Raw genomic sequence first — 144,179 nt, forward strand, 5'->3', positions numbered from 1 at the left:
ATCACAACTGTCACTACCACCATCACAATCACCCCTACCATCACCAATGTCACCAATATCACCACCACTGCCAATGTCACCTTTTTCTAAAGACTTTGGGTGTCTTATATGTATTCTTATTTCATTTAATGTAGACTAATCATATGAGGTAAGTATTATGGTTAGCCCCATTTTATGGCTCAGATAAATGAGGATTAGTATTTTTTTTAATTGCTCAAGTTGCCATAGCTAATGACTAATAAAATTCTGAATTTAAATTCAAGAATTCTGATGTCAAAGCTCAAGAATCTAATGAGTGTATAAATTGCCTCTAAGTGATATTGGTCTAGTTAGAAAATGTCTAACCTCTCTTTCTCCTTGATAGCAAAAATAAAACAATAGGGTGCCTGGGTGGCTCAGTCGTTAAGCATCTGCCTTCGGCTCAGGTCATTAACCTAGGGTCCTGGGATCGAGTTCCTCATCAGGCTCCCTCCTTGGAGGAAGCCTGCTCTCCCTCTCCCACTCCCCGCTGCTTGTGTTCCTGCTCTTGCTATCTCTGTCTCTGTCAAATAAATAAATAAAATCTTAAAAAAAAAACAATAGTAACAACAAAAGAGTGTTCTTCTTGTTTCATTATTATTGGGAGATAGTGGAAAAATCACAGGGGTTGGAACCAGAAGATTTTTTTTTTTTTCTGTTCTAGTTTCACTGCCAATTGACTGTGGGACCTCACAGAACTCTGTTAACCTCTCTGAGGTGTAGCTGTAAAATTGAGACAATAATGCTGGATTGCCTTAACCAGTACTGGTAAGAAAGATCAAGAAGTATATGTCACATCATGGTGTGAACTATAATTCCTGTAGAGGTGTAAATTACTATTATTTCTGCTTGATTTTTCTCTCTCTGAAAAGCTAGACTCCCCTTACATCACAAAGACTTAGATTTTGGTCTCTAGTCTGTGGCTGGAGGGATATTTACAATATTTACTACAAAGGATTATGATAAATATTTGAAGTTACTTGCCTTTTAATAATAGAACAATTACCATTTATCATCCTGATGTCTACAAAATGTGTCTTTGATTGGTCAAGGACCAACGAGGGAGCAAGGCATCAGGGAACTTCGCAAATGTTCCTGATTCAGGCGCCTGGGTGGCTCAGTTGGTTAAGCGACTGCCTTCAGCTCGGGTCATGATCCCAGAGTCCTGGGATCGAGGCCCACATCAGGCTCCCCCTGCTCTGCGGGGAGCCTGTTTCTCCCTCTGCCTCTGCCTGCCACTCCCCCTGCTTGTGCTCTCTCTCTCTCTCCCTCTCTGTCAAATAAATAAATAAAATCTTAAAAAAAAATGTTCCTGATTCAATGGGAGGACAGGTGATGAGGGAGAAGTGAAAGCCTTTATTGTTCGTTCTAAAGAATTGTTTCTTTTTTTTCTTTTTCTTTTTATTTATTATGTTAGTCACCATACAATACATCATTAGTTTTTGATGTGGTGATCCACGATCCATTGTTTTTATATATCACCCAGTGCTCCGTGCAGTACGTGCCCTCCTTAATACCCATCACCGGGCTGACCCGTTCCCCCCTCCCCCCTCCCCTCTAGAACCCTGTTTGTTTCTCAGAGTCCATCGTCTCTCATGGTTCGTCTCTGCCTCCCCCCCTTCATTTGAATTGTTTCTAAAAGGAGGTTTTCTGCCTCGTGAGCTGCCAGCTCTTCAATTATTCAGGCCACAAATTGGCAATCCCTTCATTTCATCCAGAAAGAAAGCAAAGGGAAGATCTTGGAACCCCACAGGACTCCTTCTCATTGAGAGTTGAATGGGGTAGACAGAATAACTAAGGTCCTACACAGAAGAAAGACCTCAGGAGATATCCTGCCTCATGGGTATTCACAAAAGACTAGAGAGGACCCACTGGATATGTGACGTTGGCTTTTCTGAATAGGTGCTATGCTACTCATGCCCTCTAAGTCACTTACTTGTTAACTTACTTGCAGAACTTCACTGAGGACAAACCACTGCTCTGGACTTTGGAGAATACATGCAATTCTACAGAACTTTGTCCTATCTCCTTGACTTAAGAACTGCTAATTCTCAAAAGTAAAGAACCTTCTCGAAAGTAGAAACGACTCCCTTCTCTGGATACAGCCTCATTTTTATTTTTTTAAATGCAGCGATCATGGGATACTAAGATATGGGAAGCCGTCAAAAGGTGTTTACTGTTTATTTTCAACACTCTGTTGAGCAATGCTCACTATTTTCCTGCATTCAGCTGAGGACCCTGGCAAAGAGGAAATTGTTTCAAACATGGGAGTGGTACTAGGTCCTGGGCTGCCTTAACCTACTTGTACAAATGGGTGAACATTGAAGAGTTTAAGACTTAGCCAAACTCCACAGGTTCAAATAAGCCACTGCTTACAAAGGGGAACATGTTCTCATCTCTTTTTTTTCCACACGTGGAGCAGAAATGAGGTGCCATGGAAATCTCTATTCATAAGCCTTTTACCTTTTTGAACACTAAGAGATAGATTTCTCTATATATTCTAATTGAAACAGGCAAATCTAATTTCTGGCACAGAGAGGATATTCATAGGCATGTTGCAAACTTTGCCTGTTATCTTCCCTTATTGCAAAGTGTATGATTTATCTTCTGGGCAATGGCACCCATATCTTAATATGAGTTATGTAAGAAAAATAGCCCACGGTTACAGAATATAAATTGTTTCTGTTTTGCCCAAAAGTAAAGAGAAAAAAAGTAATATGCCTTGCAAGAGTAGGTCCAATGTTATGTTCTTAAAGGGGAACTTAACTCAATTTCCTATAATATCTGTCCAATAAATGGTGGTGGTTAAATTTGGTACTCCATCACCTCTGTAGAAAGGGCCCTCTTCTTTAGAGAGTTGGGAGCTTTTCTTTCTTTTGCCTGATTGTTTTAACTAACCACTTATTTCAGCTGCCTGAATCTATACCTTTGGAGAAAGTTACAATCTTGTGTTACTCTTGGGTTTATTTTCAAGATACTGCTATAAGTTTTAAAATAAGGGACAGAATTTGTGGCTTTTAGAAACAACATGTATTATGATCTAGTTAAAGTTAGTGGAAAGCTATTCTCAAGGCCCTGGATTGATAAAAGTCACTGTGCACAGAGAACAATGTTTATGTTCCCAACAGTGGTGGTCATCCACGTGAGTAAAACACTGCCTGCTTTTTTTTCTTGTTGCTTGTGGCTCCCTCTTCTGTTATCATGAGCTAAATCATTCCACAAGCATCTCAACACCTGCAACAAAGTTTTTGCTGATCCTTATCTCTGGATAGTTTATTTACACTTATGGATTTCCATAGTACTTTCTACTGTTACTGAATACCTCCTTTTAATATGCAACTGTTATATTTATTGTTTTTGCAAATGTATAATCTCTATGCCCAAACTGTGAGCTTCCTGGGGGTGAGAAGGATGCCATATGCAGTTTAATGCTCCCTATAGGGCCTAGCACATTGCTTGACACTGAGTAGGTCCCGTAAAATCATTACTGAATAAATATTTTGAGAATGTGGTATCAGATGATGAGACTAATTCGGCAAAGCAAGAGACTGTTGGCTTCTTGTGGGCAGAGAGTTAACATCTCCCCAAGGTGTTGGAAGACCAAGGAAGAGAGGTATGTAGGGCGTGAGGTCTTTTTTTTTTTTAAAAAAGATTTTATTTATTTATTCTACAGGGAGAGACACAGCGAGAGAGGGAACACAAGCAGGGGAGTGGGAGAGGGAGAAGCGGGCTCCCCGCTGAGCAGGGAGCCCGATGTGGGGCTTGATCCCAGGATCCTGGGATCATGACCTGAGCCGAAGGCAGACACTTAACGACTGAGCCACCCAGGCGCCCTGAGAGTGAGGTCTTGGGAACCAGACTTGGTTGTGAAGCAGAAAGCATCTACGGTGCTGCATTCACTACGTTATTTCTTATGTCCTGCCATCGGTTTGAATGTCTAACACCATTTCTAACACAATGTCAAACAAATGTCGAACATCATTTTGGGTGACCCTGGGTCCCTGGCATAGCACAATCCTGGCTTCCCCAGTGTGAGAAGGGTGTTGTGTCCCAAAGACTTTAGTAGTACAAAGTAGGCACTTTTATCCCACCAAGAATACACATACTGGTAGAAATGCCATTTCCAGAACTGAGTGATATTAGAAGAATATTGGGTGCTGGAACACTAAAAATGAGAAATGTTTATTAAACCTCAGTTTGCTTCATAAATGGCATATAGAAGATACTCAGTATACATGCTTGTGAAGTGATAAATATACCACCAGGATTTCTTTGGAGTTATTTAAACCCAAAGCTTGAAGAAAGACATTACTCCCAGTTTTGTGTGCGTATTTTTGTACCCATAAATAAGGTGTCACCCAGCCTCACTAGACCCTGAGAACAAATGATGTTATACTGCAGTTAAACACAGTTTTAGCCAGGTCAAATTCACACTATTCAGAGTGAAGCACAGCCCATCTCACAGCGTCCTTATGATTCTTTCCTCTCTCTTCCTTTCATCTCCAGAGAGCCCGGAGCAGCATGCCCCATTCCCTACTGATTCCCGACAGCACTGAGGCGGCTGTCCCCTTCTGAGGGCGCGCTGTGTCTTGGCTTTGCTGCTGCCATTCCAGGGGTTTTACTGTGTGAATTCTCTTCTGAGCTAGAGGTGAAGTTGCTGAACCCAAAGCTGCACGCTCATTTGTCCCTTTTCAAGCTAAGACCTCCCCTGTACTTCCCTAGACCGCTGGTGCCTTTACTCCTCAGGTGTCGAGACCAATAAATAGAAGCAAACCAGGGGCGCCTGGGTGGCTCCGTCAGTTAAGCGTCTGCCTTCGGCTCAGGTCATGATCCCAGGGGCCTGGGATGGAGACCCACACTGGGCTCCTTACTCAGTAGGGAGCCTGCTTCGCCCTCTCCCTCTGCCTGCCACTCCCCCTGCTTGTGCCCTGTCTCTCTCTGTCAAACAAATAAATAAAATCTTAAAAAAATAAAAAAAAGAAGCAAACCAACTGCAAGAGGGAGGGGAATGCTCTCTCCTCAGAGGAGAGCTCTTTCAACTGTCCCAGGGCAGGTTTGGTGGCTCCCCAACATGTCCCTGAGTCTAGGTGTGTCTTTAATTGACCATCCTTATCTTGGACTATTGTAAAGAGATATTTGATCGTCCCTTAAAGCCTGTATGGAAAAGTATGTGCTCGTGGCAAAAAATATTCTGTCATTCCATAGCCCTGAATGATGAGGCAATATCTCAAGGTCTGACATCTCATAAATGTTTGATTACGTTTCTTAAAACTTCAGCCCACCCCTATGCTCCATAAGCTGTTTTATTTCTAAATCGTTTTCCCATATTACCACCATGTAGTAAATAATTTATCTAATTGTTATATATATTATCTATGTTCTGTCTTTCTTTGCTAGAATATAAGTTCCACAAGGGGAAGACCTTTTTTAGAGTAAGACAGGTAATATTTTCTTTCTTTCTTTGGGATGTGTGTTTTATTTTTGCCCCACCTTTTTCATTTCTTTAAACTTTTAGTTTTAATTCCAGTGTAGTTAGCATACAGTGTTATGTTAGTTTCAGGTGTGCAGTAGAGTGATTCAACAGTTCTGTACATGGCTCAGTCTAATCATGATAAATGTACTCTTAATCCCCTTCACTTATTTCACCCATCCCCTCCCATCTCCCCTCTGGTAACAACCAGTTTGTTTTCTGTAATTGAGTCTGTTTCTTAGTTTCTCTCTCTCTCTTTTTCCCCCTTTGTTCATTTGTTTTGTTTCTTAAATTGCACATATGAGTGAAATCATATGGTATTTGTCTTTCTCTGACTTTTTTCACTTACCATAATACGCTCTAGCTCCATCCACATCATTGCAAATGGCAAGATTTCATTCTTTTTATGACTGAATAATGTGTGTGTGTGTGTGTGTGTGTGTGTGTGTGTGTGACATTTTCTTTATCCATTCATCTATTGATGAACACTTCGACTACTTCCATAATTTGGCTATCATAAGTAATGCTGCAATAAACATAGGGATGCATATATCATTTTGAATTAGTGTTTTTGTATTCTTTGGGTAAATATTCAGGAGTGCAATTACTAGATCATAGGATAGTTCTATTTTTAAATTTTTGAGGAATATCCATACTGTTTTCCACAGTAACTGCACCAGTTTTCATTCCTGGCAACAGTGCAAGAGGGTTTCTTTTTCTCCACATCTTCACCAACACTTGTTTCTTGTGTTTTTTTTTTTTTTTTATTTCAGCCATTCTGACAGGTGTGAGGGGATATCTCATTGTGGTTTTGATTTGTATTTGCCTGATGATGAGTGATGTTGAGCATCTTTTCAGGGGTCTGTTGGCCATCTGGATGTTTTCTTAGGAGAACTCTCTGGTCATGTCTACTGCCCATTTTTAATTGGATTATTTATTTTTGATGTTGAATTGTGTAAGTTCTTTATATATTGTAGTTCTTTATATATTTTGGATACTAATTCTTTATCAGATATGTCATTTGCAAATACTTCTTCCATTTAGTAGGTTGCCTTTTAGTTTTGTTGATGGTTTCCTTTGATGTGCAGAAGCTTTTTATTTTGCTGTAGTCCCAATAGTTTATTTTTCCTTAATTTCCCTTGCCTCAGGAGACATATCTAGAAAAATGTTGCTACAGCCAATGCCAGAGAAATTACTGCTTGTGCTCTCTTCTAGGATTTTTATGGTTTCAGGTCTCACAGTTAGATCTTTAATCCGTTTTGAGTTTATTTTTGTGTATGGTGTAAGAAAGTGGACCAATTTCATTCTTTTGCATATAGCTGTCCAGTTTTCCCAACACCATTTGTTGAAGAGACTATCTTTTTCCCATTGCATACTCTTGCTTCTTTTGTTGGAGATTAATTGACCATATAATCACGGGTGTGTTTCTGGGCTTACTATCCTGCTCCATTGATCTGTGTGTCTATTTTTATGCCAATACCATAATGTTTCCATTACTATAGCTTTGCAATATAACTTGAAATCTGAAATTGTGATACCTCCAGCTTCGTTTTTCTTTTTGAAGATTGTTCTGGCAGGAAAGACTTTTATTTGTTTTATTTCTTGACATATTCCAAGCATACTTTGCAATACTAAATTTTTAATATGTATCTGTTGAGTGAATAAATGAGTGAATGACTTTGATTTACATAGTCGTCTTCTTCTTCTTCTTCTTCTTCTTCTTCTTCTTCTTCTTCTTCTTTTATGTCTCCTCAGGGACAATCAACTTCTTTTGTGAGAAGACAGTATCAATGTCAACTCTGCTCTGGGCCCCAGTTTTCCCCTCCAAACCTCTGGCGCCAAACATAAATCTGTATGCTTCAGTGATCAATTCCTTCTCAGTGTGTCCCATCCACTCCCAGCCTGTCTGACAGATTTCTGTGTGTCTGAAATGCCATTGTGGAAGTGGGTTGAGTTTTCTGCCACTGTCTGCACCACTCACACAAGAACATTCCACTGCTGCTACATAAAGCAATATATTAAAGTAGGCATTTGGAAAGAAGAAGGTGGCCTAAATGCTTCTAAAGCTGATTTGTGTTTCCTTTAATAAAGGAATATCTGTTTCAAAGGATGAATCCATAGATGTCTGTGGGAAAAATCTTATCTCCTTCCTAACCCTGTACCTTGGCCCATAACCCAGCAATTTTTACCCTTATGAACCTATTACAAAGACCATCAATGTCTGTCTTATAGGATGGGCCATTCAGCATTTGAAAAGAATACGTGAAAATTTGGACCAAATATAAGACAAAGGAGTGTTAGAAAAGGGTCCAAGCACCATGTGGAGCTGTGTGTGACATGTTTGGGATCACGTAATGGGAGAGGAAGAAATAGATGGTCAGTGGTGACAGAACTGGCCGATGAAATGGAAGGAAATCCAAGAAGGTGTATTTCAGAAACCAAATGTAAAAAAATTCATATAGAAGGAAGACTTATGAGGTCAAATGCAACTGAGACCATCTGATTATCTAAGGACTAGAGCCAGAGAACTGGTGGGACAGAAATCTTTAGAGGTCTTTGGAGTATAATCACAGAAATTAGACTTAAATGCTGGTCTGAGTAAGGAAAGAACAGGAGGTATAAAGTAATCGGATATTTAAAACGTTTTCAGTAGTTTTGCTATAAAAGAAGCTGAAAATGAGTAGGGGTCCAGGAAGATTTATTTTAAAATTTCTTTAAAGACAGGGGCACCTAGGTGGCTGAGCCTTGGCTCAGGTCATGATCCCAGGGTCCTGGGATTGAGCCCCATGTTGGGCTCCCTGCTCAGTGGGAAGCCTATTTCTCCCTCTTCCTCTGCCCCTCCCCTTTTTCACACTCTTGCTCTCTCTCTCACTCTCTCTCTTTTAAATAAATAAAATCTTAAAAATTTTCTTTTAAAAATAAAAAGGCAGAAAAAAAGACAAAAGATATCACAGTATATTTGTATGCAGGAAGAATTGCCCCAGAAGGAAAAGAAAAAGAATTTGCTGTTTTAAAAGAAGATGGGATAATCACATATGCAGTGTCTGAGTGGGGAAAGCAGACAACATAAGGACATAACGTCCTTGCAACAAGAGGGGAGGCAGAGTGTGCAGATACAAGGTATAGGTTTGGTGGAGAAAAGATGAAATAGTTCTTTTTAGATGGATCCAACTCTCTCAGTGAAGTAAAAGTTCATGCTGAAAGAAAATATTCATGCCAAAAGTAAAGGCAGGTGGGCTAATTGGCAGCTCGAAAAAAAAGGAAGCTGAGAAATAGCTATTTGGTAATGTATATTCAGTAGAAAAATTTAAAGGTCACTTGAATAAGTAGTTCCCAAAATTAGGCAAACATCCACATCATCTAGAGAGCATGTTACAAACATTCTTGGGCCCAACTCATACTTGAAGAATTATATTCACAATTATGGGACATAGGTCCTGAAAATATTCACTTTAAGAAAATGTTATTCTCAAACAATTTGGATTTGTTTGATCACTAGATTTGGAGACTGCTGTTATTGTAACATTGTAGCCCCGCTTATAAAATACTAGAGAGGCACCCTTACAATGAAAAGAAACAAATCCCCCATTTACAAAATACAGGAAATGACCGTCCCATATTCTGAACTCTCCAAGACTTGTATTTGGATATTCTTCATGGCACTCAGCCCTGATTCACAGTATTTTCAGTTATATATCTATTTTCCTCAGTATTAGAGACAGTTTCACTTGAGTAATTTTAATGTTAACACAGGGACTGGACATAGAAAGCACTTGATACAGGGGATGTTATTTGGGGTGATTAATTTATACCTGAGAACATAAGGACAGGTGGGCTCAGAGAGTCTAGGTACTTCATCCACTGTCATGTAACTGGTGTAGAACAATAAGTGGAATCCAAAATCCCTGATTCAACCTCTCTGGGTGAATCCCAAGGGGTCCAAGGTATGGAAAATATAGCTCATACAGTGCTAGGATTACTGAAATCATGTACACAACCAAAACATTCAGAGAAATCTCCTTTCCATTCAATGCAATGGAAAGATTTAATGAGTTCCCAGTATTATGGATCTATTCTGTGAATAGGCACTTCATACTGGCTCTCAAGGCACTGACTCACACTTTAAAAATAAATCTTCATTACTTATCTCTTTCTCAGAATGTCTTCTCATCAAATTTTCCTGATCAGCTCTTGCTCGTCACTTGGCTTGCCAAGCATGGTAATGTGATGATTTAGACTGCCATGTTCTCATTAGCACCAACAGAGATAGGTAAATAAAGATCTTTCATTGACCTGTGAATCTGACTTTTATTTATTTTTTTAAAGATTTTATTTATTGATGGGTATTAAAGAAGGCACATTCTGCGTGGAGCACTGGGTGTTATGCACAAACAATGAATCATGGAACACTACATCAAGAACTAATGATGTAATGTATGGTGATTAACATAACAATAAAAATTTAAAAAAAGATTTTATTTATTTATTTGAGAGAGAGAGAATGAGAGACAGAGAGCACAAGAGGGAAGAGGGTCAGAGGGAGAAGCAGACTCCCCGCTGAGCAGGGAGCCGGATATGGGACTCGATCCCGGGACTCCAGGATCATGACCCGAGTCGAAGGCGTCGCTTAACCAACTGAGCCACCCAGGCACCCATGAATCAGACTTTTAAACTGACCTTGAACACTATCATCCCAGATCTTCAGCCTCTCTTAATATGAAGATGCACACTTTCTGGCTGCTGGCCCTTCAACTACAACTTGCTTTTAACCTGTTTTGTGATCATAAGCACTTACATAGGTGCATAATTTACAAACGAGCAGGAAGGAGTATTCTACCATCTAGTCATTTGATGCCCTTTACTTGGGAAATTCTGAAATGTGTTTTTCTGTAATTTCTACAGGGCTAATTAAATGCCCTCATATTCATTAGCTATACAATGAGAACAATAAAAGGAGCACTGAGTTTGCACTAAGGAGATCTTTGTTCTCCTGGCTCCCATGTCTGGTCATTGTATGATCCTGATCAGATCATTTCATAGCTCTACAGTTGGTTCCTCACCTGGAGATGAGCATGTTGAGAGAACTCAGGCGGATAATTGAGAAGAAATTCCCTGAGAATGGCGAGTACAAAGTAGTCATTAATAAATACATACAAGTTGGACTTGGTTTGTCTCTTCACATTTCCATTCTGTTTTACTTATATGCTCATGTTTTAGGGCAATGCCCTAACTACATCATCACTTACTTTAATATGTCTGACAGGTTAAACTGAATACTGACTCATAACAAATGACTTTCAGAAACCTGGTGTTTTAAATACAAGCTCTGAGTTGGGCTGAAAACAAAAGCCTGTGTTCAGATATCATTTCTACTCCTTGCCTTGGACAAGATCTCTAGATGGAACTCTACAATTAAGTTCCAACATCTAGGGCGCCTGGGTGGCTCAGATGGCTGGGCATCTGCCTTCGGCTCAGGTCATGATCCTGGAGTCCTGGGATCGAGTCCCGTGTCGGGCTCCCTGCTCCTTGGGAGCCTGCTTCTCCCTCTGCCTTTCTCTCTCTCTGTCTCTCATGAATAAATAAATAAAAATCTTTAAAAAAAAGTTCCAACATCTATAAAATCGGTATAGCTATACCCATTCTGCAAGTTTACTGAGGATGAACTACAATAAAATACGAACTAGTTCTCAGAAAAACCTTGAAACACTCACAAATAATGCTATTTTCAAAGTCTTTACCAGTCTTATAGGTCATCCACATGCCAGGAAGAAATTCTGGAACCTCATGGGTGTGAAAATAGTGGAATATTAAAAAAAAAAAGAAAATAGTGGAATATTAAGCATGATAGAAGGAGCCACTATTACTTAGATATAGTATGATGGCAATATATGAGGGAACCATCGATTCCTTGCTTAAGGCCATAATTAACTTTTGTTTTATAAATTGTTTTTAAAATATCACTGTTTATAGTATGTCAGTATTATGACATGCTATACAGCAACATATTCCATCATATACTTTTGTTTGCTTCATTAAAAATTTGACAATTTTTTATCATTTGGAAAGCTGAACAAAGTAAGTTTAAGTTGTGTGTTCCTTCCATCAGCCCCTATCTTCTTCTCAAAGCTTTGCTTAGGAGTCTGACTATAATCCCATGGGGGCTCAGTACTTCTATGATCCTTTCTATGAGAGAAAGAAAATAAAGAAACCAACATAGGAGGAAAGAAATGTTTTGCAAAAGTTCTCCCATGTACCTAGTCAACACTGCTGTGTTATTGCGATTTTCTTTTTTTCTGTTTTACATTTCTTTTTTTTAAAGATCCTCAGACCTTATTCATCTTGTAGCTAAAAGTTTGTACCCCTTTACCAACTTCTCCATATTTCCCCAACCCCTAGCTCCTGACAAACACTTTCTTTCTGTTTTTTTTTTTTTTTAATTTAAATTCCACATGTAAGCGATACCAAGCAATATTTGTCTTTCTCTGTCTGGCTTACTTCACTTAGCATAATGCCCAGACATTCCCCCGATGTTGCAAACAGAAGGATTTCCTTCTTTCTCATGGCTGACTACTATTCCGTTGTATATATACATTGCTTCATTTTTTCAACCACTCATCCACTGTTGGACACTTGGGTTGTTTCGTATCTTGGCTATTGTGAATCACTGTGTATCACTATTTAAAGTTCACAAAGATCCTTAATCTTACATATTATTCCAGCATTAGGGATAGGAGTACTTGACCCAAACTGAGCATAATCTGCTCAAAAACAAAGATCTAGTAAGCCACAGCAGCAACTCTGATAGACTCCAAACTGTTGGAATCCAAACTTCATCTTTGTGCTATAGCAGGTCATCTTCATATTGCACAGGGTATGGTTAACCATGCACCTGCACAGCCAGCACTGTAAGAGCCCAGTACTTGGTTGAACCAATCCCATTCTTCAAGAATCAAAATACAGGCTGCTGTTGGAAAAGACTTAACCTCTCACAGCGAATTACAGTGTTTAACTCAATCCTAAGGTAGCCCAGGAGGCTGAACATTTGCTGAGTGAGAAAGAAATCTACCACTCTTCTAATTGTCTCACCTCTGAGAGCCTACTCACAGCAATCAGCATTACCTTGAATTACCAAGACAGGACAAATATAAAAGAGGGCTTGACATTTTAGCAATCCTATAGATGTACAGGAATAGGTTATCAAAATTAAGTGCACATTTTATGATACTACATACAAAATAAAACATGGCTCCAAATAACACAAAATCACTTTGTCATTATGGTTTGTTTAATCATAACAATACCACTACCACAGGTACTTTCTCTTATACAAAAGATGGCTTTATACTCTCGTTGCCTAATGAAACAGACCCTAGCCCCACCACACATACAGTTAATAATGAATCAGAACCTACCAACAGCAGTTCTTCCTTTTGTACCTTTCCCTCCCAATGCATAGAGAAGAAACTGTGTCTGACCAACTCAGGAAGACTTATTATCTTGTGCTTCTTGTTAAATTAACAGGAGAAAGTTTCTTTAAGGGGAAGTTTCTTTAAGCCAAAAATTACTTCTCCTACTGTAGCATTTTTAGTAGAGGCATATGGAAAATTTAAGGACCATGAGAACCCTTCCAAAATCCCTAGAAAAGAACGTCACCTCTTCTAACACTTAGGTGGCTCCTGTGTGTAGGCAGAGTAAAGAGTGGCCACCTAGCATGATTAAGAAGGGGGCAGGATGGTTTCCAGAAGCCACTATATTGATGTATGAAGTGTCACCTCCTTTGGTTCAGTATTTGGGTGAAATGTTGACTTTCACTGCATGGTATCATATCATTATTTGGAACGAGCATGAGCTCTTGGGAGCCCATTAGATCTGGACGTTGACTTACACTCTGCATTGATGAGCTAGAGGAGCCTGAGGGTCTCTTCTGTAAGCTGTAAAGTGCTGCTTCTATCTCACATGGTTGCCATGCAGATTTAATGAACTCACTTATATTCCTGTTTTGTCTACCTGGCACTCTCCCTTCTCATCTGAGAAATGCTCTTTTGTCTAGTCTGTGACTGATCTGGATGATTCCACATTCTGTCAGAGTCCTTGGCCATGATTAACTGAGGCAAGGTGGGGTCCTGACCGGGATGTTTTGAACTGGAACTGGGGATGCTAACTAAGTTCTAGATCCATCCCTCTCTACACAAAACTATGACAGCATGATATGTCAGCAGCCAAACTTGTAGTCATTTGAAGTCTGAGTCCCATTCATTCAAAAACATTATTGGAAACAAACAAACAAATAAAACCACCAAAAAAACAAAACTATTATTGAAAGAGTTGACCACTGTCCCTGTTTCCACTTGCTGACCTCATATTCTCCTTTCAACTAACTTCAGTAACGCTTTTGACTCCATATCTCCACTAAGTTTGTTCTTACCAAGGACACATTGTCCTCCATCTTGCCAAACCAAATGGTTGTTGTTTGGTTTGTTAATCAGGTGACATTTTAGCCACATTAGATCTTGTAGATTCTCCTTTTGCCTCAAAACACTTTCTTGCATTGTTACATTCAGGACATCACCCTCTTCTGTTTACAGATCATATTCTTGGTCACTTTTTCTCAACCTCTCCCCTGGTTCTTTCTCCATTCCAGCACTGCTTACAAGAGTGTCAGCACTGAATCTGGATGGCCCTAACCCCATATCTTCTCTCTCTCTCTTTCTGTAATGCTACAATTCTAAGAGCTCAAATAATCTCTCCAGCCCTGGGCTTTAAACATCACTCACATGCTGATGGTTCACTAACCCAGGGCCCCCAGCTCTGACCTCTCCCTAGAAGTCCAGACTCCTATACTCAAATGTCCACATGTCATCTCTATGTGGATGTCTAATGGGCAACTCAAAGGCCTGGATATCATACATGACCTCCCTCCCAAAAACCATCCCTTCCCTAATCTTCTCATTTCAATAATACTAAATTGCTCAAGCCAAAAGATGGAGGTGTTGTCTTTGATTCAGTTTTACAAGCTCACCTTCTCTTCTGTCTTCAGTGACCATTTCCTAAATCCCTTCTAAATATGGTCCCATACAAGACCCATGGTCCTCAACTTCCACTTCTTATCTCTGAGGGCAAAACTCAACAAAAGGAAGCCACCCTGCAGACTTGAGCTGAACTCAGAAACTGACTATTTCTTTAATACCTGATTCTAAAGGTGCAATCAGGGGCACACTGGACTTGTTATGAGGTGTCTCTTCAGGTGTCCTCTGGTCACAAGTAGTCTAAAGTAGTTACAAATGACACCTCTGAACTAGCCTTCCAGAAAGAATAATTGCTATCTCTGGAGCTCTGGGCTGTGGGCTCTTTGAGACTGTCCTCTTAGTTAGATGTTCTCCATTGTGAAAAGAAAAGCAGAAACTGAGCCATCTCTAGTATACTGAACTAACCTTTACTAGTATCTCATCTTATAGGTATGAATCGTGGTCTGGGTTACAAACAAGAATAAAAGAGGTGCCTGTCTTTCACACTCTGATTTTGGGAGAGTTGGGCTAGTGATTTCATTGTACCTGGCTGTACCTTGAAGGCCTAACTAACACAGAGACTGAAACAGTCTCATATCAATACCTAAAATATGAATGAATACCCTCAGAAAAGTGGTGGTGACAGGTGGTGAGTCCACTCTGCATGTCACTATTATAACAGACCGAATTGTGTCTCTCAAATTTCAGATGTTGAAGTCCTAACAACCAGTGCCTGAGAATGTGAGTGTATTTGGAGATAGGGTCTTTAAAGGAGTAATTTAGTACAATGAGGTCATTAGGGTGGGCCCTAATATGACTGGGTGTCCTTGTAAGAGGTGAGTATGACACAGACGCACAGAGGGAAGACCGTGTGAAGACACAAGGAGAAGAGGGACATCTATATGCCAAAGAGAGTCCTCAGAAGAAACCAAAACTGCTGACACCTTGATCTTGGATATGGAGCTTCCAGGAATCTGGGAAAACAAATTCCTGGCATTTAAGCCACACTGTCTGTGGTACTTCATTTTGGCAAGCCTAGCAAACCAGTGCAGTCACTGTGGGGGATGTCAGATGCTCCAGAATTCTGGGGAGCACTGTACTGCAGGGGAGTGGCCCCCAGTCAGCCCCAGGCCTCGAAGACCTGGCAGAATAGAGGAAGCTTAGATAAAAGAGAGGACAGAGTCTCACACAAAAGAAACGCCCTGCCCGCTCTATAATCCTCCTCCTCACACCAGAGCCCTGGAAAGAAGTCTAGGCTAGGACCCAAAGGACTAGGTTCAAGGCTCACAGCTGGTAGCCCGTGGTCAACGTCACGGCCCTTGATGTGTCTAAGCTCCGGTCACCCCATTGGTAACATGGAATTAACCATTTGGGCCTCACAGAACAGCTCAAAGGGATGATGGATGGCAAATTACTTTGCCATCTCTGGCATGCTCTACGCATGTGGGAGGTTACTCTCATTCTTTTGACTCCTGTTCTCATTTAACAAAATCTAACCGGTGGCCCACAACAAAACGCATTCAGCTGCACTGATGAATGCCACCTGCCTCTGCGATTGCCTTCTTCATTTGTTTCCATTTCAAACACCCTGTGAGCAGAGTAATTGAGTTTGAATTGCTTGGGGGGATCCTCCCCCCTCACGGCTCCATGCAAGTAGAAGCTCACAGTTACTAATGATTTATTATTTCACCTCCTAAGTGTATTTGGTGCTTGTGCCCAACACAGTAGCTACATAAGGGGAGCACACATGTGCCATCACCTCCAATATGGACGTGAATAAATCCAGGCTGGCCCTTCTGCCTTGATCATTTATGGAAGCTGCTCTTTCATCCTCTAAAACAGAAATGTTCTTATCTCACAGCCTCTCTCGTGGGACCTGTGTTTAAATTAACTCAGTGTCCACAAGTGCCCTGGCTTCCACTCAACCCTCCAGGTTTTCACTGCTCTAGGAGGGGAGAAGGACTGTGATTTTACAAGTGCAGAGGTATTCCTTTGAATTGGAGTCTATATATAAGTAAAAACAGCTCTCATTTTAGATTACTCATTATATGCTAAGCATTTTACAAGTGTAGCCTTTTTAAGATTCACACAACTGAATGAGGTAAGAATTATTATTGTCTCTTTGTACTGGTACAGTGGTTTTTAAACCATGACTGTGAATTTTTAGACTCTCCTTCCATGGGTTCTGTATCTTCTCCCCTTAAATGTGGGCAAGCTGTGACTGTTGACCAGTAAACAACTGAAATGGTGCTCACTGGCTTCAGAAGCTTGGCCATCAAGACCGCATGGTGTCCACCTTGATTGTTGCAAATCTCACTCTTGGAGTCCAGAACTGCCATATGAGATATCTGACCACTCTGAAGCCACCATGCTGGAGAGTCTGTACCTTCCCTTTGGCCTAGAGTTCCATATGAACCCAGCCTCCCAAGGTGACAAACATGTGAACAAACCTGTCTTGAATCCTTCAGACCAACCCATCTGCCAGTTGATTATCATCAAGTGACCTTCACTGACACCTTGTAGAACAGTCACTCAGCTAATAACCTACTCAAATTTATGAACCACAATATTATATGAGATATTAAAATAGATGTTGATTTAAGACATTCAATCTTGGGACAGTTTGCACACAGCACTAAAGAACCCAAATACTAGTCAAAGAAGCTGAGGCAAAAAAAGTGAAGAACTTTCCAAGGACACTTTGATGATGTTGTGGATCTGGGACTGGACTCAGCCACACTGTCTGTGGTACTTCGTTTTGGCAAGCCTAGCAAACCAGTACAGTCACTGTGGTAGATGTCATATGCTCCAGAATTCTATGGAGCACTGTACTGCAGGGGAGTGGCCCCCAATCAGTCCCGGGCCTCGAAGACCTCGCAGAATAGAGGAAGCTTAGATAAAAGAGAGGACAGAGTCTCACACAAAAGAAATGCCCTGCCTACTCTATAATCCTCCTCCTTACACCAGAGCCCTGGAAAGAAGTCTAGGCAGAAGGCTCAAGAGTGTGACTCTTAGAGTCTGACTTCTTAATTATACTGCCCTTTATTAGAAAATCCAAAATGATATAATAATTATATTATGAATAAGACGAGGAGAAGAAGTAGGATTCTTTTCAACAAAAGAAGTGTCTTCTAACAGAGCTGCCAAGAGTAAAGGCAGGTCAGCTTCAGCATTTAGAGAAACAGTTTTTCCATTTATCATCAAATAAGCGACTTCAGGTCTTTCACCAACCTCTCACCAGCTGTGTGACCCTGAGCCAGGAACTCAACTCTAAACCTTCACCTTCTTGCTTGTAAAATGGAAAGATAATTATTACGAGGTTCAAATGAGATCAACATAGCACAGAGTACACACTCAATTTTAAATGCTGGGAAAATCCTCAGAGATAATTTCTCCCCCTCAGAGATGATATACCATCTTGGCAGTGCTTGGGACACTCACCAACAGCTGAAGAAAAGCTTTTTTGTTATGACTGAGGTGGTTCTATGGGAAACTGCTAGGTAAAAAACAGCAATTCTGCTAAATATCTATAGTGCACAGGACAATACACCCTCTGACCCTCACCCCAAAAAAGAATCACCTAGTCTGAATCAATAGTGCTGTTGTTGAAAAACATCCTCATAAAAGAATTGTGTAGCAGCTAAATAGACAATATCTCACCAAGATTCAGTTGCATCTCTCAAAACTTCTGTTATTCTAGTTTTTTTTAACACACTATGATTCTGATCTTCAACCATTCTACGATCCCTAGATTATAAGATCAAAGAGGTTTTAAATGTTATGATTCTAAGAAACCACAATTCTAAATTTCTAAGATTCTATTTATTACCTCTATGGTACTTGAAATATAAGACTACTTTCTTAAGCTTCTAAGATGTTAAGATCTTAAGAGGCTTTAATCTTAGATTCTATGGCATCTTGAGGTTAGGTTTCTGATAAGCTCTATTCCAAAAAACAAGACTTCTATGACCCTACGATAACATAATGCTACAATTCTAAGACATTACTGTGCCATAGGGTACATTTCTGGATTCAGTGTGTTCAGAGCATGGAAACTCACTGTGCTGAAGGTGAGGGATGAGGTTATATCCTTAAGCTTATATCCCCAAGTTGTTTGTGCTCTGTTTGTATAATCTAGTAACCATGTCTGAGAGATGGAGATTTCCATTGAAATGTTTGTTTCAGTAGATGAAAGTTCAGCAACTATGATGCAGTAGACCATTACTGGCCCAGTTTGGATTAAGTTGAACATTTTTGGATATGAAAATGATACTAACATTTGTGTGCATTACATTAAAAAAGCATAACTTGTGGGATACAATCATAAAGGTAATTTAAATTTTTACCCCCTTGTCCCTTTACATCTATTCTATAGGGATAGTTGTGCTCTGCTCCTGGATTATACTTAGGGCTAGCCTTATACTTCTGGTGGTGTATAAGTCATTAACATAGAGTTAATCGAGAAGCAGCTTGTCTGTTCCAGCAAAGCAAGCCAAACTTCAAACTTCATTCACAGTTGCTGCTACTTCCCTTTACTGGATCTGGCTTACCACCAGCTGGCCACCTGCATTCAGAGGGAGGTTTGCGGTGGGCTCCCTTTTCTTTCTCCACATGGCTCTTTTATTATCGCCTCGTACCTTCCTGGTCATGATTTCAGATGCCTCCAGGGCTCAGGAATAGGGATAGGGGAGAAGGAGAGAAGGAACTAGGTCGGAAATATCTTACTTGATGGAACTGTTGAGAGAAAACACAGGTCCTCCTTGGGGCTGGCACATGTATAAGCAGACCTTCTCTCAGGAAATATCAGTGAATTCCTCAGATATGCTACCTCTTCTCTGTGACTGAAGCTCTCCTCTTTGTGTCTCCCCCAGTATAAGACAATGAGTCTCTAGTTCAGCTGACTGGGCAGGGTTCCTCTTAGTGGAGCCCACAGAGGTCCACAGGAGACCATGGTTCATCCTTTGTCTTTAGAAATGCCAAGAGTCCAATTCAGTCCCAATGTAGCCACTTTCTCCCCCTTAGAGCTGTGAGCCAGCTGTTGCCATTTAAATGTCTCAGGTTTGAGTCAGACCCTAGTTCACTCACGGTGCCTCTCTGAGTGGTCTCTTCAAATCCCCTCTCTCACCTGAGAAGGGGCACGCTCTCCAACCCAATGTTCTGTGCTTGGTTGTAGAAAGAATGGGATGGGGCATGGACTCACAGTAAATGACAGGCTTTTTCCAAAATTCCTCATCTAATCTCCAACATTTTTTTTTCAGCCATTCCAACATCTTCCATGGTCTAGAGCAGTGGTAAGTAAATGACGGTCTTCCAGCCAAATCCTGCTCACTATTTGTTTTTATGAATACAGTTTTACTGTAACACAGCTACACATTCATTTTCATATTGTCTTTGGATGCATCTGCAGCAGAGGTGAATAGATGCAACGGAGACCACACAGTCCACCAGCTTACCCCATTTACTTGCCCTTTACGGAAAAAGCCTGATGGACTCTGGGCTGGAGGCAAGGGCACAAAACTGATTTTCTGCCACCTTCTTTTTCAGACACAGCACTGTCCTTTCTTGATGCTCCTTTGGAAGGTCACATCTAATATTTTGGGACCTCTATGAAACGGAGACTAAAATAATTTTATTTTAACCCTCTGTCATCCTGTTAACACTTAAATACCTACTCATGAGCCAGGTTTTACATGGGATATCTACCCAAGTTACCATGCTTAATCCTTACAAGGATACCATGAGGCAAGCAACATTGATCTCATTTTATGGAAGAGGATATTCAGCCTCAGAAAAGTTTAGTAACTTGCTTATGAATACACATCTAGTGACCAGAGAGGTGGAATCAAATGAGGTCTATCTGATTCCAGAGGAAATGTTCTTCCAAATGCCTCAGTTTTCTCCAGCTGCACTTTCCAGAGGCTGTTGGGAAACCATGCTATAAGACCCACCCTGTCATTACTGATGCTTCATTTCCCATCCCCAAGGAAGTATAGTACTGTTACCATTGCCATTCCTGGAACTTGGAATCTGGGCACATTGGAAGGACTCCTTTGTTTCAATTACATGAGAATTATTTATCCAATAACTTCCTTTCAAATCAGGGTTAAGCTGATCACTTTCAGAGTCACCACTCTACAGAATGCATTCCAGCTTAATTTCGGAACTCTTCATTGTGAATATCCTCCTAGGAAGACTGTATTTTCCTGACTTCTGGTAGTGAGAAGTGTCATCAAAAGAAGAAAAAAGTCCATAGGAATCCTAACTTACCTTTTGCAAGAAGGAATTGAATGATTAGGAAAACACTTTTGGCATAATCTGGGCTACTCCCAACCCCATCTCCCACTGTCCCATTTTTTAGATGAGAAAAGTGAGATCTAAAGGAAGCAACAACAACAAGTAAATGGTCTAAAATGACGTGGCAATTAATTATAGAGTGAAGAGAAACTACATTTCGCACTCCAGGCCTAGTTTTCAATCTAACATGACAGGGACAGAAGACAACCAAGTTCTTTTTACTCTTTTCCATCTTTCCCAAAAATATTCTGTGTTCGTCTAATAGACAGAGAGGTCTTTTATTGTACTGTAAGAAAAATAGGTGAAGAATCAAGATTTCAGAAGCTAATACTGAATGAGAAAGGTCACCAAGCCACTCGTGGAAGAACCAAATCGATCCAGAATGTATGGGAGAGGAATGGGAGTACATTAGAACACAGCAGAGTCCCAGGACTGTTTGAGGGCAGCAGGGAAAAGGCAAGAGAAATCTGGTCAGATTGAGAGTGGGGATAATAACCATATTGTCCATAGCATTTTGACAAGCTAGGTAGACTACACTTAAGATTACACCAAACCTTCTATTTCCATCGTATTTAGAGAACTAGTAAATTTTTAATTACTTTTCACTCCTTTAGATGTCAGACTGGCATTTCTTTTCAATATGGTACATGCTGAGATTTAGGAGATGGCTCATTTTGTTCAAGGCACTTTCACGTTCATCAGTCCTCCATCCCGGAGCTGTCTGTTCATGTGTTGGTTCATGCTGCACACGCTTCTCGAGGACTCAGTTGTCTTCTACAAGCCTCTCACTCATGCACTCAGGCATCACTTCAGTCAAGAGGATTCTTTGACTGCCATGACTGCAGGGTCCATGTCCTGTCTGTATTCTCATCATGCTTCCCACAGCTTCTAGTACATAACAAGCCTTCAGGAAACATTGTCTCATGGAACTGTGTTGAATTTTAGTGCCTGTCTGGAGTAGTGGGGACCCAGGGGAATAAGTCAAAGGTTTTATTATTGGGTAATTCACAATAAATTTGGGAAATACAGACAAAAATATCTCAGAGTGTTCTATGATGAGAAGTAGAAGGTGAGGGACGAGTTCAAGGGAGGTGCAGGGGGAGGCTTCTCCTAGAGGCTGATCACACTCTCCAGCCTCGTTGTGTACATGGAAGCAGAAAGGTCGCTCTAGCTGGCCCAGATAGAGGCTTCTCTTCAAGAAAGAACAAAATTAAAATCCTGAACCTCCCAGTTCCTGTGTTAAGTACCCTTTAGCGATTACTTGCCTTCCTTGACTATAAGAGGCTTTGACAAGCAACAAGTGTGGGACATGCTGGGGGTTGATTATTCTATTCAATTGGCTCCAGATAAGTTGGATAAATGAAAGGCATGCTGCCTGCCTCTGAAATCTAGGCTGAGGAAATAAAGTGCAATTGGCAAATACAACATTTCAAATGAACTCCTGCCACTATCTTCAAAGACACCAGAGTCAAACCAATATATTAGGTTCATAGGAGCCATCCAAGGTGTGCCATGTGTATTAATTGGCAATATCACTCCTGAATCCACATTACATACAGATATATTGAAACTCATTCCAATTCGGCACACATTTATTAAAGGTTGACTCTTCATTTACTTACCCATTCATCACTCACTGGACAAATGTTTCATGTGCCCAGGACCATGCTTGGTGCTACAGAGACAAGGCAGATCTTAACTAACATTGCTCTACCCTGAGGAAGCTCATAATTTGGTGAATGACCTATGTAGTGAATGACCACACAAACAATCAGTGAAGATTTGATAAATGGAGGAAGGAAAAATGCAAAGTGTGAAAAGAATATATAATTAGCGGTCCTCATCCAGTCTGAATGTCAGTAGATGCCTGCCTGAGGAAGTGATATTTAGGAAAGACATGAAGACGAGTTGGGAACCAGGCAACCAGGTGAGTTCTCTAGTTTAGAAAAGCATCTACATCTTCTGTCACAGGGCTGGTGCCTTGTGTAGAGAGATGGAGAGTGACAAATAAGACCCATGATGAACCACAATCAGTCAGAATACTTTAGAGGCAAATATTGAAAATCTTGGACAAACTCAAGTGAGTATGAACAATAAAGAAATTAAATATCTCATATGACTGGAAATCTGGAGGTTGGCAGCCTATAGGAGCAGCACAGTGAGTGTATCCATAATGTAATCAAGATTCCTTTAACCTCAGCCTCTCTCTCTCCATCTCTCTCTTTCTCTGTCTTCTATCCTAGCTCCAGATTCCTCCTCAATCTGGTCCTGGTATAACTTGTAGTTATCAGAGGGCTTCCAGAGGGAATATGACTTTACAGCAATGCCTCCTTGTTCATGATCAGGAGGACACCAGAGAAACCCCTCTGCCAGGCATAAACTGTTAGACCTCTCTTTCAGTTCTCTTGGGCTACTTAAGTCATCCCCAAATCCTGGAAATCACAGGGGAACACCATGCACTAACTGGTATGGAGAAATCAGAATCCAAAACTGAGCAGGGCATGAAGTCACCCTCTACCAGCAGGGATAAAAGTAGGTGCCAGAGTGGAAGCAGAGCTCTGGTAAGAAAGAAGAAGCAGGTTGTGAGTAGTAGATGCTGAGTTAGCCACCATCAGTGTACTATACTGCTCTCTGTGAGCACAGAGAAAACTCATGTCCAGCTTGCACGGAGAACGTGAAGAGAGCATCATTATTGTTGGTTGTGAACACTGGGTTTTATTCCTGTACCTCCACCTACTGGCTGCAGTAGCTAGATTAACAATTCAATATCTCATTCTCAGCTCAATCCTCTGCAAAGTGGGGGAAAGAATTACAGTCATATGGCATGCTTTTGAGAATTGAATAAAATAATGTAGAAAATGAATTTGATCTATGACAGATAATCCATGTATGTTCCTTCCTCCTTTCCTGACCTTCCATCTGTCTTGCCCCAGAGAATGGGGACACTTTAATTCCCACTGGTAAAAGCAGAATTTATGAAGGCTCAGTAGAAATGTTGGGTCTGAAAATTGGGGAGGGGAGGGCAGGCAGAGGGCATATCTTGCATATAACATTGGAGACAGAGTAGCATAACTTAACACTGGAGGAAAGAAGGACTCCCAGGCTGCTGGGCATGGATCTGAGTGTGCATGGGGGTGACTCTGGATGCATGGGCATGAGGTGAGAAATGTAAGGCAGAGGAGATGTACGTCTGTCTGGTCTGCTTATCAATAGCACACTATGATGGTCTCAGAATCAGCCTTCATTGTATGTCTTTTCTCCATAGGAATTCCCTCTCAGAAGGTTCTTTGGAGCTCATACAAGAAAGCTGAAGCAGGCCAGGGCCACCTGTTCACCCAAGAACCCGGACATGCATAAATGCTACCTAGACACCTTGAGATCCCATCGTAGGAGCAGTATGTACTTAACCAAAGGGAATGAGGCTAACCCAATCAAGACATAAACTGGTTTCTCTGGTGTTAATACCCAGAATGGAAACAGAGAGTCTAATTTTGCTCTCATTTCAAAAATTCATAAGAGCACATAATGAGGTCATATGCTAGGATCTCTCCAAAGGGTGAATGTGTGAAAATGGAAGAGAATTCTAAAGACAATCTTTTGATAAAATCTGGAGGTCTTAGGAAGCTCTTGCATGGGGAGGGAGTTAAGGAAGGAAAGCAAGAATCTAATACTGCTTCCAGAGTTTGGTTCTGGAGCATCCTGGGATATTTTCAGTACAGTAAGTAAAACGGGAAAAATGAAGAGTAAAATGTAGCGTATTTGGGAAAAGGTAAGTAGCTCAAAATTGCTGGAACATACGTTCTGAGAAGGGGTTGGAAGGAGATGAGGTTGTAGACATAGGAATTATGGAATAAATTGCCTGTTATCTCATATAAGATGCTTGGACTTTATTCTAAAAGTAAAGCAAAATTAAAGAATGTCTTTAAAGCATGGACATGTTATGCATGTTTCTGAAAGAGCGCTCTGGCTGCAGGAAAGTTGGACTGAGTGACGGCAGACAGGGACACTAGTGAGGAGCTTTCTGAAAAGATACAGGTGAGAAGCACTAAGACCCTGAAAATAATGGCCGATAGGGAATGAGAGGAAGCTGGAGAAACAGGAGTGACTGGACAATGAAGGGACTTGTCTGCCATCTTGAAGTGGCTTCTGTTTTAAGAAACAGGGAAGCACAAGCTTGGAACAACCAGACTTTGATAAGAGGCAAAGGAACATCAATGGATCCCTCATTTGGGTGGAAATGGCATCAGTTTCAGGTGCTGAAACAGTGTGTGGGCTCCATGTGGGCATCTGGTTAAGACTCTACTGCCTGGGTCTGAGAAAACATGAAGAACCAGAGACTTGAAAAGTTCTCTGAAAAGGATGGGGGATTTCTCTTTTGAGAGTTTGATCATACCATGAGAAATCACTAGTGGGAGATTTCATATTGTTCATATTTTAGGCATTTGTGCTACTGATAATACAAGATGTACACATGCAATTCTGACATGTGGAATTCTTTGATGTTATGGGGTGAATTTTGTCCACCACAAAGGAAGGACATATGCTGAAGCCCCAAGACCCAGGACCACAGAATATGACTATGTTTGGAAAGAAGTTCTTTCAAATGGCAATTAAGGTACGTGCTATGGTGAACGCTGTGAATTGTGTAAGACTGTTGAATCACAGACCTGTACCTCTGAAACAAGTAATACATTATATGTTAAAAAAAAAGAAGAAGAAGATAGCATGAGGGGAAGAATGAAGGGGGGGAAATCGGAGGGGGAGATGAACCATGAGAGACTATGGACTCTGAAAAACAAATGGAGGGTTCTAGAGGGGAGGGGGTGGGGGGATGTGTTAGCCTGGTGATGGGTATTAAGGAGGGCATGTTCTGCATGGAGCACTGGGTGTTATATGCAAGCAATGATTCATGGATCACTACATCAAAAACTAATGATGTAATGTATGGTGATTAATGTAACATAATAAAAAAATTAATTAATTAATTTAAAAACTCAATGCAAAAAAAAATGGCAATTAAAGTTAAATTAAGTCATTGCGGTGGGCTCTAACCGAACATGACAGGTGTCTTTATACAAAAAAAAAAAAAAAAAATCTGGACACAGACACACACTGAATGAAGACCTCATGAAGATATCAGAAGAAAACTACCAGATGGAAGAAGCCAGAGAGAGAGGCTTTGTAAGAAATCAATCTTGCTGACACATTGATCTCAGACTTCTGGTCTTCAGAACTATGAGAAAATAAATTTCTGTTGTTTAAGCAGCTCTGTCTATAGTATTTGTAATGGCAGCCCTAGAAAACTAATATACTTGGTGTAACCTTGTAGGAAAGCTAGGGTGGGATCATTCAAGCTGCTAAATGGGATGAGTGATGAATGTTTGAATGGTGTTTTATGGGGTCATCTGAGTCAAGGTATTTTTTGCAATTTCGGGTTAGTCTATTACTATTTTAGTTCAAGATATCTCATTGTTATCTGACAGATATTTTTTTTACTTTAAACTTTTTATTGTGATGTTTATCACCATACATTACACCATTAGTTTTGGATGTAGTGTTCCATGATTCATTGTTTGTGCATAACACCCAGTGCTCCATGTAGAACTTGCCCTCTTTAATACCCATCATCAGGCTAAACCATCCCCCCATCCCCCTACCCTCTAGAACACTCAGTTTGTTTTTCAGAGTCCATCACCTCTCATGGTTCGTCTCCCCCTCCAATTTACTCCCCTTCATTCTTCGCTTCCTGCTATCTACTTCATTTTTTATTTTCTGAACATATATTGCATTCTTTGTTTCAGAAGTACAGGTCTGTGATTCAACAGTCTTGCACAATTCACAGCGCTCACCATAGCACATACCCTCCCCAATGTCTATCACCCAGCCACCCCATCCCTCCCACACCTCCACCACTCCAGCAACCCTCAGTTTGTTTCCTGAGATTAAGAATACCTCAATCAGTGAGGTCATATGATACATTTCTTTCTCTGATTGACTTATTTCACTCAGCATAACACCCTCCAGTTCCATCCACATCGTTGGAAATGGCAAGATCTCATTCCTTTTGATGGCTGCATAATATTCCATTGTGTATATATACCACTTCTTCTTTATCCATTCATCTGTCAATGGGCATCTTGGCTCTTTCCAGAGTTTGGCTATTGTGGACATTGCTGCTATAAATATCAGGGTGCACGTACCCCTTCGGATCCCTACATTTGTGTCTTTGGGGTAAATACCCAGTAGTGCAATTGCTGGATCATAGGGTACCTCTATTTTCAACTGTTTGAGGAATCTCCATACTGTTTTCTAGAGTAGTTGCACCACCTTGCATTCCCACCAACAATGTGGGAGGGTTCCCCTTTCTCCACATCCCCGCGAACATCTATCATTTCCTGAATTGTGAATTTTAGCCATTCTGACTGGTGTGAGGTGGTAAATCATTGAGGTTTTGATTTGGATTTCGCTATGCTGAGCGATGTTGAGCACTTCTTCATGTGTCTGTTGGCCATTTGGATGTCTTCTTTGGAAAAATGTCTGTTCATGTCTTCTGCTCATTTCTTGATTGGATTATTTGTTTTTTGGGTGTTGAGTTTAATAAGTTCTTTATAGATTTTGGATACTAGCCCTTCATCTGATATGTCATTTGCAAATATTTTCTCCCATTCTGTCAGTTGTCTTTTGGTTTTGTGGACTGTTTCTTTTGCTGTGCAAAAGCTTTTTATCTTGATGAAATCCCAATAGCTCATTTTTGCCCTTGCTTCCCTTGCTTCGGCAATGTTTCGAGGAAGAAGTTGCTGCAGCTGAGGCCGAAGAGGTTGCTGCCTGTGTTCTCCTTTAGGATTTTGATGGACTCCTCTCTCACATTTAGGTCTTTCAACCATTTGGAGTCTGTTTTTGTGGGTGGTGTAAAGGAAATGGTCCAGTTTCATTCTTCTGCATGTGGCTGTCCAATTTTCCCAACACCATTTGTTGAAGACACTGTCTTTGTTCCATTGGACATTCTTTCCTGCTTTGTCAAAGATGAGTTGACCATAGAGTTGAGGGTCCATTTCTGGGCTCTCGATTCTGTTCCATTGATCGATGTATCTGTTTTTGTGCCAGGACCATACTGTCTTGATGATGACAGCTTTGTAATAGAGCTGGAAGTCTGGAATTGTGATGCCGCCAGCTTTGCTTTGCTTTTTCAACATTCCTCTGGCTATTTGGGGTCTCTTCTGGTTCCATACAAATTTTAGGATTATTTGTTCCATTTCTTTGAAAAAAGTAGTTGGTATTTTGATGGAGATTGCATTGAATGTGTAGATTGCTCTAGGTAGCATTGACATCTTCACAATGTTTGTTCTTCCAATCCATGAGCTTGGAACGTTTTTCCATTTCTTTGTGTCTTCTTCAATTTCTTTCATGAGTATTTTATAGTTTTCTAATTTTTTTTAATTTATTTATTAGAGAGAGAGAGAATGAGAGATAGCACGAGAGGGAAGAGGGTCAGAGGGAGAAGCAGACTCCCTGCTGAGCAGGGAGCCTGATGTGGGACTCGATCCCGGGACTCCAAGATCATGACCTGAGCCGAAGGCAGTCGCTTAACCAACTGAGCCACCCAGGCGCCCCTATTTTATAGTTTTCTGAGTACAGATCCTTTGCCTCTTTGGTTAAATTTATTCCTAGGTATCCTATGGTTTTGGTGCAATTGTAAATGGGATCGACTCCTTAATTTGTCTCTCTTCTGTCTTCTTGTTGGTGTATAGGAATGCCCCTGATTTCTGTGCATTGATTTTGTATCCTGCCACTTTACTGAATTCCTGAATGAGTTCTAGCAGTTTTAGGGTGGAGTTTTTTGGGTTTTCCACATAAAGTATATGATCTGCAAAGAGTGAGAGTTTGACTTCCTCTTTGCCGACTTGAATGCCTTTGATTTATTTTTGTTGTCTGATTGATGTGGCTAGGACTTCTAATACTATGTTGAATAGCAGTGGTGAGAGTGGACATCCCTGCCATATTCCTGACCTCAGGGGGAAAGCTCTCAGCTTTTCCCCATTGAGAATGATATTCACTGTAGGTTTTTCATAGATGGCTTTTATGATATTGAGCTATGTACCCTCTATCCCTATACTCTGAAGAGTTTTGATCAAAAAGGATGCTGTACGTTGTCAAATGCTTTTTCTGCATCTATTGAGAGGATCATATGATTCTTGTTCTTTCTTTTGTTAATGTATTGTATCACGTTGATTGATTTGAGGTTGTTGAACCAACCTTGCAGCCCAGGGATAAATCCCACTTGGTCATGGTGAATAATCCTTTTAATGTACTTTTGGATCCTATTGGCTAGTATTTTGGTGAGAATTTTTGCATCCATGCTCATCAAGCATATTGGTCTGTAATTCTCCTTTTTGATGGGGTCTTTGTCTGGTTTGGGGATCAGGTAATGGTGGCCTCATACAATGAGTTTGGAAGTTTTCCTTCCACTTCTATTTTTTGGAACAGTTACAGGAGAATAGGTATTATTCCTCTTTAAATGTTTGGTAGAATTCCCCTGGGAAGCCGTCTGGCCCTGGGCTTTTGTTTGTTGGGAGATTTTTGATGACTGCTTCAATTTCCTTAGTGGCTATAGGTCTGTTCAGGTTTTCTATTTCTTCCTGGTTCAATTTTGGTAGTTGATACCTCTCTAGGAATGCATCCATTTCTTCCAGGTTATCTAATTTGCTGGCATAGAGTTGCTCATAATATGTTCTTATAATTGTTTGTATGTCTTTGGTGTTGGTTGTGATCTCTCCTCTTTCATTCATGATTTTGTTGATTTGGGTCATTTCTCTTTTCTTTTGGATAAGTCTGGCCAGGGGTTTATCAATCTTGTTAATTCTCCAAAGAATCAGCTCCTAATTTTGTTGTTCTGTTCTACTGTTCTTTTGGTATCTAGTTCATTGATTTCTGCTCTGATCTTTATTATTTCTCTTCCCCTGCTGGGTTTAGACTTTATTTGCTCTTTTTTCTCCAGCTCCTTTAGGTGTAGGGTTAGGTTGTGTCTTTGAGACCTTTCTTGTTTCCTGAGAAAGGATTGTATTGCTATATACTTTCCTCTCAGGACTGCCTTTGCTGTGTCCCAAAGATTTTGAACAGTTGTGTTTTCATTTTCATTGGTTTCCATGAATTTTTAAAATTCTTCTTTAATTTCCTGGTTGACCCATTCATTCTTTAGTAGGATGCCCTTAGCCTCCATGTATTTGAGTTCTTTCCGACTTTCTTCTTGTGATTGAGTTCTAGTTTCAAAGCACTGTGGTCTGAAAATATGCAGGGAATAATCCCAATCTTTTGGTACCGTTTGAGACCTGATTTGTGACCTAGGATGTGACCTATTCTGGAGAATATTCCATGGGCACTAGAGAAGAATATGTTTTCCATTGCTTTGGGATGGAATGTTCTGAATATGTCTGTGAAGTCTATTTGGTCCAGTGTGTCATTTAAAGTCTTTATTTTCTTGTTGATCTTTTGCTTAGATGATCTGTCCATTTCAGTGAGGGCAGTGTTAAAGTCTCCCACTATTATTGTATTGTTATCAATGTGTTTCTTTGCTTTTGTTATTAATTGCCTTATCTAATTGGCTGCTCCTCCCTGTTTGGGGCATAGATATTTAGACCAAAAGAAAGCTGCCACCCCAGCTTTCTTTTGGTGTCCATTAGCATGGTAAATGGTTTTCCACCCCCTCACTTTCAATCTGGGGGTGTCTTTGGGTCTAAAATGAGTCTCTCTCAAAAAATAAATAAATAAATAAAAAATAAAAATAAAATGAGTCTCTCGCAGACAGCATATCCATGGGTCTTGTTTTTTAATCCAATCTGATAGCCTGTGTCTTTTGATTGCGGCATTTAGCCCATTTACATTCAGGGTAACTATTGAAAGATATGAATTTAGTGCCATTGTATTGCCTGTAAGGTGACTGTTACTGTATATTGTCTCTGTCCCTTTCTAGTCTATGCTGCTTTTAGTGTCTCTCTTTGCTTAGAGGACCCCTTTCAATATTTCCTGGAGGGCTGGTTTCATGTTTGCAAATTCCTTTAGTTTTTGTTTGTCCTGGAAGCTTTTTAAATCCCCTTCTATTTTCAATCATAGCCTAGCTGGATATAGTATTCTTGGCTGCCTATTTTTCTCATTTAGTGCTCTGAAAATATCATGCCAGTCCTTTCTGGCCTGCCAGGTCTCTGTGAGTAGGTCTGTTGCCAATCTAATGTTTCTACCATTGTAGGTTACATATCTCTTCTCCCGAGCTGCTTTCAAGGTTTTCTCTTTGTCTCTGAGACTCGTAAGTTTTACTATTAGATGTCGGGGTGTTGACCTATTTTTATTGATTTTGAGAGGCGTTCCCTGTGCCTCTTGCATTTTGATGCCTGTTTCCTTCCCCACATTAGGGAAGTTCTCTGCTATTATTTGCTCCAATATACCTTCTGCCCCTCTCTCTCTTTTTCTTCTTCTGGGATCCCAATTATTCTAATGTTGTTTCATCTTATCATATCGCTTATCTCTCGAATTCTGCCCTCGTGATCCAGTAGTTGTTTATCTCTCTTTTTCTCAACTTCTTTATTTTCCATCATTTGGTTTTCCATATCGCTAATTCTCTCTTCTGCCTCATTTATCCTAGCAGTTAGTGCCCCCATTTTTGATTGCACTTCATGAATAGCTTTTTGATTTTCATTTGGTTCGATTTAATTTTTATTTCTCCAGGAAGGATGTCTCTAATAATTTCCATGCTTTTTTCAAGCCCAGCTAGTATCTTTAAAATCATGATTCTGAACTCTAGGTTCGACATCGTACTAATGTCCATATTGAGTAGGTCCCTGGCAGACGGTACTACCTCTTTTTCTTTTTGCTGAGGTGATTTTTTTTGTCTTGTCATTTTGTCCAGGGGAGAAGAGATGAATGAGAGAAAAAATGCTAACAGGTTAACAACATCCCCAGCAAATATACTCTAAACAAATCAGGAAAGACATGAAACCAGGGGAAAAGAAAGGGATAGAAAGAAAAAAGAAAGAGAAAAAAAAAGAAAAAGATAAAAACAAACAAAAACAGAACAAAACTAAACAAAAAACAGAATATGATCAAATATGATCAGGGTAGTGCATAGATCAGTGCCACACACTAGATTTTGGGTGGATTTTGGTCTGTTAGAAGAAAGTGCCTCCTGAAATTTTAAAGAAAGAAAGAAAGAATTATATATGTACAAAATAAGGGTTGATACAATGAAGGGATGGAAGATGACTGTAAAGATGAAAATTATAAAAGATTTTATAAAAGGAATTGATAAGAAGTTGTTTGAAAAAAGAAAGAAGGAGATTTAAAAAAAAAGGGGACAGAATGTGATCAGGCAGGATAATAGAACAAAGCCATATACTAGTGATTTAGGGTATATTTTGATCTGTTAGAAGAAACTGTATCTCAAAATTTTAAAGAGAGAACAACTTATAGATATATGCCAAAAATAAGGGTAACTACTATGAAGGGATAGAATATGACTCTAAAAATGAAAAATAAAAATGTTTTTTTTTTAAAAAGGGATTCATAAGATGTTGGTTGAAAAAGGGAAAAAGAAAAATTCAAAAAAAAAACAGTTAAAAAAATTAACTTTGAAAAACTAATGAATCATGGTAAAAAGCCATGAATTCTATGTGCAGTATTCCCCTAGCGCTCGAGTTCTCCCGTTCTCCTTGATCGGTAAACTTGGTCTTGGTTTGCTGGCTGTTCCTGCTGATCTTCTGGGGGAAGGGCCTGTTGCTGTGGTTCCCAAATGTCTTTGCTGGAGGCAGAATTGCCCCGCCATTGCCAGTCTGGGCTAAGCAAGCTGCTCCGGTTTGCTCTCCGGAGCTTTTGTTCCCTGCAAGCTCTCGGTACAGCTTTGGAGGATGAGAGTGAAATTCGTGGCCTCCCAATCTCCACCCGGAGGAGCCGAGAACTCGGGGCCCCGCTCCTCAGTGCGCCCCCAGAGAAAAGCAGTCACTCCCATCTCCCCAGTCTCCGGCCGCACTCCGTGCTCACCCGGCCTGTGACCGATCATTTGTATCTCTGGCACCCAACCCCATGTGGAGTCTCCAAACCCAGCTGATCCTTGTGGTGCGCTCCTGCGCCACTCCTCCCCGGGGAGGAAGGGGAGTCTCCCTGGCTCTGCCATTTGTTGGGTCCCTGCTGGAGGAGCAGTGGCCCGACTGGGCCGCGGATCCCAGTTTATGGCAACCCCGAGCTGAGAGCCTGCGCCTCGGCTCTGTCTCTGCAGCCGGCTTCCCCCCTCCGATACCTGGGAGCTCTGCCGCACTCAGGCGCCCCCGGTCTTTCTGTGACCCCGAAGGTCCTGAGACCACACTGTCCCGCGAGGGTTCCACCCCCTGCTTAGCCATTGGAGCGACGTCCCTCAGTGGAGCCGACTTCTAAAAGTTCCGATTTTGTGCTCCACGGCTCTATCACTTTCCAGAAGCGGCCGACGGAGGCCCCCTCCCCCGCCGTCTATCCTCCCGAATATCGCCTCGGATTCACTTCTCCACACGTCCTACCTTCCAGTAAGTGGTCACTTCTCTGTTCAGAGAGTTGTTGCTATTCTCTTCTTCGATCTCCTGTTGAATCCGTAGGTGTTCAGAATGGTTTGATCCCTATGCAGCTGAATTCCTGAGACCAGACGAAATCCAGGTCTCCTACTCCTCTGCCATCTTGCTCCGCCCCCCCAACTGACAGATATTTTTAAGATGATCATGGGTTGAATCCCCATCCTAATCGTCACAGCATGATGCTCAGGACAGAGGAACATTTGGAGAATGTGCCAGAGGTGGTAAACAGGACTCCTTTAATATCCTCTGAACTTCTGCACAGGCAACAGCCAACCCTGACCAGTCAACCAGAAACCTCACTAGTAAGCCCAGCAGATGAACAGGAAAAACAAAAACCAAAGAAATGGCTTCTAGAAAGTGCTTGTGCTCATATTAACACCCCCCCAACTCCAGTCTTTCTGATCCAGATAGTGTTAGAGATTGAAAATATTTCTGGAGGGCCGGCTTTACTAACAGCAAAAATTTTAAAGATTTATTTATTTCTGTTAGAGAGAGGGAGGGGGAAGAGAGAGAGAGAGAAGGAACAGGCAGGGCAGAGGAAGAGGGAGAGGGATTCCCAAGAAGACTCTTGCTGAGTGCAGGGCCAGATGTGGGGCTCAATCTCACCACCCTGACGTCATGACCCAAGCCAAAACCAAGAGTTCAGATGCTTAGCTGACTGAACCACCCAGGTGCCTCTAGCAGTGAAATTTTTAAAGGACTTAATAGTCTACACCACTGGAGTGTGACTTGGAGAATTACAAGTGTGTTATATGAGCAGGCACTGGTGACAGGTCAGACCTAGGAGGAACTTCCTTCCCTAATCACAATTTTATGGTTCAAGTCCCTTTTCCTTGAGGCTGGTAGGTGCTCACTGGGTTACTGTGTCCTCACATTGTGGTTAGAAGTTGTAAGACACATCAGGTTGGGTATTAGGAATGGGAGACTAAGAGTGATAGATGGGGAAAGAGCCAAAGCTGGGCTTAGTTAGTCTCAGTAAAGAGGTTTAGTTTTAGCAAAATGGAGTTTTCCATAAGTCTAATATATATTGTCCACTGTTTTGAGGTTTGGGGGCACAAGAGGGTAATTTTCTGTTTGCCTTTGTGTGCCTGTACACCTGTCTCAGGACCTCAAAAGGAGGACGAAAGGCTAGGCCCTGTTTTGAATACTCCTATGTCATGTTGCTTGGGCAAAAGGAAATATTGTTATTAAACTATTGTAGTTCTATTACCTTGATGTTCCCAATCTTGTCATCATTCCTGAGCAACAGGAAGCCTTTGAAGGCACTTAGGTGGGGACGGATGTAGTAAGGCCTGCCTTGAGCAAAGCATAGCAGGGAGACTTGAGAGGTCAGAGCAATCCACTAAGATTGCTCCAGGATCCCTCATTCATCCTATCCATTTACTTTACAAATATTTATCAGGTGGCTCTTTTGTAATATCAGTCTTGGCTGTAGAGATGCAGTGATTGAAAAAAAGTCATTGCCTACAAAAAGGTATATTCTAATGGGAGAAAACAGATAAATAAACATGCTTATATGTATAAGTTCTAAAGAGAAAGAGATGAGGGGCGCCTGGGTGGCTCAGTCCGTTAAGCATCTGCCTTTGGCTCAGGTCATGATCTCGGGGTCCTGGGATTCAGTCCAGCTTTGGGCTTCCTGCTCAGCGGGGAGTCTGCTTCCCCCTCTCCCTCTACCCCTCCCCCTTGCTCATGTTCTCTCTCTCTCTGTCTCTCTTTCAAATAAATAAATAAAATCTTTTAAAAAAAAAGGAGAGAGAGAGAGATGAAACAAGATGCCATCGGGGGCTGCTGTTATATTGAAGGAGGTCAGCTAAGTCCTCACTGATGAGATAATATTGACAAAGACTGACTAGATGAGGGCACAAGACATAGGACACTTGGGGAAGGAGGATTTTAGACAGAAAAAAAGATCATGAGGCAGACATGTGTCTGGCTTGTTGGGGAAATAGCAAGAATACCTGTGTGGCTACAACAGATTCAGTGATACAGAGAAGGATAGTAAATGCATTTGGAGAATTAGCAGGGAAAGGTAGAAGGAAACCAGATCATAGAAGGACTTGAAAAGTATTCCTGGGTCTCTTGGTCAAAATTTCATCAAAATGCTATTTTAGTTTCATTATTTGGAGTTCCCAGTCTTGTCCTCATTTCTAAGCAATTTCAGGAAGCTGTGGAAGGTGTTATAATGGGGATTGACATTGTACTGACATGTCCCTTGACCTGGAGAAAGGCAGGAGGGCCTGGGTCAGAGGAGCAAGTACAGAGATGGGCAGGTAAAGTGAGAATGGTGCTCATGGACCTCACTTAGAAAGCCAACACTAGGATGGGCAGCAAAGGCAACGCAGGTGGTTATGTTCACTGACGTGGTACAGGAATGCAGAGAATGTGGAAAGGGAGCTCTTTAGATTTGGTCTGTGTACTCCTTCTGATTTCTCAGCTCATCCAGTTTATCCAGCACAGCTGTTCCCATAAACACTGCCACAAGGAGACAGCACTCAAAACTGTGGAGAGATGCTTTCATGCATGAGCTATCACCAGATGTCAACCCCTTTGCACATGCCCTGTCACTTAGCAGCAGCCACCCTGGCAGCTCTGAACTTGGCAGGAGGCCACCTGCTCTGCCTGGAACCTGCCATGGTGGTTGGGCTTCACAGTGGCACCTGCAAGTTGGTGCCACATCACTTTTGTGAGCAAGAGGCAAAGGAGCACATAGAATTACATTTTTTTACATTCCTTTGGATGTTTTTCTCATCTTCGATGTAAACATTTATTTAGTGCTTGCTGTATGTCAGGCACTGTGATAAATACTTGCAGAAACTTACTTAATTCTTATCACACCCATGAGGTCTTCCCATCCTTATATTCAGATGAGAAAATAAGGGGACAGAGAAATGAAATACTATGCCCAAGTTCACACAGCTAGCTTGGGCTTATTGACCTAGAGGAAAGCTAACCCCATTGCCATCCTGCCATGATGGTAGACCAACAGACAGCACACCTAAGGATCCCAGGCCCCTTTACAGAGTGAAGACCAGAGGACCCCATGCCACCTACTTAAAATCTCATGGCAAGTTCATTTCATGAGCTCACGCATGCCATAGCAGGTGCTGGCCTAATTGATTTAACTTTTTTTTTTTATTTAACCCTAACAGAAACCTGATGTTTGCAGTTGAGGAAACAGAGCTCAGGATCTAAGAGCCATCAGCTGTCTGGGCAAGGGATCTAAATATAGGGCTCTCTGCTGATTAAGCATTTGCTTCTGACCCCCATGCTGTCAAGACTCACTTTGAGCAGAACCCATCCCAGGGCTTATGCTTTCAGGGTACAGATTTGTCTTCAAGCTAAGAGTTGGGTGCAGTACCATGAGATAGAAATAGAATGTGAGCCATAAACGTATTTTCAATTTTTTAAGGAGCTGCATTAAAAAAAAAAAAAGCTTAATAGATAGGTGAGGGGTGCCTGGGTGGCTCAGTTGTTAAGCGTCTGCCTTCGGCTCAGGTCATGATCCCAGGGTCCTGGGATGGAGCCCTGCATCGGGCTCCCTGCTCCAGGGGAAGCCTGCTTCTCTCTCTCCCACTCCCCGTGCTTGTGTTCCCTCTCTCGCTGTGTCTCTCTCTGTCAAATAAATAAAAAAATAATCTTTAAAAAAATAGATAGGTGAGATTGATTCAATAATATATTGGATGAAGGGGTACATTTGTCATGATGAACATGAGGTGACATATGGAAGTGTTGAATCGCTATATTGCACACCCAAAACCCATATAACACTGTGTGTTAACTATACTGGGATAAAAATTAAAAATAAATATGAATAAATAAATAACATAACATAATAGGTTCAAAATAATATAATTTCAATATATAAATGATATAAGTATTAATGAGATAGGCTACATTCCTTTCTTACATACTAAGCCTCTAAAATGAACAGATGAACGAAAACAACAGGGAAGGAAAGAGGCAGAGAGGCACTTAATTTATTGGAGCCTCGTGTTACTCTTGTGTATTGGGCCTCATGAGCTGAATTAATTATCAAGGATTTTTGTGTGATAATCAAACAAAGCAAGTTGTAAACAGTAAAACATGATGCAAATCAGAGCTCCCCGCCTGCCTCTTCAAGGCCACCGCTCAGTTCCCTGTCCTGTGCCTAGAACATTCTTGATGCTATTTCTCTCCTTCTGGCCTAAGCCTCTCCTCTCTCTCTGCCTTATTCACTCTGTGCAACTTCCTCTAGGAGTTTTCCATGGAGCCCCATTTATGTACATTTTGAGTTAGGTACCACCTCTCAACGCCCTCATGGGGTTCTGCATGCCTATGGTGGCAGCAGGCAGTCAGCCACTGCCCTCTCACAGGGTTTTATGAGAATCTAAGAGCCTGTCTTCTGATTTGGTGGTGAGCTCCCCAAAGGATGTGATGTCTTGTTCATTATAACACCAGCACTTTGCAAAATAAACAGGCATATAACTAAATTTTGAATCAATAAAAACAAAGGTGACTGAATAAGTGAACACATGAGTGGATGAATAAATAGTTTATACTTGCAGAACACAGGAGCTTTACAGTGAGTATTTTCATACACTTTCTAGTGTCTAGTGTCTTAAGTATAACAGGCACATTAAATGCCTGGCAGGTTTTGTTTTTTGGGGTGTTCGTTTGCTTGCTTGTTTTTTTGGATGGCTGGTTATTTCTCTACAGAAAACCCATTTTCTCTATGGCTATATGGCCCAATCAGACTGCAGACAAGAGTCTTGTGCTCAACAAGAAAGGACAACAGGTGTTATTCTAGAGACATCTATTGCCTGAGCAAGAGCTGAGGCCTTAATTTACTCTGACAACTTCTTTTAAGTAGCCAAAATGAATTGGAAACCTTCCCTTGAGACATTTATTTGAAAAAACAGTTTGGATTAGTCTAATAACTGAATGTCAACTGACTCCCAAAACAAAGCAGTGAGGCATGGTTCCCTCTTTACAAATCAAGTAACCCAGAAGAGTACAGCCTCAGTAACTACTAATAAGGATTCTCAGAGGATTGAGGCCAGCAAGGGAATTGCTTTTACCCATAGGCTAAAGTCCAAAGACCTCACCTTAGCATCCACCGCCCTTAATAAATTAGCCCTGACTTCACCAAACATCAAAAACACTTGGTGAAGTCCCACAAGCATTTCTAAGAAAGTAGAGGGGAGAGGGCATTCCAGGTTGAGGGAAGAATTTAAATAAGGGCAGTAGAGTCAGTTAAGTTTAGCAAATCAGTTATGTACATAAGGTACATGTGTGGGAAGAATTAATGATGAAATAGGGAAATAAAGGCCTGATTATGAAATGTTTGAGTAAAAATGTTGGTCTGAACAAGGTGGTATCAGTGTGTTTTTCCTTTTCTTCCTCATAAAGCACCGCCATAAACCCTGGAACTGGTGCAAGAGACCACAAAAGGTGAATGCTCAGAAGTAGAAAGAAGGCAAGCTGGTGGTTAGCACTCCAGGACTGGAGGAACAGGACAGTGGCAGGGGATCCTGTATGCTGTCTCCCAAGAGAAGAAGGTCACCCAGATCTGGCATTTACTAATCCCTGATGGACCAAGGGGAGAAAGTGCAGGCAGGCTCATTCCACCCCTGGATCAGATAAGAGTCTCTCTGAATACATCCAGCTACTCAGACACCACATCAAGAGGGTTTGGTTGGGAGCCCCAAGAATGATAAGAACTCTCTAAGTCTCTGAGACTCCCTTTTTCTGCCAAAACAATCTGAGGGAATCAGGCAGAAGGTGAGAAGGACCCAAAAAGCAGGTGGTCATATATAGGAAGCTCCTTTTGGTCCCCATAGACCCTCCTTTTCCACTCAGATGCACCAGGAAAGCAGGCAGGTGCGGGTGGGGTTCCAGTCAGTGGTTCTTACCACACTCCTTGTCAGTAGAAGACATCCCACTGCTGGACTTGCAGCGCCCTCAGCTTCACTGACAGGACAGGGAGAGCTCCAGCAGCACCAAACCAAGCAGATGAAAATAATACCACAAAGATTGTGAGGATCACCTTCCCACTGGAGCCACACCCCACATGTTAGGCCAAAGCCTGCATTCTAACCCAAAACTGGGCGACTGTTGCTAAAATAAAAGATTTTAATAGGATCAGAAGTATTCTAACAGAACAAACAAAATGTCCAGGACACAACTGAAAATCATCTGTCACCTCAATACCAAGAAAATCACAACTTCAGGGAGAAAAGACCATCAACTGGTGCAGAAGCAGGATGAAGCAGATGTTGGAATTATGTCGTGTGTGACAAGGATATCAATGCAGCCATTATAGAAAAATGGTTCAAAATTCACTTACAAATTCTCTTGAAACAAATGAAAAAATAGAAGACCTTAACAAAGGAATAGAAGTTACATGTAAAAAAAAAACTAATGAGAATTAAGAAACTAAAAAATACAATAACAGAAATTTTTAAAAAACCTCACTGGATGGGTTCAATAACCAAGTGAGAATGACTTATTAATCAAGAGTGTGTGTTATTAATTAATGGATGGACACCTAGGTCAATGGAACAACATTAAGATCATAGAAATAGACCTGCATTCTCTTTATGCATCTTTCTAGCTAACTCCAACCCACCATTCTGACTTTTAACAATGGAGATTAGTTTTACCTGTTTTTCTACTCCATATACCTAAAAAAATACAGAATGTACTCCTTTGTGGAGTTTTTTGGTTGTTGTCAACATTAGCTGTGGGAGATTGTTCCATATTGTTAAAGTTTTTTATATGTTCAACTCTAGTAGGTACTGTCAAATAGTTTGCCAAGTTGGTTTTATGAAAGTATAGTCCCACCAGCAGTGTATCCAAGTTCTAGTTACTGCACACACTTGTTTTTTCATCTTACTTATTTTATAAAATTTGGATAGGTATACAGTGATATCTAATTGTGATTTAATTTATACTTCTTTAAGGACTATAATTGTTATTAACAATTTAGATGTTCTCATGTGTAGTATCTATTAAAGACTTGTCCATGTTTAAAAAAAAGAAACAGACCTGCACAAATGTGTTCAACTGATTTTTTTTAGAGATTTTATTTATTCATTTGTCAGAGAGAGAGAGAGATGGCATACAAGGGGGGGTGGGGCAGCAGGCAGAAGGAGAAGCCATCCCCTGGTGAGCAAGGAGCCCGACATGGGACTTGATCCCAGGACCCTGGGACCATGACCTGAGCGGAAGGCAAACACTTAACCAACTGAACCACCCAGGCGTCTAACTGATTTTTGACAAAGGTGAAAAGGTATTTTAATGGAGGAAAGATAACCTTTTAAACACATGGTGCTTGAGTATGGGGGCATCCATAGGGGAAAAGAATGACCTTAACCTAACCTTCACACAGTATATAAAAATTAACTCAAAATTGATCATAGACTTAAATATAAAATATAAAACTATAAAACTTTAGACAAAGGAAGAGGAAAATCTCCAGGATCTAAGGCTAGTTGGAGAGTTCTTAGACACGACACCAAAAGCACGATCCAAAAGAGAACAAAGTGATAAGCTGGAATGCATCAAAATTTTTAAAAGTTTGTTCTTTGAGATTCCATGTGAAGAAGAAGAAAAGACAGTTGACAGACTGGGAGAAAATACTTTCAAACCTCATATCTGGCAAAAACAAAAAGGTATTCAGAATATATAAAGGACTCTTGAAACTCAACAGTAAAAAAGAAAAAGAAAAATGAGATATTTCACTGAAGATATACAGATAACAAATAACACATGAAAAAGTGTTCAATATCACTAACCATTAGAGAAATGTAAATTAAAACCACAGTGAGGTAACACTACATAATTATCAGAATGGATAAAATTAAAAACAAAAAGATACTGACGACACCAAGTTCTGGCAATGAAATAGAAAGAAATGAATCATTCATACATTACTGATGGGAATGTAAGATAGTATAGTATAGTAGTAACATAAATTTACCATACGACGAGGCAATTACAAGCCTGGGCATTTATCTCAGATGAAGGAAAGTTTATGTACACACAAAAACTTGTAGATGTTTACAGTGGCCTTATTTGCAAGAGCCAAAATCTGGAATCAACTTGCATGCCCTTCAGCAGATGAATGGTTAACAATCTGTGGTGCATAAGTGTCATGGAATACTACTTCTTTTTTTTTTTTTTAGACTTTTTTTTTTTTAAGATTTTACTTATTTATTTGAGAGAGAGAGAATGAGAGACAGCACAAGAGGGAAGAGGGTCAGAGGGAGAAGCAGACTCCCTGCTGAGCAGGGAGCCCGATATGGGACTCGATCCCGGGACTCCAGGATCATGACCTGAGCCGAAGGCAGTCGCTTAACCAACTGAGCCACCCAGGCGCCCTGGAATACTACTTCTTAATAAAAAGGAATAAACAACTTGAATGAATCTCCAGGAAATTACGCTGTGTGGAAAGAGTCCATTTCAAAAGGTTACATTTTGTACTATGCCATTTATATCACATTTTAGAAGACAACATTTTAGAAATGAAGAGCATTTTGGTGGTCAGGATTTAGTGGCAGAGCCAAGTGGGGGTGGCCATGATGGTATGGACATGGGGATAGTTAGAAGTGCAACATGAGAGATCCTTGTGGTATTGGAATTATTCCATATCTCGACTGTGGTGGTGGATACAGGAACCTACAAGGTGATAAAATTGTATAGAACTTAAGATACACACACACACGCATAAAATGAAACTGGGGAAATCAGAATGAGATCACGAGATTGTATCAGTGTCAATGTCCTGTGATATTTAATAAAAGTTTGCAAAATTTTTCTACTAAGAGAAACTGGGAGAAGTATAGATGGGAGAGCTATCTACAATTATCTCCGTAAAACTTTCAATGAAAAATACTGCTTGATGTAACTTGGGGGCAGACCATATGCTGACTGAAGACTTTAAGCTCTACAGGAAGTAACTAGAAGGAGCCAGTGTGAGAGTGTGTGTCAATTTCTATTTGCCCACTTTAAGAAAGTATTGTAAGAAAGTGATGAGCTTGGTCATTAATTGGCTTGTTTGTAAAAGGAAAAAGAAATGAGAGACAGTTCAGAAATCTGGGACCTTGAAAATTTGGCAAAGTAGCCACTTCTACACTCTCAACAGTAGGGAATGAGAGATACATAGAATAAGATACAAAGACACATAAAGACTCAGTCTTTCTGCAAAAAGCAGTGTCTCAGCCTAGTTGTCTGAAAGCAGAGCCTGAGATAAAGTTTCATGTTCATGTCTCTTTGAATAAGAATGAAAGACTAGGGAAGTATTGCAGGGAAGGAGGAAAATCCAACTTAAGAATATCGGCCACTCCAATATTAAAGAACTTGGATCTAAATGGAGTAAAAAATGGGAGGCGTTTGGCTTCCATGTATCTTTAGAGACCCAAGGTCCCCTGACTAACCCACATTGGACTGTGTTTTTCAATATCTGGCAAAGTGAAGGAATCCTGCAGGTGTAATTAAAGTCTTTAACCAACTGACTTTAAGTTGATCAAATGGGACCTTAACTTGGGTGGGCAGGACCTAATCACATGAATCCTTTCTAAAAGTGTCTAGATGTTAGAGTCTTGAAGCAGCAGACTCTCCCCACTGTTGGTTCTGAAGAAAGAAGCTGCCATGAATTCTGTAGCCACAAGGAAGTGAAGTCAGCTAACAACCTGATGGAGATTGGAAGAAAATCTTCTCCAGTTGATACTCCAGGTGAGGACACAGCCTGGCTGGCACCTGGATTCCAGCCTTGGGAGACCCTGAGCAGATGGTATAGTTGAGTCGTGCCAAGACTTCTGACTTACAGAGATTGTGAGATAATGATGTATGTTGGGTTAAGTTGCTAATTTGCAGTAGTTTGTTATGGAGCAATAGGAAACATACAGTTACCTTGCATAACATAGATCTTAGTTACTTCTTGGCAAAATATATCACTAAGGTCTTGTCCTAGCCAATAGTTTTATTATATTGTCCCTTTTTTTTCTGAAATCAACAAGGACAGTTTTAATAGAAGAGAATTCCTGATAGGTAATGTATTCATGTCCACATCCTTGACTCTATAGATCCATTACTGGTATTACCTTTGAGAGTTTTTACCACATCCATGGAATATCTGAGATAGAATTAAACAGTTTTTCTTTATACCTATTCACACTTTTACTTATTTAAATCTGTGTGAAGGGTGTGTTTGTCATGGTGCTGCTATAGGTGACAAATCCCCAAGTCTCAAGGGCTTAGAAAAAAAAGTCTATTTTCTTCTTGTGAAACATTCCACAGATGGATATTTACCAGGAAACTCCTGTGCAACTGTCTCCATGTAGTGATTCAGGATCTAATACCTTCCAACTTGCATCTCAGTGATCTTCAACATACAACTCTCAAAATCACCCTGTTGCTCATCTCTTTATCAGCTAATCCATGGGTAAAAGAGAAAGAAGAATCAAGCATAGTAAGGACCTGTCCACAAATCCATGTACTAGCCTTAGGGATGTGCCTCAATGCAAAGAACCTGACAAATACAGTTAAATCCAGGGGGGGGGGGCGGTGGTTGGAGGGGGAGGAACGTATGGTGGTTCAGCTAACATTCTCTGACAAAAAGAAGTTTCATTGCTACAAATAGAAAACCTTATCTCTTCACAAATAGAAACTAAAGTAAAAATCAATACAATGCGTCTTCATATCATCTGAAATCCCAAGGCCCAATTCTACATTGATGGAGCAAAGAAAATCTAAATATTCTCTTTTCCTGGCTCCAGTTGCTCTGAGAGTCCTTTTTTCAAGCCCTATGTTTTGAATAAGTTGAAAAACTGTATTTTAATTTGATTGTTACCCATATCTCTAAGGATAAGTAAGGCAGTCATCCTCCCGTCTCCCAATTTAAAACACCCTCCTACCACCACCAATCTACAGACACATATGGGAAAACACCGGTGTAGAGTAGTTCTCCACCTGGCAACTACATCTCAGGTCCCATTTGGCAATGTCTGGAGACATTTTTGGTTGTCATTACTAGGGGACAGGCTGCTACTGACGTCTCATGGGGAGAGGCCAGGGATGCTGCTCAGTATTCCATGAAGCACAGGATAGCCCCCACAACAACAAAAAATTAACTGTCCCCAAATATCAGTAGTGCCATGTTTGAGGAATCTGGTATAAAGTAAATAGAAATTGATTTGTAAATCCCTGTTACCAGTACTCATACAGGAAAAAACCTTAAGCACATACTACGTGCAGGTACTGTTCTATATTTGGTGATGCAAATGTGAACAAGACAGACAGATTGCTTTCCCTCATGGCACCTATGTTCTGGCTTATTACGTATGTGACCCAGCTAACCTGCCTGAAAGTTAGGTTTCTCATTTATGAAGTAAGGGTCAATATAATTCACAGGGCAAGTATGGAGTTTAAATGAGACAATGTCTGTGTAACGGGATGTAAAAATGGTACTCTTCTTGCTTCATTGGGCATGAATTCAACAGATGTCACATTCCAAAGTGAATTGAAAACAGAATACTATGGAAAAAATAACTGGTTATATGACTATCATAAAATGTGCTTATAAAAGGGTAGATGGAGTAGCGACCCAGGAGGATCCTGTAATGGGACTTCTAGGAAGGGCCATGGGGCCAATGAGGTTGTGGAGGGGTGGGAGCCTGAAAAGAAGGCTTTAAGAGTACAGTCGGGTTTGCAGGGTGCCCCTGCCGTTAAGATGGGGACACAAGGGTGGGTGCTCACCATGCCTGAGACAGTTACAGTGACCTTGGCTGCAAGGAGAGGGAGCCACGTCTGGGAAATAACTGCACTCCTGAGAGTGTACACAGGGAGTTTTGGAGCAAATGAGATAGGATGGGAGCCTGGGGTCAATTTCCAAGGAGTTCTGCCCAAAAAGGCAGCCTTCCAGAGGAATAAAACCCAGCAATAATGGGCTGTGGAGTTTTCTGCTAGGGCAGAAGTCCAGAGGTGATTTGAAGGAGACAAGCACAGGAAGCCACATCATGGCAATTGCAGTGGCAGGGTCTCAGTAGGGGAGCTTCTGAACTCACCAAGGTGCTCGCAAAAGAAAGGACAAGTTCTAATCATCTGCCAGATATGAAAATCTTAGGACAACACTGGATAACAACTTCCTGCTTCCCATTACCTCATCCTCCCTACACCCTGCTTGGTGGGGTCAGATAATGATTTCATGAGTCTGGATAAGGAGAAGTTCCAAGTAGAAAAAAAGAGGCCACCCTCTCTCAATTTATATGAGCATCCAAGCCAATGGCACCTGTAGAAGGCAGATTTAAAATGAAATCAAATTCAGGAAATTAGTCAGGATAAGATAGGCAGTAATGAGGTAACAAACCCACAATCCCAGTCAGTCACAGAACTTTATTTCTTCTCGTGCTATCTGTCTAAACTGTGGCAGCGCATATGTGCCCTGCGTGGAGGGAGAGCGTGCTCCATTTCACATAGGGAATCTCACCGACTGAGACCCACATCATCATTACTCTATCAACAAATGACTTCCCCAGGGTTTCTGAAGCACAGCAAGAGAGTGCTGCACATGGGCTTTTATAAAGTGATCTGAAATGGCATAAATTGCTTCTCTCCATATCCTAATGCCCAGAATTCAACAATATGGTGGCAGACATAATTGCCCTGAAAGGTGGGGAGTGCTTCCCATGTGCTCAGGAGGAAAGCACTGGATATGAGTGAGCACGATCATTTTTCAACTTCCTAATTTATAATTCACTGCACTGGATATTTTCAGTTGCTGTCCTAAGCATGACTTAACATGGGTTAAGCATACCCACAGAAGTCAAGGGAACTGTGAGTTTATATTCAGGGGCAGACAAAAGATAGGCTTTCATTAGATTCCACATGTCCTACAAGTTCAACCTTGTGGGAACCTAAGTAAAACACGACGCACAGTGAGTTGCACAGAGCAGCAGACCCACTATTGCTTGCCTTCTTCCTTTCTCTTTTCCATTTACAACTAAAATTTCAATAGCTTTCTGATCCTAATATGAAAGAAAATAATATCCCATTCTATATCATTTTTCTAAGATTCTATTTAATTATTTGATAGAGAGAGACACAGCAAGAGAGGGAACACTAGCAGAAGGAGTGGGAGAGGGAGAAGCAGGCTTCCCGCTGAGCGGGGAGCCCGATGTGGGACTCGATCCCAGGACCCTGGGACCATGACCTGAGCCGAAGGCAGACACTTAACAACTGAGCCACCCAGGCGCCCTTATTCTATATCATTTTTAAGGGCCATTCCTTCAGTACTCACTATATGCCCAGCATTAAAACATAGCTTTCACTTTCCCTTTTTTAATTTTATTATGTAATGTTAGTCACCATACAATACATATTAGTTTTTGATGTAGTGATCCACGATTCATTGTTTTCGTATAACACCTAGTGCTCCATGCAGTACGTGCCCTCCTTAATACCCATCACCAGGCTAACCCATCCCCCCTCCCCCTGCCCTCTAAAACCCTGTTCATTTCTCAGAGTCCATAGTCTCTCATGGTTCATCTCTCCCTCCACTTCCCGCCCCCCCTCATTTTTCCCTTCCTTCTCCTAATGTCCTCCCTGCTATCCTTTATGTTCCACAAAATAAGTGAAACCATATGATAATTGACTTTATCTGCTTGAACTTATTTCACTTAGCGTCATCTCCTCCAGTCCCATCCATGTTGATGTAGAAGTTGGGTATTCATCCTTTCTGATGGCTGAGTAATATTCCATTGTCTAAACGGACCACATCTTCTTTATCCATTCATCTGTTGAAGGGCATCTCGGCTCTTTCCACAGTTTGGCTGTTGCAGACATTGCTGCTGTGAACATTGGGGTGCATGTGGCCCTTCTTTTCACTACATCAGTGTCTTTGGGGTAAATACCCACGAGTGTAATTGCTGGGTCATAGGGTAGCTCTATTTTTAACTTTTTGAGGAAACTCCACACTGTTTTCCAAAGTGGCTGTACCAACTTGCATTCCCACCAACAGTGTAAGAGGGTTCCCCTTTCTCCACAACCTCTCCAACATTTATTGTTTCTTGCCTTGTCAATTTTTGCATTCTAACTGGTGTAAGGTGGTATCTCATTGTGGTTTTGATTTGAATTTCCCTGATGGCTAATGATGATGAACATTTTTTCATGTGTCTGTTAGCCATTTGTATGTCTTCTTTGGAGAAGTGTCTGTTCATGTCTTCTGCCCTTTTTTTGAGTTGATTATTTGTTTTTTGGGTGTTGAGTTTGAGAAGTTCTTTATAGATCTTGGATACTAGCCCTTTATCTTTATTTATATTTTATCTTTATATATTTATATATATCTTTATCTTTATTTATATTGTCATTTGCAAATATCTTCTTCCATTCTGTGGGTTGCCTCTTTGTTTTTTGTTTTTAATTTTATTATGTTTTGTTAGTCACCATACAATACATCATTAGTATTTCATGTGGTGATCCATGATCCATTGTTTTTGTATAACACCCAGTACTCCATGCAGTACGTGCCCTCCTTAATACCCATCACCAGGCTAACCAATCCCCCCTCCCCCCTGCCCTCTAAAACCCTGTTTGTTTCTCAGAGTCCATAGTCTCTCATGGTTCATCTCTCCCTCCGATTCCACCCCCCTTTATTTTTCCCTTCTTTCTCCTAATGTCCTCCATGCAATTCTTTATGTTCCACAAATAAGTGAAACCATATGATAATTGACTTTCTCTGCTTGACTTATTTCACTTAGCGTCATCTCCTCCAGTCCTATCCATGTGGATGTAAAAGTTGGGTATTCATCCTTTCTGATGGCTGAGTAATATTCCATTGTCTATATGGACCAAATCTTCTTTATCCATTCATCTGTTGAAGGGCATCTCACCTTTTTCCACAGTTTGGCTATTGTGGACATTGCTGCTATGAACATTGGGGTGCATAGGGCCCTTCTTTTCACTACATCTGTGTCTTTGGGGTAAATACCCAGGAGTGCAATTGCTGGGTCATAGGGTAGCTCTATTTTTAAATTTTTGAGGAACCTCCACACTGTTTTCCAAAGTGGCTGTATCAACTTGCATTCCCACCAACAGTGTAAGAGGGTTCCCCTTTCTCCACAACCTCTCCAACATTTGTTGTTTCTTGCCTTGTCAATTTTAGTCATTCTAACTGGTATAAGGTGGTATCTCATTGTGGTTTTGATTTGAATTTCCCTGATGGCTAATGATGATGAACATTTTTTCATGTGTCTGTTAGCCACTTGTATGTCTTCTTCAGAGAAGTGTTTTTTCATATTTTCTGCCCATTTTTTGACTTAATTATTTGTTTTTTGGGTACTGAGTTTGAGAAGTTCTTTATAGATCTTGGATACCAGCCCTTTCTCTGTAGTGTCATTTGCAAATATCTTCTCCCATTCTGTGGGTTGCCTCTTTGTTTTGTTGACTGTTTCCTTTGCTGTGCAGAAGCTTTTATCTTGATGAAGTCCCAAAAGTTCATTTTCGCTTTTGTTTCACTAGCCTTTGGAGATGTATCTTGAAAGAAGTTGCTGTGGCCGATGTCAAAGTGGTTATTGCCTATGTTCTCCTCTAGGATTTTGATGGATTCCTGTCTCACATTGAAGTCTTTCATCCACTTTGAGTTTATCTTTGTGTATGGTGTTAGAGGATGGTCGATTTTCATTCTTCTGTCTATAGCTGTTCAATTTCCCCAGCACCATTTATTGAAGAGACTGTCTGTTTTCCGTTGCATTTTTTTTCCTGCTTTGTCGAAAATTGTTTGAGCATAGAGTTGAGGTTCCATATCTGGGCTCTCTATTCTGTTCCATTGGTCTATATGTCTATTTTTGTGCCAGTACCATGCTGTCTTGATGATCACTGCTTTGTAATATAGCTTGAAATTGGGCAACATGATGCCCCCAGCTTTGTTTTTCTTTTTCAACATTTCCTTGGTGATTCAGGGTCTTTTCTGATTCCATACAAATTTTAGGATTCTTTGTTTAAGCATTTTGAAAAATGTCATTGGCATTTTGATTGGGATGGCATTGAATGTATAGATTGTTCTGGGTAGCATAGACATTTTAACAATATTTATTCTTCTGATCTATGAGCATGGAATATTTTTCCATCTCTTGTGTCTTCTTCAATTTCTTTCATGAGTGTTCTGTAGTTCCTAGAGTATAGATCCTTTATCTCTTTGGTTAGGTTTATTCCAAGGTATCTTATGGTTTTTGGTGCTATTGTAAATGGAATCATTTCTCTAATTTCTCTTTCTACAGTTGCATTGTTAGTGTATAAGAAAGCAACTGATTTCTGTGCATTAACTTTGTATCCTGCCACATTACTGAATTGCTGTACGAGTTCTAGTAATTTGGGGGTGGAGTCTTTTGGGTTTTCCACATAAAGTATCATGTCATCTGCAAAAAGAGAGTTTGACTTCTTCCTTGCCAATTTGAATACATTTTACGTCTTTTTGTTGTCTGATTGCTGTTGCTAGGACTTCTAGTACTATGTTGAACAATAGTGGTGAGAGTGGGCATCCTTGACGTGTTGCTGATCTTAAGGGAAACGGTCTCAGCTTTTCCCCATTGAGGATGATATTCACTGTGGGGTTTTCATAGATGGATTTTATGAACTTGAGGAATGTTCCCTCTATCCTTCTACTCTGAAGAGTTTTAATCAGGAAAGGATGCTGTATTTTGTCAAATGCTTTTTCTGCATCAATTGAGAGGACCATATGGTTCTTTTCTCCTCTTATTAATGTGTTCTATCACATTGATTGATTTGCGAATGTTGAACCACCCTTGCATCCCAGGGATAAATCCCACTTGGTTGTGGTGGATGATCCTTTTAATGTATTGCTGGATCCTATTAGTTATGATTTTGTTGAGGATTTTGGAATCCATATTCATCAGGGATATCGGTCTGAAATTCTCCTTTTTAATGGGGTCTTTGCCAGGTTTGGGGATTAAGGTAATGCTGGCCTCATAGAATGAGTCTCGAAACTTTCCTTCTGTTTCTATTATTTGAAACAACTTCAGGAGAATAGGTATTATTTCCTCTTTGACTGTTTGGTAGAATTCCCCAGGGAATTCATCAGGCCCTGGACTCTTGTTTTTTGGGAGGTTTTTTATCACTGCTTCAATGTCGTTACTGGTTATTGGTCCATTCAGGTTGTCAATTTCTTCCTGTTTCAGTCTTGGCAGCTTATAGGTTTCCAGGAAGGCATCCATTTCATCCAGATTGCTCAGGTTATTGGCATATAGTTGTTCTAATAATTGTTTCTATTTCCTTGGTGTTAGTCGTGATCTCTCCCCTTTCATTCATAATTTTATTAATTTGGGTCCTTTCTCTTTTCTTTTGGATAAGTCTGGCCAGTGGTTTATTGATCTTATTAATTCTTTCAAAGAACCAGCTTCTAGTTTCATTGATCTGATCTACTGTGTTTCTGGTTTCTAATTCATTGATCTCTGCTCTAATCTTAATTATTTCTCTTCTAATGCATGACTTAGGCATCGTTTGTTGCTTTTCTCTAGTTCTTTAAGGTGTAGAGTTGGTTGGTGAATTCGGGATTTTTCTATTTTTTTGAGTGAGGCTTGGATGGGTATGTATTTCCCTCTTAGGACCGCCTTTGCAGTATCCCATAGGTTTTGGACCAATGTGTTTTTGTTCTCATTGGTTTCCATGAATTGTTTAAGTTCCTCTTTGATTTCCTGGTTGACCCAAACATTCTTGAGCAGAGTGGTCTTTAGCTTCCAAGTGTTTGAATTTCTGCCAAGCTTTTTCTTGTGGTTTTGTTCCAGTTTTAAAGCATTATGGTCTGAGAATATGCAGGGAATAATCTCAATCTTTTTGTATCAATTGAGACCTGATTTGCGACCCAGTGTTTGCTCTATTCTGGAGAAAGTTCCATGTGCGCTCGAGAAGAATGAGTATTCTGTTGTTTTAGGGTGGAATGTTCTGTATTTATCTATGAGGTCCATCTGGTCCAGTGTGTCATTCAAAGCTCTTGTTTCTGTGTTGATTTTTCTGCTTAGATGATGTGTCTACTGCTGAGAGTAGAGTATTGAGGTCTCCTACAATTAACATATTGTTATTAATGTGACAAAAGAATTGCTACCCCAGCTTCCTTTTGAGGTCCACTGGCATGTAAGTTGGATCTCCATCCCTTCACTTTCAGTCTGGATGTATCTTTAGGTTCAAAATGAGTCTCTTGTAGGTGGCATATGGATGGGTCCTGTCTTTTTATCCAATCTGCAACCCTGTGCCGTTTTATGGGACCAGTTATGCCGTTCACATTGAGAGTGATTATTGAAAGATATGAATTTATTGTCATCATGTTGCCTATGAAGACCTTGTTTTTATAGATTGTCCCTGTAAATTTCTGTTGTATATCACTCTTGGGGTCTTTCTCCTTTTATGGAACCCCCTTAATATTTCTTGCAGGGCCGGCTTAGTGGTCACATAGTCTTTCAGTTTCTGCCAGTCTTGGAAGATCTGCATTTCTCCATCCATTCTAAATGACAGCCTTGCTGGATAAAGTATTCTTGGCTGCATGTTCTTCTCGTTTAGTACTTTGAATATGTCTTGCCAGGCCTTTCTGGCTTGCCAGGTCTCTGTGGATAGGTCTGACATTATTCTGATGTTCCTCCCTCTATACGTAAAGAATCTCTTCCCTCTAACTGCCCTTAAGATGGTTTCCTTGGTTCTAAGATTTATAAATGTTACTATTACATGCCAGGGTGTTGGCCTGTTGTCCTTGATCTTGGGAGGGGTCCTCTCCTCAAGGAGAGGAATGTTTGTTTCATTCCCCAGATTAGGGAAGTTCTCAGCTATGATTTGCTCAATATATCTTCTAGTCCTCTCCTCTCTCCACCTCCTCTGGGATTCCAATAATTCTGACACTGGAATGTTTCATGGTGTCACTTATTTCTCTTATTCTATTTTCATGAATATTGAGTTGTTTTTCCCTGGTCTCCTCTTTTCCCTTTTTACCTATTAAATGGTCTTCCAGGTCACTAATTCATTCTTCTGCTTCACTTACCCTGGCTGTTAGATTATCTATATTAGATTGGATCTTATTGATAGCATTTTTAAGTTCTGCCAATTCAGCTTTCATTTCTGCCCTTAGAGACTCTATGTTGCCATTAATAGATTTCTCCATTCTAGCTATTGTCTTTACAATTGCTAGCCTGAATTCCATCTCAGACATCTTGGTTATATCTGAATCCATTTGTAAATCTGTGACATAAGTCATAATCTCTGGGTCTTTCCTATTTTGGGGGTTCCTCTTCCTAGTCATTCTGTTGAGGGGTGGTTGAGGGAATGTGTAGAGTCCAAATTATTGACCACAACCCAAGCAAGATGCAGCTGTTTTCTAGGGACCTTAGGTTGCTGGCCTCTTGTTTTCCCAGCCTGTCTTCAGGGGGAGGGGTCTGCCACACTGTTATTCAGGGAACCTTGTTTGGGCAGAGTTGCCCTGCCCCCTGTGGTGGGGTATGGGTTCAGTGGGAATCAGTTTTTTGGGGCTTTTGTTTCCTGGTGGCTTTCCCTGGCACCTTTCCACGTCTCTTCTAAGAGAGCAGAAGAGATCGTTTCCAACCCTCTGCTTCGGAACAGAGAGATCACAGTCTGTTCTTCATTGACTTCTCTGGGCCACATTATCTCTGTTTCTGTCTATGCTGCTATAAACTGCAGCGTCCTGGGTTATGCGTCCCTCAGCAGTGCTCCCAGTCCTCACCTCCAGGTTGGGGCACATCTCTGCCTTTTGTGCTTCTAAAACCCCCAGCCACCCCCAGTTTGCAGGCACGGCCCCACCGCTCCGGATTTCCATCTGGGGGGCTGCCCTAAAGTCCTTTCCCCTTGGCTACTGGTGTGCGAGTCTGCCCCGTCCCCAGTGTGGGAGGCCGTCACTCACCAGTGGTATAGGATCCTCCGGACCAGTTTCCCTCCCGTTGCCATTTATCCTCTGATATTACAACTCCCCACTTTGTACCTTGAAACCAACCACCTGCGATATTCTGTTTGCAGAGATCCAGATCTATCTTCTTACATCTCAGGCTGGTTTCGTGGGTGTTCAGAGTGGTCTGGTAGATATCCAGCTCAATTCCGGGGCCTGGCTGGAATAGGATCCCTTACTCCTCTGCCATCCCGCTTTTCACTTTCTCTTCATGGCACTCAGCAGATGGCTCCATGCTTCCCTAATGCAGTTAATGCAGAAGACTGCAGAGTGTGGAAGATATGCAAAGTCATAATTTCCTTGATTAATATTTTTACTCAGATAGTGGACATATAAACTATTGTTTTTATTTTAGAACAAATCTGACTATGTTTGTGGGGTTTTTGTTAGCTTTATTAAAGTATAATTGATATACAAAAAAACTTATACACGTAATGTATATAACTTGATGAGTTTGGACATATGCATACATCCATGATACCATCATCACAACCAAGGTAGTAAACATATCCATCATCTGCAAAAATGTCCTTGTGTTCTTTTGTGGGCTTTTTTTTAAGTAAGAATACTTAACATGAGATCTATAAATATTTTAAAGCGTATATTGTTAACTATAGGTACTATGTTGTATAGCAGATTTCTAGAACTTAATCATCTTGCATAACAGATTTTTTACATCCATTGAAAAATAATTTCCAGTTTTCTCCTCCTCCAACCACCATTCTATTCTCTGCTTCTATGACTTTGACTATCTTAGATATCTCATATAAGTGGAAATACACAGTGTTGTCCTTCTGTGACTGGCTTATTTCACTTAGCATAATGTACACTAGATTCATCCATGTTGCAATAAATGGAAAAATTTCTCTTTTTTTAAGGCTGAATAATATGTCATTGTATGTATAATATCCCACATTTTCTTTATCCACTCATCTGTTGATGGTTGTTTGGGTTGTTTCAATATCTTGGCTATTGTGAATAATGTTACAATAAACATGAGGGTACAGATGTCTCTTCAAGATCCCAATTTCATTTCACTTGGATATATAACAGAAAGTGGGATTGCTGGATCTTATGGTAGTTCTATTTTTAATTTTTTGAGGAACAATTGTAGTGGCTGCAACCATTCTATGCTCCTACCAACAGTGTGTACAGATTCCAATTTATCCAAATCCTCCCCAACACTTCATTATCTCTTGTCTCGTTTTATATTGATACCAGCTATCCTAACAGGTGAAGTGATAGCACTTTGTGGTTTTGATCTGAGTTTACCTGATGATTAGTGAAGTTGAGAATCTTTTCATTTACCTGTTGGCTATTTGTATATCTTATTTGTAAAATTGTCCATTCAAGCATTTTGCCCATTTTTAAGTTGCGTTATTTGTTTTTTTGCTATTGACTATAGGAGACTCATATACTTCGAATATTAACCTCATATTAAATGGAGGGCTTGCATATATTTTCTCATATTCTGTAGCATGTCTTTTCACTCTGAATTGTTTCCTTCCCTACGTATACAGAAGCTTTTTAGTTTGATATAGTCTCACTTGTCTATTTTTGGTTTTGTTGCCTGTGCTTTTGGTATCAAATCCAAAAAAAAAAATAATTGCCAAAACTAATATCAATAACTTTTCTTCCTGTGTTTTATTGGAGACTTAAGCATAAGTTTTTAATCCATTTGGAGTTGATTTTCATGTATGGTGTAAGATAAGGGTCCTATTTCATTCTTTTGTATGTGGATAACCAATTGTATCATATACATTAAAAAAAAGGGGGGAAGAAAAAAATCCCTATAGATTCTTCACAAAAAAAAGAAAAAAGAAACATGACAGAACTAATAAATCAGCACAACAAAGTTTCAGGGTATAAAATCAATGTACAAAAATAATTCACATTTCTATACCCTAACAATGAACAATCTAAAAAGGAAATTAAGAAAACAATCCTTTTATAACAGTATCTAAAAGGATAAAATATTTAAGAATAAATCTAACCAAGAAGGTTAAAAACTTGTGCCCTGAAAATTACAAAGCACTGACAAAAGAAATGAAAGCAGATGAAAATAAATAGAAAAACACCCTGTGGTCATGGATTGGAAGAATTTGTATTTTTTAAATGAGCACACTATTCAAAGTAATCCATAAATGCACTGCAATCACTATCAAACTCCCAATGATTTTTTTTTTTACAGAAATAGAAAAATAAATCCTAAAGTTGAAATGGGACTACAAAAGGTCTAGAATAGCCAGTGTGATCTTGAGAAAGAAAAAAAACAAACTGGAAACATCACACTTTCTGATTTGTGATTACAAAGTATTTAAAAAGACCCCGTTTAATGGCTCTATAATATCACATCACGTGTAAGAAACAAAAAAATTTAAACTTTAATGTTTGTCATACCTCATAGATGTTTCCAGTTTTTCATTAGTAAAACTCCCACCGTGATAAACATGTCCTCTTATGTGATATCATTTTCTTAGTATTTTCACTGAAAGTGGATTTACTGAGTTAAATATTATCAGCCTTAACAGCAATGACAACAAAGAACAGTATTTTGTGAATAGAAAATAAAATATAACAAATAGCCTTCTGTAGAGAGAAGGGGGAGCAGGTGAGTAGAATATGCAGCTTAATTTACCAATTTGGGCCATTACTGGACATGTTATATAAGCAATACAACTAGGTACCTTCCACGTTTTGAGATCAGGTAGGTATGTACAGCTTGTAGAAGGAAAGTTATTTTTTTATTTTATTTTATTCACTTTTATTTCTGCACCAAAACACATAGTCTATCCCTTTACTTCTTCCCCCTTCTCCACCTCCCCCCACCCCTGCAAGTCCCCTCTCCCCACCATACCAACAATCAGAAACAAACTACTGTCCTCCAAAGCTGCTCATTCCATCAGCACATTGTCCAGGTCCACAGTGGGGCAAATGTGTCTGTCTCTCTCCTACACTTAGCTGAGGAAGTGGGACACTTAAAAGACCAGGTACAGACAAAACTCTTATTTTTCCTCAGGGTTTGGGGGAACTCTCCAAAAAAAGGCAGGGAACCTCATCGAGGTAAATGGAGAAAGAACATTTTCAGGGAATAATAAGAGACTGACAGAAATAGAAAGGGGCCACAAAACTGTTCTACAAAAATCTCAAAGATGGGAATCTGCACGATTGTCCACATTATCATTATGGTCAGCACTCATGGAACTTCTCTATGCTAAGGAGTCCATCAACATCACCTCATGCAATCTTCTCAATAACCTTCTGACGTGGATATTAGTATCTTAAGCTATTCACACAATTAAATTGAGGCCCCGGGAGGTTGAGCAAATTTTTCAAAATCCCCTGCATTATGTTCATTCTTCTCCCCAGCCCTGCCTTATGAAACATTCTGGGTCAAAAATTCCCAGACTGGATTCTGGAAACTCTCATTCACCGCCCCACCTTCTTGAGGTAACTCCTTCTACCTTTTTTGGCCAGAGGAGAGTAATAACATCTGATTCATTCAATACAATTCATGAAGGAATATTTTCCTTCCAGGTCACACAAAGCCATTAGTGTGAAAAGCCCAAACAAAGCAAAACTGTAATGATCATTAGTACTGATTGTTTTATTTGTTTTCTAAAACACGGCAAGCTAAATTTAAGTACCTGAAATGATAGGAGCCATAAAAACAATACAAACCACTAAGAATAGTTTAAAGCTGTATTTTCTAAACCAATGCTTCATGGGATGCAAAGTCAATGAAATTATCCTTAAAAAAAAGATTATATGATTATGTAGTTTGGAAAACGATCTGAGCTCAGAAGTTCATATTAGCATTTTAAAGATTCTAAGATGTCGGGCAATACTATAGTTAACTTGGCTTAACCCCATTAGTAAAAATAAAATAAAATAAAATAAAATAAAATAAAATAAAATAAAATAAAATAAAATAAAATAAAATAAAATAAAAATAAAATAATACAATAAAATAAAAATTGAGAGGGAGGCTAACCATAAGAGATGCTGAACTCCAGGAGACCAACTGAGGTTTCCTGGAGGGGAGGTGTTTTGTGTGGGGGTGTGGAGTAACTGGATGATGGGCATTAAGGAGGCCACTTGATATATGAGCATAGGGTGTTATATTCAACTGATGAATCACAAAATTCTACTTCTGAAACTAATAAAAAAAATCCCAAGCTCATTTGGTCACAGAACCATCTTTTCTCTATAATGAATGTCCTTGGTAAAATACACTGTTTTATGTGTTTCCTATGGGGCCTTGTAGAAAATGCCAATATGGAACTATTTCTCTATCCTTCTCAGCCCCTTGTTCAGGAAATTCATGTAAAACCTCTAAGACCTGCTATATCTGCCCCACACCAAGAGAACAAGGAGACTTTGTAATACAGGGAGCAGAAGTCCACATCTCATCTCTATCTTTTCTTCATTGCTTTTCTATGTTCTATCTCACTTTAACTTCTCTGACTTCTTGGCTCTTTAGTTGGGCTATTTTCCTTGGCTCAGTTCTTGGCCAAGCCTTTTGGATTATAAGGTGTGGGCTTGCCCTCCGAGCTGAGGGAGGTACCCCCCAAGGCTCATCACTGGGTCTGTGAACTCTGTGAGCTTCACATACTGCCACATAGTCCATCCAACAATTCAGCAAGTCTTCACTGACAACCCACACTGAACATACAGAGATGAACAGCACAGACATTTAAGTTCACACAGTCTGTTTATAAATTAGCACTAGACAGACAGGCTCTCCTTGGGCAGTGTAGTAAGCATTGTGGAATGGGAAGGGCATGCTGAAGAAAAGGGTTTGTAACCTAGACTTGGGGGTTAGAAGAAGATTCCAGGAGGCAGTGGCACCTACTCTAACCTATGAAGGTGAATATAAATATTTAAGTGAAAGAATGGTAAAGTAGAAGCAGAATGTAAGTGTTCTAGACAGATTGAATCACATGGGTAAACGTTTGTGTTAAAGGAGAGAAAGTGATCTTAGAAGAAGAGAAGTAAGTTCTTTTAACTGACACTTGTAGTTTGAGGAGGTGAGTAACAGATCATGAGGCTTCAGAGGACAGAATAGAAAGGGTGTGACCCAGGCCAGCAACCTGGGATTGGGTGCTTGGCCAGCCCAGCCTCCTGGGCCAGTCCTCACTGGAGGAAGGGAAAGAGTCATCAGATTCTTTTTTTTTTTTTTTTAATTTTTTTATTGTTATGTTAATCACCATATATTACATCATTAGTTTTTGGTGCAGTGTTCCATGATTCATTGTTTGTTCATAACACCCAGTGCTCCATGCAGAACGTGCCCTCCTCAATACCCATCACCAGGCTAACCCATCCCCCTACCCCCCTCCCCTCTAGAACCCTCAGTTTGTTTTTCAGAGTCCATCATCTCTCATGGTTCGTCTCCCCCTCTGACATACTCCCCTTTTCTTCCTCTCCTGTTATCTTCTTCTTTTTCTTTTTTCTTAAAATATGTTGCGTTATTTGTTTCAGAAGTACAGATCTGTGATTCAACAGTCTTGCACAATTCACAGCGCTCACCGTAGCACATACCCTCCCCAATATCTATCACCCAGCCACCCCATCCCTCCCACCCCCAACCACTCCAGTAACACTCAGTTTCTTTCCTGAGATTAAGAATTCCTCATATCAGTGAGGTCATGTGATACATGTCTTTCTCTGATTGACTTATTTCACTCAGCATAACACCCTCCAGTTCCATCCACGTTGTTGCAAATGGCAAGATCTCATTCCTTTTGATGGCTGCATAATATTCCATTGTGTATATATACCACCTCTTCTTTATCCATTCATCTGTCGATGGGCATCTTGGCTCTTTCCACAGTTTGGCTATGGTGGACATTGCTGCTATAAACATTGGGGTACACGTACCCCTTCGGGTCCCTACATTTGTATCTTTGTGGTAAATACCCAGTAGTGCAATTGCTGGATCGAACGGTAGCTCTAATTTCAACTGTTTGAGGAACCTCCATACTGTTTTCCAGAGGGGTTGCACCAGCTTGCATTCCAACCAACAGTGTAGGAGGGTTCCCCTTTCTCCACATCCCCGCCAACATCTGTCGTTCCCTGACTTGTTAATTTTAGCCATTCTGACGGGTGTGAGGTGGTATCTCATTGAGGTTTTGATTTGGATTTCCCTGATGCCAAGCGATGTTGAGCACTTTTTCATGTGCCTATTGGCCATTTGGATGTCTTCTTTGGAGAAATGTTTGTTCATGTCTTCTGCCCATTTCTTGATTGGATTATTTGTTCTTTGGGTGTTGAGTTTGATAAGTTCTTTATAGATTTTGGATACTAGCCCTTTATCTGATATGTCATTTGCAAATATTTTCTCCCATTCTGTCGGGTGTCTTTTGGTTTTGTGGACTGTTTCTTTTGCTGTGCAGAAGCTTTTTATCTTGATGAAATCCCAATAGTTCATTTTTGCCCTGGCTTCCCGTGCTTTTGGTGATGTTTCTAGGAAGAAGTTGCTGCGGCTAAGGTCGAAAAGGTTGCTACCTGTGTTCTCCTTTAGGATTTGGATGGACTCCTGTCTCACGTTTAGGTCTTTCAACCATTTGGAGTCTATTTTTGTGTGTGGTGTAAGGAAATGGTCCAGTTTCATTCTTCTGCATGTGGCTGTCCAATTTTCCCAACACCATTTGTTGAAGAGACTGTCTTTTTTCCATTGGACATTCTTTCCTGCTTTGTCAAAAATAAGTTGACCATAGAGTTGAGGGTCCATTTCTGGGCTCTCAATTCTGTTCCATTGATCTATGTGTCTGTTTTTGTGCCAGTACCATACTGTCCTGATGATGACAGCTTTGTAATAGAGCTGGAAGTCCGGAATTGTGATGCCGCCAGCTTTGCTCTTCTTTTTCAGTATTCCTCTGGCTATTCTGGGTCTCTTCTGTTTCCATACAAATTTTAGGATTATTTGTTCCATTTCTTTGAAAAAAGTGGATGGTATTTTGATGGGGATTGCATTGAATGTGTAGATTGCTCTAGGTAGCATTGACATCTTCACAATGTTGATTCTCCCAATCCATGAGCATGGAACGTTTTTCCATTTCTTTGTGTCTTCTTCAATTTCTTTCCTGAGTATTTTATAGTTTTCTGAGTACAGATCCTTTGCCTCTTTGGTTAGATTTATTCCTAGGTATCTAATGGTTTTGGGTGCAATTGTAAATGGGATAGACTCCTTGATTTGTCTCTCTTCTGTCTTGTTGTTGGTGTATAGGAATGCCACTGATTTCTGTGCATTGATTTTATATCCTGCTACTTTACTGAATTCCTGTATGAGTTCTAGCAGTTTTGGGGTGGAGTCTTTTGGGTTTTCCACATACAGTATCATATCATCTGCAAAGAGTGAGAGTTTAACTTCCTCTTTGCCGATTTGGATGCCTTTGATTTCTTTTTGTTGTCTGATTGCTGTGGCTAGGACTTCTAATACTATGTTGAATAGCAGTGGTGATAGTGGACATCCCTGCCGCGTTCCTGACCTTAGGGGAAAAGCTCTCAGCCTTTCCCCATTGAGAATGATATTCGCTGTAGGTTTTTCATAGATGGCTTTTATGATATTGAGGTATGTACCCTCTATCCCTATACTCTGAAGAGTTTTGATCAAGAAAGGATGTTGTACTTTGTCAAATGCTTTTTCTGCATCTATTGAGAGGATCATAGGATTCTTGTTCTTTCTTTTGTTAATGTATTGTATCACGTTGATTGATTTGCGGATGTTGAACCAGCCTTGCAGCCCAGGAATAAATCCCACTTGGTCGTGGTGAATAATCCTTTTAATGTACTGTTGGATCCTATTGGCTAGTATTTTGGTGAGAATTTTTAAGAGTCATCAGATTCTTGAGCTCTGTTCGCCTTCGGGCATCAGTGCCTTTTTCCATGGGTCAGAATCCTTCCTTTCTGTCCATATCTCCAGCCAATTTAAGTAAATCCCAGGTGTATAGTAGGAGCTCCAACCCTGGCACTCAGAATGGGAGGGGAATGTGAGGCTGAGGCCAGGGTCATCAAAAATGTAGGCTCTCTACAATAAACCCTGCTCTGAGCTCACTGTCAGCCACTACCTCATCTGATCCTGTGGGTTATATGTTAAACTTCCCAATTACAACTGAGGATATGGATGGTGAGAGTGATTAAGTAACTCATCTAAGGATATACAGGTTTTATTTATTTTTATTTTTTTAAAGATTTTATTTATTCATTTGACAGAGAGAGAGACAATGAGAGAGGGAACACAAGCAGGGGGAGTGGGAGAGGGAGAAGCAGGTTTCCCGCTGAGCAGGGAGCCCAATGCTGGGCTCGATCCCAGGACCCTGGGATCATGACCAGAGCCGAAGGCAGATGCTTAACGACTGAGCCACCGAGGCGCCCGATATACAGGTTTTAAATCACAGTTAGAATCTGTACACTGATCCACCAAAACCCATCCTCTTTCTATCCTGTTGCCTCACTTCAATGCATGTTTGTTTTCTAGTTGGTTTGTTAATAGCAACAGTGGTAATATAATAGCATCTAACACTGATGAAATGTCTTCTTTGGACCAGGATCCTTATTAGATGTTTTGTATTCATGATCTCATTTAAACCTAATGACAGCCTATGAAATAAATATCAGTATGCTTAATTTACTGGAGATAAACCTACAGTTGAGAGATGGTCACTTTTCTGAGGGAAATGGTTATTACATGCAGGAAGTAAGATTGGAATTCGGGTTCTTCCAATCTCAAGTTGCATATTCTTTCCATAACCACACTGCCTCTGGATTGAATAAATGAATTAATAGGGGGTATAAACAAATTCAAGAATGATAGCACAAGCTCTTGCACTTTTTTGAAATGAAATGCATGGAATTTTCTAATCGAAAAAAAGGTTTTTACCACTATTTTCTGAAAAAAGAAGAGAGTTCAGAGCAAAGATCTTTAGGGGTGCTATATAACTGCCTATGAGGATCCATTACAATCCAAGAGACACAGGTGCCAAAGGCTCCCATATCCATCATGGCTTTGTTTTATTTTATTTCAAAGTAGATAATGTGCATCCCATTTATTCTAAGCACTTTTGTTGATGACATAGTAGCTCCCATAAAATCTGAAAAGTAAGATCAATTTTATGAGCAATTAAATGGGGTCTATCCAGAGGTAATTAATTTTATGATGGAGGTTGAACAAGGTGATAGGAGAGCCTGTTTTAGATGCATTGATGATAGGGAGGAATAATGTCTCATCAGCTATGAAATAGTTCCAAATTACCTTGCTTTCGGGTCATTATGTATATTTTAAATCTGCTGCCCTGTTTGCATCACGAAAGGAGAGCATATTGTTATCCACAGACATTTGGGGAGTGATCCACATTTGTTCTTGTGAGTGTAATGGAAATCTGGACTGTCAGGATACTGGACTTTGCTTTTCTGTAAGACAGATGTCCTTTGATCTACAGTTGAAGGAACAATGAAGCCACTTATCAGTAAAAGGAGTCAGTACTATCTGAACTTGGAAAATTGATAGCAAACAGCTGAGAAACAGGTGTTTGGAGGTTATGGCCCTTGTAGAATTAATTAATCTGTGCATTTGTTTAGCAAGTATTTATTGGGAATATTCTATATGTTAGACACTATGCTAAATATTGGGCAAATAAAGTAAAATTAATATAATTAATGGGGAGCTTGTGAGTCTGTGATAGAAACTATATTTCTCCTTGGGATGATTCAAAACCTTAAAAACAATTGCTCTTGAACAGGCTTGATGACCTCAAAATCCAGTGATTACAAAACACATGAGTGATGTGTCTTGCCTCCAGGGTTACTGATACCACATGCCTTTGTCCTTAGAAAGGTGCCCCTGCCACAAAGAGAGGCAAGTTTGATTGTGATCACCAGGGACAGAATAGAACAATGAAAAATGCCAAAGGACATTCTACTCTCCCCAGTTTATCAAAGAATCCCCAATCCTTTGTGTCTTCTTCATGAAGTTTCCTTTTCACCTGAGCTTACACAACACTGTCGCATCCTCCCTTACTGTGTCACCAGGCGGAGATAGAGCCTGGACTTCCGAGACAAACTCATCTGTCAAACCCCAGTTGTCCTAATACTAGCTATGATTCATGCAAGAAATTTCACTTTGATGACCCTCCCTACTGCCCCCTATAATGGACCCTACGGTTGTAGGTTTTGAGTGAGAAAAACTCAACCCAAATTGCTAAAGGAAAAACCAACAAAGAAAGGTTTGGCTGGGTTGCATAACTGAGAGGTCAAGTAGAAAATGGCCTTATGCACAGCTGTGTTCATCTTCATGTGCATTCAGATGATTCAATCTCATACCTTCTCCATCACTGCTTTGGCTTCTTTGGTTGTCTCTGGCAGAGCTTTTCAGATGGTGGCCTCTGGTATCACCATATGTACATTGTCCTTATTTCCTAGACTCCCACAAGGAAAAAATCCTCTTACTCTTATTTTCTCAAAAACATTGTTGGGGGGGCAGAACAAGATGGCAGAGGAGTAGGAGACCTGGATTTTGTCTGGTCTCAGGAATTCAGCTGGATAGGGATCAAACCATTCTGAACACCTACGAACTCAACAGGAGACTGAAGAAGAGAGTAGCAACAACTCTCTGAACAGACCACTTTCTGGAAGGTAGGACGTGCGGAGAAGTGAATCCGAGGTGATATTCGGGAGCATAGACGGCGGGGGAGGGGGCCTCCGCGGCCGCTTCTGGCAAGTGATAGAGCCGCGGAGCACAAAATCGGAATTTTAGAAGTCGGCTCCGTTGAGGGACGTCACTCCAGTGGCTAAGCGGGGGATGGAACCCTTGTGGGACAGTGTGGTCTCAGGACCCTCGGGGTCACAGAAAGACCGGGGGTGCATGAGTGCGGCAGAGCTCCCAGGTATCGGAGCGGGGAAGCCGGCTGCAGAGACGGAGCTAAGGCGCGGGCTCTCAGCTCGGGGTTGCCATAAACTGTGATCCGCGGCCCAGTCGGGCCACTGCTCCTCCAGCAGGGACCCAACAAGCGGCAGAGCCGGGGAGACTCCCCTTCCTCCCCCGGGAGGAGCGGCGCAGGAGTGCACCGCAGGGATCTGCTGGGTTTGGAGACTCCACATGGGGTCGGGTGCCAGAGATAGAAACACACAGTCACAGGCCGGGTGAGCACGGACTGCGGCCAGAGACCGGGGACACGGGAGTGACTGACTGCTTTTCTCTGGGGGCGCACTGACGAGCAGAGCCCCGAGTTCTCAGCTCCTCTGGGTGGAGATTGGGAGGCCACCATTTTCACTCTCGTCCTCCAAAGCTGGACCGAGAGCTTGCAGGGAACAAAAGCTCCTGAGATCAAACCTGAGCAGATTGCTTAGCCCAGACCGACAAGGGTGGGGCAATTCCGCCTCCGGCAAAGACATTTGGGAACCATGGCAACAGGCCCCTCCCCCAGAAGATCAGCACGAACAGCCAGCAAGCCAAGACCAAGTTTACCGATCAAGGAGAACGGGAGAACTCCAGCACTAGGGGAATACTGTACATAGAATTCATGTTTTTTTTTTACCATGATTCATTAGTTTTTCAAAGTTAATTTTTTTAACTGTTTTTTTTTTGAAATTTTCTTTTTCCCTTTTTCAACGAACATCTTATCAATCCCTTTTTTTAAAAAAAACATTTTTATTTTTTCATTTTTAGAGTCATATTCTATCCCTTCACAGTAGTTACCCTTATTTTTGGCATATATATATATATATATAGAAGTTGTTCTCTCTTTAAAATTTTGAGATGCAGTTTCTTCTAACAGATCAAAATAAATGCTAAATCACTACTGTATGACTTTGTTCTAGTCTGCTGCCTGATCACATTCTCTTCCTCTTTTTCCTTTTTTCTTTTTTTTAAATCTTCTTTCTTTTTTCAAACAACTTCTTATCCTATCAATTCCTTTAATAAAATCTTTTTAATTTTAATCTTTAGTCATCTTCCATCCCTTCATTGTATTGACCCTTAATTTGCATATATATATGTCTATCTTTCTTTAAAATTTTAGGAGGCACTTTCTTCTAACAGAACAAAATACACCCAAAATCTAATGTGTGGCACTGATCTATGCACGAGCTTGATCATATTTGATCATACTGGGTTTTTTTTGTTTTGTTCTGTTTTTGTTTGATTTTATCTTTTTCTTTTTCTTTTCTTCTCTTTCTTTTTTCTTTCCTTCCCTTTCTTTTCCCCTGGTTTCAGGGCTTTTCTGATTTGTTTAGAGTATATTTTCTGGGGACGTTGTTAACCTGTTAGCATTTTGTTCTGTAATTCATGTATTCTCCTCTGGAAAAATGTAAAGATGAAAAAAATCACCTCAGGAAAAACAAAAAGAGGTAGTACCGTCTGCAAGGGACCTACTCAATACGGACATTAGTACAATGTCAGACCTAGAGTTCAGAATCATGATTTTAAAGATACTAGCTGGGCTTGAAAAAAACATGGAAGTTATTAGAAACACCCATCCTGGGGAAATAAAAGAACTAAAATCTAATCAAACCGAAATCAAAAAGGCTATTGATGAAGTGCAATCAAAAATGGGGGCACTAACTGCTAGGATAAATGAGGCAGAAGAGAGAATCAGCGATATAAAAGACCAAAGGATGGAAAATAAAGAAGCTGAGAAAAAGAGAGATAAACAACTATTGGATCACGAGGGCAGAATTCGAGAGACAAGTGATACCATAAGACGAAACAACATTAGAATAATTGGGATCCCAGAAGAAGAAGAAAGAGAGAGAGGGGCAGAAGGTATATTGGAGCAAATTATAGCAGAGAACTTCCCTAATGTGGGGAAGGAAACAGGCATCAAAATCCAGGAGGCACAGAGAACCCCTCTCAAAATCAGTGAAAATAGGTCAACACCCCGACATCTAATAGTAAAACTTACGAGTCTCAGAGACAAAGAGAAAACCTTGAAAGCAGCTCGGGAGAAGAGATATGTAACCTATAATGGTAGAAACATTAGATTGGTAACAGACCTATCCACAGAGACCTGGCAGGCCAGAAAGGACTGGCATGATATTTTCAGAGCACTAAACAAGAAAAATATGCAGCCAAGAATACTATATCCAGCTAGGCTGTCATTGAAAATAGAAGGAGAGATAAAAAGCTTCCAAGACAAACAAAAACTAAAGGAATTTGCAAACACGAAACCGCCCTCCAGGAAATATTGAAAGGGGTCCTCTAAGCAAAGAGAGACCCTAAAAGCAGCATAGACTAGAAAGGGACAGAGACAATATACAGTAACAGTCACCTTACATGCAATACAGTGGCACTAAATTCATATCTTTCAATAGTTACCCTGAATGTAAATGGGCTAAATGCCCCAATCAAAAGACACAGGCTATCAGATTGGATTAAAAAACAAGACCCATGGATATGCTGTCTCCAAGAGACTCAGTTTAGCCAAAGACACCCCCAGATTGAAAGTGAGGGGGTGGAAAACCTTTTACCATGCTAATGGACACCAAAAGAAAGCTGGGGTGGCAATCCTTCTATCAGACAAATTAGATTTTAAAACAAAGGCTGTAATAAGAGATGAAGAAGGACACTATATCCTACTTAAAGGGTCTATCCAACAGGAAGATCTAACAAGTGTAAATATCTATGCCCCTAACAGGGAAGAGCAGCCAATTATATAAGGCAATTAATAACAAAAGCAAAGAAACACATTGACACCAATACAATAATAGTGGGAGACTTTAACACCCCCCTGACTGAAATGAACAGATCATCTAAGCAAAAGATCAACAAGGAAATAAAGACTTTAAATGACACACTGGACCAAATGGACTTCACAGACATATTCAGAACATTCCATCCCAAAGCAATGGAAAACATATTCTTCTCTAGTGCCCATGGAATATTCTCTAGAATAGATCACATCCTAGGTCACAAATCAGGTCTCAACAAGTACCAAAAGATTGGGATTATTCCCTGCATATTTTCAGACCACAATGCTTTGAAACTAGAACTCAATCACAAGAGGAAAGTCGGAAAGAACTCAAATACATGGAGGCTAAGGGCATCCTACTAAAGAATGAATGGGTCAACCAGGAAATTAAAGAAGAATTTAAAAAATTCACGGAAACCAATGAAAATGAAAACACAACTGTTCAAAATCTTTGGGATACAGCAAAGACAGTCCTGAGAAGAAAGTATATAGCAATACAAGTCTTTCTCAGGAAACAAGAAAGGTCTCAAATATACAACCCAACCCTACACTTAAAGGAGCTAGAGAAAAAAGAGCAAATAAAGCCTAAACCCAGCAGGGGAAGAGAAATAATAAAGATCAGAGCAGAAATCAACGAACTAGAAACCAAAAGAACAGTAGAACAGATCAACGAAACTAGGAGCTGGTTCTTTGAAAGAATTAACAAGATTGATAAACCCCTGGCCAGACTGATCAAAAAGAAAAGAGAAATGACCCAAATCAACAAAATCATGAATGAAAGAGGAGAGATCACAACCAACACCAAAGAAATACAATTATAAGAACATACTATGAGCAACTCTATGCCAGCAAATGAGAAAACCTAGAAGAAATGGATGCATTCCTAGAGAGGTATCAACTACCAAAGTTGAACCAGAAAGAAATAGAAAACCTGAACAGACCTATAACCACTAAGGAAATTGAAGCAGTCATCAAAAATCTCCCAACAAACAAAAGCCCAGGGCCAGTTGGCTTCCCAGGGGAACACTATGAAACATTTAAAGAAGAATTAATACCTAGTCTTCTGAAACCATTCCAAAAAGGAGAAATGGAAGGAAAACTTCCAAACTCATTTTATGAGGCCACCATTAACTTGATCCCCAAACCAGACAAAGACCCCATCAAAAATGAGAATTAAAGACCAATATCCTTGATGAACAGGGATGCAAAACTTCTCGCCAATAGGATCCAACAGTACATTAAAAGCATTATTCACCATGACCAAGTGGGATTTATCCCTGGGCTACAAGGTTGGTTCAACATCCACAAATCAATCAACGTGATACAATACATTAACAAAAGAAAGAACAAGAATCATATGATCCTCTCAATAAATGCAAAAAAAGCATTTGACGAAGTACAGCATCTTTTCTTGATCAAAACTCTTCAGAGTAAAAGGATAGAGGGTACATACCTCAATATCATAAAAGCCATCTATGAAAAACCCACAACAAATATCATTCTCAATGGGGAAAAACTGATAGCTTTCCCCCTGAGGTCAGGAACGTGGCAGGGATGTCCACTATCACCACTGCCATTCAACATATTATTAGAAGTCCTAGTCACAGCAATCAGACAACAAAAAGAAATAAAAGGCATCCAAATCACCAAAAAGGAAGTCAAACTCTCACTCTTTGCAGATGATATGATACTTTATGTGGAAAACCCAAAAGACTCCACTCCAAAACTGCTAGAACTCATACAGGAATTCAGTAACGTGGCAGGATATAAAATCAATGCACAGAAATCAATGGCATTCCTATACACCAACAACAAGACAGAAGAGAGACAAATTAAGGAGTCGATCCCATTTACAATTGCACGCAAAACCATAAAATACCTAGGAATAAATTTAACCAAAGAGGCAAAGTATCTGTACTCAGAAAACTATAAAATACTCATGAAAGAAATTGAGGAAGACACAAAGAAATGGAAAAACATTCCATGCTCATGGATTGGAAGAACAAACATTGTGAAGATGTCAATGCTACCTAGAGCAATCTACACATTCTATGCAATCCCCATCAAATACCAACCACTTTTTTCAAAGAAATGGAAGAAATAATCCTAAAATTTGTATGGAACCAGAAAAGACCCCGAATAGCCAGAGGAATGTTGAAAAAGCAAAGCAAAGCTGGTGGCATCACAATTCCGGACTTCTAGCTCTATTACAAAGCTGTCATCATCAAGACAGTATGGTACTGGCACAAAAACAGACACATAGATCAATGGAACAGAATCGAGAGCCCAGAAATGGACCCTCAACTCTATGGTCAACTCATCTTTGACAAAGCAGGAAAGAATGTCCAATGGAAAAAAGACAGTGTCTTCAACAAATGGTGTTGGGAAAATTGGACAGCCACATGCAGAAGAATGAAACTGGACCATTTCCTTACACCACACACAAAAATAGACTCCAAATGGTTGAAAGACCTAAACGTGAGACAGGAGTCCATCAAAATTCTAAAGGAGAACACAGGCAGCAACCTCATCCACCTCAACCACAGCAACTTCTTCTTAGAAACATCACCAAAGACAAGGGAAGCCAGGGCAAAAATGAACTATTGGGATTTCATCAAGATAAAAAGCTTTTGCACAGCAAAAGAAACAGTCCACAAAACCAAAAGACAACCGACAGAATGGGAGAAAATATTTGCAAATGACATATCAGATAAAGGGCTAGTATCCAAAATCTATAAAGAAGTTATCAAACTCAACACCCAAAGAACAAATAATCCAATCAAGAAATGGGCAGAAGACATGAACAGACATGTGTCCAAAGAAGACATCCAAATGGCCAACAGACACATGAGAAAGTGCTCAATATCGCTTGGCATCAGGGAAATCCAAATCAAAACCTCAATGAGATACCACCTCACACCTGTCAGAATGGCTAAAATTAACAAGGCAGGAAACGACAGATGTTGGCGGGGATGTGGAGAAAGGGGAACCCTCCTACACTGGTGGTGGGAATGCAAGCTGGTGCAACCACTCTGGAAAACAGTATGGAGGTTTCTCAAACAGTTGAAAATAGAGCTACCATATGATCCAGCAATTGCACTATTGGGTATTTACCAGAAAGATACAAATGTAGGGATCCAAAGGTGTATGTGCACCCCAATGTTTATAGCAGCAATGTCCACAATAGCCAAACTTTGGAAAGAGCCAAGATGTTCATCGACAGATGAATGGATAAAGAAGAAGTGGTATATATATATATATAATGGTATATTATGCAGCCATCAAAAGGAATGAGATCTTGCCATTTGCGACGGCGTGATTGGAACTGGAGGGTGTTATGCTGAGTGAAATAAGTCAATCAGAGAAAGACATGTATCATATGACCTCACTGATATGAGGAATTCTTAACCTCAGGAAACAAACTGAGGGTTGCTGTAGTGGTGGGGGGTGGGAGGGATGGGGTGGCTGGGTGATAGACATTGGGGTGGGTATGTGCTATGGTGAGCACTGTGAATTGTGCAAGACTGTTGAATCACAGATCTGTACCTCTGAAACAAAGAATGCAATATATGTTAAGAAAATAAAAAAGAAGAAGAAGATAGCAGGAGGGGAAGAATGAAGGGGAGTAAATTGGAGGGGGAGACGAACCATGAGAGACGATGGACTCTGAAAAATAAACTGAGGGTTCTAGAGGGGAGGGGGTTGTGGGGATGGATTAGCCTGGTGATGGGTATTATAGAGGGCACGTTCTGCGTGGAGCACTGGGTGTTATGTACAAACAATGAATCATGGAACACTACATCCAAAACTAATGATGTAATGTATGGTGATTAACATAACAATAAAAAAAAGCATTGTCAGGATTCACTCTGAGTAGAACAATTTGGTTCTCGTGTGCCTCATCAGAATAACCATTGTATCTGGTCAGTTCTGGCCCATACATCCACCTTTAGATAAGACATGAAATTAATTTAATAAGAATCTCATGGACATGGATAAGGTTAATTATGGATTCTTCTTTCAAAAGTTGGAGGCATAATTTACATAGCAGAAAATCACACAAAGAACAGAGTCCAGTCTACCTTTTTTTTGAAATTGAGCATATGAACCACATAAAAGCACTGAGAGAATTAAAATAGATGAGTACAAAGTGTCTTATTCAGTGGGTGGCCCAGAGTAGGTGTTCAAAAAGTCCATTATCTTTCCTTTCCGTAAAAATGAAATGCCTTATTTCATGCTTTCTCATCTTTCCAAACAGGTGATAGAAGTTTTCTGGTTAGGTGCCAACTTACATTTATAGCTTTGTCCAAAAAGCCAGTCTGGTGGCTTGCACTGAGTGATAGATGTGTATTTTTAAAGGAAAAGTGTTTATGAAATCACAGACTGGAATTTCCAAAAATGTCGGGAGATTTCCTGGATAAAATCACTCTTGTTTATATAGCTGACTTAACTTGTCCTCTTAGTGTCCACATCATGGTCCAAAAAGAAAGATTCAGCTTGAGCCCTACTCAATAGGGAGCTTGAGCTCCAATGGTAGGAATAATACAATTGGAGAAAAGAGATTCAAAAGTCATCTGTGACCATAGCAATATCATACGTGTTGCAACAGCTTCCCTGAAGGCTTGACAAACAAAAATTGTAATGAACAATCACATAGCCATATGTTCTTTGAGCTAGCCAAAGAGGGCTTTGTGCTGGAAACACATCTAGCTGCAACCTATGAAAATATGCCAGTCAAGCAGAACAGTCTGTGAGTGGGATAAAAGAAAGAGCCATCTGGCTCTCCAGTACAGACCAACCTGGACTTTGAGATATTTTCATGGCCTGGGCTTGGTAATCTAATTTCCTGGGTTCAGGATCTCCTACAAAAGCTAATAATCATTTTGTTTCTGGTAATTGTGTTACAGTTGGCCAATTCCTCTTGTTCAGAGTCTTAAATGCAACTGCATATACATTTTTATGCCAGATGATTCCACAATCTATCCTGTAACCAAGAAGTAGAAGGAACTACCTCCACATTACAAAAAGTGGTCTCTTGAGAAGATGATGATGATGAAGATCTGGATACTATGACTAAAATCCTGCAGCCTGACTTAATCTGCCTTTGGCCAAAAGAGAGGACCAAAAAAAAAAAAAGAGAGAGAGAGAGAGAGTTGTAGCAGCACTCTGCCCTTAGGTGCCCTGACCTGACACTAACTAGGCTGTTGGTGAACCACTTAATTTCTCCAGTAGCCTACAGAAATATTACTGATCTCCAATCGTAGTATTACTGGAGACTCCTGACAGGAACAGACGGCAGCAAACTCCCACTTCCTTGAGCTTTCCTTAAAATCACCTAACATGAGCACAAATCCTATCATAAGCCCCTCTAAACTCCATCTTACTGGAAGGCCTCATGGTTCCCTGAGGTGTGTGGTATCCCTTTTCTCAGCAACTCATATATGCAGCATTGTTAGACCATAGCATGTTCAGCTGAAGACATAACTCCTTGACTGAGCACTCAGTAGATGGTAGTTATTGTGGGGAGTTATGAATATGTGGAATATGATGGAATCTCTGACTGCGAGCCACTCTTAGAGGTCAGTACTCTACTCTCATGGGCACCCATATTTACCAATCCCCACCTTAGCAGTGTCTGTAGTTATCTAGGATAACTTTTGGGTTTATACTCTGCTTTTCTGGATAAACTTATGTTGACATAACCTAATTTTGGTGGATAGTGAGAGTAGTTTCCACAAATGAAGAAAGAACTGCAAGAAAAATCCTTGGCCTCAGAAAGGAATCCTTCAGCAGGTGGGAGACAGAGATGCTGCCTCTCTTTGGCTTCATACCTCCCTCTTGTTGGCTCTGTGTGTGGGTGTTATGATGACATCTACTACGTGAGAGGGAGTCTGTGAATAGTTCAAACAGGCTAGTCCATAAGCCCTAGAAAGCAAGTCGTACCTTGAAAATCAGATTGAGTTTTTGTGTGTGTGTGTGACTTTCAGTGTTCATTTTTTGGTTAACACCAAGCCTTTAGTAAACTCTCATTTAAATGTACAAGTCATTATGCGGAATGTCCATCCTTGGTGCAGAGGCTCAAAGAAGCAACACTGTCCCCTGAGGCCAGTGTGGAAGTAGAGGCGATCAGAAGCTAGAACACCTACATAATCATGCCTCTCAGGAACAACTTTGAGGATGTTGGTTTTAATTGTAAAAAAGGTGGCAATTCTTTCACTGTGTGCCTTTGCAGGTTTTAAATGACTTTTTCCCTGAGCCCAGGAACTTCCCCTCATTCAGTAATTTGCTAATCTTTGGAAAAGAAGAGGAGAAGGGAAAACCTGTGGCCTGAGGAATTCACAGCCAGCCAGCCAAAAAAGGAGCCTGTAGTTGGAGGAAAGCAGAGGGTTTAACATAAAGGAGATCAATAATCCTAGGCCCTGTACACCCAATCCCATTTCCACCTGCCTCCCTCATTTTTGGACACTGAAAATCACCCCTCAAATACTCTCTATCCTGCTAAGAATGGATATGTCTTTCTGCAAACATTCTTGTCAGTTCTTTTCTGTGCTAATCTCCCTGCCTGTCACACATAGGTAGCAAGTCATTGGAGAGTTATGATCTGTAAGTCCAGAAATGTATAATGCAGTTTGAGCAAAGAAAATACTGAGAACTATTTGCTACTTACTGGGCAGGATTATGGTGTGCATGAGGGGTTTGAAATATTTAGATGTCTCGGAACTACAGGTGAGGATTCATCAAGGTCAGTATGGCTTTTCTGTTCACAAACTTTAGTCAAGCACGCCATAGTGTGTCACTGGGAGGTGACTTCTTCGGCAGGATATTATAATCAGCAGCTCTGTTGTCTCTGCTGCCCCCTGAAATAATTTTATATCTTTTGTTTAGCAGTGTGTTGGTAGATGTAGTGAGTCAAAGAGAGCTTGGGGAACACTAGAGTGGATTTGCAAAGTATGTGAAATCAGTCTCAACTTGTGCTATTCAGTAGGCATTTTTTTGTGCGATTTCTATGTGCTATTGTTTGTGTTTGGGCCTGTGGGAAACATGAGTGGCATGTGTATCATGTGATCAGCCCTGAAGTGGCAGAGAAGGGAAACACTGTGGCAATTATTCCTCAGTCCCTCCATCCTTCCCACTTTGCCCATCCATTCTGTCTCAGGGTTTGGCAGCTTTTCCTTCACAGTGTCCTCTTGTTTCTGCCTATACTTACTCAAATCTGAAATTAATCACAGAATCAACCACTGTCCTCTCTAATGCTAACACCCTGATTTTAGCAACCATTTTCTCCCTTCTGGAGAACAAAAAAGTCTTCTATGTGGCCTTTCTGATACTACTCTCACTTTGTTCTCCATATAGTAGCCAGACTCAGCTAAATTTCAGAGTAGTTTAACTCAAGCCAAGTCACAAGTATCCTGATAGAAGAAGGTGTGTGACCTTTTCTGGGGTAAATATTATCTAATTCCCTTCTATATTTTACACAGTATGTCTTGCATATGATTAAAAGTTAGGAATTTGTGAAAAGAACAAGAAAATGTGACTCATGATTAAGAGGGAAAGTAGTCCTGATGTTGGTCCTAATGTTGAAATTAACACACTATGACTTCAAAACAAATATAAAAATATATATTTAAAAATCTAGTGAGAAAAGGTGGTATATATGAACATATGGAGAATTTGAGCAGAGGCAAAACTAACAAAACAAATTAAATGGTGGGAATGAAAAATATGATATTTCAAGGGCTTCAAAGCAGTATGGACACATCAAAGAAAAGAATCACAGAACATGAAGACAGGTCAGCAGACATTACCTGACATAAAACACAAAGAGAAAAGGAGATGAAAGAGGAAAGGTCTCCAATATCCAAGACATTTGGTATAGCATTAATGATATAACACATGTATTTAGGTTATCAGAAGGAAAGAGGGAAAGAATCAGAGGGTCTCTAGGGCTTTTCCAAAATTTCTGGAAGACACCAACTCACAGAATCAAGAAGCTCAGTGAATCACAAGCAAGATTACAAAGGAAATCACACATATGTATTTGACATCAAATTGCAACATCTTTAAAGTGCTGAAAGAAAAAGAAAAGCAACTAGAATTGTTTATCCAGCAAAATTGCTCTTCAAAAATGCAAAATAAAGATTTTCAGATAGACAAAAGGTGAGAAAATTTGCCTACAACTGATCTAAACTAAAAGAATACTTAAAGATACCATATGAAAGGCAGATAAGCAGGAAGGAAAGAAAAGTAACAAGAGTCAGTATGCCTTTATTACACACACACACACACACACACACACACGTATCTATGTAATTTCTTTAAAGACTGTTAACTGTTTAAGATTAGCATCATAGCAATGTGAGTCCACGGGATAAAACACTCAACACTCAGGTGGGAAGAGGGCCAAGACCAGGTTGCGCACCTAGGACATAAAGTTAAAGAGGCACTCACCTTCAGGTCATATGTACCCCATACCCCCGCTTCCCTCACCCTTGTCCTGAGTAGGAGAGGTGAAATGGATGTACAATATTACAGCAATCTTAAGTTTTCCTAAGGTACTATTGTGATCAGCCCTGAAGTATGCATATTGTAATATCTAGAGCAACCATTAAAATGCACAAGATGTGTAACAAATAAGTGAATGAGGTAAAATGGGATCCTAACAAATAATTCAAAAACAGAAGCAAGGAAAGGAGAAGCAGAGGAATAAAAAGTAAAAGGGATAAATAGAAAAAAATGAATAATTTACAGTAGAATTAAGCCCAAACATATAAATATTTATATTAAAAATAAAGAGACTAAACAATCCAATTAAAAGGCAGAAGTTGTAGTTGTACAAAAAGCAAGACCCAGTTACAGGTTGATAATGAAAGGATAGAAAAATATATATTGTAAAAGCATTGAGTAAAAAAGATGGTATTAATCAAAATGTATGTCAAATAAAAGTATGACTAGTTGATGCATTTAACAATGAATAAAGATTACATTAACCAAGAAGGCAAATCTATTGTTATATGTATTAAACTAATAATAGAGTTTTGAAAAGTTTTATGGAGCAATAACTGACAGAATTAAAGGGACATATAGACAAATTTACAGTCAAAGACAGGGATTTTAACATCTCTCTTTTAGTAACTGAGAGAACACCTAAAATATTAACAACACCAACACCTGTAGTGTTTTGCTTAATTGGTATTTGAAAGATACCAAGTTATTTATTTGTATTAATAACTTTAAATGCTTGCAGCATAACAGAAGAATGCTGTATAAGGAGTTGTCTGAGATTATAACTTAAGAAACATAGACACACACAAAAAAATAAACACAAAATAGAACAAAGGAAGCAATCAAAACTAGAAAGAGAATTAATGAAATAAAAATTAGATATAAACAGAAAAAAGCCAACAGTTTTGATTATTTTAAAGTATTAACAGAATTAATAAAAACCTATAAGGCTGATAAATGAAAGAGCAAGAAACCAGAAAATACCTAAGTGACCCATGAAAGGAGCAAGACAAAACCTGAACTTGGTTAACAGATGCACAGCTCAGTATGCAGCTCCAAGTCAAAAATGGAAGCTGGCTGCATTACAGCCTCACTCAGAGGTAGTCTCGTAAAACAGTGATATTAAAAATCTTCCCAGTGGGTAGGGCTTTAGGCAGTGCACCATGTCGTCCACTTGGTGTGGAAGGAGAAGTGGCCCAAGGTTAGGATATTTATGAGCGCACTGCAGTGCAGGGCAGCCTGGACAGCTGGGCAAGGACTTAGATGGGAAGGATTGCGAGATTTAAGAGAAGTAGTTATGGGTGAATGTATATGGCTGGATACATTGGGGTGGGCATGAAACATAAAGACTGTATTACACATTAATGCTCAACAGAAACCTCCCACCATAGAAAAAGGCCTAAGTAAGTAGATAAACTAATTTGGATAGTTGATAACAGCCAACTTCTGTCAGTAGCCAAGCAAATGATGGAACTAAATTAAATATCTACAGTGGCAAAAATGGGAGCTACACAATTGGCCCAATAGCATGGACTTTCATTCCCAAGGATGATCTAGCTCTTCCCACTGCCAACAACAAACCTGTTAGCAGGAGTGACTAAGGCTGAGCCCCCAATATAGCACCATTTCTTAAAAAGATTAAATGATCTCTTCATGTCAAGTTCACCCTAATAACCATCCTTAAAGGGCTAGTGGTTCATTCTCAAAGGAATAGGTGAGTATTTTGTGTATGAATTTGTCTTTCCTGCACTTCTATACTACCACTATTCATGTTCCTGAGTTTTGAAGCCACTAGCATTGGACCCTAGTCAGAACAGGGGACTCACATTTTAATAGAAGAGGTATGGGAATGAGCCATTGATCACAGGACCCAGTGTGATATTACATGCTGCATTATACAGAAGCTGCTGGCCTAATAGAGCTTGGCACAGCTTGCTGAAGGCACAGCCAAAGCATCAGCTCAGAACTAACACTCTGTGGGAACAGGATGCCATCCTCCAAAATACAGCACATGCTCTGCATCAGAGACCTTTGCATGGTACTGTGTTTTCAACAGGAAAGATACATGGGTTCAGGAATCAAGTGATGGAAGTAAGTCCAGGCCCACTTACCATCTCTCCTGGTGACCACTGAAGGAATGTGTGCTTCCCCTCCCTGCAGCCCTAGGCTGCTGAGTGAGTGGTCCTGGATCTTCAAGGGAGCACACCTTCACCAGGGTCGAGCAGGAGTCTCACTGAATTAAAAGTCATGACTGCCACCTGGTTACTTGATGCCTTTTGCTCACAGATGTGCAGGCAAAAAAGGAGTCACCATGTGGCAGCAGTAATGTACTCTGGTCATGTTTTAGTGGCTTAAAACAATACATATTTACTCTCTTACCATTTGGTATGCCAGACATCTGACACAGGTCTTACTGTGATAAAATCAAGGTATCAGACTGGGTTGCATCCTATCTAAAGGCTCTAGGGGATGAATCTCTTCCCTTGCCTTTTAGAGGCCACCTACTTTCCTTGACTTATGGCCTCCTCCTCCATCTTTAAAGCTGACAACATTGTGTCTCTCTGATGGTTCTCCAGTATTCACATTTCCCTCTCATTCTAAGCTCAACAGGGAAGGGTTCTTTGGTTTTAAGGTCCCAGAGTTTGGACTCACCCAAGTAATCTAAGGTAATCTCCCATTTCAAGGTTCTTAATTCAATCACATCTATAAAGTCTCTTTCGTCATGTTAGGAAACATACGCACAGGTTCCAAGGACTAACCATGAGCATCTATGGGGGGGCCACTATTCTGCTGACCGCAGAGCCCAACAATCTCCCAATTGTTTTCGACTTCACATTTATTTATTTTTTTAATTTAATTATTTTTATTATGTTAGTCACCATACAGTACATCATTAGTTTTTGATGCAGTGTTCCATGATTCATTGTTTTCATATAACACCCAGTGCTCCATGCAGTACATGCCCTCCTTACCCCCACTCCCCTCCCCTCTAAAAGCCTCAGTTTGTTTCCCGGGGTCCATAGTCTCTCATGGTTCATCTTTCCCTCTGATCCCCTCCTCCTTCATTTTTCCCTTCCTTCTCCTAATGTCCTCCCTGCTATTCCTTATGTTCCACAAATAAGTGAAACCATATGATAATTGACATTCTCTCCTTGACTTATTTCACTTAGCGTCATCTCCTCCAGTCCCATCCATGTGGATGTAGAAGTTGGGTGTTCATCCTTTCTGATGGCTGAGTAATAAATATTCCATTGTCTATATGGACCACATCTTCTTTATCCACTTATCTGTTGAAAGGCATCTCAGCTCTTTCCACAGTTTGGCTATTGCGGACATTGCTGCTATGAACATTGGGGTGCATATGGCCCTTCTTTTCACTACATCTGTGTCTTTGGGGTAAATATCCATGAGGGCAATTGCTGGGTCATAGGGTAGCTCTATTTTTAACTTCTTGAGGAACGTCCACACTGTTTTCGAAAGTGGCTGTACCAACTCGCATTCCCACCAACAGTGTAAGAGGGTTCCCCTTTCTCCACAACCTCTCCAACATTTGTTGTTTCTTGCCTTGTCAATTTTAGCCATTCTAACTGCTGTAAGGTGGTATCTCAATGTGGTTTTGATTTGAATTTCCCTGATGGCTAATGATCATGAACATTTTTTTCATGTGTCTGTTATCCATTTGTATGTCTTCTTTGGAGAAGTGTCTGTTCATGTCTTCTGCCTGTTTTTTGAGTTGATTATTTGTTTTTTGGGTGTTGAGTTTGAAAAGTTCTTTATAGATCTTGGAAATCAGCATTTTGTCTGTAGTGTCATTTGCAAATATTTTCTCCCATTCTGTGGGTTGCCTCTTTGTTTTGTTGACTGTTTCCTTTGCTGTGCAGAAGCTTTTTATCTTGATGAAGTCCCAAAAGTTCATTTTTGCTTTTGTTTCACTTGCCTTTGGAGATGTATCTTGAAAGAAGTTGCTGTGGCCCATGTCGAAGAGGTTACTGCCTATGTTCTCCTCTAGGATTACACAAGAATGAAACTTGACCATTCTCTAACACCATACACAAAGATGAACTCAAAGTGGATGAAAGACTTCAATATGAGACAGGAATCCATCAAAATCCTGGACTTCACATTTAAAACACATATATATGTGGTAGATAATTGTCTTTTAAAATAACTTCAGATCTAATAAATCAAGGACTCAGAACTTGAGAATCTCCCCAAATTGTACAAAATGTTTCATTCCCTGGTGCATGTGTGCTTTTCACTGAGGGTGGGATGACAGTGGTAAACTTTCTCCCCAGATTCTCTGAGTTCAGAACCACTGCTTTAAAACCATTTTCATTGGGGGTAACTGGGTGGCTCAGTTGAGCATCTGACTCTTGATTTCAGCTTGGGTTGTGATCTCAGGGTCATGGGATTGAGCCCTGAGGAAGCAGGCTCCGCACTCACCATTGAGTCTCCTTCTCTCTCTCTCTCTCCCCTGTCCTGCCCCTGTTTGCACCTCCATCTCTCTCTCAAATAAATAAATAAATAAACCTTTTAAATAAATAAATAAATTCATTTTTATCATTGGTAAATGATTCAAATAGTATTTCACAATAATTAAAGGACAGCAAGTCATCTTCCCATGAGAAACTCACACTCCATAAACATGGATAAGGGCTGTGCTAGAAGACAGGCACTTATACAGCTAACATTATATCTTTATAGTCAATATTTATTGGCTGCTTATGGAGATGCAGTAGTGACTGTACTTAGCATTTTACATATATTGGTTAACCTTGATCTTTTGAACAACGCTGTGAGGTATTCACCATAGTTATCCCAAATTTAAAGATGAAAAATGAGACTTAAAAAGGTTAAGTAATTTTCCTAAGGTTATAAAATTAGGATTCATTCAGGCAGTCTGATTCTAGAGCCCACACTCAGCATGATACCACTGTTTCTAGAATTTGCTTTATCCCAGGAATGCACTAGAATTCTGTAAAAGTGAACACACAGACATATTTATTTCTTAGCTTTATTCAATGCCTGCTCATCAAAACCTTCACAACAGGTGTCCGGAGACTTTTCTTTTAAGTTTCCCTAAGAAGAGCTAAAATTAACTCAGATCTCTCTGGTGTGGTTGCACTGTTTGTTAAGATATTGAAATAATTCCATCACATTTGGTAAACAATGCCCATGGTTATTCCTCCCCACAAAAACACCCCACTTTTCTGGACCCTCTAATAACTTTCTAGAGTCAAGTAAGTAACAGGTAAATACCTGGTTCAGCAGGGCACCTCCAGACATAGCTCCATTGATGCTACCAATGTCCACCAGTGACTAGCACTCCACCAAGTGAGTGCGAAGATGAGGCAAGTTTAGGAAGCCATTAACAAGTGCAAGGAAGGTATTCAAGTATGTGTGACTTTTGAAGACAGCATCAAATAGATCCAGGTTCAAGTTCCAGTTTCACTATCAACTTTACCACCCTGGATGAGGCTCTTCATGATTTGGAGATCACTTCCTCATCTGTAAAAAACAAGGCAACAAGTCTTCAGAGTTATCATGAGCATTGGATGAGCTAATTATGTGAAAGCACTATATTAAGTTGAAAACACTCTACGATTATGAAGAGTTCCTATTTTTACTCTTAAAGAGGGAACTCAAGGAAATATACATCCAATGAAGTAAAGTTATAGATAAAATCGTACTTCAAAGGTCACCCTATATTACCAAATATCCTCTTGTGGCAAGTAAAAGACTCTGTCACCAGAATTTCTGGGTCTTGAAGCTGAAGACACTCTTGTTTTGGAATTTAACCAACTATTTTTTCCATGCCCAAGAAGAAGTCTTACATCTATATACTTTGAGAAGGTACCCCCCCATCTTTAGTATCCTGCATAGTTCCAGGCAAACAATAGATTGTCAGAAATGTTTATGGAAGAAATTTCTGTTCAGTCACTATAATCCAGTGAATAGCAATGCCTTACACATGTGTACCTTTCTGCATTTGCATTTTCTCTTACACTGGTATTTTTGCCAGGTCTCACACTGATACTGTGAACTAGGCTGGGACAATACTCTGTTTAATTCTTTCACATGAGGAATCCTTAGCATGAATGTATTCCTGCTAGGAGTCAAGCATTGTGCTACTAAGCGTTTGAGGATGTAAACTGCAGATAGGTAGATAAGTAGGTGGGGAGATAGATAGACAGATGGATAGATAGATGCATGCCTACTATGTTTGTGTGAATGTTCATGTGCACACATGCACATGTGTGTTCGTATGCATATACCTCCATTTCTGTCTACCTATTAATCATTATTAAATAGTTACTCTTCTAAATCACAAAGCAAATGGCATGACTAGACTCCCACCCAACTGCCAACTATTCTGATTTATCAGTTTAGTGCTCTTTCCTCACACCATAAATACACTGGAAAATCCTAAGGCCATAGTGATCTCCTTGATAAATAGCCAAAAAAAAAATGTGGTTCCTTGCGTGTTATATCCCAATACAGGTACTAGAGCCTGAGGGAGAAATTCTAAAATGGTGGACATGGATAAAATGGCAGGTGGTTCCATTGGGGAGGCAAAATAGCTCTTTTCCCAAGGGGTTAAAAGTGATAGCCCATTCTTCCCACATCATTGACTCAAAAGACTATAATGAAACTATAATGATCCATCATGTCAAGGAATATTACTGTTTAGGGAGTACTTGATCCATGAGCTGTTGGCACAGTGTGCTATGAGGAACTATTAAGGTATAGCTTGCCAGTGTGCACAATATTGGGGGAGCCACAGTTCTAAAAGGATCAGCTTTTGCTTGCTAGCTCAGGGCTCCATTCCTGGGACACAAAATTAAAGTTAAAGTAAAAGAGGTTTTTCAGATAAGTCATTACAATATTTGTTCATATTAAGAGGGAGAGAGAGAGAGAGAGAGGAGAAAAGAGAGGGACTAAGAGAATTCTATTAAAGGAATGAAAAAAAAAATGTAACTACACTGACCTCTATCATTAAGTCAGGTCAATCAGTCCACAGGCGATCATTAAGCATCCAGGGTGAATAGGATATGAAGTGATATATGGAAAGAATATCACCAGCCCTTGTGTGGGTTGCATGTTTATGTCCTCCCAAAATTTGTATGTTGAAATCCCAGCCTCCAATGTGATGGTGTTAGGAGGTGGGGTTTTTGGGAGGTGATTAAGTCATGAGGGTAGAGCCCTCATGGATAGCATTAGTGCCCTTAGGAAAGGTACTTAAGAACTGTCTCTCTGCTCTTCCCACCATGTGAGGACACAATGAGAAGTTGACCATCTGCCCCCTGGAAGAGAGCTCACTCAAACCTGACCATGCTGGATCTCAGATTCAGAACCCCTTTCCTCCCTCAGAAAAGATTATCTACTGAATTAGATATTAAATTGGTATATAGAATTCAGGTACTAAAAACTGGAAAGTTTCCCTCCTATGTTCTACTTTGAATTCATAGACACACATTTGAAAGAGTTGCTACGCTCATGTTTCTACTTCCTGGCCTCCCAGACCCACCTGACCTTCTTCCTTCAGCTTTTCATCATCAATATTTCAATAAAATGGCCTTTTCAACACTGGTGATGGTTTCCATCTCACCATATCTAATCAGAGTCTCCTCCGACTTTCACTTGACCCACCTCAGATTCTCACACAGGTGGTCATTCTGCTTTCCGAAGCACTTTGAGCCTTTGATTTGAGGTCAGCAAGCGCTCCGTTGTCTATATCATGGGGCACTCTTCCTCAGTCTCTTTTTCTGGATTCTTTTCCCTTCTCCAACCTCTACATGGTAGAGACCCCCAGAGCTCAGTCCTCGGACTCTTCTGCTCTCTCTTGACATTCCCTCCTTTGATGATTGTACTCAAGTGTGTGCCTTTGAATACCATACATGCATGGATGAGAGTCAGCTTGTCTCTCTAGCACACTACTTTCCAGTGTTTCTATGGCTGCATTTGGTGACCTTTCACTCAGGCATGCCAGGCAACCACCTAAGAATGATCTTTGGTCCCTATATTTATTTAAATCCCACTTACAATCTACCAATAAGAACTTCCAGTTATGCCTTAGAAACACTCAGTTCAAATAACGGAAATAAAGAACTGCTGCTACCCTGGCCTGAGGTACCTTCAGCTCCCACCTGGATCAATGTCATAGTCTCCTGATTGGCTCCTTGCTGTCTCTTTACCCTCTCTAGCCAAGTTCCAGAGCATTCTTTAAAGATTTTTATTTATTTATTTTTATTTATTTGACAGAGAGAGACACGGCGAGAGGGAACGCAAGCAGAGGGAGTGGGAGAGGGAGAAGCAGGCTTCTCGCTTAGCAGGGAACCCGGCACAAGCTCGATCCCAGGACTTTGGGATCATAACCTGAGCTGAAGGTAGACATTTAATGACTGAGCCACCCAGGCGTCCCTCCAGAGCATTCTTTGAATTATAAATCTTCCCATGTCATTTTGCTGCTTGGAACACATACTATTAGAATAAAATTCAAAATCGATAAAATACATGATAGAGTCTGACATCATCCTACATAATCTTGCCCCGCTTATCTGTCCCAACCCACCTCCCACCACCCCACCTCATCACTGCACTGTTGCCACAGAGGCTGTCTTGTTTTGATTAAAAATTGTCAAGCCTGTTCCTACCCCAGGGTCTTTCTCCTTGTCCTCCCTTCTGCTTAGAATATTCTTTTGCATGGCTGGCTCCCTCAGCTCATAGGTATCCAGGGAAATTTGGGGTCCTCCAAGAAGCTTGCTCTGGCCACCCCAACTAAGACTGCTTCCTGACTGCCCCCAGCTCCCTCCCACCATCACCATTCTTCCAGCCACTGCTCTGGTTTCTTTTCTTTTACAATTGTCTCTATCCGAAGTTATATTATTTATTGGTCAATTGATATAATAGTTTATAATAGTATATTACTTCTACCCTCAACTCCAATAGTAATGTAAGCTCCAAGGGGCAAGTCTTTTTGTCTGTTTTTGTTCTATATTGTGCCCCATGTGCTTAGAACTATTTATATCATACCCTTATATCATATGTATGGGATCTATATATAAGATAGATAGATACAGACGTAGACACACACACACATATATAATACTAGATTTAGATTGAGATTCATACCCCTATTAAATAAATGAGTGAATGGGTAACCTCACAGACACTGAGCATTGTCCAAGTGAATAAGTTGAGCATCACCACAGTGTGTTGCCTTGCCTGACCACTCTGGGTAATTGAAACAGCTCCAGGATGTCAGTCAAGAATTCTCTGGGCTGCAGCTAACAAGGAGCAGACCTCTATCCAACAACAAGACCTTTTGGAATCAGGTCTCAGTGGGCCCTTCTGAAATAACACAGATACAGTGCAGTAAAAACAGCCTGCAGAAACAGCATTTATAACTCTCTTTACAACTGAAGTCTATCACAGGAAATGCTGAGAAAACAACATATAAATAAAAATGAATTCTCAGATTTATCTGCTGAGGCTGTAACAACCTAATAAGGTTTCCCCAGCAAAAGCAGGGCAGGCAAGGAGAATAAAAGCACCCTTAATTTCTTCTTTTCAGCCCACATATAAAGGCAATTCCTCCTTGTTTCCAGCTAGAGCCTTTTCTCATCCCATATAAGTGGTTCTAACTACCTCTGATGGAGGTAAGAAGGAAAGAAGGTTTCCTTGTTTCTGCATGGCTAATTCTCAGTGGCACATAGTGTACACAGGCCCAATTGGTTCCCAGGTTCTACACCCCCTTCCCCCACTATGACACTGATGTACCATCACCAAAGGCCTAGCCATCAAAATCTCAAAATCTCAAAAGAAAGAATGCGTGTGTGTGTGTGTGTGTGTGTGTGTGTGTGTGTGTGTGTGTACTGCTTCAGACAAGAAAAAGTTAAAAAAGTAACTCTAGTTACCTAGGTAGTCAGCTCATTTTCTGGCACATTAGCCTTAACTACATGCCCTAGATCTAGTAACTAGACCTCAGTGTCCTTCTCTGTGCTTGAGTCCCCAAATCCCCAGTGCCCTCAAGATACATACACCTTACCATTCTATGCATGGTTTGTATATTCCTAACCGTTGTCTGGACTCTTCATTTTGCCATTCACCCTCAGTATCCAATACGACTCAACACTTGTGGTCTTTATGCCCTGCTCTACTTCAGAATCCACTATGCTTCAGCGCCTCAAGAAAGTAGCAGGCCCCGAGTAAGAACATCCCAAGATACAGCACTGAAAACAATAGGTCATTCTAAGCCACTCATTATTCTAGAAAAGAACAGAAGTTAGGGCCAGAAGAGTTAAGGAGACTACAGTGATGGTACAGCAGCAGTAGATGGTATTTCAAAAGTTAGTTTAGGGGAAAGTAGAAGAAGCTGAGTAAAAATACTCAAGGCCTTGGGACATATCCCTGAGTCTGTTGGGACCAGGAAAGGGAAGCCAGGTACTAGAGCCATAACGGAGGCAACAAATGGGTGAAGAATGAAGATGGATGGATGCATGTTCACTCTCTGTTTCTTGTGACCTGTGATATGCTGAGGATGATGCTGGCCTCCATTGATAGAACACAGCCCCAGCCATCTCAAGAACAGAGTGGAGTTGAAGTGGTAAGTAATAAGAAAACTGACAATTTTAATATTGTTTTCTCTAGTAAGACTTTTATCATGCACAGTACTGCTTAGGATTTCTATTCAATGTAACACTGAGCTGGCATGAGGATTCTCTTTCTCCGAGACAAAACAAATAGAATGCTGGATAAAACCGCACCAAAATTTATTATTTTTTTCATACATAAAGTAAGATTAATCCTATAAAGGAATGCAGAGCAAACACATTGGAAAGGAGGTAACAAAACTAGAGGACTTTTGGAAGAGTCAGAATCAGATATGAAATTCCATGCCTGGGGACAGGTCTTTAACATCAGGAAAGGTCATGAAGTCTAGGCCATGGTCCCGTGCATGCCAGAGCTATCTGCTAGCAAGCCAAAGCATCAATATCCAGGCTTTATTTGAAACAGGGAATAAAAGTTCTACCCACGGCCCAAGAGAGTATCAAGAAAGCATAGAGTCATACCTGATATGATTAAAACTCAGGCCTGCCCCATAAGAGTATATGGTCTGCATAGATTAATATTTCAGAATTTTGCTAGGATAGTGGAATTCATGCTGTCCCAACTCTCTGAAGCAGACATAGACACAAATCTGTCTAAATGGATATTCTACAACCAGGGGCCCAGATCATTCTCCAACATGTTTAACAGCTACTGAGAGTTAGCTCATAGTCAGAAATTGTAAACCACAAGAAGACAGCAATGCCCAGGAGGGAGTTATCAGAAGCTACAAACAGGAAGAACTAGAGGTAATGTATTTATTTAGTCAACAAATATTTATTGAGCACCTACTACATGCAAAGCACCTTCTTGGCATCGGGATATATCAGCAAATAAAAAAGGCAAAAATCATCACCTTCATGAAATTTATATTGCAGTAAGAAAGATACTTGAGAATAAGCATCCAGGTAAGAACTTAAAGCTAATGAATTACCTATAAATTATATGTTTCCTCCAAAGAGCCCAGGGAGTCACCTTGGACTCAAAACTTCAGAAATGCACCAATTCTTCAGTGTCTTTTATTCATTTCTTCAGATGAAAACATTATCACATAGTAATATATATCATTCAGTTATAGTACCATTCTGATGATACAGCCTTGCACTTTAATTTGTGTTTGACTATTTCTTCTGCTCCTATCACTAAACATCTCTTACATCTGGGCAGAAGTATACACAGGGATTAAAGTGCCAGCAATAGAATCAGCTAATCTGGGTTTGAATCTCAACTCACTTCTTAGCTGAAGGACCTCAGGAAGGTTGCTTAAATCCAACCATTTCCACAATCTTAAAAAGATGGCATCACTAGGATGTAATTCATGGGGCAGTTCTGATTTATCTATGTAAAGCACTTAGCAGTGTTTGACATATAGTAAGCCCTTAATAATTATCAACAATTATTATACCATTTTGATGCCAGATAAAATTTACCCACAGTAAGCATTTATGCTTCCTAATTCTTCATTCAAAAGATGAGATTCTTTTCAAATCCTGGGAGGTGCCACCATTTAAGCACTTAAATTTTTACAACTCTAGTGAAATGTGACCATCCCTTTTCACAGATAGACAGCCTTTGGAAGAGAGGAATGCATTTGTCTAATTGACAAGGGATAGCAAGGATCATTCCAGAACTAGAGTAAGTAAAAGCTGTTCAATAAATTTTGGCCAACGTGTTAACTGTGGTACAGAAGAAAATTGTTCAGACATGTGATTTGGGATGACTTAGGAATAAAGCTCCTTTGAAATGTATATCCATTCTGTCCTCTAATACCTCCCAAAGGTTGATTAACTCACTAAGCTGGGTTTTATGAGAAAGCCCCTGCGATATCTGTGGGTGAAGTCATGCTGAAAATGACGGAGTGTGGCATTAAGGGCAGTTAATCTTACCTTGTGGCTGTTTGATGTTGGTAGAATCTGATCTGCTAAGATGTGTTACCCATATCCACTGAAGTCATCAGAGGCAAATATGTAAGCCTTTTCTTTGGGGGCAAAGATGCCATTGATGACGAGGATGATAATACTCCTGTGTTAATTACTGTATGTGAATACTATATGTGAATTTCATCCATAAACTATTTTGAAGTATATCTTACAGTATCTTCATTTTACAGTTCAAGAAACTAAGAGTCAGAGAGGTTAAGTCACATTATTAATTGGACAATCAAGATTCCAACTGAGTCAGTCTGATTCCAAAATTTCTGCATGGAATCTGCTGTAAAATAATCCAATCAAGGAAGTCTGTAAATAGATTTTCTCCATGTTACTCTTTTTCAATAAAAATAAATAACATTAAGCACAAGGAGAACATCACCATATTTATAAATATTATAAAAATAGGTTTTAATAATAAGGTGCTTCCACTTGAAAAATTGCTCTGTGATTCTGATATTTCTGTGGTATATTATTTATCTATCCTGCATGCTTGGTTTCACAAACTCTTTTCATAATGCTCACACGTCCCTAATAAAACAATGTGGTACTTGCATTATGGGCTCTCCATAAATTAGTTTGACAGCTAATAAAAATCATGTTAAGAAAAAGAAAAATCTCAGCTTCCAAAGTGTGATGGGCATTTATTTAGACATTTGACAATAACATTTAAGCATCTGGAGTACACACCCTGATTACAGTTTACAATTGTTTGGCCAGCTGTCTTATTCTATTGCCGATGGGTGTTATCTAGAAACGTATCTTAATCATTCTTGAGCTTTGTGGAAAGATTCCAAGAGGAACAAATAATGGGGAGACCATTCTTGCCTGGATGTTGTCAGACAAGATGTAGAATCCTCGAATGTCAGAGATGAAAGAAACACAAGTGATACTTTAGCCCAACCACCTCCGTTTACAAATGAATAAACTATAGCCCAGAGAATGGGTGTGATCCATTTAAGGTCACCATATTAGTCAGGATAAGGCAAGGTTATGTTGCAGCAACAAACAATCTCACATTTCAGTGCCTTTTTTTTTTTAAAGATTTTATTTATTTATTCATAAGAGATAGAGAGAGAGAGAGGCAGAGGAAGAAGCAGGCTCCCCGCTGAGCAGGGAGCCCGATGCGGGACTCGATCCCAGGACCCTGGGATCACGACCTGAGCTGAAGGCAGAAGCCTAACCATTTGAACCATCCAGGCGCCCCATTTAAGTGCTTTAAAAAAAAAATACTCCACTTTTATGCTATATGACCCAAAACATAATCACCTGGGTATACAGGTCATCAGAGCCCCTCCCCCCACATGGGTTTACATTGTCATCACAGTAGGACTAGCACAATGCAAATTGTACCTGGGGCCTTACAGTTTCTTCTGCTTCATTTTGTTGGCTAAAATAAGTCATGTGCTTAAATCAAAGGGAGAAGAGAAGTGTAATCCTGCCAAGTACTCAAAAGGAAAAAGGCAGAAATATTTTTGAATTGCCATAAATACCATAATCCACAGTAACTATGACCACAAAGGTGACATTACCATAGGATTCAGTGGAAGGCGTGATTTCATCAGAGGTTAAAAACAAGAAAGATATTCTTTAGGAGACCTAACGGTCAGTGATGGAAGTGACAGGTAATACAGGAAGTCAGAGGGAAAGGGGGCATTCTGTCCTAATAATCTCTCCCTCTGGGGCAAAGTACTCCAGATAGTTCAGTATATCTGGATAGCTCAGGAAGTGGATGTCCACTTCTGATCCTATGGACAGAGAAAACCATGCTGGAAGGAGAATAACACCAAGGGAAGTAAACACTGGGGACTAATCAAACTCCACAGTAGGTCCACGGATCACCAGCAAAGGTAGAATCCAAATCATGATGGAAAACAATCAAAACAGTAACTAGAATATTTGACAGCAGGTATCAGATGGTGTTGGCCCAGGAATTAGCCACAACAGGAATCTACTGCCATCCCTGGTCAGGGCAAGGGGGCAGTGTTGCAGAGCCTGATGGGATTGTCAGGGGAACAATTTCCTCATGAGAGCTGTCGCCTTAGATACAAGTACACAACTTTTACCCAAACTCTGGTGTCACAGGGACAGAACAGTGTGGTGGTCTTTACTCTAATCCTTTGATGGTGCCTTCCACCAGCAAGTAGAAACCAGAAAGATTTCCCAGATGATGTGGTCCACAAGGGCAACCTCCAGGGCACCAGATAAAGTGAGGAAGGATGGAGAAATGGATGTCCTGGGCAAATGGAGAATAACTGAACAAAGGACTTGAGATTCTTGAGTAACATGGCTAATGTCATAGGTCCAGGCAGAGGTTGAGCTTGTCAGCAGAGGCGTAGCAGGCTTCCAAAGCTGGGCTCTTCCTCAAATACGACATTTGCCTGGCTGGAACTCTATAATACTGATCACTCATTTTACAAACTTAGACGCCAAAGGGGAGAAATTGATGCTAGCAGGCCTGGAGTTCACAGAGCCGAGCCAGGGTCCAGGCCCTCTTGGGGCCAGCCTTACTCTTTACATTGTGACGCTTCCATCTCTTTACCACTTACTATTCTTGTATCCTAAACAACTACATTCAGTGACTTGCTGTATTTCTAATGCCTTGCCACTCATAATGCCTTGCCACTCAAATAGTGGTCCATGGACCAGCTGCCTCAGCATCACCAGAGAACTCGGCAGTGCAGAGTCTCAGCCTCCATTCCAGAATCCAAATCTACATCAAATCAATATCCCTAGATTCCTGTGTACACAACAAGTATGAGCAGCACTGTCCTAACGTACCCTGTCTTCCCTGAACCAGGGATTACATATGGGATGGACACTCCTAATCTTCGGATGATGTAGCCTAGGTAACACAGGTTTTAATTTATCCACAAACATTTTTTTTAAAGGGACTCCCCTGTCCAAATGGTGGGATGCTAGTTATATAGCTGGTTCCCCACCTCACGGGGGGTCCAGCGATTCAGCCTGGCCCAAGTGTACAAATTCCAGAGTCCAGAGATTAACTCAAGAACAGTGATTCTAACTGCACTGAATGAGTGAATACATGAGAGTGAGAGATGGAGGATGTGGCACAAGTAGGACCCGTCGGCGTCCTTTTCTGGGGAGCCGACATAGGCCCTGACAGAGCGGTCGACCACACAAGGACCAAGCGAGTCTGCCTCTGCTTAGGGTCTCCCCCTTGCTGACTAGGAAGGAAACTCAGAGAAAATAAACAAGAAAATGAAAACTATGTGTGAGAACTAGAGAATTGTAGACGTTATTTAAACTCAGGTCCCATATCTGTCTGGACGGTCCCTTGAGCCCCTCACTTATGGCCGCCAATAAATTCGTGTTTGTGCTTGAGCTTGCTCTTTTTGGTGTCTCTACCTAGCATCTGAATGATTTCCAACTGATCCTTCTGAGTATTTTGTATTCATATGCACCTTTCTGGACAGAACTTAAGTATCACCTTCTCTCGGCAGCCTTTCATGACACTCCTTCCTCAAACAGAGATAAGTGGTCCATTTCTTTGCCAACACAATCTTCTAGGCATGTCTCTGCCAGGGCATTTATCACACTGTATGACCACATCCCTCCCTGGTGTCTCCCATTGGGTCACAGTGAGGACCAAGTGCAAGGTCCACAACGGTCTTTCCCACCATGGAAACAAAAGCATATTGGAGAGTTTCTGGCACATAATAGGCACTCAGTCCATGTATGTTGAATAAAATTTCATCAGAAATAACTCTCCCACATTCTATACATCCACAGGATGCATTTTAAGTCCTTGTGAAAATTTCACATTAGTAGTATTTCAGCAAAATTGGACAAATTCTCCTGGGCAGGTCCAGTAATAATAAAGGAACAATGTAATCACCACTCTTTTCAGCTTCATTAAGTAGGGAATTGGAGGTAAAACTGAGAAGGCAGACAGCACTTGGGAATTTGATACATGTCTTTTAAAGAACTTAAAAAGTACAATTATGAAGACAGGGTTCCGCAGTTAAAATGAATCTTAATTGAATCAGTCTGGAAAGGGAAGCCTGAATTAGATTTAAAAGGGATAGTTTAAGGGATTCTTCATAATTGAGTAAGTTAATTCAAAACATTCATAGTCTAATAGTTTCATTCACTCCTGGGCTGGATTAAGAGGAAAGAGAGCACATTAGGAACAAGTACCTCTATAAAATCTAGGCTGTATATTTTGATCTTTCCTTGATGAACTTGGACTGGAAGTGGTTCGAGGAAGATTGTGCCTCACACTGAAGATCGGGAAATGCAAAATCTAAGTCGTATTAACAGGAGTTGTTTTCCAAAGATAAAACCAATTAAAACATCTAAAGTCATATTAACAAACCTAAATAAAGCCTAAAATGCAGAAGGAAGCTCAATTATCTTCCCTACCGTACAACAAACACAGAATATGTTTATGTACATCTAGAAATCACTAGAAGGTACTTGCCAGGATTCATTAATGGGGGGTTGCGGCATTAGGTATAGTGAAGTTACCTGGCATTGGTGAAGAAGAGAGGATGATGGGGGATTCCCCAGAATAGAAGCCATCTTGACCTGTACTGTGTTAGCACAAGACAGCAAGAGAATGGCTGAGCGCCCACTGTGTGTATAGCTTTGTAAGATGCGGGAAGATTCAGAAATCAATATGAGTACTTTAACCTATCTCATTGTGTGAATTTTATTATCTTTCTCCACAGCTTCTTGAAATGAAATAGAGTGTAATTAACTTCATAAGGGTTTGTGCATATACCAGGATGAGTCACAAATAGCCCTTGCACGGTAGAAGTGTATGATCATGTAGAGGTATAACACATGACACCAGAATGTAAAGCCTACCAGACAAAAGTAGCATGAGACTTCTAAACAAAGTAAAGTTGGTAAAAAGACTGCTTTCAAGGAGATGGGATATGATTGGGTCATCCCTTTGCACCAGTGTGTAAAATTGGGCAGCATTTTAACAGTAAGCAAAACAAAGAAAAGGGACCTCTAGCTAGAGAAACCAGCATGAGAACTCTTGGATAGAGATATGTGTACATGTCTGAAGGACATTTTGGCTAGAGCAGAGATAACCACTACACACAACTATCTGCACTATGATAAATTCTTTCATATAATTTATCTTGTATTATTATAAGTGTTACTATATTACTATACATTATGATTATATTATTATATATTTTGACTACACATTATTATATACTATGTATATAATAATATCTAATATAGTTATATACATATTATATATTTTATAACTATAGTTATATAATATAATATATAATTATAATATATACATGATATATAAATAATTATATGTATTATATATTATATTTGATATGGATTTTATTCTTTTCCATATGATGATATCAAAACTTGGGCCAGTGAGCCAAAAATGGCAGGGCCAAAGCTAGAAGTTTTCCACCTCCAAATCTGATCATTTTTGCCATTCTACAAACCAGTGAAAAAGGGACAATAATGAAAGAGAAGGCCATAAGAGTAATTATAACAAAATCATGTAACATCTTTAATGTTCCTCTAAAGAGTTTAGAACGTAACATGCAGTTAGTTAATAGTCATTATTTCACTATTATTTTAATATTCTGAGCAGGGACTATTAATTTCAACTCTGTTGCAAGTCCCCATATGCAAAGATAACTTTGGATCAGATGTTCTTTTAATCCAAGTGTTTATTGGTGACACACCAATCTCTAAAGGAGTTCAAACCACTCCTTTACTTGCTCCAAACTTCCTTCACCTGCCCCACAAAAGAAGCCCTGATATGTGTGTGGTGAACAGCCTCCAAGATGGCCCTCAATCGTGCCTGTGTTTGTGACCTTGTATAATACCTTCCCTTCTTGCCTATGGGCTGGAATTGTTGACTCACTTCTAACAAATAGAATACATCCGAACTAATAGTGTGCCACTTCTGATTAGGTTTTAAAGATTGTGACATTTTCTTTTCCCCTTAAGGATCTCTTTCCCTGAAAGAAGCAGCCTGCCACGCCATGTGGGAGTCTGTGGAGAGGCCCATATGGTGAGGGATCAAGGCCCACAAACAGCCATGTAAGTGGGCTTAGAAGTGTACACTCTTCACTAGATCAAGACCTCAAATGAGACCACAGCCTTACTTGACAGATTAACTGAAACCTCATGAGAGACTTTGAGCCAGATCCACTCAATTAAGTTATGCCCAGAATCCTGACCCATGTTACAGGTGAAATCATCAATACTTGTTGTTTGAAGCTGATAAGTTTTGGGGCAATTTGTTACATGGCAATAAATAACTAGTACAAATTTTGAAGACTGAATCTTCAAGAATATATAAATTAACTATCCTGATGTGGAGTTTTTATTTTTTTATTTATTTTTATTTTTTATTAGTTTTTCGTTATTATGTTCAATTAGCCAGCACATAGTACATCATTAGTTTTTGATGTAGTGTTCAATGATTCATTAGTCGTGTATAATGCTCAGTGCTCATTGGTTTTTAATGGCCAATATTTATCTTGTTCATTTGTTTGTCCTAAAAGAAACATGGTGCCATATGAAGAGAGCAAGATTCAGCATGGTTAGGGCAGGGCTCAGAGATCTTCATTTCCAAATTTTGAAATGCAGATTATGAAGTACACCAAAGCTTGAAATCCATAGACTTTATGGAAATTCTGTAGCCTTTGGGATAGTGAGAGCTAGGTTCATTCCTAGTTTCATTATATAGAACATGTTACTTAAGTACTCTGAACCTCATTCCCCAAATATATGAATGAGAAGAACTCTATCACCCTCTCAAAGTGATAGGAAGGATCATTTAAGACTAACAGAGGTAAAAGTTCTGGTGCTTGGCACATAACAAGGACTCAACAAGGGATGCCTGGGTGGCTCAGTTGGTTAAGCATCCGCCTTCAGCTCGGTCATGATCTTAGGGCCTGGGATCAAGCCCCACAATGAGCTCCCTGCTCAGCGGTGAATTTGCCTCTCCCTCTCTCTCTGCCCCTTCCCTACCACTCATATGTGTGTGTGTATATGCACGTGCACGCTTGTGCACTCTCTCTCTCTCTCTCAAATAAATAAATAAAATCTTAAAAAAAAAGTACTCAACAAAATTACATTTTCTCCCTGGCTAATGGAGTTTGACCTCAAACAAAGACTACATATTTTTGATGATTAATTTTACTATGCCTACTTGACTAGGCCAGGGATGCCCAGATACCTGGTAAAGCTTTATTTCTGTGAGTGTCTGTGAGGGTGTTTCCAGAAGAAATGAACATTTGACCTGGAGTATGGAGTAAAGAGAACAATCCTCCTCAATGTAGTTGGGCATCTCCCAATCCTTGGAAGGTCCAAACAGAACAAAAAGAAGAGGAAGGGCAAACCCACTCTCCACTCTCTCTTTGCTTGAACTGAGACACCCATCTTCTGCTTTTGGCATCAACATCAGCTCTCCTGATTCTCACGCCTACTGACTCAGATCAGGACACTACCAATCAGCCCCCAGTTATCAGGACTTCAGACCCAATGTGAATTACACCACTAGCTTTCCTGGTTTTCCAACTTGCAGATGGCAGATGGTGAGGCTTCTTGGCCTCCATAACTGTATGAGCTAATTCCTATTATCTATATCTCTATCTGTCTATCTATCTATCATCATCTATCTTCTCCTATTGGTCTGTTTCTCTAGAGAACCCTGGCTAATACAATACGTAAAGATGCACAAGGGCAACACCACTAGAGTGGAAAACTTAGAGCAATGTAAGGTTATTGTCATCTCCCTCAAGGACTGGAAAAGTTATTGCCTGATATTTTTCTCTTCTATGTCAAAAAGTATGGAGCAATTGGAAAAATAAGATTGAGCCAAGTGTGGTCATCCAATCTCTCAATCCTCAGAAAGAATGTTATTACTGATAATAAGGAAAGATTTTTTTCAGCTGAGTAGATGCTAAGAAAGTTGCAGGATTTATATATATGTATGTATACACATTATATATACACATATATGCTTAGGTATACACACATGTGTACACATACACACACACACATATATATACAGACACATATGGCCCTAAAATCAAACTAGAGAGTGAATGTGTTGCATTGCCCAAGGATGTTTGTTTTTTTGTTTTAAATACTCATAAGCTACCTGCCTAGTGAGCTGTCTGCATGCATTTATCACCCTGGAACCAGGACACCAACAAGTTCTAACAGACATCGTGGAATTCCAGTCAGACAAAGACATATGTCACCTGATAGCTCCCATACCACACTGCACAGAGCACCCAGAGCAGAAGCCCTTTGTCCTTGCATCTCACGGTTGGCAGCCTCCTCCTCCCAGCTCGGTTCTCAGGTATCCTTCCTGCCAGCTCACTGCCCTATATTGTTCCTGCCTCCTTCCTGTTACTTCTTCCTCCTTGCTGCAGTTAACTAATTCCAGTGCCATGTGACTTCAGTTTTCCTCCACTTGGGAGCATGCAAGTAACAATAAGTGGCTATTGAAGACCAAAGTTATCAGCCTGGTTGGGGAGGGCAGGAATTTGGTTAAATCTCAAGGCTAGTTTTTAACTAGCTGAAAGATTTACCTATGCTCTCACCTGTTCTCTACTTTTTACTGCATGAATGATCTTGAACATGTCTCTTAACCTCGTGAAGCTTCCAAATTCTTGAGGTTATCCAGGAGATTAAAGGAAAATGCCTATGTAAAACACTGGTACATGGTAAGAACTCTTTAAATGCTAACTCTTATTACTGTTGCATTTTTATTATATTTATTTTTATATGTAAATCAATATTCTAATATATTTCCATAGTGTTATGGAAATAATTGGATGAGATAATCTATGTATTGTAGCTTTGATAGGGCCAGACACATTGTAGAAGCTCAATAAAAGCTTTTTTTATTTCCTTTCTTTTCTTTCCTTTATCTTCTGAAATCTTCCAAAACGTAGAAAGATATGTCAGTGGTAGAAGAATAGAAGTGTCTGGTTCAGGAAACCATTATCATCCCCCTCAAAGAATTCCAAAAAGATATTGGCTACCGTAGCAACCCTAACACAGTTTTCAATTTCTTCAGAGGGACCATGGCAGTGCACTCTTCTTGCTGACATTTTCTGAAGACTCCCAGTTTCCTACACATTCAAGAATATTATCCAACTTTTCTCTCTGAGCATAAGAACAAAAGAAAAAATGGAAACAAAAATTAAAAACAAACAAACAAACAGGAAATAGAATTTGCTCAGAGTTTCTCATATCCCAATCTTACTTGGAACAAAGTGTGCTGAGATTATATATTCATTCGACAAATCTTATTATGACAAAGACTAGTACCTATCACCAAAGATTTGTGTTTCCTTTCCATGATAAAGAGCTGTTACTGGGAGGTAGCTCTTTAGCCAGGATCTAAAAATTGCTAACTCCTGTTGTAGGGAGGAATTTTTAATTGAGTCTGGTCAATAGCAGGAGCAATTTATATCACTTCCTGGCTTGATTACACTCAATATCCTCCCAAATAATCGTCTATTCTCCCACTACCTCATTCATCTGCCAGATGGATGTTGAAAATCAGTGTAATCTTGAAAACCAAACTTTTAAGATGTCATACTCTCCAGTGGTGCTACCATCACCAACCATCACCAATCAAAGTACTCATTGTCATGATCCAGTAATGGGCCCATGTCCAATGCTGATCCTATGAGTGACATACCTTGGAATTTGCTGGAAATGTTGAGGAAGAGGAACGTTTTTTCCTTACTGACTATTCAACTGTAGGATGTAGACTGTGATCTGTTTATGGGCATTTTCTGTTACATTAGGCCAGCTTGCCAAGAACAAAGCCAATGCCTAAAAAATCAAGACTGAGAAATGAACGGGAGATAGTCACTCCATAATAGACTTCAGTTATAAGTTATTTTCTCCCTTTCAAACAGTCTGAGTTATTTCACATGCACCCTTGAGAATTCTGGCAAATATAATCTTACCTAACTTTATGTTTAGTCACAATTCTTTTTTTTTTAAGATTTTATTTATTTATTTGACAGAGACAGAGACAGCGAGAGCAGGAACACAAGCAGGAGGAGTGGGAGAGGGAGAAGCAGGCTTCCCGCTGAGCAGGGAGTCCGATGTGGGGCTCGATCCCAGGACTCTGGGATCATGACCTGAGCCAAAGGCAGCCGCTTAATGACTGAGCCACCCAGGCACCCTAGTCACAATTCTGTATACTGCAATATCTTTTCTTACACTATGTCAGAAATACAGCATAGTAAAGTGGAACGAACACAGGTTTGGTTTTTTTGTTTTTTTGCTTTGTCATTTAATAGCTGTGTGACCATGGATAAGTTGCCTAATGTCCCGAAGCTCAAGTATGCCATTAGTATATGTATGGATAACAATATAATGATGTACAGAGTTCCTGGGATGAAGTGTTGAGATTGCTGGATTCAAGTCCTGATATGGTAAGATGAGTTAACCCCCAACAGAGATGCCCCTCTTGCCTCTTCTTTACAAATTATGGATAAAAGAAATTCTTTTAAAAAGCTAAATATATAAGTGAACACAAAATCCAAAAGGGAAAGGGAGAATACCTAGGTGCTGGAAACCAGTGCTATAAGCTGATGAGCTGATCTTGAAGTCTTCTGAGCTTGAAATGCACATGAAATATAAGTGCTAGGGGCTGGATGCAGAGATGTGAACCCCATGGAAGAAAGATTTGTTATTTAGCTGAGGAATCCAGAGATTTTTACATGAGCTTTCTATATAAATTCAGGCCTGGGAGAAATGAGTGTTTAAGTGAAGGAGGGACCACAGAAACACCATTCACCAGGCAAGAAAAGAGGGAATAAAGTTTGCCTCCAGCCAGACCTCTGGTTGGGAATAAAAAATAAGGAAGGTCACTCATGAGAAACCGCTAAGAACCCAAACATGCATGGAGTGCTAGTTTTACTCTATCTGAATTTCTCAGTAATTGAGATGCTTTTTAAGAAGATTTATTTATTTATTTTAGAGAGAGAGAGAGAGTGAGTGAGTGAGAGACAATAGGAGCGGGAGGGGCAGAAGGAGAAGGAGGGAGAATCTCAAGCAGACTCCTTGCAGCATGGAGCCTGATGCAGGGCTCCATCTAATGACCCTGAGATCATGACCTGAGCTGAAATGAATAGTTGGCCACTTAACCGACTACACCACCCAGGCACCCCTCTCAGTAATCTTTAAACCAATATATTAACAAATGAACTTATCTCAAACCCCGGACACCCGTGGGACTTCCAGGGGAGGGTAAGTCAAAATTTTTCCAAGGTAACATTTCCAAAATCTAAGGCTTTCCCATCAACACCCACAATAAAAAAAAAAAAAAAATCCCTCATGAGAATATTACCTCTGATACCCATATTTGGATACCAGCTTTCTTTTAATATAGGCAAGACAGATACTAATTAAGTGAATGCAGAAAGCATTGATATGGATAAAGGTGACCTTTATAAATGATAAAATGAATAATTCACCAGAAAGATATTATAATCCTGGACCTATGATTCCTTAAAAACATAGATGCTAAAAGTAAAAGCAAAAATGACATTTGATTAATTAAGGAATACTCAATGAAAGATTTTAACACATTTTTGTAGATTATAAATCAATCAGACAAAAAAATACTAAGGACATAGAAAAGAGATTGACAAATGTTTTCTGTAAAAACATTTCTGTAAATAAGATTCGCAGGCCACATACAGTCTGTATAATGTATTCTCGCTCTGTCCCTCTCTCTCTATCATATACAAAATCCTTTAAAGATGTAAAAACCATTCTGAACTCACAAGCCACACAAAGCAAGTGGAGCTGTTGGGCTGGATTTTGCCAGTGGTCCAATTTGCCAACCCTTCATCTAGAAGATAAGAAAGCAAATAACAGGCTTAATCTAATGGATATTTCTTCAATCCTGCACCAAACAAGTCAAGTGTCCTAATCATTCATAGGTTATCATCCATTCATTCCTTTTGAGCAAATATGAAAAATGTATGATAATTAATCATATTATGATCTGTAAAGCAAGCCTCAATCAATATAAATAAAAGCCAATATCATAAAAACATAATCTCATACCATAATGCCATAGTATTAGAAATTAATATAGGGGTGCCTGGGTGGCTCAGTCGGTTGAGTGTCAGACTCTTGATTTCAGCTCAGGTCATGATCTCAGAGTCATGGGATTGAGTCCCTCATTGGGCTCCATGCTGTGTGCAGAGTCTGCTTGAGATTCTCTCCCTCTGCTCCTCTCCCCTCCTCCTGGCTCATGCACACACAACACTCTCTTTCTCTCTCTCAATCCTCCTCTAAAAAAAAAAAAATAATAATAATAATAATATAAAAGAAAGACCAAATGTGCGAACATTTAGAAATTTGAAAACAAAACTTCTAGCCTCTGACAAAGACTGTGTGGGGAGGAACATGTTGGACTGTTGATGAATATCAGTGGTTCGGTTGGCTGCATGTGACCAGTCACCTGAGTGGGCCTTGTTAACCACCTCAGCCCAGCCTCCTCGGGCTGCTTGCTTTCAGGAAGGCTGGTAGCTGGGGCATCCACATGGTTCTCTAAATGGCTACATTCCACAGTGCACCCTTGTTTCCATCAGTAGTTCTTAATCTTAACTTTGTGCGATGCTCTTTTTATAACATGTTAAGTGCACCCTCAATAATCATGAAATAATGGATGGTGTAAACAATTTGGCATAGATGATACAAAAACAACATAATGTTTAAATTTAATTTAGAACAAAATGAATCTTAAAAAACCCTAATCTTCTAAGTTCTGTGTTGAAAAAGAAGTGTCAAGGGGCACCTGGGTAGCTCAGTCCGTTAAGCGACTGCCTTTGGCTCAGGTCATGGTCCCAGCATCCTGGAATCAAGCCCCATATTGGGCTCCCTGCTCAATGGGGAGCCTGCTTCTCTATCTCCCTCTGCCATTCCTTCTGCTCCTGCTCTCTCACCCATGCACTCTCTCTCAGATAAATAAATAAAATCTTAAAAAAAAGAAAGAAAAAAGAAAAAGAAGTGTCAATATAAATTTCACAATATTTCAAATTGAGTGAACATGTAAACACTACTTTAAAATGAAAATGTACAGACTTAAATGCATATATTAGAATGAAAGTAAGATCAAAATAAAGAAATTACTTTAATTGCATTAATAATGTCTTATTGAGAATGTTAAAAGTTTTTCTTTAAAGTCAGGGACCTGGGCACCTGGGTGGCTCAGTTGGTTAAGCGACTGCCTTCGGCTCAGGTCATGATCCTGGAGTCCCGGGATCGAGTCCCACATCGGGCTCCCTGCTTGGCGGGGAGTCTGCTTCTCCCTCTGACCCTCTTCCCTCTCGTGCTCTCTGTCTCTGTCTCTCTCTCTCAAATAAATAAAAAAAAATAAAAAATCTTTAAAAAAAAAAATAAATAAAAAAAAATAAAGTCAGGGACCAGCACACAATGCTTACCTTCAAGGTACTGGAGATGCCTTGTCAGGACAGTGAGGCGACAAACAGGAAGAAGAAATAATATAAGGACCAAAAAGAAAAAAATCAAGTTAGCACTATGATAAATTGAACAATATGATAATACCTAGAAATATGATAATCTTCAAATTATTAGAATTAAAAAGATCAAGGTTGCTAAAGATAGGATCACATTAAAATACCAATCATGTTCTAAACATCAGGAATAGTTGATTAAAATAAATTATTCCTGTGAACAGAGTAGGCACACAAAAAGATCTAAATTATTAAAATAGATTTCACGCTTTGAAAGAAGATAGTCAGTGTTGTAAAGGTGTTGAGACCACTGCCAATTAGTCTTTAATCAAAACTAATGTGATTTTGTGTAACATAACAAGCTAATATGTAAAGTTATGCAGAAAGAGGCAAATCCAAGAACAGCCACATCAAATTATAAGATGGAGAGGAAGGGAAGGAAACTCAGCTTACTGAAACTTAAATATATTATAAAGACACAAAAAGAACAGTATGAGATTTGAGTAGGGATAGAAAAAATAAATTTAAAAAAATACAATAAGAAACATGATAAAGAACCCAGAAAAAAAGTTTATGTGCCTGTGTGTGTGTATTTGAAACAATTTGATATATGATATATGACAAAGATGACATTACAATGGTGTAGAGACTATTTGTCATCTATACAAGAAAAAATAAATGAGATATTTATCTGATATTGAACTCATACACACATATCACATATAGATCGATTTGGAAAAGGATAGGGGTGTAGATACAGACATGATATAGCTATACACATAAATAGCAGGTGGAAAAAGATCAAAATAGAAGAAACAAATTTTAAACACAAAAATTCCTTTTAGTCAATGGTATTTGGCAGAATGTATGATATAAAAACAAAAAAATAAAATTTAAAATATAGTTTGGTAAAGTTGCATTGATTAAAATTAAACAATTCTGTGTGACAAAAATCTTATTTAAATAAGCAAAATTAAAAGACAACTCATAGTACAAGAGTAGATAATACATATAAATCCATATAGATGTATCACATTAGTATATAGAATATATGAAGATATCCTACAAATCAATACTCTCAAAAGTAAATAACCCACTACAAAATAAGAAAAGAATACACAAACAGTATGATGGAAAAAAATTAGAAAGAAAAATTAGAATATTAAAAAAACTTAGAAGAGGGACACCTGGGTGGCTCAGTCAGTTAAGTGTCCGACTCTTGGTTTTGGCTCATGTCGTGATCTCAAAGTTGTGAGATCCAGCCCGGCATTGGACTCTGTGCTCAACACAGAGTCTGCTTGAAATTCTCTCTCTCCCTCTCCTTCTCCCTCTGCCTCTCCCCCTGATCTGGAGCTCCCTCCCTCTCTCTCCTAAATAAGTAAGTAAGTAAGTAAGTAAGTAAGTAAGTAAATAAATAAATAAATAAATAAATAAATAAATAAATTTTTCTACAAAATAAAAATAGAATATTCCTAATCTTTCTAATAGTTAAAAAATGTAAATTAAAGCAACTTGAATATATCACTTCTTAACTAATGGGAAAAATTAAGAGATTTATTAATAAAAGTATTGACTTTGATGTAGGAAAACAGAAACATTGATATTCTGAAGTGTGAGTATAAATTGGTAGAACAACTTTGGATTATATTTTAACAAAAGCTAATCAAGTTCAACCCAGCAGTTTTCTTTTTAGGGAAATAAACTGGAAATAAATATGTCCCACAGGTATACAGGAGAGATCTCAGGTGTCTCCTATGATTATATGGGAGGTTTTAGAACAGCTGACTTAGGAGGAAAAAATGAAGCTTGGCTTGTCACTGGCTAAGATCAGGATATAAATGCAAGCCAAACATGGAGAACAGTGTCCCAACACCCTCACTCAGAGATGGTCTTGAAGATAAAGATAATACTGATGGAAAATCCTCCCAGTGAGCAGAACTTCAGGAGGTACACATGGTCAACAATTTGTGTAGAAAAAGAAGTAGTCCCAAATTAGAATAAATAAGAAATCATGGGCAGGAGTGAATGGTCTGACCACGAGTTCAGGGGCTTCAAGAGGAAAGATTGGAATTCTGATAATAAGGAAATTTGGGACAGATATATGGGAGGGATAATGAAGTGTGAAGTTCTTTGTATCCACATTTTAATGTCCATCAGGGAGCATTTACCATGAGAGAAGTTCCAGCCATGTAACAAAAGGGCCAAGCCAGCTGATGTCAGCTAGCTCTGTCATTAGCGACCCAAAAGCTGCCAGAGTAGGCACATGGATGGAGTGTCCACCATGGCACAGATGAACACTACTCATGAGTCCAATGGCAAAGATTCGCTCACTGAGATTGATCTATTCCTGCTACTGAATGTCAAACCTATAAGCAGCAGAAATCAATGCTAAAGTTTCAACGAGACCAATTTCTTAAAGAGACCCTGACACCACTCGGTGACAATTGGACACACTGGGCCCCTTCTAACCTGAAAGAATCAGCAGTTTGTTCTCACAGAAATAGACATATACTCCAGGTACAGATTTGCTTTCCTTCCCTCATCATACGGTCTTAGTCACCATAATTCCTCAATGGATTATGAAGCATTTCATTCACATTTAAAAGGTCCCATATAATATCATGTGAGTCCAGGGAATCTATCTTGCATAAAAGATGTTGGGAGAATAGGTCAAATGACCATGGAATCCTCTGGATGTATCGTACTACACCATCTGGGAATTTCTGGCTTGATAGACTGTTGAACTGGCCTACCAAAACACAACTGAGAACAACAGGATGGAGTTAACACTTTGGGAGTGTAGACCCAGGCTCTGTTTTGAACCAAAATCTTTACATGACACTGTGTTCCCAGCAAGAAGGATATATGCTCAGGGAATCTAGACATGTACACAGCACTCACAGAGACCCACAGAGGAAATGTGTGCTTCCCTTCCCTGCAGGTATGGATTTTTCAAGTTAGATGTCCTGGTCCCCAAATATATGTTGAGAAGGACATCTAGCAGGCAAGGGGTGGACCACGTTCGACGTGGAGATGTGCTGTCTAATCCCTTTTCAAAAGGGAATTCCTGTGTATGGCAGGGAGTGCAACCCAGAAATAGGCAGTGATAACTTCCTAATATTTAACTAAATATCTGTAATTTTGTCTCTTCTATACATGTATTTTTCAAATGTAATCTAGACAATTTATACATGATTAAATACAGTTTTATGACATTTTGTACTTCACCATAAATTGTACATATTTCTGAATATGACTAAATATTCTACAATATGACATTTGTGGCTACATCAAATTCTAGAAACTAAATATCTTATATTTCCCTGATTTTGATACTTATTTTAATTGCATTTCCCTTCTCTGTATGGAGCAAGTCATAAAGTTTTCCTACAAAGAAAAGGGCAAACAGGAATTCCTAGGATATCCTGAGAGGAGGTACACCCACTAAAATCTTATCCCAACTCAATTTGTAAAGTATTGTTAAAAATTTAGAGATGAGACCTGCAAGACAGAGTGAACCTATTACACTGTTTATAAATCTTAGTCAGAACTTTCCTGATTTAGAAATTTAAACACTACCTGCTATTCTTGAATCTGCCTCCTTTAGTCCCATGAGTCTAGCCCCAGGTAAGTTGGGCCAGAGCAGATGGGACTTTTCCAAAGCCAATCTCTAGTGACCTATTTCCCCCTCTTAATTATTGGGTATAAAAGCAACTGCGTGGTATGAAAAAAATAACAAAGTGTATATAATTTTGTTTCTAATTTATGCCGGCAACCAATTATGATTGTGCCTATGCGAACCACTAAGTCATAACAGGAGGAGAATGATAGTGTGTATCTAAGACTAGACTTGACTGGTCCTGTCCATGGATGACACAGACCAACCCTGAGAAGGGGCAGAATGGTGTTTTGCACATTATCGAGGAACAACTACCAGGACTTTTAAAAATATACGTAACCTGTGACTTTTCCTATTTGTGTTTCTATTCTTGTTTTGATTTGCTTCTCTGACCCCAAACACTTGATTGGCATGACTGGGTCAATGACCATGATCATGGCACTAATGACAGCGAAAGATAGGATCCTCTGGGAGCCTTCAGGGAGCACAGAGGTTTCTCTCCTTCCAGGTTCAGCCTCCTCCAATAAGGCAACAAAGGCCAGGGGGTGGTAGGGAGAGTAGAATTCCCTAGAGAGCTGACTCACTCTCGGCTTGGCCGTCTGAAATGTAGACAGCATATATGTGTCCTTTAGGGAGAACCTCTGAAGGTGATAGGACCATGATATGTACCACCTAGGGAGATGGAGAATATAGAAATCATGGACAAACTTTATGACAAAGTGCTAAATATCTTGTGGTCCCCAAAAACATTAGCACAAATCTTAAATATGCCCCTAATAACAATTAAGTGTGGCTAAATTGCTTAACCTTTTAAATCTTTAGCTTCCTGTCTTACATATGGGAAAAAGGATGCCTATCTCTCCAAGTATCTGTGAGGATGACATAAGATAACTCATATCAAGCACTTGTTTTGGTGTTCGGTTTGTCAGAGCTTTAAATCAGTGAGTTCTGTCATGTACACAGAACAAGAAAAGGCACTTTGAAACTATTTCTTAATGTATTCCTCCCAAATTTGGGAGGGCATGATTTTACTCATTACACACATAAACAACAGGCTAAAGAAAACTTGAGACTTGACCAGTGTCGTATTTTTGGTGACGTGGTGAACCTTGGCCTGTCTTCTGAGTCCAATTCAGAAAGTGCCTCCATTGTCACACTGGATAAGCCCACAGCACAAGGAACAGAGCTGCTGCTTCGGCTCATCTGCACAATCTGAACCACACATGACCAATGCCAGAAGTACTGGCTCACTTGTGTTCAGTTGTTTCCCACTTAAGATTTTCAAACGATAAGAAGAGTTAAAAATGTGCCCTGAACGCTGCAAGGTTGGTTCAACATCCACAAATCAATCAACGTGATACAATACATTAACAAAAGAAAGAGCAAGAATCATATTCCTCTCAATAGATGCAGAAAAAGCATTTGACAAAGTACAGCATCTTTTCTTGATCAAAACTCTTCAGAGTATAGGGATAGAGGGTACATACTTCAATATCATAAAAGCCATCCATGAAAAACCTATAGCGAATATCATTCTCAATGGGGAAAAACTGAGAGCTTTCCCCCTGAGGTCAGGAACATGGCAGGGATGTCCACTCTCACCACTGCTATTCAACATAGTATTAGAAGTCCTAGCCACAGCAATCAGACAACAAAAAGAAATCAAAGGCATCCAAATCAGCAAAGAAGAAGTCAAATTCTCACTGTTTGCGGATGATATGATACTTTATGTGGAAAACCCAAAAGACTCCACCCCAAAACTGCTAGAACTCATACAGGAATTCAGTAAAGTGGCAGGATATAAAATCAATGCACAGAAAGCAGTGGCATTCCTATACACCAAAAAGACAGAAGAAAGAGAAATTAAGGAGTCGATCCCATTTACAACTGCACCCAAAACCATAAGATACTTAGGAATAAATCTAACCAAAGAGGCAAAGTATCTGTACTCAGAAAACTATAAAATACTCATGAAAGAAATTGAGGAAGACACAAAGAAATGGAAAAACATTCCATGCTCATGGATTGGAAGAACAAACATTGTGAAGATGTCAATGCTACCTAGAGCAATCTACACATTCAATGTAATCCCCATCAAAATACCATCCACTCTTTTCAAAGAAATGGAACAAATAATCCTAAAATGTGTGTGGAACCAGAAAAGACCCCGAATAGCCAGAGGAATGTTGAAAAAGCAAAGCAAAGCTAGTGGCATCACAATTCCGGACTTCCAGCTCTATTACAAAGCTGTCATCATCAAGGCAGTATGGTACTGGCACAAAAACAGACACATAGATCAATGGAACAGAATAGAGAGTCCACAAATGGACCCTCAACTCTACGGTCAACTCATCTTTGACAAAGCAGGAAAGAATGTCCAATGGAACAAAGAGAGTCTCTTCAACAAATGGTGTTGGGAAAATTGGACAGCCACATGCAGAAGAATGAAATTGGACCATTTCTTTACACCACCCACAAAAACAGATTCCAAATGGTTGAAAGACCTAAATGTGAGACAGGAATCCATCAACATCCTAAAGGAGAACACAGGCAGCAACCTCTTCAACTTCAGCCACAGGAACTTCTTCCTAGAAACATCGCCAAAGGCAAGGGAAGCAAGGGCAAAAATGAACTATTGGGATTTCATCAAGATAAAAAGCTTTTGCACAGCAAAAGAAACAGTCCACAAAACCAAAAGACAACTGACAGAATGGGAAAAGATACTTGCAAATGACGTATCAGATGAAGGGCTAGCATCCAAAATCTATAAAGAACTTCTTAAACTCAACACCCAAAGAACAAATGATCCAATCAAGAAATGGGCAGAAGACATGAACAGACATTTTTCCAAAGAAGACATCCAAATGGCCAACAGACACATGAAGTGCTCAACATCGCTCGGCATCAGGGAAATCCAAATCAAAACCTCAATGAGATACCACCTCACACCAGCCGGAATGGCTAAAATTAACAAGTCAGGAAATGACAGATGTTGGCGGGGATGTGGAGAAAGGGGAACCCTCCTACACTGGTGGTGGGAATGCAAGCTGGTACAACCACTCTGGAACACAGTATGGAGGTTCCTCAAACAGTTGAAAATAGAGCTACCCTATGATCCAGCAATTGCACTACTGGGTATTTACCCCAAAGATACAAATGTAGGGATCCGAAGGGGTACGTGTACCCCAATGCTTATAGCACCAATGTTCACAAGAGCCAAACTGTGGAAAGAGCCAAGATGTCCATCGACAGATGAATGGATGAAGAAGATGTGGTGTATATATACAATGGAATATTATGCAACCATCAAAATTGCCATTTGCAATGACGTGGATGGAACTGGAGGGTGTTATGCTGAGTGAAATAAGTCAATCAGAGAAAGACATGCATCATATGACCTCACTGATATGAGGAATTCTTAATCTCAGGAAACAAACTGAGGGTTGCTGGAGTGGTGGGGGGGGTGGGAGGAATGGGGTGGCTGGGTGATAGACATTGGGGAGGGTATGTGCTATGGTGAGCGCTGTGAATTGTGCAAGACTGTTGAGTCACAGATCTGTACCTCTGAAACGAATAATACAATATATGTTAAAAAAAAAAAACAGAAGAAGATAGCAGGAGGGGAAGAATGAAAGGGGGAAATCAAAGGGGGAGATGAACCATGAGAGACTATGGATTCTGAGAAACAAACTGAGGGTTCTAGAGGGGAGGGCGGTGGGAGGATGGGTTAGCCTGGTGATGGGTATTAAAGAGGGCACGTATTGAATGGAGCACTGGGTGTTATGCATAAACAATGAATCATGGAACACTACATCCAAAACTAATGATGTAATGTATGGTGATTAACATAACAATAAAAAATTTAAAAAAATATGCCCTGAACCCACTCTAAGATACCAACAAACTTGTGACTTATGGTGATAGTCACCAGGTATTTACTAGTACCTTCAACATATCACCTAAGCATATATCGAGTATGAATGTTGTCCATATACACACAACAGATTTTTATGTAATAAGTACTTGTCTATATAGACTTTAATAAACTTTAGATCAAATCTTTGTTATTGAAGAGTGGTACGTAAGAAGCACCTAAATGTGGTTCACACATTATCTACCCATTTCTCATCACTGACAACTGACAGTGTTCTTCGGGTGATAAAGGCATATCTATGCAATTCCCGAACCAATATTCTATTTATTTATATTGTGCATCAATTAAATAAAATGCTAGTTAGGGTGCATTTTCTCAAACATGATGCTTAAAATATGGAAGAACAGTGCCTTAATTATCCAGAATGTATAAGCAGTCAACATAGGTCTTTATTTTTTTTTCTGTTCCCCATAGTTATTCTGTAAATCTACAAAAATGATAAAATTCCACGTGTGGCTCTCCTTGGATGCAAGATCATGACAATAACCTCTGTAAAAATGCTATGGAGCTGTAGTGGGAGGGGTTTAATTACCCTCCCTGGGTCTTCAAGAATAAAATATATCATTTTCCTGGCTAACTACTGCCAGGAATGCTACCCCAATAACTACTGTACCTTTTTATTTTTTCATTTCCTATCTGGTGCCTTCAAATATCATTCCTCCGCCCACCTCATCTTCCACGGCCAGCCTTCCTGTCCTGCCCAGCCCAGCTGTAGCAGATAGAATATAAAGTCCCGCAGAAGCACGACATGAGTTCTTCCTTGGGATCTGCTTTTCAATCAATGCATGTCGATTCCATGGAAGTTAAATTGAAAACATATGAAGAAAGAAGTCACATTATTCTTGCTTTTCTCTTTTTCTAGCTAATACATATTTTGCTATAAAAATTCAAATATATATATATGTGTGAGGAAACAGGAATAATCTCTGAATTATATACTGATTATGTGTTTATATGGAAAGATACTGATAGAATTATTTACTACAAAGAAGTGCATTTTTTCATGTATACTATATATTTTTTCATGTATACTGAAAATATGATAACAAGGACAAATATATGTGTTTGTACATATGCAGGTACATATAACGTTTCAATCATTCAATAAATAAGACGCTTCCACACTAGACAGGAGCTAGGAGGTAGGTGTGGGATGTGGATATGAATAGCACAGTCCCTGCCCTCAAAGAGCTCTCTTTCAGGAAGGGGAATAGACACACAAATGGCACAAGACATAAGCTATTTGCAGTGTTATCCCAGAGTGCAAATACGCTGGGACACTGCGTGGGACCGAGTTTCTTTGCCCGAGTCTCTTAATGGTCTTAGACCAGTTTATGTCTCTTGAGAGAGAGTCCTCTCTCAAGAGAGATCATTTGCAAGATGTTTGGGGGAAATCATTAAAATTTTAAGAAGAATCAGACAATAACTGTCCTTTACAGAAGAGATGAGGAATAGCACAAATCAGCACCATTTTGTTATCAGCCTTGTGTTTATAAACAATCCCAGTAAAGAAGAGCAGAAGAGCAACTTTTCTTGTTTCTCTTAGACATCTTCTTAGGTTTCTTCTTCCACCGAACAGTCCAAACAACCAACAAATAAACACACACGCACACTTTTCATCATGCACGTTGTCTTCAGGCATGAGAAGCCTGCGACATGATACAGTTTCCCTACAGTTGTGTTGGATAACGATCTTCACAGGTGGAAGAAGGCTAGTGCAGGAGGCAGCTTGAGAAAACCACTCAGAGAGAGCGGGGAGAAGGCTAAGGCACAAGCTCGGGGCGGCTGTTACATGTGTGGGTGTCACAGGGACTGACATTGAGTGGGTTGTTCTATAAAAGAGAAAATCTTTACTGAACTGAAACGAATCCCTTAATCCCTTCCATTTGTACATCAATTTACAGTTCTCCAAGCTCTTTTCTGACCATTATCACATTTAATCTTCACAAATGCTGGGAAAGAACATAGGACAAGGATTAATCGGTCCTTTTAATGTAAAAGGAGAGGAAGTGATTAGGCCAAGGTCACAAAGATGAGGAGGGACAGACTGGCTGAAACTTTTGGTTGTCTTTGACTTTTCGTCAGAGACTTTCTTTTTTTTTTTTGACTATTTTTAAGCCTGCAGGTAGATGTTAATGCAGGCCATGGGAAAAAAGAAGTAAACAGATGAGAGTCTTTTGTTGTGTGCCAACCTGTCATACCAGGTAGAAACGGACTGCTCCTAACATCCTGCCTGGTCTCCTACACTCAGTCAGAAGACACCACAAGTGTGGGTCAAGGACCTCTGCCAGCACAAAACTGCAGGTCTCCAACCCACGTTGAGATAAGGGGCTTGTGAGTGAATGCAGCGAACTGTCCCAGTGCTCACCGTTTCAGGTGACATTTTTCACAGCAAGGTTCTGTCAGTTAAGAGGAGTGCCTCGCTGCGCATGCTTACACAGATGTGCATTCCCATTGCGACCCTGCCCAAGCAGTTGGAGGGCAAACCCTTTGAGTATCATGGCTCACAACTAATAAAACAAATGAAACCAAATTACTGAAACTCCTAGTATGGGATGTCAGAGTAGACTTTCTCCACGATAACCACCTGAGTTCCACTGGAGAACTTTGAAATTGGGGAGGTTCCTGATGCCCATAGTTTCCCCATCTTCCCGCCCCCTCAACTGGAGTAAACACTCATTTCTCCAGCCACATGCTTTTGGGCCCTTGCTTCTTGGCAGTGGTATACTATAGGCTCATGAGCTTTAGAGACCTGGCAAAAGGCATTTATAGGAGAAAAGGCTAAAGGTAATGACAGAGGCATGCACAGGGAGCCCTCCAGAGACCAGGCAGGACCCCATGCATTAGCGTAAGTGAGGGAAGGTCTTCAGGAAAGATGCCAGAGAAGAAGTGATAACTATACAGAGCCTGATGAGTGCTAGAAATGTACCAGATAGAGAGTGGAGGAAAGTGAATATCCCATAGAAGAAATAGTGCATGAAAAATAGTGCAAAAAAAAGAGTTCTGTAAGCGCTCTAAGCATGTTACTATTCAGCAGGGAGAGAGGCATAGCATAAGTGGGAGGAGACTGGACATAAAGGATCATAAAGGACATATTTTGCCAAAGTAAGAGGCTTAATTTTTATCCTGTGGGCAGTGGTAAGCCATTGAAGACATTTAGGCAGGGACAGGAAGAAGAAGGCAGGACAGAACAAGAAGAATGTCAAAATTTCTAAAGAATACCACTCTGGAAACAAGATATTTGGAGGCTGTTACTGAAAGCAAGGAAATTAGTTAACAGATTTTTGCAGCAACCCAGGAGGGCCAGGCTGGCTGAGGCCAGGAAAGTGGAGTTTTGGAAAAGAAAACTGGAATTTTTACAAGGTTGAGCTGGATAATTAATGATAACATTGGGGTGGAGGGTGTGGAGAGAGAGAGAGGTATCAAGGGCGATGGAGTTCTTGGTTTGTACAAAATGCTAATGTACTGGTTCCCAGCCCAGCACACATTTCTCTCCATAACAAAGCAGGCTGTATGTGGAAGTCAGAGCCCACCTGTCCCTGTCCCTTGGCCTCTGTCCAGCACTAGCCAAGTTCTGCAGAGTAACCAAATTTGGCTAGGGCCACAGCCTATCATTCAGGACACTCTGCACATGTTCACAACCTGCTCCTCTATAGATTGGGGTTCTGGAGCAGCTTCCTGGTCCTTGCTACATTTCATACTCATCCTCTCATCTGGCTATCTCAGACCTGGGAGTTGTTCCTGCTCTCCCTGCCTTTTGACTTTGCCTCTCCTCAGTGACCCTGAGTGGGTTAACCCATCTCTTCTCCCTGCTTTGACCTGCCTTGGATAAGATGCCTAGTCTAGCCAACACTCAGGATCCAGGCATGCCTGATCCCAGCCCACCAGCCAGGCTCCTGGTTTTGACTGAATGGCTCTGACCAGAGCTCTGTACAGTTTTAATGGTCCTAATGGCTTTGTGTTTGCTATATCCTCTCCTAAGATTGTAGGATGGCCATTTCTTTTTGAGACCGCATAGTTCAGAGGTAAGGTTTTGAAGCCTGATCTGCCCCACTGCCCCAGCACACCCTGCCATTCACCATTGCGCCCAACAGATGAAAGGAGACAGACAACTCACAGCATATATCGGAACCCAGTGGGGATGAGGGACCAGAAAGATGGAATAATAATGTCTGGATAGCATTGTGTCTCATTGAATCCTCCTAACAAAAGTGGTTTGCTCAACATGGAATGGATATGTATTGCATCCATACTAGGTGCCCTAGAAGGAATTGGAGACTCAGCGGCCAGAAAAGGAGGAAAAGTTTCCTTCTGGCTGTGAAGATAAGGTTTTAGTGGAGAAGAGATGGATATGAACAAACAAAAAAATATGGTTAGTTTTAAGTTTTTGAAGAGAATAAAACGGCATAAAGAGACAAAGGGAGGTAGAGGCTAATTTGGGGCGGGTGGTTAGGGAAGGCCTCTCTGAGTAGTTGGCCTTTAGGCTGAGATAGGAATGTAGGGAAGGATCAGCCCTGCTTTCTGAGAAGTCTGGTAGGAAAAGCAGTTTTGCCAGAGGGAACAGCTGGTTGCAGATATTCCAAGGCGAAAGCTGGCATAGCTAAATGCAAGGATCCCATAGCAAATTTGTCTTGGACATCCATGTAGAAGCTAGAGTTTGTTTCCAAAATTCTGTTCTGGAAGAACATTATTACTTCTTAATTTCCCAGTAGATACCTCTTTTTATTCTTTAGAGAAACACTTTGGCACATTAGAAAGAGCATAGGCTTTGGGGGAAGACATAATTAGGTTTGAATATCAATTCCATCTCTCTTTATTTCTATCAGCTTAGTTAAGGTATTTAAGATATCTCAGCCTCAGTTTACTCACCTGTGTATTAAGAATGGAAAGCCTGACTTTACATATTTCGAGAGAGACCCAAATGCAATAAAGCATTTATTAACACTTAGTCAATTTCCTGAGAGGTAATAATGTGCACTTAATAAATATTAGTTCTTCCCCTACCTCATTAAAGAGGCTTAAAACTATTATAAACAAGAGCATTGTTAGAGCTATTATTAAGTTCATAACCCACTTGCTTCCATTTAAAGGAAATTCTTTTTATTAGCAGAATAGAAATGTGAACATCACAATATTTGTAAGTTCTACTAAATATATTTTATGTATATATGGGTAGTCTGTTAAGATACACCAATTTCAATGGGCCTTGAGGATTAACAATGGCAACAAACAGAGAAGAGAAAACATTGAGGTTAGTCCAGGGCAAATTGGTCAAGTTAGCATTCCATTTCCTTGATCTAAAGAAACAATGAAAAGGACCTGCCATTTTTGGAATGATTACTATGTGCTTCGAGTTTCATGTGTTAAACCTCTAATTCCTAAAATAATCTGCAAGTTAGGTGTTTTTCTTGGAACTCCAGCCATTGCAAATGACAGAATCTCAATTTTAACTCATGAAAGAGATGATTTTGTGAAGCGCTAACTGTGAAATACAAGGTTGGGACCAGAACCAGGCAGGGCTGGATTCAGAAGTTCAAATGAGGTTTTGAATTTTGTTTTAACTTTTGCTTTCCTTTCAATATTCCTGCCTTTCATCTTCCTGTGTTGGCTTTGTCATTAGGCAAGCTCTTCCCAGGAGAAGAAACATTGCTGGTGTCCCAAGATCCTATGACTCATGATTCAAAATTAAAGAAATTTTTCTTTCCCAGTGTCCATAGACCTGTCTCATGGAGGACAGTCATGGGCCCTGCTTGAAACAAGATTTTTGTATTAACACTTTCTTATGATCAAGGTGATGGGCTCCAATGCCCATCCTGTGATGATGTCAGGGATGCTGTTTAAGGACTGATGGGAAATAGGGTCATGACTGACAGCCCTATCAGGACCAAATGGATATGGTAGGAGTGTTGTCAAAAGAAGGATGTTAAACGGATATACACTCTATATACTAGCTTGAACTCTCAATTTGCATATAAGAAAACTGAGGCTTGGATATATAAATCAACAGACAAACACAGTCTTGCCCAAATCACACAGCTGTTCAATGGCAGAACAAAGATTCAAAATAATGACTGATTCCAAAGTCTGAGATTTTTCCAGGATGTCAGCTGCTTTTCTAACCCTTCATTAATGCACAGGTACCTCCAATAAATACTTCAACAAGAAGAACTAGATTATTGTTTTCCATTTGCAGTGTCCAATTTTTAAGGGATTTTTCATGCACCATTTCCTCTCTGTTTTGGCCTATTTTTGTTATATGTATATTAGCTCATTTTAAAATGTGGCTTCTTTGTGCTATTTCTTATCTTTCAAATGCAATCTACTAAACAATGAACTTATCAGAAAAAGAACAGTTACTTGGAAAGGACTCAGGCCATGCACAGATGAACTCCGTAAGTCCTGGATTTTGACCAGTACTTATTTTCCAGTCAAATCCACAGGACTGTACGGAATGCCAGAGAAAAATGAAGGAGATACATTGTGATGGTTTCCAAATTGTGCTCACCAGATCCTTGGGCCTCCAGTGCTCCCCAGGGGCCCCAGAAGCAGCCAAAAGGAAGCCAAGAGAGCTCCATGGTTCAAGCACCCCCAACCTCTATCCAGCTCTATCTGCATCATTGAAAATGTAAGGGTCACTGCTTTTTTTTTCTTGTGTGTGTGTGTGTGTGTGTGTGTGTGTGGTCACTGCTTTAATAGAAAAGGCTGCAGCCTCACTCACAGATCTGATGGCAGAGCATGGTCACTGGTGCCATCTCTAGTACACAATGATGGGGTGGTTGTCTTGGCAAGTTGCCTATTAAGGGTCAGACTTGGCGCTCCCCTTTAAGGTATTGGCCTTTAAAACACTCCCCACAAGTGAACACAAGTACTTCAGGGGTTTATTACTCACACAGGCATAGGCCAAGTGGTCAGGACCCCAGAAGAAGGAACTCAAGATTTTTATTAAATTGCCCAGAATCAGCAGAAAAACAGATTAGTGAACTTGTTGGCTGGGCTGTCTGGGCTCAACAAACAGACTTTGAGCTCAGCCATCAGGGGCAATAGCTCCAGTGTAACCCATCAATCCTCACCAGATGACCGGTAATTTGTAACCAATCACTTCTCTTTGTGTAACTGTGTGGCTCTGCCTTTTTCCGAGAGAGCTTTTCACTGGAGCTGCTCTCGTTCATACCTACCTACATTGAGGAAAACCCCAACGCTTTATTTTTTTTTAATTTTTGTATAGTTTCTTTTTAATTTTTTAATTTTTATTTATTTATTTTTTAAATTTTATTATGTTATGTTAGTCACCATACAGTACATCATTAGTTTTTGATGCAGTAATCCACGATTCATTGTTTTCATATAACACCCAGTGCTCCATGCAGAACGTGCCCTCCTTAATACCCATTACCGGGCTAACCCATCCCCCCTCCCCCTCCCCTCTAGAACCCTCAGTTTGTTTCTCAGAGTCCATCGTCTCTCATGGTGCATCTCCCCCTCCAATTTCCCCCCCTTCATTTTTCCCTTCCTTCCCCTAATGTCCTCCCTGCTATTCCTTATGTTCCACAAATAAGTGAAACCATACGATAATTGACTTTCTCTGCTTGACTTATTTCACTTAGCATCATCTCCTCCAGTCCCATCCATGTGGTTGTAAAAGTTGGGTATTCAGCCTTTCTGATGGCTGAGTAATATTCCATTGTATATATGGGCACGTTTTCTTTATCCATTCATCTGTTGAAGGGCCTCTCGGCTCCTTCCACAGTTTGGCTCTTGCGAAATTTGTTGCTATCCCCAATGTTTTTAAATAATGATTTCTGATTGTTCTTTGCAGTTTAGTACTCATTGTTCTTTTTATTGTTTTTCTCCCTTGCATTAGTATTTTTTTTTTTTTTACCATTTTAACACATCACACTGAGGAGTGTTATGCATTTCTTACTTATCTCTTCCAATGGTATATGGATATGTCTATGCACTCAGCAAACATCTGTTCAGCAAGGATTTTAAACCATGTCCTGTGTAACACACCAGGCTTGTAAATCGAATAAACACCCCTAATACCAAGTGCCAACAATACAGTGGGAGTGGGGGGAGGCGGATGGAATCACAAATACAAAACGATAACACAGGTGGAAGTGTACTCAGACAGATGCCTGTGCATGGAAATGAATAAGCACAGAGAAGATGCTCGTGACCTAGCCTAAGGGGAGGGAGGGTCGGAGCAGTCTTCCACAAAAGGGGACTTCTGGTCTTCCTTTTCATCCATTCTTCCTTGTATTATACATGAAGAAGTGGCTAGAAGCTGGTTACAAATGTTTGTTTAAATAATACCAGCTGCTAGCTAATGGCAAATGCCTTTAGGTACCGTTGGATAATGATGTAGGTACCAAGTACCTATGGTATCGTCAGGAAGTCTAATGAAGATTTGACATTCATGGTGTTTGATGCTCAGAGATGGTGTCCAATTTCAACTGACCCCATATTCACTTCTCTTACCTTTGAGAATGTTGCTCAAGACATCTTTAGAGGGGCACCTAGGTAGCTCAGTCGTTAAGCATCTGCCTTCGGCTCAGGTCATGATCCCAGGGTCTTGGGATCGAGCCCCGCATCGGGCTCCCTGCTCCGCAGGAAGCCTGCTTCTCTCTCTCCCACTCCCTTTGTTTGTGTTCCTTCTCATGCTGTGTCCCTCTCTGTCAAATAAATTAATAAAATCTTTAAAAAAAAGACATCTTTAGGCCTACATACCTTTTCTCTTAGGCATGCTATCTACCTTTCCATGAAGGCACCTCTTTCCAACACAGGCAAATTGCAATAGGAAAGAAAAAGAAATGTGAAACAATGTGACTTTAGGACCTCCCAGGTTCTAGAAATCCATTGGCTGTGTGGCCTCCAGACTAGATGGTTCCAGAGAAGGAACCGTATGTGAGGGTGTCCTGTTGAGCATTTTGCTCATGCTTTCAAGAGAATAAAAAAAGTGCTGTTTTTTTTGTTTGTTTGTTTGGTTTTATTTTGTTTTGTTTTCCAGAGCAAGAGAGGCAAAGCAGAGTCCTGGTGCAGGTGCATTGGGTGCTGAGGTTTAAGAGCATTATTTGGGGTATCAACAAAAGAGAATTTCACACTCTAGTTCTGTCAATCACTCTGTGAACTTAACCATGTTATTTCCCCTGCTTGATCCCCAGTTTCCACATCCCTAAAATGGATACTTTGGGGGTATCTACCTCATAGTGTGAGAATCACACTATGGTTATTGTTCAGAAAAGGAGAGGAGATTCTCATGACCAAAGAGTGAGGGCAACCTCAACAAGAGAAGGAAGGGTGTTAATTCCAACTGGAATGTATTTGATGAAAAGCAAGGGATGGCGAATTGGACCAAATGCTGATTTAAGTGAGGCATTCTACAAATAGCCTGGTTTCAAGAAGCAGGTTTTGCATCTCTACCATTATCAAATACTGGGCAGAGCATTTTGGGGAACACAAGGGCAAACAGATGCCTTAAGAGCAGGGATTGTATTTAGCCATTATTATCTGTTAGATAATAGATGGTCAATAAATATGCTCTGAATGAATCGACTAGAAAAGGCTTCTGTGTGACTCTTGTAATTTGTAGAAAACAGGTGTGTGAAGTATGATGCAGTGTACAAAGTGGTGACTGTTCTTGAGTTTGTTACAAATGAGGAGAATAATGGAATGGAATAATACCAAAAGTGTGATGGATCAAGAGGAAGGAGGACTCATCACCCATGTAAACTTGGCTAAGTGAATTGGTTCAGACAGGTGTTTGTTGAGCACCCACGCTCACACTGCCCCAAGCATCAAGCCTTAGAGGTGATGCACCATGCTTCTGCATGGAGGAGGACCAACATCCCTGTCTATAAAATGAGGACAGTTGTTACACAGACATCCTTTGTTTCTTTGTGAAGTTTTAGTGAAATAATATATGCCCACATGCTTTTTCCAACTAAAATGTGGTTTTCTAGTGTGCATTGTTGTTGAGAGTTCTACTCTGGGAGTTCATGAAATAGAGAAAGAGAACTTCCAGGTGGATTAATGAGCAGACATGGCCTTCATATAGGATCCCAAAATTACCTGATCTTATTACATTTTATCTATTGAAGCATCATGTAGTATTTATGAACATTTCCAAAGAGAAATAAGAAAAATGTACTAATTGAATAAAAGTTGGATGTTTAAAAATGTCATTCAAATGGCTTCAGAAAACATGCTCAGCTAATTAGCTATTATGAATAGGTATCTATGGAAACAGCTGTATATCAGTACTCAAAATAGACAATCATTTAACCATTTAACAGAGAATAAGAAAACAAAAGCAAGCCTCATTCAGTGATTTGTGTGTGTGTGTGTGTGACACACATAGTAGGAGAAAACTGCAGAAATTTTAAAGGAAAATATAACATTAAAATAAAAAAGACCCAGGGTGGGGGTGAGGGCATAGAATAGAAGCAAGCATTCTGCATATCTGGAGACCATGCCCGCTTTATGTGCATTAGCAACAACACAGTTTGCACCCTTGATGAGATGATAATTTGTAGTAATATTCAACATATATTATAATACAAAATGCATTGAGCTTCACTTTCATTGTCTAGTGACACAGAGATGAACTCAACCTCTGTCCTTGAGAAGCTCACATTATGGAGGTCCAGAGGAAGAGTTAACAGGAGAGAGACACATGGGAAGCATTCTAGTAACATGGATAAGGACATTATAAATCTGATATTGGAATGAGGCATCCACGAGAACCACAAAGAGAGATGGCTTCTGAGCATGGCCTAAATAAAGCCAGAGAGGTATGCTTGCAAGCGGAGATGGTAAGAAATGCAGCATCCATGGCCCTGAATCATATGCACGGTGCACTGGGAAAAGGGACAGCGATGGACTCAAGATTTTTCTGACTTTGAACACATTTCAAATATATCCTCATTTAAGCCTTGTCACAACTCTATATTGGTAGGATCACTTTACCCAAGTTTTACACATAAGAAAACAGATGGTCAGAGGTACTAAGTAATTTGCCTATGATTGCCCTATCAAGAGTCAAGATTTGAACTACTTGACTTATGATGTTCTAGAAAATCTCATGGCCAAACCCAAAAGAATCCAGTGCGGCTACCTGCCCCCAACATGCATCTATTAATGTAAATCACACCTCTACCATGGTGCTATAAATCACAAACTGGGAAGTAAAACGAGGGACGAAAAACTCAGCATTTTATGTTTTACAGAACCTGTGAATATACTTAACTACTTCTCCAAGCAGCATAATCCTGCATGAAATGATTTGGTAACTGTGGTGCCAGAAAATTTCTAAGATGATAAAGACACACACATGCACATATATACATCTAAATATACATATGGACACTAACATACTCATTATACTTAGCGATGCATGTGATTTATAACTAAATTCCAAAGTGCTTTAAAATGTATACATGTAGATGTGAATTGTTGCTATACATCTCATCAAAAAATAAACTGTGATATAAATGAGCATATTTAACATCAGAACGAAAATGAATTAAAAAGCTAGAAATAAATTAAGTACTATTAACAAAACACATTGGTGCAAATTACAATCCTGGTGTCAAGAAGAGGAATGACTAAGTATATCAGAACTTCCAGATACATTGATCCAAGGTACATATAAAGGGAATATGATCTGATTTGGAATTCCATCCCTTTTAGTCAGATTTCCTACCATAAATCTGTGTCTTGGCAATTGCTTAAGAACTCTGAGCCACATGTTCTTGATCTAAAAAACAAAGAAAATAATCATTTGTCAATGTTCTTGGATTTCTATAAGTGCTTATGACTTTCCAGGCACTGTCTTAAGTGCCTTGTATATATTTATAGCCTTTTTAAGTCTCACAGCATGCTATGAGGTAGATATGAGCTTCATTTTGCAGATGAGGAAACTGAGGCACAGGGAGATTAAGCCTGCCATTTTCTTGACCTCCTGTCAGGCTCTGATGCCTCCAAGTCATCATCAAGGAGCCACAGCTTCCAAATCCCTTTATATCACTTCCTCTGGCTTCCAGGGCTCCAGCTCCTCTAGATTTGGTCCCCCACTGGTGTTTGGAGGTTAAGAGATGCTCAAGGTTCCAAAAGACTTGATCATGGCCATTCCTAAGGATCCTTGTGAAACAGGCACTAGTATATATCTCTACCCGCCACCCCCCCAGAGAGGCCTCCCCTCAGACCACCAGCTTTCTTTGAGCTCCTCCAGTATTTGATACACACAATGGTATCACTGAACCATCAGAGCCTTCTTGTGAGGAGGAGATATTGTACCTTCTTTTAAAAATAAGGAAAATGAAATGCAAGGAGATGCTGTTCCTAGAGTCACAAATGGTGAACTGGCTGCAAATTGAGCCCAGAACGGGTTCCATTATGCATGACTTAGTGTTTATAACTGCAATACAATTATTTCTCACTTTGTCAGTCTTCCACAGTAGAAGTAGATGATACATTTCCAGGAGTATATCGTTTTTTGATGCTCATTACCCATCCCACACTCAAAACACCAGCATAGAATCATACAACCTGGTTAATCTTTTTCATGTGGCTGAATCCCATCCAACCTCTAGGCTTACTTAAACATGACAAACTCAGGGAGCCCTTTCCTGACCTTTACCCTACTTGAAGATCTCTGGTTATATAGTCCTAAGACTCCTTGTGTGTCCTCTATCATGGCACTCATTGCATTTAATTGTAAGTTCAATGACTAAAGGAAGAGACTGTCTGCCTCATCTACAGCTGCACCCCCAGTGTTAATACCTACTTCAGTGCTTGGCACTAAGCACGTGTATGATATACATTAATGTAAGACAGAAGTAGTTAAATTTTGATGCATATAATAATTACTCTGGAAGTATACTAAAAATGTAGGTGTGTCAGATTCAGTCAGGGTCTAGGTATTTGCATTGGATCAAGCACTTTTTAAATTTTGATATAGAAGGATATTTTGCAGATTCTATTGAGTGAATTAATGTTTGGTTGGATGGGTAGATAAATGAAAATGAATAAATATATCAATTAGCCATTTAATTAATGAATGGACAAATAAATATATTATCAAACTGAGGCTAGATCTGAGATTGTGTGTTGACCCCATTAAGATTCATTCTACTTTTCTGTGAGTTTAGCCTGAACAGGCAGCAAGCCTCCCCTTGACATCTCTTTAAACACAAATGCTCTGGGATGAAATATTTCTCTGATAATCATTATTATATTTTATACACCCCACCAACACCTCAAATGAAGCCTTTGTGCTAAATCTTTATAGAAACAAACAATTGGGAACTAGGAAAAGTCTTAATCAACTTGAAAGTAAACACTAGTGTTGCCATTTAAATAACTATCATCTCCCCAAATGCAAACTTCTCAAGACCAACACTGAATAAATGCAGAGAACACATCTATTAGCTGAAAATGAATAAAACAGTATTTATGAAATGAGTAATTTGAATTTGATTAATGTTTATAAATGTGTTTACATATGAATTGAATATTAACCTATAGCTTGAAAGGGTTTAATTAGCCTTGGAATATTGTTTTGGAGCACAATGAAAAATAACCAATTCACAAAGGGAAAGGCGAAAGATATCTGCATGCACAAATGGGGTCAATTAATTAAGCAATTTGCATACGTTTGAATGGTTATTTTCAGGGCATTTTTTTTTGACATTTGGCTCTTCTTATTCCCATATTGTGTCCCCAGTGTTCTATTTATACAACACATCAATCACTCAGCCACTCTGAGTCCATCGTGATCTGTTCAGGTGCAACTCTGGAGGCCACAGTCTTCCCTGAGAATTAGTCATCTCTGCACAAAAGACACAATAACTTGCCCAAATGGGCCCTAGAATGACAAACGGAAATCAAGTTTAAACTGAACCAATGAATTTGATATAGAACCATAAAATATTGGTACCCAGCAACCAGAATACAGTGAAAGCTCAGTAATTGTTCATCTAATGAGTGAATAGATGAATAAAAGCTATCGTGGAATTAAAAAATTATGCAATAGTGTTTTTAAAAAAATAAGTGAACAGTATCATTTCAAACCTTTTTAAATCCACACCCTTGACATTGCTTTGCCCTCTATATTTTGCATTTACCTGTCTCTCAGGAAGATTTTGTGAAGTCTTACTATATTCCAGTTGCTTTTTAAAAATAAAATGTATATTCTATATGCTATTACAAATGAGTTGTTTTGGCCCTGCAGGTTTTGAAAATTCCTGTGAGGGATCCTCTACCCCCTCACCCCCAGGACCAAAGCAGCATTATTGCAGCTCCTAATGCAAAGTCAAACAGCTAGTTAATCAAATAATAAAATATGAAATAAAATAAATAAAAATATATTGCATAATAGATATGCAATAAAACCTCACCTCTACCCCCTGCCACCAAATATATAAAGAGGCCATTGTTAATCAGGTGTCTAAGCACTAGAAGTGGGGCAGAGGAAGGAATAAGAATATCATCGAGAAATAACTCATTTCTTACAGGTTTTACAATGTATCCAATTGTACTATGACGCGGATTATTCAATATCATTTTGTGAAAGAAGTACGGAAGATGTTATTGCCCTGATTTCAAACAAGGGGGAATGTGTTCTTTGTAAAAAGCATTAGCACTGTTACACTAATTCTTATTTCCAAGTTTTCTCAGATTTTAAGGCCATGAAATAGACAGAGAGCAGTGCAGGAAAAAAAAAAAAAAAAAGAAATCCAGGTACTCGGAGTGGGGTTGGTATTTTGTATTGCTGTGTGAACACTTCCTGCAAGCCATGACTGTAAGGACACTAGAAAGGATTCTGCCCAGAAGACATGAACAGACATTTCTGCCAAGAAGACAACCAAATGGCCAACAGACACATGAAAAAGTGCTCAATATCACTCAGCATCAGGGAAATCCAAATCAAAACCTCAACAAGATACCACCTCACACCAGTCAGAATGGTTAAAATTAACAAGTCAGGAAACGACAGATGTTGGCGGAGATGTGGAGAAAGGGGAACCCTCCTACACTGTTGATCGGAATGCAAGCTGGTGCAGCCACTCTGGAAAACAGTATGGAGGTTCCTCAGAAAGTTGAAAATAGAGATACCCTACGACCCAGGAATTGCACTACTGGGTATTTACCCCAAAGATACAAATGTAGGGATCCGAAGGGGTAAGTACACCCCAATGTTTATAGCAGCAGAGTCCACAATAGTCATACTATGGAAAGAGCCAAGATGTCCATCGACAGATGAATGGATAAAGAAGATGTGGTATATATATAAAATGGAATATTATGCAGCCATCAAAAAACTGAAATCTTGCCATTTGCAATGATGTGGATGGAACTAGAGGGTATTATGCTAAGCAAAATAAGTCAATCAGAGAAAGACAAGTATCATATGACCTCACTGATATGTGGAATTCTTAATCTCAGAAACAAACTGAGGGTTGCTAGAGTGGAGTGGGTAGGAGGGATGGGGTGGCTGGGTGATGGACATTGGGGAGGGTATGTGCTACGGTGAGCGCTGTGAATTGTGTAAGACTGATGAATCACAGACCTGTACCTCTGAAACAAATAATATATTATATGGTAAAAAAGAAGATAGTAGGAAGGGAAAAATGAAGGGGGGAAATCAGAGGGGGAGACGAACCATGAGAAACTCTGGTCTCCGAGAAACAAACTGAGGGTTTTAGAGGGAAGGGGGTGGGGGGATGGGTTAGCCTGGTGATGGGTATTAAGAAGGGCATGTATTGAATGGAGCACTGGGTTTTATATACAAACAATGAATCATGGAACACTACATCAAAAACTAATGATGTAATGTATGGTGACTAACATAACATAATAAAATAAAATTAAAAAAAAAGAAAGTATTCTGCCCATCACCCACAAAAATTTTCCTGAATTTTTTGAAAGATACTTTTAAGTATTTAACCGTGGACGGGGCCTCTCTTTCCATAGAGATAAATAACAAGGAGTAAGACGATGATGCTAAGAGAAATAATTATTTAAGATAATAATAAAAATTACACATGTAAGGGATGCCTGGGTGGCTCAGTCGGTTAAGCGTCTGTCTTCAGCCCAGGTCACAATCCCAGGGTCCTGGGATCAAGTCCCACATCAGGCTCCTTGCTTGATGGGGAGCCTGCTTCTCCCTCTGCCTGCCGCTCTCTCTTGCTCTTTCTCGCTCTCTCGCTCTCTCTGGCAAATAAATAAAATCTTAAAAAAAAAATACACATATAAGAGGAGGAGCAAGTCTTGTCTTTCCAGTTTTCCTGGTTAGTTGGAAGTTGGAATGGAGCCTGATAGAAATAAATTATGCAAATGAAGTCATTGGGGGAATGTCTTTGAAAGACAAAATAATTCATGGAAGGCATTCTGTTGTACTGAACTCAGTCTTCGCCAACTCTCTGACTTCACCAAGATCTATCTCGATCGAGGTAATCTCTCTAATTATTTGGTACATGAGGCTACACTGGGTGACTCAGAGGTGTGAGTGTGTTGTGAAGTGCACTGAGGTTGGAGGAGCATCATACTGTTAAAAAGAGCAGGAGTCAATATATTAAGAGTGTGTAATGTATCAGGCATGGCACTAGGCCCATAGAAATACATTATTTAACTCAATTGTCCCAATAATTCTTGGAGGAATAAATTATACCTACATTTATTTATTTTGCAGCTAAAGTTCACAAACATTTAAATTTATCCAGTTACCCCTAAGCAATAAGCAGCAGAGCCAAGACCTTGGTTCAAATGTGTCTGACCCCAAATCCCAGATTCTCACTTTTGGTTCCACTACCTACTTACTGTGAGGTCCACTCACATAGTTCACTGAGTACCATGAGCTCTGGTAACCAAAGTGTCAGGAGAATAGATTGCTCTTGCCAGATACTAAGAACATATAACCTGACATATAACCTGACTAAAAACATATAACCCATCTCCCCTTCTATGTTCAGGTCTGAGAATTCACAGACTCCTGGCAGAACAACCATTTCCCAGAAACTGGAATGGAAAGTTTCATTCCCCCCTTTCCTACCATACCCCACAGAAACACACATACACACATATTTCCTCTTAGCTCTAATCCTAATCTCTCATTTTCTCCCCTTCCTTCCTAATCTATGAAAGCAGCATGCCACAGGGTAGCAGGCTTAGGTGCTAGAATCAGGTAGAAGTGGGCTCTGATCATGGTGGAAAGGCTGATTCATTGTGGGACTTTGAGCAAGATGATCTCTCTCATTCTTATTCTCCTCATTCATTAAAAAGGGAAAATATTTTTTAAACCAAAGTCTTGTGAGTGTGAAGTGCCTGGTTTGCAAATCTAGCCATTATTATTGTCCTCCTTGCCTCAGTACCATTCAGCAATGACTAAGGACATTATATCAGCACATTATATCAGATGATGACCATGGTAGGACTAGACCTTTCTATTAGACTAAGTACCTCCCAGTCAAGCCACTAACCCCAAGACAGAAGAACTTCCTAGTTTACTCCATGGTGCATTCTTTCTCACTCTCTGGGTTCTTAGGTTTATCCTTATCTCCTCTTTCTGCCTCCTACAGGCCCCAAGAACCTAAGGCTTTGTACTTCCCTCTTTGCCTTGCCTTGAATTATTTCCTGGGTTCTAATTTCCCATTGTGTCTGTGATTACACTTGTCTCCATCTACCAAGAAAAACAGCTGTCTTTTGTGCATCCTACTGCAGAGCAGGACATCCTGGTGCTAGCTCTTTGGAAGGAGATGCATCCATTTGCACAAAAAGAAGCCATCTCAGAGTCCAGGCCTAGGCTTTGGGGATTCCGATGAATAAAACACTACTAATATGTGTATTCAATGAAGGGGAGTGTATCAAATTTGCATGCTTTCATTGACCACTTAACAGATGTCTATCACATGAGCTTTCTTTAGAAATAATTTCCAATACAAGTATACTCATCCTATGGCTGGTTGGGATTCCCATTGCTCAGTTCTACAAAAAAGCTCACAGGTCTTTAATAGCAAATGCTATAGTTTAAGTTGCTAGCTTGTTTGGATTGCTTTTGTTCTTTCTGTCTACTTGTCTGTCTACCTAGTTTATGCTCTTTCTTTCAAAGAGAACAGGAGCTGGACAGGAAACCAATATCTGAGAATCTGTTCACCACCCCTGCCTTCTGAGATAGGCACCATGGTCCCAAGGAACTCCCTCCTCAAGTCTTCAGAATCAGCCGATCTCTTTGACTCAGCTCTGTTGATTCATTAATGTTGACAAATGTCAACCAAAAAGCTCGTATATTCTGAAAAATAAATCCCAAGTGAAGTTGTACTACTTCTGCAACCAAAACTGCCTAAAATTTTGACTAAATCAATTTAACTGAAGTTTGGTCATTTGAAGAAAAATATATATTTACTAATGTCAAAATCTGAGCAACTATCAACTGTAGGAAAAGGATATTAACAAGTCCATATTTAATTTAAAATTCAAGGTAAACTGTAAATTTGTGTTCATTTTGATCAACCTTTACTTATTTATTCTTTATGGCAGGAGTTTTCGCAAGAAACTAACTCATATGGATGAAGTATTGCTTCTAAATATATTATAGAAAAACCAGCGATGTTAGCCTTTTAATTCAATTAGCAAATCGAATGGCAAGATACAAATAAAGTTTATTAAAAGAATTCGGTTTATTAAATTTTATTAAAGTTTAAATAAAGTTTGTTAATAATTAAAGTAAAAAGGTTAATTAAAATAGCATGCTCAGATTCGATAAGAAAAATCATAAATCAGTTATAAATGAATTATGAAATCCTTAACTATATAAAACAGTTAGCTTGTGGTTTTTAGTGATACATATTTTACCCATTCATTCATTCATTCATTCACAAGCTAACGAAATACCTACTATGTTCTAAATTTCATGGTAAAGGCTGTGCAGGATACAGAGATAGGAACTCACGGTCCTTGTGGTCAAGAACTTCCCATTGAGTGGGGTAATGATCCTTGTGTCACACAGTGGTGCCAGACATGTAACTCTGTAGCTCCAGGAGAGTATTTGTTAGCTTATCCATGTAGTGAAGTCAGCTCCTGTAGGGAAGGACCCGTGATATGAGGAGTGGCAACAATGTATTCATGAAGAGCACGTTGTAAAGCAATCTGTTGTGGAAATGGGGAGCGGATATAGGATGTATACACACGCGTTTGTTCTAGGTATATATGCATATACACATTTATGTAATCTGTAAAGTTCAAAGGTCAGCTCTGAGGAAAGAGTCCATCATACTAAATTCTTACTTATAAGAGAGAGAAATGTGTTCTGAGAAGGAAGGGAGTCTTCCTCATGACTTGAGGAAGAGCTTCTCTCTTGGCTAAAGTGACTGGTAGTCATAATGTTTCCTTTTGCTTTGTTGTGACCCAGTTTAATTTGCCTCTTGAATGGCAGCACCCTGTTGTTTGGGGGGAGTGAACCTATTCCTTTCTACCTTGTGTATCCTGGCAGGAAATGTGAAATGTATGCTAAGCCTTGAATGTGTGTTGGCTCAAAACCCAGAGGTTCCCAATCAGATCATTTCCCTGGGATTTTTCAAAGGGTTACGAGGATAAAACAGAGGCACCTTAGCCTCACAGGTGCCCAGGTTCCTGTCCCATCTTCAGAGAGAAGCGGATCATAGCCCAACTGCAGGCAGAAGCAGAAGGCTTTTGAAGGGAAGAAAAGTGCTGCCATTCCTTGGGTTTCTGGTTTAGGTTACTTACACTATTTAACCACATCACTGCTTTCCAGATTTTAATTAATTGATCAAAATAATTATATTTAAGCCTAATACATTTGTAGTTGCTTTCTGTCACTTGTTTTTTAAAAGAAAAAAGTGTCGCTGGACTGAACGTCCCCGGAGAGTGGCCGGCCGTGCCAGAAAGAAAGTAAGTTCCAGGGGGCAGAGCAAGATGGCAGAGGAGTAGGAGACCTGGATTTCGTGTGGTCTCAGGAATTCAGCTGAATAGGGATCAAACCATTCTGAACACCTACGAACTGAACAGGAGATCGAAGATAAGAAGAGTAACAACACTGTGAGCAGAGAAGCGACCACTTTCTGGAAGGTAGGACGTGCGGAGAAGTGAATCCCAGGCGATCTTCGGGAGGATAGACGGCGGGGGAGGGGCCTCCGCCGGACGCTTCTGGAAAGTGCTAGAGCCGCGGAGCACAAAATCGGAACTTTTAGAAGCCGGCTCCGCTGAGAGACGTCACTCCAGTGGCTAAGCGGGGGGTGGAACCCTCCCGGGACAGTGTGGTCTCAGGACCCTCGGGGTCACAGAAAGACCAGGGGCGCCTGAGTGCGGCAGAGCTCCCAGGTATCGGAGCGGGGAAGCCGGCTGCAGAGACGGAGCCGAGGCGCGGGCTCTCAGCTCGGGGTTGCCATAAACTGTGATCCGGGGCCCAGTCGGGCCACTGCTCCTCCAGCAGGGACCCAACAAGCGGCAGATCCGGGGAGACTCCCCTTCCTCCCCCGGGAGGAGCGGCGCGGGAGCGCACCACAGGGATCTGCTGGGTTTGGAGACTCCACACGGGGTCGGGTGCCAGAGATAGAAACGCTCGGTCACAGGCCGGGTGAGCACGGAGTGCGGCCAGAGACCGGGGAGATGGGAGTGACTGCTTTTCTCTGGGGGCGCACTGAGGAGCGGGGCCCCGAGTTCTCAGCTCCTCCGGGCAGAGATTGGGAGGCCATCATTTTCACCCTGGTCCTCCAAAGCTGTACCGAGAGCTTGCAGGGAACAAAAGCTCCTCAGAGCAAACCCGAGCAGCTTGCTTAGCCCGGACCGAAAAGGGCGGGGCAATTCCGCCTCCGGCAAAGACATTTGGGAACCACGGCAACAGGTCCCTCCCCCAGAAGATCAGCAAGAACAGCCAGCAAGCCAAGACCAAGTTTACCAATCAAGGAGAACGGGAGAACTCCAGCGCTAGGGGAATACCGCACATAGAATTCATGGCTTTTTTTTACCATGATTCATTGGTTCATCAAAGTTAATTTTTGTTAACTGTTTTTTTTTTATTTTTATTTTTCCCTTTTTCAACCAACATCTTATCAATCCCTTTTTAAAAAAAAACATTTTTTACTTTTCAATTTTAGAGTCATATTTTTATCCCTTCATAGTAGTTATCCTTATTTTTGGCATATATATATAAGTTGTTCTCTCTTTAAAATTTTGAGATACAATTTCTTCTAACATCAAAATATACCCTAAATCACTAGTGTATGGCTTTGTTCTATTCTCCTGCCTGATCACATTTACTCCCTTTTTTTTTCTTTTTTTTCTTTTTTCTTTTTCTTTTTAAATCTTCTTCTTTCTTTTTAAAACCAACTTCTTACCTTATCAATTCCTTTTATAAAATCTTTTATAATTTTCATCTTTACAGTCATCTGACATCCCTTCATTGTATCAACCCTTATTTTGTATGTATATAAGTCTTTCTTACTTTAAAATTTTACCAGCCACTTTCTTCTAACAGACCAAAATATGCCCAAAAGCTAGTGTGTGGCATTGATCTATGCACTAGCCTGATCATATTTGATCATATTCTGGTTTTTTTTTTGTTTTCTTCTGGTTTTGTTTGTTTTTATCTTTTTCTTTTTCCTTTTTTTTTTCTCTTCTTTCTTTCCCTTTCTTGTCCCCTGGTTTCAGGTCTTTTCTGATTTGTTTAGATAATATTTGCTGGGGATGTTGTTAACCTGTTAGCATTCTGTTCTCTCATTCATCTGTTCTCCTCTGGACAAAAAGACAAGACAAAAAAAATCACCTCAGCAAAAGAACAAGAGGTAGTACCGTCAGCCAGGGACCTACTCAATACTGACATTACTACGATGTCGGACCTAGAGTTCAGAATCATGACTTTAAAGATACTAGCTGGGCTTGAAAAAAGTGTGGAAGTTATTAGAGAAACCCTTTCTGGAGAACTGAAAGAACTAAAATCTAACCAAGTCGAAATCAAAAAGGCTATTCATGAGGTGAAATAAAAAATGGGGGCACTAAATGCTAGGATAAATGAGGCAGAAGAGAGAATCAGCGATATAGAGGACCAAATGATGGAAAATAAAGAGGCTGAGAAAAAGAGAGAGAAACAACTACAGGATCACGAGGGCAGAATTCGAGAGATAAGCGATACGATAAGACGAAACAACATTAGAATAATTGGGATCCCAGAAGAAGAAGAAAGAGAGAGAGGGGCAGAAGGTATATTGGAGCAAATAATAGCAGAGAACTTCCCTAATGTGGGGAAGGAAACAGGCATCAAAATCCAAGAGGCACAGAGAACCCCTCTCAAAATCAATAAAAATAGGTCAACACCCCGACATCTAATAGTAAAACTTACAAGTTTCAGAGACAAAGAGAAAATCCTGAAAGCAGCTTGGGAGAAGAGATTTGTAACCTACAATGGTAGAAACATTAGATTGGCAACAGACCTATCCACAGAGACCTGGCAGGCCAGAAAGGACTGGCATGATATCTTCAGAGCACTAAATGAGAAAAATATGCAGCCAAGAATACTATATCCAGCTAGGCTGTCATTGAAAATAGAAGGAGAGATAAAAAGCTTCCAGGACAAACAAAAACTAAAGGAATTTGCAAACACGAAACCAGCCCTACAAGAAATATTGAAAGAGGTCCTCTAAGCAAAATGAGAGCCTAAAAGCAGCATAGATCAGAAAGGAGCACAGACAATATACAGTAGCAGTCACCTTACACGCAATACAATGGCACTAAATTCAAACCTTTCAATAGTTACCCTGAATGTAAATGGGCTCAATGCCCCAATCAAAAGACACAGGCTATCAGATTGGATTAAAAAACAAGACCCATCAATATGCTGTCTGCAAGAGACTCAGTTTAGACCCAAAGACACCCCCAGATTGAAAGTGAGGGGGTGGAAAACCATTTATCATGCTAATGGACACCAAAAGAAAGCTGGGGTGGCAATCCTTATATCAGACAAATTAGATTTTAAAACAAAGACTGTAATAAGAGATGAGGAAGGACACTATATCCTACTTAAAGGGACTATCCAACAAGAAGATCTAACAATTGTAAATATCTATGCCCCTAACGTGGGAGGAGCCAATTATATAAGGCAATTAATAACAAAAGCAAAGAAACACATTGACAACAATACAATAATAGTGGGGGACTTTAACACCCCCCTGACTGAAATGGACAGACCATCTAAGCAAAAGATCAACAAGGAAATAAAGACTTTAAATGACACACTGGACCAAATAGACTTTACAGACATATTCAGAACATTCCATCCCAAAACAATGGAAAACATAGTCTTCTCTAGTGCCCATGGAATATTCTCCAGAATAGATCACATCCTAGGTCACAAATCAGGTCTCAACCGGTACCAAAAGATTGGGATTATTCCCTGCATATTTTCAGACCACAATGCTTTGAAACTAGAACTCAATCACAAGAGGAAAGTCGGAAAGAACTAAAATACATGGAGTCTAAAGAGCATCCTACTAAAGAATGAATGGGTCAACCAGGAAATTAAAGAAGAATTAAAAAAATTCATGGAAACCAATGAAAATGAAAACACAACTGTTCAAAATCTTTGGGATACAGCAAAGGCAGTCCTGAGAGGAAAGTATATAGCAATATAATCCTTTCTCAGGAAACAAGAAAGGTCTCAAATACACAACCTAACCCTACACCTAAAGGAGCTGGAGAAAGAACAGCAAATAAAGCCTAAACCCAGCAGGGGAGGAGAAATAATAAAGATCAGAGCAGAAATCAATGAAATAGAAACCAAAAGAACAGTAGAACAGATCAACGAAACTAGGAGCTGATTCTTAGAAAGAATTAACAAGATTGATAAACCCCTGGCCAGACTTATCCAAAAGAAAAGAGAAATGACCCAAATCAACAAAATCATGAATGAAAGAGGAGAGATCACAACCAACACCAAAGAAATACAAACAATTATAAGAACATATTATGAGCAACCCGATGCCAGCAAATAAGATAACCTGGACGAAATGGGTGCATTCCTAGAGATGTATCAACTACCAAAATTGAACCAGGAAGAAATAGAAAACCTGAACAGACCTATAACCACTAAGGAAATTGAAGCAGTCATCAAAAATCTCCCAACAAACAAAAGCCCAGAGCCAGATGGCTTCCCAGGGGAATTCTATCAGACATTTAGAGAAGAATTAATACTTATTCTCCTGAAACTGTTCCAAGAAATAGAAATGGAAGGAAAACTTCCAAACTCATTTTATGAGGCCAGCATTACCTTGATCCCAAAACCAGACAAAGACCCCATCAAAAAGGAGAATTACAGACCAATATCCTTGATGAACATGGATGTAGAAATTCTCACCAAAATACTAGCCAATAGGATCCAACAGTACATTAAAAGGATTATTCACCACGACCAAGTGGGATTTATCCCTGGGCTGCAAGGCTGGTTCAACATCCGCAAATCAATCAACGTGATACAATACATTAACAAAAGAAAGAACAAGAATCATATTCCTCTCAAGAGATGCAGAAAAAGCATTTGACAAAGTACAGCATCCTTTCTTGATCAAAACTCTTCAGAGAATAGGGATAGAGGGTACCTACCTCAATATCATAAAAGCCATCTATGAAAAACCTACAGCGAATATCATTCTCAATGGGGAAAAGCTGAGAGCTTTTCCCCTAAGGTCAGGAATGCGGCAGGGGTGTCCACGCTCACCACTGCTATTCAACATAATATTAGAAGTCCTAGCCACAGCAATCAGACAACAAAAAGAAATCAAAGACATCCAAATCAGCAAAGAGGAAGTCAAACTCTCACTCTTTGCAGATGATATGATACTGCATGTGGAAAACCCAAAAGACTCCACCCCAAAACTGCTAGAACTCATACAGGAATTCAGTAAAGTAGCAGGGTATAAAATCAATGCACAGAAACCAGTGGCATTCCTATACACCAACAACAAGACAGAAGAGAGACAAATCAAGGAGTCGATCCCATTTACAATTGCACGCAAAACCCTAAGATACCTAGGAATAAATTTAACCGAAGAGGCAAAGTATCTGTACTCAGAAAACTATAAAGTACTCATGAAAGAAATTGAAGAAGACACAAAGAAATGGAAAAACGTTCCATGCTCATGGATTGGAAGAACAAACATTGTGAAGATGTCAGTGCTACCTAGAGCAATCTACACATTCAATGCAATCCCCATCAAAATACCATCCACCTTTTTCAAAGAAATGGAACAAATAATCCTAAAATTTGTATGGAACCAGAAGAGACCCCGAATAGCCAGAGGAATCTTGAAAAAGAAAAGCAAAGCTGGCGGTAACACAATTCTGGACTTCTAGCTGTATTACAAAGCTGTCATCATCAAGACAGTATGGTACTGGCACAAAAACAGACACATAGATCAATGGAACTGAATAGAGAGCCCAGAAATGGACCCTCAACTCTATGGTCAACTCATCTTTGACAAAGCAGGAAAGAATGTCCAATGGAAAAAAGACAGTGTCTTCAACAAATGGTGTTGGGAAAATTGGACAGCCACATGCAGAAGAATGAAACTGGACCATTTCCTTACACCACACACAAAAATAGACTCCAAATGGTTGAAAGACCGAAACGTGAGACAGGAGTCCATCAAAATCCTAAAGGAGAACACAGGCAGCAACCTCATCCACCTCAACCACAGCAACTTCTTCTTAGAAACATCGCCAAAGGCAAGGGAAGCCAGGGCAAAAATGAACTATTGGGATTTCATCAAGACAAAAAGCTTTTGCACAGCAAAAGAAACAGTCCACAAAACCAAAAGACACCCGACAGAATGGGAAAAAATATTTGCAAATGATATATCAGCTAAAGGGCTAGTATCCAAAATCTATAAAGAACTTATCAAACTCAACACCCAAAGAACAAATAATCCAATCAAGAAATGGGCAGAAGACATGAACAGACATTTTTCCAAGGAAGACATCCAAATGGCCAACAGACACATTAAAAAGTGCTCAACATCGCTTGGCATCAGGGAAATCCAAATCAAAACCTCAATGAGATACCCCCTCACACCCGTCAGAATGGCTAAAATTAACAAGTCAGGAAACGACAGATGTTGGCGGGGATGTGGAGAAAGGGGAACCCTCCTACACTGTTGGTCGGAATGCAAGCTGGTGCAGCCACTCTGGAAAACAGTATGGAGGTTCCTCAAACAGTTGAAAATAGAGCTACCATACGATCCAGCAATTGCACTACTGGGTATTTACCCCAAAGATACAAATGTAGGGATCTGAAGGGGTACGTACACCCCAATGTTTATAGCAGCAATGTCCACAATAGCCAAACTGTGGAAAGAGCCAAGATGTCCATCGACAGATGAATGGATAAAGAAGAGGTGGTATATATACACAATGGAATATTATGCAACCATCAAAACGAATGAGATCTTGCCATTTGCAATGACGTGGATGGAACTGGAGGGAAATAAGTCAATCAGAGAAAGACATGTATCATATGACCTCACTGATATGAGGGATTCTTAATCTCAGGAAACAAACTGAGGTTTGCTGGAGTGGTGGGGGTTGGGAGGGATTGGGTGGCTGGGTGATAGACATTGGGGAGGGTATGTGCTATGGTGAGCACTGTGAATTGTACAAGACTGATGAATCACGTATCTGTACTTCTGAAACAAATAATGCAATATATGTTAAGGAAAAAAAAACAGAAGAAGATAGCAGGAGGGGAAGAATGAAGGGGAGTAATTCGGAGGGGGAGATGAAACTATTAGAGACGATGGACTCTGAAAAACAAACTGAGGGTTCTAGAGGGGAGGGGGGTGGGGGGATGGGTTAGCCTGGTGATGGGTATTAAAGAGGGCACATTCTGCGTGGAGCACTGGGTGTTATGCACAAACAATGAATCATGGAACACTACATCAAAAACTAATGATGTAATGTATGGTGATTAACATAACAATAAAAAATTATTAAAAAAGAAAAAAGTGTCATTGGATTTGATTTTTTTTAAAAATCTGCTTCATATTCCCCCTGAAAGAGAATACAATAAATTTGTTATTTCAAAGGCATGCATAATGCCTACTGTGTGCAGTACCCTTCTGGGTGCTGGCAATAGAGTGGAAAATTAGAACAGATTCAGCTCCTCGTGAGGAATATAAGAACTATGAAAGACAAAGGTGCTGTTATTTTAATAATATAATAAATAGTTTTGATATAGTCAGGAATACCAGGGAAGGATTCCGGAGGAAATGACACTGGAATTGGGGTTTCTTGGTGGCCCTTCTGACTCTAAATTGTGTTATCCCCTAATCCCTGAAGGAGGACAAATGCCAAACACTTTGTATCCCTTGGTGCTCATTTAAGGGAATAAAGAGCAGTTTTCAGTTTCCTTTGCCTCCTTCCCTTCAAAGCTTACAGGTTCTTTCAACAGACACACTCCACATTTACCTTGATTTTCTCCAATTTTCTCAGTTTGCAAAATGGCCACCTTCTGCTGATAGAGCAATCTCTTCACTGATTATGAGGGGACAAGAATTATACCTGCAGCTTCTTGGATCCAGCTTGGTAGCTATCTTCAGGGATAAGAAACTGAGCTACACCACCCTCACTCTGCTGTCTTTGGGGTTCATCTCAGTTTCCAGAATATACCCAGTGCTGACAAAGAAAATTCTTCCCCCTCACTGCCCTTCTTACAGTTTCAGGGATAGGAGCCGGATGGATCATATAATCAAATATTTCTAGGCTCCAGACAGTGAGACTAATTTTTAGACTAAAGAAAGGCAGACATACCACTTCATCACATACTTAAGCTGAGTGGAATATGCCATGGCTCAAAATTTTTAACTGATTCTAAAGAAGATTACAGATAGCTCTGAATAAACCACTAGTTCTCATTAAGTTGGTTAGGTGCTCAAAATACCCAACTTCTCACAATTTAAACTTGAATCTCTCCTGCCTATTCCAACTTCCTTCTATAAGGTTCCCTTCAAGACACCTCTTGGACTATTGACTATATTTTCCCCCAAAATAGGAACAGAGGGGGAAAAGTAGTAAGGGAACTTTGTATTTTTTAATGCCTATTTTGAGCCAAACTCTGTGCCCGGTACTTTGATAAGGATCTCATATTATCATAACCAGTACTTTTACCCTTAGATATTATTATCCCAGTCACTCAGAGGAGGGAAACAGGACTTCAGCCAATTCCCCAGGTCACCTACGTACAGTGAGGTGCGGGTTACATCAGGGTCTATCTAGCATCGAAAGCTACACCCTTGATTCTCAGCATACTGCCTGAAGTGTCACTTACATTTGCTTTCCACAATTTAGCATTTAATCTTGACTACAGGATTTGTCTTTAATTCATGTGCATTACCTTTAACCACCCCCCCCCCCCGAAGAAACTGAAGTGTCTAGAAAGCATCCTGTCTTCCTGGATACAGTCAGCCAGGCTATGATGAGAGGTTATTATGGAAGTACACAATGTGATGAAGGCGAGCAGAAACCAATCAGGAAATGATTCTGGAAGATGGTCACCCCTATTGGACAAGAAAACACACATCTGTTGGAATGCAGAGAATAAAGCAACTATGGTTCTTAGGATCTTCTGGGAGAACTTTGTCTTCAAACCTTTTTTGCTCATGTTATGGAACATATTGCATCTCATTGTAATATAGTTTTATTCAAAAATTTTCTGAACTGGGATCAATGGACTCTATCATTTCAATCAATAGGATTGTATGAATATTTTATACTCATCCAAATTCATACTAATAGTCAGCGAAGCAGTCTGATAGCTATAAAAATTATTTCAGGAAAATTAAGAAAATTAAAAAACCTGTTTTTCTTAGAAAGTAATTATTTAGCATACAGTATTTGAGTGTCAACTTTGTTTCTTTTCACCATTAGAAAATGATGAATAATTCCCCACAGTTGTCAATTCAGTCTTTCCCAGAAAACACCTGTGCCTCAGCTCAACTCTGCGCCAGGGACATGAACTTGGACAAATTATAACACCTCTCTAAACCTGGGTTTCTTCATCCAAAAGATGGGGTGGTGACACCTCCTTTTCAGGGTTTTCCTAACTGTGAAGGATCATGGAATTTCTTACCTTCACATCTAACATGTGTTCAACGAATCTTAGCTGAATCTGAAACTTCTGATGGCAAACCTTAAGGGTTGGGTTTTCCAGTCATTTAGAATTTGCCTCTCAGCCCATCATTCTGAATGTGTTCATGCCTAGCATCAGTACCCCAGCATGCAAGGACTCTATGCGGAGTGTTTCATTCACATGTAGTCAGAAGTAACAAAGCGGTGATTGGTTTTATGATGACACACACGCATGCCCACATGCACACCACATGTGACACAAATATTTTTTTGCTCCTTCCATGGGCAAAGTCTTACGGGCAATAAAAAGATAAACCAGCTATGCATCCTGTTGCCTGGCACTTAAAGTTAAACAGGGGAGATAAGAGACATAAATCAATAGAATGTAAGGCTGAAATAGAGAGGAATAGTTACAATTCATTGGACCTCTACTGTGCACTTGATATTTTTCATTTGGCATTTCTGTTTCAGAAATCAAACTTCCTGTTTCCTAAGGGGAACACTTTTTCTTCCCTTTCCTACATTCCTACCATGGCCAAAGAAAAAGGAATCTTCCCTGACCCTTGAATACTCTCAGAAGGACCAAGGAAGATGTTGAAGTATCAAAAAGGATAGTGAAGTATTGGGGAGTGTACTGAAGTACTGGGGAACAAGCTGAAGTAGTGGAAAGAATGCAAAAGTAGTGGGGAGTGTGCTCAAGTACTGGAGGGTATGCTAAAGTACTAGAGAGGACACTGGAGTACTGGGAAGGATGTTGGAGTACTGTGGTATGTGCTGAAGTACTGAGGAGGATACCGAAATACTGGGGAGTGTGCTGAAGTACTGGGAAGGATGTTGAAATACTGGTAAGGATGCCAAAGTACTGGGGGTGTGCTGAAGTACTGGAGGGTATGCTGAAGTCCTGGGAGTATGCTGAAGTATTGGAAAGGATGCTGAAGTACTGAGTGGTATGCTGAAGTACTGGAGAGGACACTGAAGTACTCTGGCTCTGTGCTAAAGCTCTAGGGAGGATACTGAAATACTGGAGAGTGTGCTGAAGTCCCGGGAAGGGTGCTGAAGTACTGGGTGGTATGCTGAAGAACTGGGAAGGAAACCAAAATACTAGGGAGTGTGCTGACGTCCTGGGGGTGATGCTCCCACTTTCCATTCCCTTTCTCCCCACTTCCCTACCAAACAAAAAGTGTCTTATCCGTTGGACCAAGTTACCATTGGCTGCCTCAGAAAATCAAAGTCCACCATGCAGGTCTTCTTTGTCTTGCAGGTCTGTGAGGAAGAAGGTACATTCTCTTTGCCACCACGTAATCATGGCTCAGGGCTCAGGGTCTACCTCCAAATCTGCCTCTTTCTCTCTGGGGGGTTCTACTTCTGTCTGAGACTTTTGTCTGCAGTGTCTGCTGTGTGTATTCTGATGTCATCACCACTTGGAAGGCAACTCTGGGGACAGCTGAGTGGGCCAGTAGCTGCTGACACTTTCAATGTGCTGAGGTTTACAGAGGCCCAGGAACTGGGCTGTTTCTACACAGGGTGCTCACAGCAACTCTCTGAAGTGACTACGAATTCTCACTGCCCGGTGCATTTCTCTGAGTTCGCAGGTTCAGCATGCAGAGTGGAACGGTGCAATGGCAGTGATTAATGAAGTAGGATTCATAAACGGATAAGCAGAGTCACTGGCAAGGAGAGGAAATGCAAGAAGGTATGAAGAAAAGTGGAAACTCTGAACTTCTATCCTTATAAAACGTCTCGACAAAATAAGGTCATTGCTGCCCAACTTTTTGCTTCTCTGCAGACCTGTGACTACATTTTCTAGGTGAAGGTCAATTCCATTAAGTACTTAAGCATTTTCTGAGCATCTATAGCATTTTCAACAAAGCTCTCCATGTGGGAGATGCAGACAGTAATGGAAAGAATCCTTGCGTGGTCTTCGGAAGGAACACTTTAGAGCCAGAGAGTTTGAGTTTGATTCTCAACTTTGTAATCTACAGCTGTATCACCTTGAAAAGGTTAATTTATGTTTCTGAATCTTGGCCTCATCTGTTAAATGAAGCAACAACACATTCTGCAGTGTGATCATCTACAACAGTATGCACCAGAGAGTTAGCACCAGACCAAAGCTGCTGGTCAATAGAGGGTAGCTATGAAGATAATAAGTGCCTGAAGCAGAGTGGGTGCTTAACGCTCTCCCTCCATCTCTTGGGATGCTTGGGAAAAATCAGAAATGATGGGCTTGCAGTTTGGCTTTGAATATGTAAAGTAAATATAGGAATAGAGATCAGGTAATAAAAAGTCAGTTTTGAATAACTCTCTATAGTTCACTGAACAATCCCATACCTGTTATCTTGATCCCCAGCACAATTTTATGAGATCAATAGATAGGATATAGCATATTTTTTAATTATTATTTTCAGGGGCTCAGAGAGCAGAAAGGCATTTTCCGGGATCACCATTTTAAAGGGGCAGAGCCAGGGGCTAAATTAATTCCATGATTTTTACCCAAAAGATCAATCCACACAAGCCAACTGGATGTTCCAATTATACCTGTCCTGCTGTTCCGTGTTTAGATAGCCTAATGCTGAGTACTTGGAGAACTGTGTGGAGAGCGGTCTCTAAAGAATCAGGCTTGTTGGACACACTGCATCTTCCTTAGCTGACTTTGTAGAATCAATCACTTACTCTGTGCCTGAAGTCTGTGCAGGCAGCAGGAGACTGTGGCTGACAACATTAGCTCTTGACATGAGCAATAAGAGACCTTCCTAGAGCCCCAGGGACATGCCTCCCGCCCGGCCAGCTGGGCAGCCCCTGCCAGTGGCCTGAGAATGGCAGGCTTCTCATCCCACAGAGTCTGTGAGAGCGTGGCCCTGCTACCTCATGCTTCATTAACTGCACTTCTATTTTTGAATTCTGTTTTGTTTCCATTTGGCTTCAGAATAGAATCTCACCCTGGGGTCAGAGGTACTTGTGTCAGCAGCAGCCAGAAACCCATATATCTTCGTGCAGTGAGCATTTCTTCCAGGGCCCCACGGCCAACATGTGTTCATCTGGGTTTCCTAATGGAAGAGGGGATGACAATGGGGTGGTTTTTCTAAACCTTGTTGGGCATGATATTGCTTGCCTGCCTTCCTTCCTTCCTTCCTTCCTTCTTTTCATGTTTTGTTTTTTTTTTACTTGTTTTTATTTAGTGAATGTTAACTCTATCCCATGCACCCTCCAGGTGCTGGAGTAAAAAGGTAAGGGGAACTTAACTTTATGAATACCCAACAGTTTGTGGAGGAAGACAGGTACCTCAAAACCAGTTATCACACAGTGTAAGCCTGATAACAGAGGTGCCCAGCATGTTACATAGATGCTCAGAAAAAGGAAGTCTCCACTCTCACCAGGGAGATCAGGAGGAATGGAGGACAGCAAGGCGTCCCGTCCAGATGGTGTGGGTGCAGGTGAGATGACTGGGAAGGAAGAGCAGAGGAAGGTGGAGAGCAAACAGGGGGTCATGTGACCCAGGTTGAAGACCTGAGGCATTAGCTTGTTGTTGGTGGTTTTATGGGGAAAAGGAGTGCCATCAGGCACGGGTTATGGGAAAGTGATTTTGGTGTCAGTGTGGACAGAGGATTGGCATGGGGTGAGCTAGGAGAGGGACTCCTACAGACACTGGGATGATGTGAGTTGATGAGGATGATGTGAGTTGATGAGGATGATGTGAGTTCATGAGGATGGGTGGACCAGAGCAGGGTTATTTCCCTTAGAATCTTTGGACCCTGGAAAGGCTACCTTATTCCCCATGCCCTTAGGTATAATTCAGAAGAAATACAATATTAAAACAAAGTGGAAAACATACATGGTGAAATTAAAATGGGTTTCTAGATTTGTTTTTTGAAATAGTTCTGTACAACTCATTTGAAGACAAACTTTTCTCCTTTTGTTTTTCGAATCCTGTTTGTAGCCCCTAGGCATAGGGTGAGGGGGTTGGCAGGCCCATGCAGGGGACTCACAGGGGACAAACCTCAATGTCACAGCCTGCCATTGGCATCCACAGCCTGGCCTCTGGGGACGTCTGAATGCACGAGGCTGTTGGAGGCTGTTGGAGGCTCATGGTGCGGCTGCTGTGTGAGGCTGGCATGCTAGCGCCACCAGGAGCTCGTGTGACATCTGTGCAGGAGACTATGCCACACGTGTGTGAGCCAGGTCAGCTCGGGTCATGGTGTGTCACTAGCTGTTGTCACTAATCTGGCTGCTGGCTCACTCCTCCCTCTTGAAATAATTCCTTTTGCCTCACAGAATTTTTAGAAAAAGCAGGGTGGCACAGATAAGTTGGGGAGGGTGGCTAAAGAGGACACGGTGGGTGGAAAGGGGCAGGAGAACAAAAGAGCCTCACTGCCCTCCAAGGGGTCCCGTGCGGGCATCACAGTAAATCAAGACGCTGGCGCTCAGCCTTTGCAATTGTCTACTCATTTCCCCTGACAGGGAGGACGGGGCTATGAGTCTGGCTTCTCTAACTGCTGCCCTACCCGAGTTTCTGGCTCTCATTAGACAGTTTGAGATAAAGGAAACACCATCCCCCTTTAGACTCCCCATGTCCTCCCAGAACTTTGCTCGGAGAACAGAATGAACCAGGGTAAGGCCCCAAAGCCCGAAGGCTTCCTTCCACTGCCCTTTCTTCTCCAGCGAGGTGACCATGGCAGAGGTGGCCCTGGTGGCACACGGGGAGGAAGAGGCAGCTTCATGGGCCACAGTGGTCCCGGGGAGATGTTCAGGGGTGGTCGTGGCGGAGACAGAGGGGGCTTCCGTGGTGTCTGGGGCATGGACCAAGGTGGCTTTGGTGGAAGAAGACAGGGTGGCCCTGGTGGGCCCCCTGGACCTTTGATGGAACAGATGGGAAGAAGAAGAGGCCGATGGGGAGGACCTGGAAAAATGGATAAAGCCAAGCGCCATCAGGAAGGCAGAGACCCGCCCTACTAGAGGCAGAGACCCGCAGAGCTGCATTGACTACCAGATGTATTCTTTTTTTTTTTTTAAAGATTTTATTTATTTATTTGAGAGCGAGAAAGTGAGAGAGAGCATGAGAGGGGAGAGGGTCAGAGGGAGAAGCAGACTCCCCACTGAGCGGGGAGCCCGACGTGGGACTCGATCCTGAGACTCCAGGATCATGACCTGAGCTGAAGGCAGTTGCTTAACCAACTGAGCCAGCCAGGTGCCCCCCAGATGTATTCTTTAAACCAGAAAATGTTTTAAATTTATAATTCCATATTTATAATGTTGGCCACAACAGTATGATGATTCCTTGTCTGTACTTTAGTATTTTTCACCATTTCTGAGGAAACATTAAAACAAGTTAAATGGTAAAATGTAATAATAAAATAATAATAATAAATTTTTAAAAAAGCATTTCCCTGCCCTGGAAATAATAATAAAATTTTAAAAAAGCATTTCCCTGCCCTGGAAACTTCACCCAGAGGTGGTGGAGTTGCTGGTTAGGACTGAGTCTCTACTTCACCATCCAACCTGCAAGGAGACCAAAATAAGCATTTGTTGTGTTAAAGCCACTGAGGTTTCCAGCTTCTTCTTGCTCTGGGGGTTGTCACTAGACCACAAGCTATCTTAGCATCATTAATGCAACAGGTCAAAATAAGTGCTTTATAAATGATTGCTTGAGTCCTAAAATCAGGATATCAATTGCCATCAATTGTCCTCAGACCAATGAGTAAGCAGAGATGACTTAGTTTTTTAGGCTGACAAGGGCTGTGTGAACATGAAGCACTCCTTTCAGGAACGCAGCTGCTGAAGGCTGGTGCACTGTCTATTTTAATACCCATAACTCCAGATGATGTCATCTCCCTGTGCATGTGAGGGGCCTGAGCTTCAAAGAGTTCCAGAGTCTGTGCAACTAGTTAAGTGCCGGGGTCCAGATCCCCAGCGCCTCCTTCAATGTGAAGTCCAGACTGATCGCCAACCCGTCTGCCACAAAAGAGGATGCTTCCATGGCACTGTCAC

This window comes from Eumetopias jubatus, unplaced genomic scaffold, assembly GCF_037043125.1.
Source record: "Eumetopias jubatus isolate StellerSeaLion01/CBP00866 unplaced genomic scaffold, mEumJub1_p1.0 scaffold_4, whole genome shotgun sequence".
Lineage (NCBI taxonomy): Eukaryota > Metazoa > Chordata > Mammalia > Carnivora > Otariidae > Eumetopias > Eumetopias jubatus.